General features: G+C 36.2%; 1 protein-coding gene across 1 annotated transcript; it reads right to left on the bottom strand.

The window, feature by feature from the left end:
* Positions 1–32,827: 32,827 nt before the first annotated feature.
* On the bottom strand, positions 32,828–110,601 carry LOC131077805 (uncharacterized). Its single transcript, XM_058015363.2, has 7 exons — positions 110,487–110,601; positions 110,121–110,397; positions 95,301–95,433; positions 34,325–34,449; positions 33,605–33,751; positions 33,114–33,288; positions 32,828–32,988 (listed from the first exon to the last, which is right to left on the bottom strand). Exons 2-6 carry the CDS (start codon positions 110,298–110,300, stop codon positions 33,154–33,156), a joined length of 720 nt encoding a protein of 239 aa, XP_057871346.1. The 5' UTR covers positions 110,301–110,397; positions 110,487–110,601; the 3' UTR covers positions 32,828–32,988; positions 33,114–33,153.
* Between the last annotated feature and the right edge of the window lie 33,578 nt (positions 110,602–144,179).

Genomic DNA, 144,179 nt, shown 5'->3' with positions numbered 1-144,179 from the left:
AGGTCACTGAATTTCTTCCAACCTCTTGTGCCTACAACCTCCAATAGATTGGTTGCGTAATTAGAAAATTTGTCTCATGGGCTCAAAGTTACAATGCCCGCCCCTGTCCTCGCCCCTGCACCTGCAAGATGGATGTCGTGTACAAGCAATAGTGCATCCGATTACAAATTTTCATTTATTTTTTTAACACTTTTGAATTTTAATAGACACTTTTAATGACATGAAAATTAACGACTAGAGAAAATGGAACCTATTCTAAAATGGCACGACTTGATACACAATATCTCTATAAACACTAAATGACTTCATTTGACCTTATATACTATACAAGTTTGTTTCAAATTATCCTAGATTGACTTGACCCCTAAATGGTATGATAAGACGTTTTTATAATGACAATAATAATAATAATAAATGATTAAAAAAAAGTTCTAACTGAAAAATGCAAAAAACTTAAGTTTTAATCTTAACAAACTTAAACATCTACCCAACTATTTTAACTCACTCTTGAATCAAGGATGCTACTGCAATCCCTACTATGGTGGATACACTTTTACAAATTTACACACATATTGACTCTAAACTATGACATATTATTGAAATACTTTAGTGACAATTATTTAACAATAAAATGTACAAGAAGCTTAACTTTTAAGTCAAAATAAAACTATACACTCAAACTACAAATAATACCCACTCTGCCAGACGTCTCTAATGCCAAGTTACATCACTCAAAGAATTGTAAACTTAGTGAGACTTGAACACTCAAATAAATTGCAAACAACGTGCTACCACCTCTATGGTGCTTTCAGCGACATCCTTGATTGAGTAGATCAACTTGAATGTCATCGATAATCTTCAGTGCAAACACCGTGAATGCACTCAAACGTGATTCCTTGAAGGTGGTGTGTGTATGCATCAAATCTTTGCTCACAGAGTTCCAAATTAAAAAATTTCACATCAGTCAAAACAAATAGAAGACTCGGAGACGATTTACCTTTACAATTTGCAAGGCCTGTAATCTCCACCAAGATATAATTAAACCAAAGGTGTTGGGATATGAGTTTCTCAAGAGATTGAACAAAGGTTCTTTTTACAGTGCTTTCCCTCAACCAAGTCAACTGAGTGTGGACTCTCACATGCCAAAGAACACTTCATGACCTGCACGATGGTCTTTGTGCCTTTTTCTTCACACCTATGTTGGCACAGATTCCGTCAGTCTTAAATTATACACATTAAGCAACATATTAAGTCTAAAGAGTGTTAGTCATTTTTGAGTGTTTAACACTTTCAAGCTTAAAAATATATTCTTAATATGACCACATACCTTAAGCAACATATTAAACTTAAAAAATGTCAACCAATTCTAAATGTTTAACACTTATAAACCTAAAAATTAAACTTAATATGTATGATTTAAGCCATTCCCATAAATCCAATTCATCATTTGAGTCTCGCCACAGCAGCTCACGATCTGCAGTATTAGGCATATTCTGCAGCAGTAAGCTCCAACGACATCATCGCCGCCTTTCCTATTGCATAGAATCAACGACGAACTCCACCAAATCTGTCGCTACACTGCACAAGGTCTCCAAGGTCGTGCAACAATTTTATTCATTCATATTGCTGCAGTGTTCATCAATTCAATGAAGGTGACCATTGAAGAGCGAGATCTTCTTCTGTTAGATTAATAACTTCAAAGCTAATTCCAAGAAACAATGCATCAGCAAAGGAAACTCAATTGAGATCTAGGCGACCTGCTTTGATACAATATTGAGAAATATGGACAGTGGTATAGGGAAAAAAATTATACACGATAATATATTTCTTGTCTTTACCTTCGTTCAAAACATATTATAAATATATGGGATTTATATTTCTTACTTTATAAGAAACAATTTTGTAACAATTCAATAAATATTATTATTATAATAATTTACCAAATAAATTATAACAAATCTTGTGACTAATAATAATATTAAGTTGTTTCTCAACAACTTATTTTAATGACAGTTATTCATAACGCAAATTTAAATACTGACATAAACTTTTATTTTAAAAACTTATGTGAACGTTAATTCCTAACATATTTTTGGTAACTATGGTGATTAAAAGGTAAATTTCAACATTCAATTTAGGATTCCCATTTTCAGATTTTTGGGAAGTTTGATGGGAAGAATAAATTTGTCTTTGAAGAAAATTGTAAGTTTGAAGAAAAAGGAGGACGTGTAGCCAATTTTGCAACATGATGCATGAGTTGAAGAAGTGATTTTGGCTTGTAGTTCTTTCTTCCCATGTGCTGATTTATGTTAGTTTTGAATTAAATTTTGGAGTGTTATTTGAAGCTTATAAGACTTTCATAAAATGCAATTTTTGAGTTGTTAAGTTAATTACAAATTTCATGAACATTTGGGTAAGATTAATGAGAAGTGGTTTGCTGATTTTTTGCATTTTGTGTGTGCTTTGGGTCAGGGGAATACCGATATCAGATTTTAAGTCAAATCTTTAGATGATTTGCATGTGTGGTTTGAGAGGGTCATTCAACCCCTCTTCATTAGTGGTATCAAAGAGGGAGTTCTTGACTGTGCAGGTAAAGAGTCTAATGTGAAAGTTTGCACCAAGACCTAAGGGTGGAGAGTGTGAGTTTTCAGAAGTTTCTATTTCGGGGTCCTATTGAGTGGAGTTGACAAACCATCCAAAAGCTCTGAAGGCAATTTCTAAGTTGAAAAAATGTCTTTCCTTTGTTTGGTCGTGAATTTTGGGAAAGTTACTAAATAGGATTTTTTGTAACTATGGTGGTTAAAAGGCAAGTTTCAACTTTCATTTTTACACTAGCCCCCCCTAAATTGTTTTGTGCATATGTCAATCGACTTTGCCCCACTATTCCTTCCTCTCTATTAACAATTTGATTTGTACACTTTGACTTTAGAGGCTTTATTCTCAATCATTCAACCTCATTTTTGCAAGCAATTTTTTTTATTAGGGTCATAATTTCATGAGATTTGCAATGGTGCATACGATTCTTTTTGTATTTGATTTTGTTTATAAATTGCATATTTTCACAAGTGTTGTTGAGTGATTCTCATTTTGGGGACTTCCAAGGTCATATCCAAAATTTTGGTGCAATTTTTTCTTAAAGTGTGTAACTTTTTGTGTATTTTATAGTGATGTGACCATATTGGTGTCATTTTATCAAAAAAATGTGCTTTAATTTTATTGTCAAATTTGATATTTGAATGCATTAAGATTAAGACCACTTTGTTGTTTTTGATAAGTGGCACACATAATCACACTAAATATGAAGTGTCAAGGTCATATATTGTCGGGGGATCCTTGATTGAGTAATTTGGGGGGAGGGGAGCGGGGCGGGGGTGTCGGGTGAGAGGGGAATCTTGTGGTGGTTGATTGCTTTACTTTTGTTGTTGTGTGTTCTTACAATGGGGAAAACTCAAATTGAACTCTTAACTCCATATTATTATGTTTTATAGAGAAAATCATTATGCAATTATCTAATGAGAAAATGTTATCTAGGATATCTATGAGAAACTATTCTTGAACCTACTTATGTTATTGCAAAGTGTAATGTCCCTACTAGTTAGAGATCCTTGTCCTGCAAAACAAATTGTTAGAACACAACAAAAATATATATATAACTAATCTCATTTGCAATTAAAGTTCAATTACTTAATTAACACTAATCTCAATTCTTAAAAAGGATACGAATGCAGCACTAGGACATGTCCTTAGGCAATTGTGAAGCTTGCCTTCTTGGAACCCATCTTGGTTCCAAGCCATCCAGGAAATTGAAGGTTAATTCGATTCCTATCTTGGATGTAATTTCTTACACCCAAGCCATCCAGGAAATCGAAGGTTAATTCGATTCCTATCTTGGATGTAATTTCTTACACCCAAGCCATACCAAGGAAGACCAACATATATGATCAATTCCTTGCCTTGGATGATGCATCTCATCATCCAAGTCTACCAGAGAGGATCGGCCAGATCCGTCTCTTCTTGGATGAACTTTGTCAACCAAGCCATAACATAAATGCATATAGATATTCAGTATATACTGCCTACCAGGGATTATCATAATCCTTGAATTAGGCTACGGGGATTGCCTCCCAATAGCCTCCATCATATAATCATATTATTGCCATTCATTGATATACAACATTTCATAACAATTCATATTATCAATGTCATTATAATTCCTATTATCATTATTACTTAAATTATAATCTTATGACATACAACATTATGCTAAAATTTTGTAACATACAACATTGTAATAATGATGACATAATTTTGTGCATACATTATAATAATTATGTCATAACTATTAAAAACACATTATAATAACTTTGTAACTACACATTTTAATAATAATGATGATATAACTATTAAAAACTACACGTATATTTATATGTGTGCGTGTGGCACACACATCCACACACATATATGTACCTGTGGCGCCTCTGTTGTTTCCTTCCTTTACTCTTTCCTTTGTCTACACAGCAGTAACTCCTGTCTTTTCCTATGTTCTCCTTTAAGGCTACCTTAAATTTGCCACAAATCATACTACAATTTCTGCATAAGTCTATCATAAACTCCTTCACTTATTCCTCTTTATAATCTGTCATTCATAAAGTTCTTTACTAAATCTGTCATCTATCTTCCTATTAATGTTTCCTTGTACATATGTTTATATTCTTGAAACCACGCATCCTCTCCCCTAACTATGATTAATATAATTAAGTGTATTCCTCAATGAATTGAGGTATTTGTACTTAATGTAATGATCGCAAACTATATCAAGTATAGCAATGTAAATACGCACTAAGATATAATGCGATATTGCTTTAGCCATATGGATTGTAGTCTCTACTATGATCTCTTAACCTATGCAATGTTGGCTCTGTATTATGGATCTATAACCTTGCGACACCAATCTGATGTTGTGTCTGATATATCTAATGGTGATATGTTACTGGCCCTGACCCGACAGAGCAGATCTGAATAAATACAAGAACTACTAATGTACCAATCCAATTTTAAACTCGAAGTCCCTTGCTTAGTTTGAGCTATCCCCCCTCGTGATATTTCTAAAGAGATACACACCCTCCATATATACGATGGCAAGGTTGCCTCACTAGAGATACATCTCTTCATTATGATGTTTCTCCTTATGCTTTCACATTCTTCCTTGACCATCGGTTAATTTGATATAGTTGTCTTAACAACTCCTCACTTTCTTAATCAATGGTGTCTAATCATTTGATTAGTATCCTTTCCCATACATCGATAGAAGATCGACTCATGCGATATTTGCTTTCCACGATATGTTGACGTTCTCTTAATCCACAAAACGGTAGCAAGAGACAAAGTCATTTAGACTTTACGGGAATAAGATCCTTCCATAATGCTTATTAATCATATGCTAATTGTTGTGTATGGAACGGTTTCTCATATATGATCGAACCATATTATTATGATTATTAGTTGGATATTAATCCTATTATTAATTGTCCATTCATTGATAGTTTGTGATTACATTGGGGATATAAGTGTCAATCATTACAACTTAATGTTATAATATCAATTAGTTGAAAGAGATGAAAATCAGTAGTTAAAACTTAAAACTATTTAATTTGTATTAGTTTTACATTACTGAATATCACTGTCTATTGTGAGGGAACAATCCCTGACAACAACAGTTTATTTATATTTGATTTAATAATCAACTTTATTTATTGATTAGGATGAGTGCTCTTCTATTGTTTTTTATTGAATAGTTGTTTTTCTGAATTTTATTTATTATTATATTTGTTTTCTAATTCCTTTATTATGTTTTGTCAATAATATAATATTGTAAAATTTATATTATTATTTGATAAATAAGAAATTAATATTAATATTTAAATCATGTTCATAAATAACATTTAATTAATGAATTTTAATAATAATAATTTCTTCATTTAGGGTCTCTCTCTTTCTCTCCGTATATATATAACGATCCAGGAGGGAACATGGCACAAAGGTAATATGGGATATTAGAATGATGCAAAGTACTTAAGGAGTGTTGGAAGAGTTTTGAAAATTACATGGTAAAACTAAGAAGATTAGGGGATATTAGATTCATAATGATTTGGTGAGTCTCAAGATCTTAAATGTTTTACCCATATCCAAAATTACATCTCCAAGATTAAATAACTAAGAACTTAGCTAAAGGATGACATATTAACTATGATTTAGAATTGATTCCAAATGTGTTATCTAAGCTTGTTTCTAATTATTTAGTGTGTGTTTCTAGCTTTCATATCCATTGACTTCCTATGGAAGTAGCATATATTGAGCCTAATTTTGATTCCTTTTTTAATCCTCTAATTCAATAAGAAGCGAAATTGATTCAAATAGATATCACCAAGTCTTTTAAACCACAAGTATTGGTGACTAGTGAGCATAAGGTATAGAGAGGATAAATGAATCTTGAAAAGAAACAAAAGAAGAAAAAGAACAAGTTACTCAAAGATTTTGAATCATCTCCCTCTCAAGAGGAATCATATAAAATGGAGAAGACCAAATATGCATATTGTAATAAACCAAGGGATGATGAACGCCACTTTTATTTAAAACAAATTGACTAGCTGAAACATTTTAAGAGGAATGAAATCATTTTTTTTTTAACAATTTCAAGGGATTCATCTTATTATTATTATTCCATGTCAAAGAAATATAAGGGGCAAGCACTTATAGTTATATAGTCTAAGTTAGAAAGGTGGATACTTGATTATAAAGCTTCTCATCATATGGATTCATCACAAAGTATGTTATATTCATTTGAGTCTTGTTCATCACCACACATTTTAATGGTTAACAACACACATATATGTATGTTTGTCGAAAATGATCTATTAACATGGATGAAGGTTCATCTAATAATGTTCTTTTCTATTCTATCATTATCAACCAATATCCTTTCTATTAGATTAGACATGGTGGAATGGGAAGAATTGTTGAGTTCAACTAGATTTTGTCATCAGTCAAGATGTGCGTAGTAGATATATAGTTGTACTTGAGGATGTAAATCATCTTAGTGTTTTTTCGTCAACTAAAGTTCTAGAGACGTGTTGGCATTTCATCTTCTCCACCTACAGCTTCTAATGAGACTAACATTGTTACACCTATTTGAAAGAAAATTGGGAGATCACAAACCAAAATTTTGAGCCACAAGTATTCTCTATGTGTTGTATTTATTCTCTAGACTCAGTAGTATGAGATGAATTAGATTAAGTTATAATGTAGAATCAGACAAGATATTAGAATGACCCATAAATAGAAGTTAAATATTTTTCCATAACACCATAGATAGCTATTAAGAAATTTTAGTGTATCGATACATCTTATATTACATTTCCATCATTCTATTGGATATCTTTGAACATCATATATCTATTTGCATACAATCTTCTTCTTATATATATTCTATTGTATGTACTACTTACATAAATTCTCTTACTTCTATATGTTCCTTCTCTATTCTTTTATATTCTATTTTACTCTATACTTATATATTCCTAATGGGAGGTGTACCTTACAAAGTGTGTCCCTTCCTAGAGGTGACTCTTAGGTGAGGAGATCCACAACCCTCTTTTGGTGGTTTGTTGTAGGTTTTCTTGATCTATATATGTTCTCTATTGTTTTCCCTACTAACAACACGTATGGCTTCCTATGATTTAGTGCAACAAGACAAACATCATTCAAGTAGTTTATTGCAAATTTTCTTGATTTGTATTTGTGCTCTATTGTTTTCCCTACTAACAACACTATGGCTTCCTATGATTTAGTGCAAGAAGACATACATCATTCAAGATACAACTACATTGCAAGTTTGTTTTATGAGTCTTATCATGTTGTCTAGGAGGAAATTATTCAAGATGGTCATCTCCTCTTTGATGTTAGCTCTTATAGAGTTGCTTCTTTTTCTAAAGATGTTATAAAACAATCTTTAGATCCTATTAACCCTTCTCTACATTGCCATTTTTTATAGTTTAGCATTAGTATGGATACTTTTAAGCAACATTTGGAAGAGGCATCTTTGTCTTTGGATCCTGTTGTATTTTTTATCACTATTGGATTTTAGATTTTTATCTTCATCAATGTGGCCCTAGGCACTTGATTTAATTGGGGAAGTATTTGACATCAAATAGAGACACTTGAGAAGAGTTTCAAGACAACAAATATCTTGATCTTTCTTTTGTCATGTTCCTTTTAGGAATAGAAAGGAAATTTGCATATATTCTTGGTGTTTTTTTTCCTAATGGAGGAATGATAGTTGACAAGATTGGATCATCTTCATCATTCATTTAAGATATCTGTCATCATTGTAGGAGACTCTACTTTGGGGGGTAGGGTGTTGGATGTTCTCTCTTCTTTTCTCTTACGAGGGCATCCATGGTAGCAAAAAAAAATTTGTGGTCTATACCATAGAGAAAGCAAAGTATGCCCAATATGAAACTAGATAGCTCACTTTCTTATATATCCCTTAATGAGACTTGTTAAATATTTTATTCATGGAAATGTGGAACCATAATGGATGGTTCTATTCCTACTACCAATTTTTCCTCCTGACTTGAGACCTATGTTTCATTTCAATGAAGGTGGATTGATTTGGATTGTGATGAACTTTATCAATTGCGTATTCATCAAAATAATTCTCTTTTATGATTCATAAAAAACAAAAATATCTCTTAGGAAAAAGGTGTCTCAACCTTCCAATAATGAAAGGTTATTGGTGCATTCTAAATGTTGGATGGACACTTCTATTTTTTTTCCTGTTGGTGCATTTTGTATGTTGCGAAAGTACATCTAGATTTCTCAATAGCTAATAAAGCCACATTTTATGTATAAATTATCATTGTAAATCTTGAACATTTTTCATTAAGTCGTGTATCTAAGAGTGGATATTTTGTGTGTTATGTTTGCCATAGAAGACAACCCTATTTTATGTGGGCACTATATTACAATTGAGTATTATTTTTTATAGTGAGAGTCTCATAGTCGTTGAATTCCCTCTAGATCTTTGTTGGTGATACTCTGGTGAGAAGCTTCCTCTATAAGTATATTGTAATCTATTGTTGATTTTTGAATAATATAGTGGGTGACTTATTGAGTGAATGGTTTTCCTCCTAAAAAGGTTTTCTCAATGTAGATCATTGTGTTGTGGTATGCACGCTATTTATGCTTATTTATGTTAAGTTTTCGTAAATACTGTAAAGATTTGAAAAGTTTTGTGTAACCCTCTCAAGGTTATTGTAGGAAGTTTTTCCACTACCTTAATTTCTTTTCAAGTGGTATCAAATCCTAATCACCTTTGGTTTTAGTTGTGGGTTGTTGGGTTTTTTGAACTAATTCAAATTTGAGGGGGAGCTAATGCAAAAAATATTGTGTGATCTTGTTGTAGAAATTTTCAGATGACAAATTCATCAGGGAGAATAGAGGTGGAGAAATTTTTGGAAATAATTTTGAGATGGAAGTTGAAGATGATATGTTAATAGATCGAGATATGTGAGAGGCTATCAATAATAATGTTTTTAGACCTATAGATCCTACTACGACTGCTCACTATGATGTTATGGATCGTAAAGCCAAGGATCTAATGAGATTGTGTTTGACACTTTATTTTAATCAATATCCATGACAAGTCCTCTGCAAAGAAGCTATGGAAGAAACTTGGTGAGATGTATCAAGTCAATTTTTTAATAAATAATATTATATTGAGGAAGAAATTGTATTCATTGAGAATGGAAGAGGGTGGATGAACTGTACAGACCATCTAGAAGCATTCAATATGTTGGTGGCTCAGTTGGTTTTTGTTGTTATCAAGATGGATTAGGAGGAGAAATGTCAAATCTTTCTTTGTTATTTACCTAATTCATGGGATTCTCTTGTTATGGCTATCGGTAGTACTTTTGTTGTTTTGAAGACTAAAGATGTGATGGGTTCTCTACTTTATAAAGAGATGAGAAGGAAGGTACCCGTTAGTGCTAAGGAGGCCCTAACTATTCATGGAAGACCTAAGGAAAAAGGCAAGAATGAGAAGCGTGATAAATCCAAGTCAAAGGGGAGATCCAAATCTGCTTGAAGGTCCAAAGTCATTTGTCAAATTTGTGGTAAATCTAGACACTTCTATAAGTATTGCAAAGAAGAAAAGAAGAATAAAAAGAATAAAAAGAGAAAATTTGATTCTAATTCTGAATTCGAGAAGCAAGATGGTGGTGAGTTCATTGTGGCTTTGGCCACGCATGCAGGTAACGGTGCATAGTTAATTGACTTAGGTGTATCTTTTGATATGACTTCTAATCGAGATTGGTTTTCAAAATATAAAAAAATAGATAGAGGTAAGGTGTACTTAGGTGATGATTCTCATTTAGATATTGTTGATCATGGTAAAGTTAGAATCGAGTATCCTGATGGCAAAATAAAAAGGATTTATGGTGTGTTGCATATCCTTGGATTTGTGAGAAAACTAATAGATGCAAGTGTGCAGGTAGTCTTTTCTAATGCATGATGCAAAATGGTGAGAGGTGTTATGGTAATTGTTAGATGTGTCATATTTGGCACATTGTATAAGTTGGATGCATACATTGTTGAGTGTAATACTACTTCTATGAGAATAAAATCTATAGATACTTTGTTGGAAGAGGTGAGGGTTTCACCTTCAATAAATGGTAATGGCTTTTGGGTACCCAAGGGTGCTCTTTCTTTTGAAACAAAGTTACTTGCAGAGAATACTATGTTACGACATCGAATACTTGGCCATATTAGAGAAAAGAGTCTAACGACCTTGAAAAATAATTTAAGCCTTGTTAAAGGTTTAAATGATTGTAATTTTAATTTTGATTTCTATGCGTATGACATTTATGAAAAATAAGACCACGCTTAGTTTTACTTGAGTTCTCATAAATCTTGTGGTGTTTTGGATCTTATTCATTTGGATGTGTTTGGTCGTGTAGATGTTCCTTCCTTTGAAAAACTCACATATTGTGTTTCATTCATTGATGATTATAGTAGAATGACATGGGTATACTTTCTAAAGAGTAAATCTAAAGTTTTCGGTTGATTAAAAGAATTTAAAGCAATGGTTGAGTTGAAGATTGGAAAGAAAGAAAAAATTGACTGATAATGGCAGTGAATTTTTCTCTAATAATTTTGATAGATAATGTAGATTGTGGTATTAATAGACAAAAAACAACTTTGTATTTTCCACAGCAGAATGGAGTTGCAAAAAGAATGTGTTGGACATTGATGGAGAAGGATGGGAGTATTTTAAGTGGTGTTGATTTAGAACAAGTTTTGGGTTGAATTTGTTGCCATTGCTTGCTACCTAATTAACAGGTTTAGTACGTTAATTCTTGTTGATAAAATGCCTAAGGAGGTGTGGTCGGGTCATAAGCCTCCATTAAGACATCTTGGAATTTTTAAATGTGAGGCATGCCCACATGTGCCAAAGAAAAACTAAACAAAGTTGGAAAATAAGGTTGTGAAATGTATCTTCATCGGATACACTTATGGTGTGAAAGGATACATGACCCTATTGCATAGAAGGTAATATATAATAGAAATGTTATGTTTAGATAAACTAAGCCTCCTATTACATTGCAGCCAGAACAAACAAAACAAGAAGATGTGATTTAATTTCCTTCTACGCCTAAAAAATTGAATCGAGACCCCTAAATAGACAAGAAGTTGAGGAGAGTTTTTCTAGCTCTGAATCTTTAGAAGAGGAGGATGAACTTGCAACTTAGCTTGTTTGAAGGTCTACAAGACATAGATAACCACCTGAAAGGTATTTAGTTGATGATTGGAGATGAATTTTTGCTTTGAATACTAATGTGGATGAATCTAAATTTGTAGAAGAGGCATTAGGTATGAAATGATACAAAATCATAAAAAAATGTTGTAGATGAAGAAATGGTAATTTTGGAAAAAGAATGATAAATGGGATCTTGTACTATTGACTAAAGAATAAAAAATTGTTGGTTGCAAATGGGTTTTTAGGAAAAACATTGGTTCAATTTGATGTATTGATAAGTATAAAGCAAGGTTTGTTGCAAAAGGCTGCTCTCAGGTTGAGGATATTGATTATGGTGAGATATTTTCTCCTGTTGCAAAAATGACATCCATTAAATTTTTGCTTTCTATTGTTTCTACTTGTGATTTAGAGGTTGAGAAAATGAACTTGAAAGTTACTCTCCTTCATGGTGATTTTGAGGAGGATATTTATATGACACAACCAAAGCATTACATGGTAAAAGGTTAAAGTAATTTGGTTTATAAATTGAAGAAATTTGTGCATGGCGTCAAGCAAATTCCTAGGATGTAGTACCAAAAATTCGAGTGTTCTAAATTAGATCGTTGTGTTTATTATAAATTTGATGGTGATTATAACCTACACATTGCATTATATGTTGATGATATGTTATTCATTCGTAAAGAGAAATGTGTGATTTCAAAACTAAAGTCTCAGCTTGTTGCTAAATTTGAAATGAAAGATCTTGGTGTAGTTGAACACATTCTTAGGATGGAAATTAGAAAAGATAGAGTGAATAGAAACCTATGGCTAGGCCAAAGTATTTATGGGAATTCAATTTTACAGAGGTTTAACATGTAAGATTGTAGACCATTATGTGTTCCCTTTATCATTGAAATGAAGTTATGTGTTTCAGATTGTCCTACATCCCCATTAGAGATAGAAGATATGAGCAGGGTGTCTTACCAAAGTGTAGTTGGAAGTTTGATGTATGCTATGGTCTGCACTAGACCATGCATTGCTCAAGCAATGCCATCCCTCATGGGAACTCTAAATGGTTGTGTACTACTATATTGGGGTATTTGTGACTAATAAAATTTTCAAGTTGGAAAATTGTTAATAACTATGTTGGTCAATGAGGCATGGGAAAATCTATTATAGTGGTAATAGGCGTAGAAGCTCATTTAACGTCATTTTATCTTTCTTGTTTAACACACTAATAGGACATGCTATATAATTTTGGAACAATATTTGGGTATTAGGGCAAATGCTTTTATATAATTACAAGATATCTATTAGTCCCTTGAGTATAAGAACCTGAATACTAAAGTTATTATATGAATTTGAAACGAAACTACTTTCCAATGGGTTTGTGTGAACAAAGGTAATTTTGTGTTGAGAAATAAGCCTAGCCCCTAATTCAATATGATGAAACCTTGGGAACTTGTGCATAGGTGTCCTTTAAGAGACTTGACGAGGAGAACTACGAGTGACTTTGATCTTGTTTAGAAGTGGGTACATAGGCAATCTTTGGGCAAGGATAATATTAACATTTGCTTTGACACCGATTCATTTGGGTGTGGTTATATCGATCGGTTAACATTTGCCTTGACACCGATTCATTATCGGGTGTGTTTATCGATTTGTTATCATTTAGTAATGGCACCGATTAAGTTATCATAAACACCGAATGAATTAGTAGACAGTCACGACCAAGTGACATCTTGGTCGGACATGTCTAAAAGACATGTCCGATCAAGGTGCCACTTGATCGTGATTGCTTTACTATATATACAGCATTCAAAAGAAAAGGAATGACATTGAAATCGATACATGTTCATCCTTCAAACCTGCAGAAAAGAAAGACGATAATATGATTGTCATAACAATAATACCAAAATCAGAAATACACTATCTAGCATATAACTTGTTTATTAAATTGGAAATTGCAACACTTTTACATGGTATCAAAGCCAAGTTGATCAAACTTGAGGCTATTCAATTTTGTGAAAAATTTAAGAACAAGGTTATATACTACATCACATTTCTCCAATGGCCAGCGCTATTAGATTCGAAGACAGACTCGGAGGTGGCGATGATTTTTCAGCTTGGAAGTTCAGAATCCAGATGATCTTAAGAGAGAACAAAGTAGATTCATTTGTTCAAACTAAAAATGATCAACCTAAAAATGAACCTAACAAAACCGCATGGATTGAAGGAAATGAAAAATCCATCAAAATAATAGTTGATGGGGTGAGAAACAACATAATGCCAATCATAAGAAAACATCAGACGGCCTATAAAATGTTCAAAGCACTTGAAAGCACATTTGAGATATCGAATGCAAGTCGAACTCTGGCATTAAAACGAGAAATAAATCATATCACCATGAATAAGGGAGAGACAATCAACGCCTACTTTATGCGGATATCAACTCTAAGAGATGAACTAGCAACTCTGGATTACGAGATCAAAAGCAAAAAGTTAACACTCATTTCTCTAGATGGGTTGCCTAGTGGATGGAGTACATTCGTCCAAGGCATCAGTGCAAGGTCCAAATATCCTAAGTTTGAAAGATTAAGGGACGATTGTCTCCAAGAAGAATCAAGATTGAACAAGATGGGAGTAAAACAAAAGAACATAGATGAAGACCTTCAAGTCCTAAATACCAACACAAATAAGACAACCAAGAAGAAGCAGTTTAGGAAAAGGAAGAGTCATCAAGGCAAGAACACTCCAAAGAGAGACCTATCACATATTGAATGCTATAGGTGTGATAAGTTCGGGCACTTTGTTGCAAAATGTCCTGAGAGAGCCAAACAAGCCACATTTGCCAGAGCAAGAAAATCTAAAAGAGAAGATAACTCCCAAAACAATGTCCTCTACTTAGCACTTACAAGCCATGCATCAAATAAGTCTAACTCCTGGGTGATCAACAGTGGTTCATCCAGACACATTACAGGGTTTAGAGAAGTGCTAGACTCCATGACAGACGATAATGAAGAGGAAGTAACCATCGGAGATGATTCCTCACATCCAGTTAGAGGAATTGGTTCCTGCACCATCCAACTGAAGACAGGTATATCATTGCAACTCGAAGGAGTACTGTATGTCCTCGGCATCAAGAGAAATCTAGTCTCCATATCAGCCCTAGAAGATAACGGATACAAAGCAACCTTCATGGAGAACAAGGTGTTGGCTTTGCCGAGAAATTCTTCCATCAAGAAAGCTAAAGGCATTGGTCAAAGACGAGGCTATTTGTATGAGTTGTGCACGGAGCCCAACCTAGCCCTGATTCACGAAGCAACAAATGCAAATGAGGTCTGGCATAGAAGACCAGGCCACCTGAATTATAGAGCTTTGTCATCTATGGGAAACCTTGTCACAGATTTACCTAAGTTGCAGCAATATCATTCAGAGGCATGCAAGGGATGTGCCCTAGGTAAAAATATCAAGGGTGCCTTCCATAGTAGTACTAGGAAAACAAGCAAAGTATTGGAGTTAGTTCATTCTGATGTATGTGGACCCATGTCCGCTCCCTCTCTAGGAGGATGTTTGTATTATGTAATTTTTTTTGATGACTACTCTAAGAAAAATTGGATCTACTTTCTGAAGTCTAAAGGATCAGAAGAGATCCTTAGTAGGTTTAAAGAGTTTAAATCACTGACAGAGAACTACACAGGTAACAAAATCAAAACCCTAAGGACTGATAATGGGGGGGAATACACCTCAGAATTATTTAGAGATTTTTGTAAAAACTCAGGGATTAAGAGGGAGTTAACAATACCTTATAATCCTCAACAAAATGGTGTAGTTGGTAGGAAAAATAGGACAATTATAGAAGCTGCCAAAGCCATGATTCTTGATCAGAATCTAAATATAAATCTTTGGGCAGAAGCAACTAACACTGTTGTATATATACAAAACAGATGTCCTCACTCTTATCTTGAAGATAAAACTCCTGAGGAAGTATTTACCAAACTAAAACCAGATATTAGCCACCTTAGGATATTTGGGTGTCTTGTCTATATACATATACCTAAAGAGAAAAGACTAAAACTAGAACCCTCTGGAAAAAGGGGAATACTTGTAGGATATAGTGAAACATCCAAGGCCTATAGAATATATATACATGGTCAGAAAAATATTGAACTTAGTAGGGATGTAATATTCGAAGAAGACTTAGCCTTCAAAAGAGCCCTAAGTACAATAGAGCCTGAAATTTATATCCCCACTCCTAACATAGAAGAAGACCCCACTCCTGAGCTTCAGAGGGAGAATCTTGAGGAAACCATAAGTGAAACTTCAAACCCACCTAAAGAGAACCTCAAGAAAAGACCTCTATGGGCCACCAAGACTGTAGCAGAAGCTCAGAAGTTTGCTGCTCCTTCAGGAACCTTTAGGGAAAGCAAAAGACCTAATAAATTCACTAGCTATGTTGCTCTTATGAATAATCTTTCTAAAACTGAACCAAACAATGTATCAGATGCACTTAAATATCAAGTATGGACGGATGCCTTGTCTAAAGAGTATCAATCCATTATGAAAAATGATGTTTGGGAGATTGTTCCTAGGCCAACCAAGAAATCTGTGGTTTCATCTAAATGGTTATTCAAAATCAAACATGCTACAAACGGCAGTATTCAGAAACACAAGGCCAGATTTGTAGCCAGAGGCTTCTCACAAAGGGAGGGAATAGACTATGAAGAAACCTTTGCACCTGTTGCCAGGTATACATCAGTGAGAGTTGTATTAGCCATTGCAGCAGCAAAAGGATGGAAGGTACACCAAATGGATGTTAAGACAGCATTTCTAAATGGTGAGATCTCAGAAGAAGTCTACCTAGAGCAACCTGAAGGATTTGAAAATTATGATGCAGAGTCTAATGTGTGTAGACTCAAGAAATCTCTCTATGGGCTTAAACAGGCCCCCAAGGCCTGGTATGAAAGAATTGACACCTATCTCTCAGGACTAGGCTTCTATAAAAATGATGCAAATCCTAATCTCTACTACAAAAGAAATAAAGGTGATATGTTAATGTTGATTTTATATGTTGATGACTTATTAATCATAGGAAATGATTATCTTATAGATCAATGCAAGAATGATCTATCCAAAGAATTTGATATGAAGGACTTAGGACTCCTTCATTACTTCCTAGGATTGGAAGTATGGCAGAATTCTAACAATATTATACTAAACCAAGGAAAGTATACCTTGGACATTTCGAAGAGATTCGGAATGCATAACTGCAGACCTATGACATCTCCCATGGAAACAAATTTACATAAACTTAGGGAAGCAACAGTAGAGTCACAATCCACTGATCCTACACTCTACAGACAGATGATTGGGTCCCTGATGTATCTGGTGAATACAAGGCCAGATATCTGTTATGTTGTCAATGCCTTAAGTCAGTTTATGTGTGAGCCTAAGGAAATTCACTTGATTGTAGTGAAACACGTTATGAGATACTTACAAGGTACTCTAAACCTTGGTCTCAAATGTGAGAAAGTCAATCTAGACCTACATGGATTTACAGACTCAGATTGGGCTGGGAGTGTGACTGGCAGGAAAAGCACTTCAGGGTGTTGCTTCAGTTTAGGATCAGCCATGATATCTTGGATCAGCAGAAAACAGTCTTCTGTAGCTCAGAGTTCTACCGAGGCCGAGTACATTGCAACTTCCATGGCTTCTCGAGAAGCAGTATGGCTTAGGAAGTTGCTTGTGGGACTATTTGGTGAACCTATGAAACCCGCTGTCATCCATTGTGACAACCAGAGCTGCATAAAGCTTTCTATAAATCCAATATTTCATGACAGATCCAAGCATATTGAGATTCCATACCATTATGTGCGAGACATGGTAGACAAAAATGTGATCAAATTGGAATATGTTTGCACAGAAGATCAGACTGCAGATATTCTGACCAAACCACTTTCCAGAGTGAAGGTTGATCACTTTAGAAAAGGTTTAGGTATGATAGAAAGGTAATCTGCTTTGTAAATAAGATGTTTAATGTGTAAACTTCTTTTGTCATGTTGGGACATTCTGGGTTTCACCCCCTATGTTCATATCTAAGAGGTGACAATCTCTCAAATTATGAACACTTGTATGTAGACATCATAAGGTGACGATCTTATGATTCTCTAAACCAGTTATCATGATTGGATTTCTGGTATGTCATGGATGTGCCATGATGGTGTTGTGATAAAATATTTGTATAAAATGTTTGTGCACATATCACAACCTGGATAAGATGAGAATCTAACCATCATCATATGTTTATCCTTAGTATTGCATGTTTAGGCAATACTAATATCACGTGTTTAGGTGATATCTTGTCATAATGAAATGATAAATCTTCTATATCACATGATTAGGTGATACTCTATGTCACATGCTTAGAGTGATGTTTTATATTTGTATATTATGTTCTGATGATACTTCATTTCATATGTATAGATGATATATATTCTTAGAGACTGACATTATGGAAAAAGAAATGTGATGCAGGTTACTTTATCTATCTTCCAAAGCTAAGAGGGAGTGTTAATGCATTAGTAGCTTATGCAAGATACGTCTCTCCTAACCTATCAATCTCTCTTGTTCTATTTTGATTATGCTTTCCGAACTGAATATGTTTATCTGATTATAATATTAACATTTGCTTTGACACCGATTCATTCGGGTGTGGTTATATCGATCGGTTAACATTTGCCTTGACACCGATTCATTATTGGGTGTGTTTATCGATCTGTTATCATTTAGTAATGGCACTGATTAAGTTATCATAAACACCAAATGAATTAGTAGACAGTCACAACCAAGTGACATCTTGGTTGGACATGTCTAAAAGACATGTCCGATCAAGGTGCCACTTGATCGTGATTGCTTTACTATATATACAACATTAAAAAGAAAAGGAATGACATTGAAATCAATACATGTTCATCCTTCAGACCTGCAGAAAAGAAAGACGATAATATTATTGTCATAACAATAATACCAAAATCAGAAATACACTATCTAGCATATAACTTGTTTATTAAATTGGAAATTGCAACACTTTTACAAAACAAACTGGATAACTTGTATTTAATACCTAATATTTCTTTTGAATACAAGTTTAATGAAGTTCGATCAACATCATGCTAATTCAAGGTTTGAATAGTGAGTGAAACAGCTTCTTCTGCAACGGCACTCAAAACATCTTTTGTTGCCTCCCGCCAAGGGATTTCAAAACAACTTCTTTTGCATCACTGGTTGGGGTTGCACGATTTGGCTATCTTCCAGTGTCGTTGGGGGATGGTGTTGTGTATTTTGATGTGTTGTTGGGAGCTCCTGCAACTGCGGCCTGCACAATGGCTCTCCCACCTAGTGTTCCAAACGACATTATCGCATGCACTATCCCACTCAATGGTCTAGCCAAGGTTGTTGTGGATGTTGCGGCCCCTCTCCTAGGCCATTTTCTACTATTGATGGGTGGGCCTTGGCTCATGTCGCCAAATCTTCCACTTCTCTTCCTCCCAAGGGTAAATCTCATCCTTTTCCTTGTGCCAAGACCTCCATTGTTGTGATTTGTAGCCAAGATGTGGTAGAAAATGTTGCTTTCTACCAACCTTGTGGGTTGGTGTGCAAATTTGTTGGGTTCTGGCCTTCCCTCCCGGATGTACATAAGTGAGAACTGAGTGATTCTTGGAAGCCTTTGGTTGTTGGTACCATCGATCTTTTCCACTATGTTGAGGGTTTTTTTATTGCTTCCTTTGCTTCTTCTAGAGATTGTGACTTGGTGTTGAGCAAGTTGTGAGCTTGGGGAGTTAACTCTCTCACCGTCAAACAATGGACAACTTCTTTTAACCCTCTAACTGAACTACTCAATGTGTGCTTGGTGTGGGTTTGTCTTCCCAATCTTCCTCTTTATTTTTGTGAGTATTATTGTTATGAGGCTATTGGCAACTCTATCAGCCACTTCTTAAAGATTTGATGATACCACGTCCTTCATGGGTCTTTCTACTTTTTCTCGCATTTTAATCGACATTGGCATCTCTATGCCTCTCTAAGGATGTGGTTCTTATGGTTGGAGATAGGCCATGAAATCAATCATTGGATTATGAGGGCCTCCCCTTTCATTGTCGTAGATGCTTCTCTACTGGTCATTTAGCTACAAATTGTTCTCTCTCACGCCATAAAGGTGTTGCTACTTGGTGGAAGGATGCTAATGGTGATCATTTGACTATTGAGGCTTTCATTTCTGGTGACTCTTTAGAGGTTGATGATGACTCCTAGGATGAGATTGTGCATCTTATTGTTCTTGTGGCCTCCCCCTGGATCCTACTCCCCCTCTTGCTACTAGTGCGGCATCCTCTATCCCTGAGGCTTTTACTCCCGATGTTCCTATTCTACATCAACTTATTGATCAACAGTTTGCTCTAGGTGTTGATAAACCTTGTAAGGGGATTTCCCCCCTTGATCCCACTTCTAATAATGTTTTTAACAGTAGTATTGTCTGGATAGTTGTTTGTCGAAGGTGGAAGGGTAATTCCCCCCCCAAAAAAAAACTCTTCCTCGATTTGTGGGTGAACTTTCTTCCCACTCTTGAGTTGGGTTCCTAGTTGTTCTGCTAGTGTGTTGTTAAAGGTTTGGTTGGCCTTTGTTTTGCTAAAAATGGTCTTGTGACTTATTATTAATGACATGTTCTTTTATAGCTACCTACAGGTGGTTTGTATACAAGGTTATCACCCTTGTTTTGTTGCTTTAGTTATCAAAAACAAGTGGAAAGAAGTGAATGGGTTGTCTACCTTATAATCGGCATATGTGTATTTGTTGATTAGGGGCCATCTTGTGTTGGGTTCAAGTGATTTTTATGTGTTTGTGAAATTTAACCCCAAACCTATAGGAATCTATGTACATAGGCTCTTAAGTCAATTGATTATGATATACTTATCTATGTCCACTTGACCAATATTGTGAATCATGTTATGTATGACCCCCACAAGTGTGAACCACTGGGATATCTAAGCAATGACAAACAATAATTAGACCATGTCAATGATCAATATATGGGCTACTACAACGGATTATCTAGCATTCACCTAGTTCAAAAATGTGAAGTTGTCAAGGGATACCCTAGATATAATATGATAATGTGTGCATGGGTAGTTACCCTGTCGTGCAAGTAACGACAATTGAAGCTAATCTTTGTATTATGTGGGTTAGCATGCAATGACCTATAGTGCAAGGATGATTGATGTCAAGTGCTACCTGAGCTTGTGAAGAAGATAGCTAATAATATCACTAAGATGACCAATTGGTATGTGTCAGAAGCTACTTCTTGGGTGGATAGACTTGTTGCCCATGGCCTATAGGCGATTGAAGTTGGAATCCACTGAACTTGGTTAGTTTACTACTTCAGGAAATATTTGGGATGGAAGACTGACCCATAGATTAGCATGGGATACATTAAATCCTCCTCCTAGTTGATAGATGGTATACTTGATCTTGTTGGGTTGAGGATAGACCCTAGATGTAGTATAGGATACACCAAATCTTCCTCCCAACTACTCAATGGCGTAGAAGACTAGGAAAAATAATGGAACTCATGGTATAGTATCTAAGATGCACAATTAGCATGTTTATGGTATCCATTGTGGATGAGCTAGTCACTATGTATTTATGGTGTATGTTAAAGCTAGTCATTGTGTATATATGATGTATGTTGGAGCTAGTCACTATGTATTTATGAGGTCTACTAGATCTAGTCACTATATATATGAGATGTATGGTAGATCTATTCACTATGCATATGTGATGTATGTTATTAGCTAGTCACTATGTACATGTGATGCATTTTGGAGCTAGTCTTTGTGTATGTGTGATGTATGTTGGAGCTAGTCACTGTGCATATGTGATGTATGTTGGAATTAGTCATATTGTGTATATGTGATGTATATGAGTTAGTCACCATGTATATATGTGATGTGTGCTTGAGTCAACCATTGTGGATATCTGAGAATTGTAGAACAATATGATCCCTATGTATTTGTCTATGTGTGTACACTACTGATTGGTAACATCAGTTATAGAACCAACACTTGATGGCAAATAGTTATCATTATGTCATCGTTTAAAAGTGATATCGAAGATCTCATACAATAAGATAGAATAAACTCTCTCTAGTATTAAAATGTGAACTATGAAGCCTTTGATTTCCCATGAAGGGGACACATAGGTAGGGTCATCAAGAATGAACCCTCAAATTTTAGGTATTGGTCTAGGGATGACCCTAACTGTAGGAACTTACCACTTTTGTGTCTAAGCATATATATGGTGACGTCAAGTTGACACCACCAAGGAAAATAAAGAAGTTATGAAGACAACACTTCTAAGCTATATGGAAATTATTTGGTCAATTGAAATCATTATAAAGTGAAAAAAATTGTAGTAACCAAGTGATAGATTTTAGAGGTTGCAATTTTAGGATTCCCATATTTCCAACTTCATATTACCTATCTATGCATTTCTTAATCTTTTATAGATTTTTTACTGATTATAAACTTGTTAGAGATGATCATTGAGTGATCTTAATATGTCCTAGCTATGCTTTACCAAGTTGCTAGCTATTGGCACTCTGTTATCTCTAAACCCTATATCAACAAACATTAAAGCATCATAACCATATAATGCCATGAATGGAGACATTCTAATGGGCATATGGTGGGTGATATTATAGAAATATTCTCCAAATGTAACTGCTTAATCGAAGCTAATTGTTGATCTGAAACATAGTTCCTCAAGTAGCCTTCAACGCACTTATTCACTAATTTTGTCTATCCATCAATTTGTGGATGATAAAACGTACAAGGAATGAATTTTGTCCCAACAATATGAAATAATTCCTACCAAAAAGAATTATCTACTATCTCTATCACTAACAATGCTTTTAGACAACCTATGCAATCTAAACACCTCTCTAAAAAATAAATGAATCATTTGATGTGATTTGAGTTTTGAAGAATTTAAGATGGGGCAATAGCTAAAGAAAAACTATTGAAAAAACATGTTTTGTTTTATTTTTTTTACAAGTCATGTATTCTTAATGTGTTTGAGGACATCCTTGAAGGCTCTTCCATGAGAACCTTTCTCAATTTGTCTAGAAGTTTTATAGAATCTTGAGTATCCTGCTAGAAATACATCATGAATAGCCCTTAAAATCTTCTTCATTATGTATTCAAGACCTAGAAATAATTATTTATAAAGAAAGAGACCATCTATAGCTATAAATCCATCATTTCTAACATTTCCTCAAAGAGATCAATAACATATGCATTTTGAACATATTCTACCATAATAGAGACCTAATCGATAGAAATAGAAAAAATAGAGTATAGATTAAGTTTCCTAGAAGAGGATCAACAATTACATTATTTTTTCATTTGTTTTTTCCTTACATATATTTTATGACAAAACAATAAGCTTAGAGATTACACATATATGTTGTCTATCATTCAAAGACGCATTGGCCAAGGAAGAACTTCAAACTATTAGATCTATTTGTAATGTCCCTACTTTGAAATAGAATTTAATAATTAATAATAATAATAAAATTAAAATACAAAAGAATAAAATATAAAAATTAAATTAAAATATAAAACAATATAATGAAATTTAATTAAAATTTAATTAAGTTAATGAATGGTCAAACGACATAAAATGAAAATTTGTGACTCTCTCAAACATGAGATAGAAAAGGGAGAGGAGAACCTCATTTGAGGAGGGATAATGTAGGAATCATAAATGTAGATCTGATTTAAATAAGTGCAAATCTGATTGTGAAAGGTTGTGTCCCTTTCAAAAAGAAAAAATAATGAAGACTTGCACTCTTTCAAAGGGTGCTAATGGTGAAAGGGTGTGTCTCTTGCCAAAGGGCATACATGATGAAGAGGTGTGACCTCTTCCTCACATTGAGAGATATAAAGGAAAGAAATCAAAAGCATCCAAGGACAACACCATCAATAAGATCATATCAAAACTATTATTAAGTTACAAGCAATAACATCCTTGTTCTTGGTGGCATGCATTGGAAGGTATTTAATATGTATGCTTTATATATGAAGCCTGATAATGTTCTTATGTAGAATTTAATAGCAATATTTATATAGCTTGCAATATGTATAACAATCATGTACTTAATTTCATATGCATTTGTAGTACATGAAAGACTATTATATTAATAGATTATTCCTTAATCATTTGATATTGCCCTTCATGAGAGGAGGTTGGTTTTGTTAGCAAGAGATGAAGTAATACATCACAAGATACGAAGTCCTAAAACCTTGAGGGAGCCTACTTGTAGACACCATTCCAAGCACTCTATGACAAGTAATTCCCCATCCTTCTTTAGGGTTGATGATTAGGAAAGAAGGATTGGGGCTTAAGTATAGTAACTGTCAATTCTATTATCAATCCTAAGTGTTCCTTAATTTTAAAAATCTAGTTGATCATTGGGAATTGCCAGCTTCCCAATAGGGGACATTACACTATCTTCACCAAAAATATTTCACAAATCAAATACAGTCAAAACTTGGCCAAAGTATGCACAATAACTAGCATCTCTTTGTCATGGATAGAGAATCAATTTTCTAATTCTTTCAATTTATTGCTTTCAAATGTTATGGGACACCCTTCACATACTAAAACAACACAATTCCCTCTCGTAAGGCATCACATTCTATAAAAAAACGGATGTGAGAAAGTCAATATAACAAGGGATGTGAACTTATTACCTCCTTATGTTTATTAGATGCTTCCTTAGTTGTTTACGTTCATGCAAAAACTAATTTCTTTGTCATATCAATCAAGGGTGATGCTAGTTGTGAGAACCCCCTACCAAATCTCATATAATAGCTATAAGGACCAAAGAATCCCCTTCAGTGTGTCAACTTGGTAAGAAAAGGCCAATTCAAGATGACTTGGATCTTTTCATGATCCACCTAAACAATTTGAGCACTAATGACATGGCCCAAGTACAAGATCTCCATCAACCCAAACTTGCATTTTGATTATTTTGCATAGAGAACATGTAGCTCTAATATTCCAAGAAGTCCATCTAAATGCTTCAAACGATCTTCCCTCGTCTTGTGGTAAATCAAAGTGTCACTAAAGAAAACCAAAAGAAATTTTCTTAATTAATTATTGAAAACAATTCATGTATGGTTGGAAAGAAGCTACTGCATTTTAAACCAAAAGTCATGACTAAGAATTCAAGGTGCTCATAGAGACACCTGAGTGTTTTATGCATGTCCTCATCTCTTGCACAATTCTAATGGTGGCATGATCTCAAATAAATCTGAAAAATACGCGTCCATGTAATTTATCAATTAGCTCATCAATTGTAGGAATTAGATACTTGTTTTTTGTGGTCTTCTTGTTAAAATCTTTGTAATATATACACATCAACATTGTGCCATCTTTTTTCTTCATAAGGACCATGGATAAAGCAAAAGGGTTAAAAATTGGACCTAATGTGACTCATCTCCATGAGCTCTTTTATGGATTTTTCTATTTCTTTGTACATTTTTGTGACAATAAGGAGTGGTTATGACAAGTTTAGAGCTTGGTTCCAACTGTATAATATGTTAGAATTCCCTATCAAGTGATAGTATTGTGGTAGGTGATAACCATGGAAACAAATCACTAAATACAATACAATAAGGGGCTTATACACAATATTCTAAATATTGACATACTTAGTGGATTTCTTACCCATGGATAAATTTGTCAACAAAACCAAATTACTTATTGCACAAGCAACTTGTTCATTGTCGAAGGCCCTCTCCACTAAGTGCATATTTCCCCTCATATGTAAACTTAACCTCTCTAAATTGATGGTTTGTGAAAACTCACCATGGGAATGCAACCATTGCACACCCAAAATCGTGCTAATCTTTCCTAAACCCAAAACATAAAAAATCAATCACGTACCTTGTGGTCTATCATGGCTATGTTGAGTTGTCTAATTATTTTGGTGCATGGAATAGTGAATTCATTAGCAACAATAACATTGAATAATTCTAAATCATCAACTTCCAACCCTCTCTTAACCAAGCCTTCATCAATGAAATTGTAGGTTGCCCCACTATACATAAGTAATGTGATTCATGTTGAGATGGCATTCCTTGAATCCTTAAAGGATAAAATCAAGGTTCCGTTGAAAGAGTTGCAAGTGTCCCTCCATTGATGTCTTCATCCTCCATATTTTTAGGATCATGCTTGTCTTTGATTAGTTGTAGCTCAAGTTCTTCATGATATAAATCATCATCAACTATTACCTCAATTTGATGGACTTAGCCTTTGCCAAAGCATCAAAGACCAAACTCCTAGGAAGATATACACCCAAAAAAATAGAGTTCTTAAACATTTGTTTAAAAGAAGCTCATGATCTCTATGAGAAATCTTGTGGTTCCCCTAAATTCTCTCCTCTCCTAATATTCTACATCCATTTATTCTTCTTGGATTAGATCTTGTGCTTGATCAAGGATTTGTGTCAATTTTTATTATTCTCTCCTTTGATATCTAATCTTCATAAATCATTAATTATGTACCCTATAGAATGAAAATAATAAAGCTTTGATGATATTGTAACGATTGGTCGTCTTGGAACTTTGGTTGAACAATACAACTATCACTGCTAGAACTCCCGCCTAGGAAACCAAAAAAAATTGAAATGCCTTCAACACCTCAACAACCCTCGTTTAGTTGTTGTCGCTTCCTACAGGCCTGTGTCTGCTACAGAGTCATCTCTCTCTACCCCTGTCGTGGATGAATCGGCCCCCTCTTCCCCTCCCATGGTGGACACTAGCTTGAGGGGTCTTTCTACTACTGCAAGTGTTGACGTTGGGGTTTTGGTTGCTTCTGGTGTTTTTGGTGCCAGGAATCCCTGTCGTGGGTGATCTTGTTCCTCCCAAACCTCCTTCCTTTACTATTAGGTGAAGCTTTGCTCGTGTGGCCAGATCTACTGCTCATCCTCAAAAAGGCATTTGTCCTCTTCCTTGTGCCAAGACCTCCCATGTTGTGGTCTATGGTCGCTAGGTTGTGGAAAATGTTGATTTCTACCAACGTTGTGCTTTGGTTTGCAGATTTGTTTGGTTTTGGCCTTCTCTTCCAGATATTCATCATTGGGTGAGTGATTCCTGGAAGCCTTTAGTTGCTCATGGCATTGAGCTTTTTCCTTGTGTTAAAGGCTTTTTCATTTCTTCCTTTTCTTCTACTCATGATCGTGATTTGGTTCTAGGTAAGTTGTGGGCTTGGGGAGATCACTCTCTCTCTATTAAGTCATGTACAACGTCCTTCAACCCCCTTACTAAACCTCTCACCGTTCATCTAGTTTGAGTCTTCCTTCCTAATCTTCCCCTCCATTTTTGGGAGCCTTCTTGTTTCGAGGCTATCGATAACTCCATTGGCAACTTCTTGAAGGTTGATGATGCCACAACTTCCATGGGTCGTTCTACCTTTGCCCACCTATTTAATTGAAATTGACATATCTCTACCCCTCCCTAGGGATGTGGTTCTAATGGTTGGGGATAGGCCATGGACTCAATCGTTGGATTATGAAGGCCTCCCCTTTCACTGTTGGAGATGCTTATCAATGGGTCACTTAGCTTCGGGTTGTTCTCTCTCTTGTCACAGAGGTGCTGCTACTTGGTGGAAGGATGCTATTGAAGATCACTTGATAGTCAATTCTTTTGAGTCTGATTATGTTGGCCCCTCATAGGAGGATGATGTCTCCTCCCGAGATGAGGTGTCCCTTACTACTAATGAAGCCTCTGTTGACCCATCTGTTATTGTTGTTGTGGTCTCTTCTGCCCACGAGGCTCCTACATCAGTTGCTCCTGCTCCACAACTCTGCTCTACTCCTGGCAATTATGCTCTTGTTGTTGTTCTGCAACAACATTCTACTATTGTCATGCAACAACAACTTGGCAGTAACTCTGCGAGGTCCTCCCCACATAATTTTTCTTTGAATGTTCCTAATGACAGTGTTGTCTGGACGGTTGTTTTTCACAAGCGAAAGGGGAAGTCTTCCCCCCTTTCCCAAACCCCTCTTTGTCAGGTTTTGGGGGTTTCTCCCCTCTTGAGTTGGGTTTTAGGTTGTTGCAGGTTTGATAGGTTTGTTTGGCCTACCTGACCTTGTTTGTTTGGGGTTTGCACCCTTGCTTAGTTTGTCTCTCTTTTGCCGCCTATGGGTTGTTGTATGCTAATTGACAACCTATTGGCTATGTGAAGGGTCAACGCCCTTGTTAACGCTGCTTTAATAATAAAAAATAATTGATCGCTAACAAATTCATATAAAACACTCAAATCTAAAATATCCACAACATTTGTTAAGTAAAAATGCTTGAATCAAAATTTCCACAACACAATATATTTGCACATGTAATTACTAGTCGAAACTAAATATTTCATTCAAGTACATTTTTGTTGCAAATGATTACAAAGTCTGCTTCTACAACATTTTAAAATACATTACTATTAATACCCAAATGTTGAAATCTTCTTAATTACAAAAATTCTTCAACATGAAGTGCAGATGCAACCTGCATATGAAATTGTCCTTACGAATCTAGCAATATTTTGTTTTCCAAACTATATAAAACCAATAGGGCTTCATCTACTCATCTCTAGAACCTAAGGGTTTTTGTCCTTAGAGCCAATAGTTGAATGCAAATTCTTGAACTAGAGTTGTGGTTTGATAAAAATGCTCAAAGATTATTCAAACTAATGAAGTTGCCCGCATATAAAGGTTAATGGCATAGTGTGGGCCATACATGCTAGAGTCATTTATAAGTCTCCTATCATTTTACATTCAACTTTGGGCCCATTAATGGTGTCCCCATTCAACCATGGTGATCGGTGAAATCCTTTGTTTGAACAGTGGGGATTTAGAAAGAGGCATGTCAAAGGTGGAGGCCCCAATAAATGCATGCCAGAAGGATTCAAAAGTAAGTAGGATTGGGAATCAAGAGCTGGGATTTTCCTCTAAAGCATTTGGTATATCATCAATAAGTTCTTGAAATGTTCGAGGTCAAGAGTACATGTAATGGAATGCAAGGATGTTGATGTACAAGGTTGTGCAAAGGCTCAAGGGTCTAGCTAGGAAAACTAAGAGGATAATGACAATCATGCTTCGAAGATACATGATGTAGAAGGGAGTGAGGATCAAACTTTGGACTGGGCCAATGCTAAAGGGAGTGGGGATAAGGAGTTGGCAATACCCTATGCGAGAAGGAAGCAAGGATCAAAGTTTTGACATATCTTTGACTTACAAGGAACTAAAGGGTGGCATTACAATATGAGAAAGACCCAAATCCTGCTAAAGCAAGAAGGTGACTTAAACACCCTCATACTTAAGGAGTATTTTATCCAAAGGATAAGTAGTCATCCCCTATGGCCCAAAAGAAAAAAAATTCACATATTTTTAAAGAAAACATAAATCATAAAAAGGGATGGGTGATTCAAAACTCAAACACCCTCATTCTTAGGATTAAGGACATTACATCCCAAGGATGGCTAGCCAAATCTACATAATTTGAGATAAGTTCACTATATAATTTTCATTTTCATAATTTATTTTGTAATTTTTTTGGTTTTTGTCAACGTTTTAAACACTTAGGGAAGGTTCTTCATTTGTTTGTGTTTTTTTGTTTACACTTGCAACTATCATTTGAATTTTCAACCAAAAAAATAATGAGTAATAGCAAAAAAAATGAGGGTAGAGAAATTTGAATTCAAGAAAAAGTTGATAGTGGTAGAAGTAATTTGGAGGTTCTTCTACAACTAGAGTGTTGTTGGAACATTTAATTCAAATACCCATCAAACTTTATGCAAAGGGCCACTTAATCCAAAAAAATCCCTACTACTATTTGCAACAATAATACAGAAAAGCAAAGATGACTTATTTGTTCATGCTCTTGATTCTCCATCGGATGACTTCTCTCAAGATGATTTTGTGTCCTTAGCTTCTAGTGCAGCTTTGATGTGCTCACGGGCCATATTGGGGAACTTTTTACTATGAGTTCACAACCCAACTTGCCCTTACCTTCAATTCAACTCCAAACCTCACATGTGGTGGAAAGTCACCTTTCACCTTGTCATTTCTTCCTCACTTTGTGCACTGGCAAGCTCTACATAGACGATTCTCCTCCTACTTCCCCTTGTTATGACAATTCAAAAGATAATGTCTCCTAGACTATTGTAAGAAGGAAGAGAGGCCTTCCTAATTCATTTTCCCAAACTAATGCTTGAGTATTGGGTGAAAGGCCAACTCATTCGAGGCCTAGGATTGTTTAGGTGAAACCCAAGGGTCCCAACTCTCTCCAACATCTATAATCATGTAGCTTTGTTGATGTTGTTTCTCTCTCTTAGTTGTGTTGTTTGTCTATTATGTATGCCTTGTTTGGGCTCATTTCACCTAGCCTTTTGGCAACCTTTATAAAGAAAGGGTCGGAACCCTTATTTGTCACTTAATTTTATCAAAAGCAATAGACAAAGACAAAAAACCAAGGGGACAAGAGTGTGGCTATGACATTTGTTCAACAAGGACTATACGAGTAGCTATACAAGGTTTTATTCTTCATCTTTTGTACATAAGTTGGCAAGGGGTAAAAAGGTGTGAAGAAATAACCCTAGCTAAAAAGGGTAAGGTTGCTAGGTTGCAAATAGATGGAGAAAATGCATCCTCCTTGCTAAAGAGTATTCCAAGGTGAGTATAGTGATGGAGGAGATGAGACAAGTTTGGATAAGGAATGGTTGCTCCATCATCTTGGACGGGTGGACCAATAGTAGAGATCAACCACTTGCTAATGTCATTGTCATATGTTCAACTCACTCTTATTTCCAAAGAGCTATTAATTGTTAAAAAAAAAATGATTCAAACATCCAATTTTAGACTTTGAGAGATGTCATTGTACAAGTAACTAATTTAGGCCATGAATGTAAGTTGGTTTGATAGTAAAGTGCTTTCAAGAACATTTTCTAGAACCCATGTTCATGCATTAAAAGACATTCAGACGATAGATCCAAGGAAGCTTATCATAGAAAAAACTAGTAACATCTAGATAATTATTTGCGATCACACTTCAGTTGTTATATTTAGGACATTTTTAAGTAAGGAATTCATCAAGCCTGTGGATTGTAGATATGCCTGCTACTTTATTTTGTTGGAGAGAATACCTGAGGTGTAGAGGCCTCTACAATTAATCACAGTTAATTCAATATTGGGTAGATGGCCAAAGGCAAGCAAAGTTGAAAGAAAAAGTGTGAACAAAAATCTTCAATGATAAATAGTGGTTTACAATGAGGTTAAAAATTGTTGATTTTATCATGAAATTTCAGACTTTATTGTTTCTAAGTTTATAATTTGTAAATTATTTGCATCCTTCACAGATTTGTTTGCTCATTTATCTCACTCGTAAGGTTTATAAGATATGTCAACTGATACAAACTCTCATAGTCTTGGAGAGATTTTTGTGTCATTTACCAACATACTTAGGGCAAATGAAACAAGCCATTCATAACAAGGAGCCTAATTTGAAATTTTATTTGTGTGAAGCCCATTGTGATTTGGTGGAAAACTACAAGCACCTGCTTCATATAGCAACCTACATTCTAAATCCCAAATCGTATGCAAAAAGGCCTAAGATAGTGCCTCCATTTGATGATTAAGTGATGAAAGATCGGCCCATGAAAGACCTTTCAAAAGATGTGTAATGATAATGAGTGTACTTTACTTAGAACATAGAGGCTAGCCTTTGTTGATCTCCATGGTCCAAAATTCAATACACCAAATGCAAGGAAAAATGGAGCTACATTAATTCAACAAAAATACTAGAGGATGGACATGTCATGGTAAGGATGTACCATAGTTGAAAATGCTTGTCACTCATCTCCTTCACAAGTTGTCAATTCCTCTATTGCAAAAGAATTGGGAGTCAAGAAAAAATTACCTATCAACGATCAAAGAAGTTACTGATCGCGCATAGTGCTTTGTAGCTTCAAGATTGACAAACACTTAAGTATCATCAATCTCCAACCACACCTTGAGATATTGATCTTGACGATGTCACACAAGTTTATGAGGCAAAGAAGGGATGGGTTGGGGTTGAATTGGATGAGGCAGCTCATAGTGTCAATGACTTGAACTCAAACTTCAATTTTGATGTAGTGTTACCAAATGCTAACCAAAGGCAACTGCCTATTTCCTATGTTTTTGTCATTTTGTAATTGATACTTGCAACCTCGGTGCATTTTGTTGTAACCATTACAAAATATATATGCACATTGTTAATGAAAGCAATTAGTTTTCTTAATTTATTTGTCAGCTAAAAATATCTCAATTCAATTTTGATCAAACTATTAGTTCTAGTTAAATTACATCCTACCTCCATAGTTTAAGTGATCAAAGAACATTTATAGGATATATCAAACAATGATCATTTCAATAATCTTAAACAAATATCAACATGAATCTCATAGCTAGCTTCTTCTCAACCTCTAATGTTGAGAGATTGCAACTAAGGGTTTTTGTGCTTATGATTTTTTCCTCACAATAGCTTTTTGCCATTTTATGTTGCAAGACACTCAACCTCATCTTTTTTTGGCCTGCATTTTTCCAAGTTCCATTGGCCATTTCTGGTCATGAGTGAACATTCAACCCTATATTAAATTAAACTAAATTAGACCTCACTCAAATTGATAGATACCATTTTTCATTGCATTAAGGCTCAACCAATGTAGGCTTTCATCAAACAAACATAGTTTGCGTAATGGTAAACTACAACAGATATTTATAAAAGAACTATAATTTCTAGGTCTTTGTTTCAAGTAGAAAGATTTTTTCCCATGTACTGTAGGATTTTATTCATCTTCTTAGTCGATGCATATAGGAAAAACTAAAATTGAGCTCACTTAGAGAGTCAGAACATTCATCAGTTGATAACCCATGGCAAATGCTAAAGAGAACTGAAGAAACAGTTTTGTAAATAGCTTTAACACAGTACCGAATATCTATCAACAATTCACACTAAAGATAATGAAATTAACAAATCATCCTGAAAGAATTTTAGCATGTAATTGATGCGTTGCGGGCAAAATAAGGTCCTAGCAGGAACGTCCAAATTCTGTTACAAATTCAAATCATTAACCATGTATTAGAACTAAGAAATCTTTTCAATTTCTATTAGCTGATCCTCTCAATTGTTAATTTGAAATATCACTCTTAAAGGCACCAGAAAACCTCACCGACCTGATTGCATCATTCAAAGGAAAAACAAAAATGCATGTCACTAGCCCTCTAACATTACTCTGGCAGCATCAATCAATGTTTGCCTAAGTTCATTTGAAGCTCGACCAAGGACTGTATAGCCTTCATTGTCTTCACAATCCACATCTGCACCATGCCTCACTAGAAGCAAAGCGACCTATAAGAATATAAGAAATCAGATAACCATATAAGAAATTTAGATGTCAGTCATCATTTGTATAAATATAGTATTGAAGTTATGACAGTTAACAAGTCACAAATTATATTATCTATGGTCTGAAGCATAAATTGTAAAGTTAAAGAGAAATATGGAAAAATGAAAAAATTCTAATGGATACTAGTACTGCAATAGCCTGCAAGAGCGCCTTAGAAAAAATTAGCGATTCTTTCAATGATGTGGATGCATGCCAAAAGTTCCGCAACACTCCTTCAAAAAGCAAGATCAAAGACTATGAAATATGAATCTCTTGTACCTGCTTGTCATTGCAGACTACTGCATGCATAAGAGGTGTTTGACCAGTTTTGTCAGTGGCATCCACATCTGCACCTTCTTCTATCAGCATTTCACACAGTTGTGGGTGCCCTGCACTTGCTGCCCGATGTAATGGAGTACAACCAAACTGCAGGATAGATATAAGATGTGAATATTTACTTCGTTATTCGAAGGGGAATTGTATGTTAAAAGATGATTAACACTAAATTATTTTCAAAGCTTAAAAGGAAACCATATAGCCGACAAAGAATATGGTATGGTCATTCAAACATATGAAATGGAAATCTTGAGCATCTATTCTCTAGCTGTCTCATTCCATTCTTATAACTTTAAGAATATACCTTTTAACACCTTTCATGTGCTCAACATAATTATATGAGTTAGAATTTCAGAAATCAACATATAATATATGATGTATGTCAAGCAAATGAAAGAAGTTAAAAGGCATATTCTTAAAAGTTAATAATATAAGAATGGAACAGGAAAACTAGCGAACAGATGCTCAAGATTTTCACTTTCATATGTTTGATGCCCATACCATCTTCTTTGTCAGCTTCTCTACAGGTGCCAATAAACCATTTAATAAAGAATGGGGATGAAAACATATTAGAAAACAAATCAGGGTGTACGAATCAACCATGTATCTGTTAGAACAGCCTACATGCCAAAGAAGACTGCTACAGACTATCTATGCACACACCTTATCCTTTTGATTGATTTTGGCCCCATGGACAATCAGAAAATGGGCTATTTCAAGCCGCCCCTTGCTGGCAGCATAATGTAGAGCAGTGCGTCCTCCCTTATTTGCAATAGAAACATCTGCACCTGTGCATACAACATTTGTTGTTGAACATAGATATCAGAACAACAATGTTACCCGTTTGACTCCATTACAGTAATTTTTTAACATTAACATTAGCAGACTAGATTAACACGTGCGGCCAACAAACAACAAATAAACTTCATATCTTTCCTTATATTAAGTAAGTCTGAAAATACATCACAATATGCTGCAATAACAGCAGATACAATGGCTACAAGTTACAACAGCAACAACTACGAACTAAAAATACTATGCTTACACCCACGACAATATGCAAATCGAACAAACTTGGTACAGCGGAGATCTGCCACCATGAGCTATTTCACAACCTCTAGATGTGCAATCCTACAAGGCCAGAGAGGTTTTGTCCTCTAACTCATTAAATCAAAGGGTTTTCATCCTATAATCTCCTACAAATCCAAAGGTTTTTGTGTTGGAAAGTTTGTCATTGATATCAAAAAGATATTCATTATCTTTGAGGAATGAATGAGATTGATAGATAGAAATATAGTCATTGATGTCAAAGGTATAAGACAGATTATTCGTAAGATATTGTTATTGATGTCAAAAGGAAATAAATGTCACAATAAGCCAGATGTTACATAGTAACCATGAACAAAGGAAAGAATGAGAAATGAGAGTTATATTCAGAATGATAAAAGTAATATCAAGATCAAGTGATGGCTGACTATTATCTATTGCAATAAGGACATATAATGTAGGCTGACTCACGTCATGATGGTTGACCACACCATCGAACACAATACATGTTGCAAGCCACATATATTAAGTGCGGCGATTAATAGGTGCTGTAATTAATAACATCAATAACATTATTAAGTGCAGAAATGATATAAAGTATAGGAATGATATCATAAAGAGGAGCATGAGCAAAGATTAGAAGATAAAGAGAAGGCAACGTTTAAGATGATGATGATAGTGATAACCCTAAAAGAACAACAGCAATGATAAGGCAAACAATCAAATATATTCCAGAAATAACAGATGAAAGATATCAAAGCATTTGTCTTTTCTGTACCTATCAGTATTGCAATGCCATTTTTTGTTGGTAGATTGTTTTAAATTTAAAATGCTGTGTTTTAATACCAGTCTAATGCAATCTCAGTAAAACAGAGATATATTTTGCATTTCTAAACAAAGTTTTAAAATTAAAATGTTTTAAAAAGCTGGTGAAAAGAAGAATGAAACCCAGAAATGTTTAGAAGATATTATTAGTATTCAGAAAGCAATTTGATGCAGAAGGTTGCACATGAAAAATTGCCTTCACTTTTCATTGTTTTGTTATGCATTGAAATGTTCCCCACAAATTTTTGCAATCTTCTAAAACAAGATCACCACCCGTTAATAGTAGCAGTAAGAAATATCATGATCAATACAGTTGGCGGTTAAACCAGCCACTTCCACTTTTCAGCGGGTGAAGTAAGAACAGTAGAAAATAACAACTCCTTGGCAGTATGACCAGCCAATTTACAAGCCAAACAAAGCTAGAACAAGACAATCGCTCGATCACTTTTCAGCAGGAGGACTATGCATAAACAAAAACTATCACCCGACCACATATGCAGCGGGAGGACAGAGAACATCAAACAATCACTCGACCACTTATTCAGCAGGAGGATTGGAGTACACGGAAATAGAGAAATAGGCTGCTAAGCCAGACTCTTCCACTTATGCAGTGAGTGATACACGTATATTGCAGAGAGATGGAATGTTCAATACTATTGAATCAGTCTTACAATATTTTATCCTGAAAATACTATTAGTACAATATGATTTCAATCTCTAAATAGAAATGAAAGTACTCCAACTAATTACAATAAGAGAACTCTGGAACATAGGAATGCCCATAACTCTCTCAAAACTCCACCAAACAACTCCAAATCAGTAGCGAAAGAAGGCTAGGGGGAAGGTGATCAAACCCCAACCTAGCAACCGCACCAAACCTCACTGTTGATTCTGCTCGCAGCCCAAGGGCGAGGCTGAAATGGTACGGCCAGCAAGGAAACTCGACCAGCAATGAAAAATTACACACTCCACCTCATAATACGAGCTTCCAGATGAAGAACCGCCCAGCAGAGGGGCTTCCAACGAGCTATTACCTAGAATGAACGGATACACGGACAGAGAGTTATGAATTAAAATAAGCTACAACCACACCCAAAACTAGCAAGCTGGAAACACACCAAAACACTCAAATTACTGAAAAATAGGCTCACAATCCATTCTATCAGCTCACTCTATCTCTCTGGATGAAAGATAGTATCAATAGACCAGCTAGGTGCTATCTCTCAAGCACGAAACTGATGGTTGCTAGAAAGCTCTCAACTTCGAAGCTCAACTGGCACCAGTCCGGCAACACTTCGTTGCAAATAAATTCAGTCTCTAATGAAGGCCAAGGCACATATTTATAACTTCCTCATCAAATCGAACTTCTTTTCCCTCCAATATGGGATTAAACAACAGCATTCCAATTTCCTTAATTTGCATTTCATTTCATTTTTCCCAAAATCGTCCATCACATGGTGGCAAATACACTTTATAAAAAATACATCAATAAAGTGTATTATGGCGTCCAAAGAATAAAGTGAATTATATCATTAAATTGTCTTATTTTCCTCCTAAGGCGTCCATCTTGCCTTAATAATTCACTTATAAAAAGAATTCCTCAACCAAGAATCGCCCACATATAATTAAGGAAATGATTTTAGATATCAATATAACTTAAGCAATCCCCCTTAAATAAATCGTCCAACTTTTGCTTTAAGTTATGATTTAATTTAAAACACCATTTTTCATCAAATACTTAACTTGTCAAAACAATCTCCAAAAATGTTGGAAGACAAACTGACCTACCGGAAATAGCCATCTGAATTGACCAGTTGAACCCATGCTAAAAATAGTACTTACTAAAAATAGCATATTGCTAAAAATAGTAAGTGTTTCCAAAGTGATTTTGAGCAGCCGTCGTGACTTACTAAAAATAGTATGTCCGAAAATCATCTCCGAAGAATTTGCATGTCAAACCACGTTGGAGCTCTCAAAAACCCCAGAAAAACCCTATAAAGCAAACAGTCGTCAACCTGTTGCGATTTACTAAAAATAGTAAAATTAGAAATCTTCTCTGATTGCAATGCATGTTATACCATCCTAAAGCTCGCGAAAAACCAAGAAAGAATCTAGAGAGCAAACAGCTATCGCAATTTACTAAAAATAGTAAATTCAGAAATCTTTTGTGATTGGATTGCATGTTATACCATCCTAAAGCTCATGAAAAACCCAGAAAGAATCTAGAGAGCAAACTGTAGAACTCCTGCAAACACCTCTCTCAAAACCTTTCTGAAGACAGAAACCCTAATTTAGTCTCTAGTTAGCCTACGAGTTTCCAAAATAGGCTAAGACTCCATTCATCAGTCTAGAACTAAGAAGGGGAAATTACAGTCACCCTTTCCAAAATTGCTTGTCCTCAAGCAAAAGCAAGGCTGGATGCTACAAAATCTGCTCATTCTCCCAAGTTGCATCCTCAATTGGCAGATTTTTCCTTTTAATCAAATACTTCTTGAGAGTCCTCCTTCTCAACGAACGTTCCCTGGAATCAATAATGGCCTCTGGAATCAACACCAAATGTCCCTCCTCATCCAGGGGAGGTAGATCTGTTGAAGCTACCACATTATTTCCAAGTGCCTTCTTGAGGCGTGACACATGGAAAACATTGTATCTTTCTATTTTCAGATAACTCCAACTGATAAGCCACTTCTTCAACCTTCCTGGTGACTTTGAATGGTCCATAAAAACGGGGCTTGAGCTTCTCTGCTCCACTCTTCTTGAGAAGAGACTGCCAATAAAGCTGGAGCCTCAAGTAGACCATATCTCCAAACTCAAAAGAGCGCTCTACTTGTTGCCGATCAGCATACATCTTCTGTTAATTTTGTGCATGTTGAAGGTTGTCCTTCAAAGATCTCAGAATGTCTTGACTTTGCTGCAACATATCCCTTGCTTGAGGGGCTCTACTATCTCCAAACATCAAATCAACAAAGTTGGGTGCCTCATATCCATACAGGGTTGTGAAAGAAGACACCCTAATTGACATGTGATAAGAAGAGTTGTAACCAAAATTCCCAGACTTGGACTTGGCAAGGCCGACTCGACTCGTGACTAGGCTATGACTCAGCAACGACTCTGCAATGACTCGGCAAAATAAAAAAGCCCTTGAAATTAAGAGATTTTTAACGATTTAAAACTTGTTTCATGCTCCCATTATTGAATAAAGCCCAATTATAATGTGTGCTAGCTTGTTATGCCATGAAAGGCATGTTGGTAGAGTATCTACTTGTTTGGGGCTTCTATTTAGTATTTTCTTTGGCCAAATTGAAATTCTGGGAGCACCAACATGAGACATCATGAACATCTTCACTTGGAAACTATAAAGAGTGCTTGTGTATGGTAGCATTAAATAGTGTGCTTCTTGAGCTTAGCTTTTATCTTGGGACTATAGTTGACCTTGGTCTTTCTTGGACCTCTTAGTTTTTAGGCTATATATATGTTGGGTGGAAGGAGGAATTGCGAGGCCAGAAGGGTTTGAAAATATGCTCCTCAAAGACATGTCCCTTGCCAAAAATAAGCTTGTGCCCCATGGGGGGATTTTTTGGGATTTAGGGACAGGTAGGAAATGTCTCCAACTCACCCCCTTTTTTCAAAATTTTAAGAAACATCCATGTTGTGAGGTACTCACACATCGCCCCATTGCAAATGAAGACCCCCACTTTTTGTTTTCTAGGGTTAGCTCTTTTAGTTTTGTTGTGATTAGAGGTTATTTAGATCATTCCTAGGGTTTTTGTGTACTATCCGGTCACACTTCAAGTTGCTAAATCAAACCTTGATTGAATGCATAGTGTCCTCCTAGGTCTCGTCCCTTACATCAAGGTCAGAGTGAGCTTGCCTTAAAAGTCTGGAATGTCATCCTGATCCTGAAATGGCCTGAAATTTGACTAAGTCAAGAAATTTGAAGGATCCTCCAAAAACTAGATTTTGCATTATAACTCATTGAGGTCCGAAACCACTCTCAAACATCCTGACAATATATATGGAATATAACTTGAAGTATAAGTCCACTTATACTTAAATGTTATATTCCATATATGAATCCTGAGGGAGAGACTAACTTGTCAAACAACTTCATGTTTTTTTTGTTTTTTGCAAGTCAAAACATTGACCTGTCGTGGCCGAGTCCAGGAGCTCGGACTTGTTGACGTGTTTTTAATGACTACGTCGAACACAGAATAAAGTTGCCTAACGGTCACTTCACTCTCTCTTGATCAAAGTGCGATTGCATGCTAAGATTGCAAGAAGTTCAAACAATCGACTCCAAGGTTCCTTCAATGTATGGACGTGACTCAGTTGGCCAATGTGATTGTTGGTAATCCAAGGGGCCTTGCGTTTGCATCATTCTTTCACTTCTTTGTTGTGGCTGGAACTCCATCATCGGATATGACAATTTTGCGATGTTGCTGCTTCGAACGGACTAAAATGAACTAAAAGAAAAGGGAAAGGATTCAAAAGGATCTAAATCTACTCCTAAGGGCAGTGATAACAATGAATAGTGCTCTGGTGGACAAATTCCAAATAAACCAAGCTCTGCTTTGCCAAGATCAACTACAACTCCGCAAGAACCGGTGCAATCTTCTAGGGATCGTAGAGGATTTTCAAATCGAGAAAGTACATTCGAATACCCAAAAACGGCACAATCCAAACGACTATCCACAATCGACTCAGCACAAATTTACGGGGCTCAAACTAACTTTACACTGCAACTTACAATCAGCAAGATGTAAAAAGTATGAACCATGGAAATTCATCAAACACCATTACATTCTCTATTGATATCAAAGCACTTTACTATTTCTAATCTAAGTGAGGAAGGTGAAACCATGCAAGCTTTGAAAATATTATTTAAGTGGACACCATCAAGGAACAATGTTTCACTGTTATTATCTCAAAACTTATCACAACAATTTCAAACAAAGCTCCCTCCTTGTTACAAATGAGGGGAGTCACCCCTTTATATAGGCCTCAAGCCATGATTACATGCAAACCCTAATCAGGGTTTTCCCTAAAAGATTCTCCACTCAAGATGCAACAGGGTGGGAATCTCCAATTAATAACCCATCATGCCCATATACAATTAATTCAAAAAAACCCAAAATAGCATCCATTGCACATTAAATGCACCACCTCCTTCAAATTCGCCCAACGTGCGTTGAATATTCATCCATGCAAAAATCACCCCATTATGTCATAAATGATCCATCATTTCCACATGCGGCGGCTGCATGCAAATCTGCCATAAATTCAACATGCAATGACCAGGTCGCCATTTGGTCAAATATTCCGGTAATGAATGCGCCACTCTACTGCAACGTGTTCAATAGATCCTCGCCATGCAAGTGGACCCCGCCATCGTATCCGCTCCTGAATATCTGGAATTGTTGGAGAGGGAAAATTTGATTCAGGAAGAATTTTCTTGAAGTCTCTTCAACTTTCCTTGATTAGAGAAGGTTTTTCATCAATTCTACACATTTCCTATTTTTTAGGAAAATTTCCAAATCAGGGTTCCACGGTCCAGGAGAGAGACTACGAATCCACATCCCTGATTCCTTCCTTGCCTTAGAAATTTTATCTTCAATTCATCCTTGGATGTGATTTCTTGTTGTGGAGGAATTCTCCTTTGGAAAGAAATTTGTTCCTTACCCTGAGGAAGGAAATTCTTCATGCCTTAACCAATTTTCATGATTTCGAAGAACTGTCTTGAAGGAAGAAATTTCAAACACTTAGTCAATTTTTCACCTTTCCTGTAATTTCTTCTTCTTATGTGCAATTCTTCCTCGATGAAGGAATTCATCTCTTTGTGCATTGTCCATGAGAAGATCATTTTAGCACACTCCTGGTGTTCCTAGGCGGCATTTTACACTTGGTGGGGAATTCTTTCAATTCCATGGATTCCTTGCATCCCTCTATCTAGCGCTCCTTCTCTCACTTGGGCGCTAAAATGCCTTGGTCAAGGACTCTTGCAATTTGCCTGTTTCTCCATGCACTCTTCATTCTGGCGCCCTCCACAAGGCTGGGTCGGAAATTCCTCCTGAGGAAGGAATTCATTGTTTTGTGAATTGTCCATCTCTTCTTTTCAACATCCCTATTTTTAGGATCCTCCTAAAATTTAGGAGCCAGGTTCATTGGATGGAGAATTCTGCCACGATTCTGAATCTATAACAATTTCCTCATTCCGGCGAGATTCGATGTCTAAAAATAGCACATACAAAAATTTGCCCAAGGGGAATTTTATTTTCTATTCCTCCTTGACCCCTTGGATTCCATGCCTTCGGCAAAATTTCAACTTTTTAGCTTGGGCGTTGAATTCACTGTGCCTTGGAATTTTCACATTTTTACACCTTCCATGGAATGCCCATTTTGGCGCCAAATCACTCCCTTGGGCGGAATTTTCACTAGAGGAAGGATTCATGGAATTGTCCTTCTCTCCATGGGCATGCCACTTTGGCGCCTTCCCTCATGTCTGGGCGCAAATCATACTTGACCAAGGATTTTTTTTATTTGTCCATCCATCCTTGCCTTCTCCATTTTAGCGCCCAAGTCCACATCTGGGCAGATTTTCTCATGGGCCAAGTATTCATGAAATTTGTCCGCTTATCCTTGCCTCCTCCATTTTGGCGCCCAAGTCCACATCTGGGCGGATTTTCTCATGGGCCAAGGATTCATGAAATTTGTCTGCTTATCCTTGCCTCCTTCATTTTGGCGCCCTAGTCCACATCTGGGCGGATTTTCTCATGGGCCAAGGATTCATGAAATTTGTCCGCTTATCCTTACCTCCTTCATTTTGGCGCCCAACTCCACATCGAGGCGGATTTCCTCATGGGCCAAGGATTCATGAAATTTGTCCGCTTATCCTTGCCTTCTCCATTTTGGCGCCCAAGTCCATATCTGGGCGGATTTTCTCATGGGCCAAGGATTCATGAAATTTGTCCGCTTATCCTTGCCTTCTCCATTTTGGTGCCCAAGTCCACATCTGGGCGGATTTTCTCATGGGCCAAGGATTCATGAAATTTGTCCGCTTATCCTTGCCTCCTTCATTTTGGCGCCCAAGTCCACATCTAGGCAGAATTTTCACTCTGGCATGGATTCACGGGATTCATCATTCAATCTTCCAAACTTAGAACATTTGATCTCCTTGTGATTTTGAGGTGTCTTCCTGGACTTGGGTGAAATTTTGAGCTTTCTATTTCAGGCATGGGCTTCCAGCACTTAACCATTTTCTGGCTTTCTCTGTCTGCTTTCTGACTTTCCGGAATTAGAAATATCTGCAAATGTCTGATCTTTGTCGCATTGCCCAAATGATCTTGTCAGCACTGACTTTCCAAAAATAGAAGCCTTCAACGTGTCAGCGTTAGACCCCCAGACAAGGTACATGAATGACCTGCTATAAATAGAAACTTACTAAAAATAGAAATCACTAAAAATAGTAAGTTTGATTTTTGGCAAAATGACGACATTCCGGGACTCAGTAAAATCTCTAAAAAATAGGAACTTTCTAAAAATAGAAAGTTACTCTGTTTTGGCTGAAATTTTACTGGGAGGTTCCTTGAAGGGTCTTGATTCTAGTCGTATGTTCAGTTTTTCCAAAACCCTAACAGAAACCCCTAAAATCAAGGACAAAAGACAGAAACCCTAAAAAAAGACAAAACAAGCCCTAGACTTCACCAAACTCACTCAAACGAAAAGCAGATTTAATCAATATGACCCCCAAACACTTGCAAAGCAGAGAGACTGACGAGACTACTGCGAAAAGACCCCAAAAAACGCAAGCCAAAAGACCAAGAGGGCCTAAAAAGTAGGGGGTCCCCATTTGCAATGGGGCGATGTGTGAAAACGTCACAACAGGACTCGGCGAGTTTTGCCATAACTCGCCTGACTCACGAGTCAGGCGAGCTATGGTCAAAACTCGCCGAGTTTGACTCTCGAGTCAGCAAAACTCGTCAAGCTTGGATCGACTCGCCAACTCAGCGAACTCGCCTGACTAGCGGCGAGTCTGAGAACTCTGGAACTTGTAACAATACTCTCCCAAATGAAGCCATCTCACCCAAGCCATCTACTACCCTAACACATAATTTTTGAGATAACCTTCTAACCACTTATTCACAACCTCAGTTTGTCCATCAATCTGAGGGTGATAACTGGTGCTAGGAGTGAGTATTGTGCCACTCAATCTGAAGATCTCCTGCCAAAAGATGCTTAGGAACTTGATGTCCCTATCACTCACAATGGTTTTTGGCAAACTATGCAATCTAAACACTTCTCTAAAGAAGAGATCAGCCACCTAAGCCGCTGCAAATGAGCTGGTAATGGCAAAGAAGTGTGCAAACTTAGTCCATATGTGCACAACATATATGCAATCTTTCGCATGCACCCTTGGTAGCCAAATGATGAAATCTATTGAAATGCTTTGCCATTTCTAATCAGGAATAGTTAAGGCTTGCAGCAAACCTGCTGCGAAAGTGTGTTCGTTTTTGTTCTGTTGGCAGACCGGACACTCCTTAATATAGCGAAGGACCTCATTCTTGAGTCCCTTCCATGAAAATCTCTCACAAATCTTCCTATATGTCTTAAAATACCCTTGATGACCAGCCAAGGGAAAGTTATGAAATGATTGTAGAACCTTCTTTTTGAATTTAGAATCAGGTACAAGGAAGATTCTACCTTTATAATGTATCAAATCATCAAGTAATTGATACCTTTCATCATGCAAAGTACCCCCAACTAGGCTAATAGAAAACTGATTTTTGGCATACTCTACAATAATTTGTTGTTTCCAATCAGCGCTAATCTCAACCAACAAACTCAAATGCGGCCTTCTTGACAAAGCATCAGCCACAGTGTTGTTCTTCCCCGCTCCTTGCACTCTATCGTAGAAACTGTCTCTGAGATCTAATTTGATGTCCCAAATGCAAGTACAAGCTGAATGTAAGAAATAACAATAATCTGGTGTCCGAATGTTCAACCAAAACCCAAAGTGGTTAAGCCCAAATAGACATCCAATCTATCTGAAGCCCAAAATTAATCCTGACAATGAGCTGATTGGACTGAAATTGTTCAAATTTACACCTGAGAAAATCTGATTTTTCAATATATAACTTTTGCATTGAAGAAACATCGCTGCAATACTGAGTAACTTTGGTCAAAATCAATTTTCTTTTCAAACCATGTGTTAGAAGTGAGTTCCCAAAAATCACCAACTTGGTGGGAAACCAAGTTTTACTCATAATCTCTTTCCATTCCATTTGCAAGAACTCAAATGGACTCATATGTTCATAGAAATATGACGTAACAGCAGCACTAAAATCACCTTTCAAATTCACAACACTCCATGGTATGCTTCTTCCATCATCTTTCATCACCAGCAATCCCTGAAAAGGGTTTGGTGCATAGATACCAACCCAAAGAGTGGCTCCACCATGTTGTTGCTGCACTACTATGATTCCCATTTGGCCCCCATTAAAAATGCATTCAATGATGTTTGTAAATTCATCACCAATGCAATACTCCTCGTCAAATTGTAGACTTCCAATGTACACCCTGTCTTGAGTTAACCCCTCAAGATCCACCATCAAATCATGGCAATCCACACCATCATGGTCCTCTATAGAAGGTAAGTCACCAACGAACTTGAACAACTCAACCTGTTCTGCTTCACAATTACATACCACACCCGAATCCCATATCTCATTCATGTCATCGGGGTTAAGAGCCATCTCATCATCTAACTGGAAGAGTGGATTATCAAAGGTCACATCAACACTCATCACAACAAGAGGGTTATCAATTGAAAAGTATTTCCTTTTTCCAACTTAGACCAACTATCTTGCTGTCCTAAATCTAAAAATTCCAATTTAGGACACTGCTCCAAGTCAAAGACTTCCAGAATTTGGTCAAGCTCATCAATCACTTGTTTTACTTCCTTTGCCATTTCTTTGTTTTCCTGCTCCCTAAGTTGTTCAATGACAAGAAGCTGACCTTTTGCTTCTAGAAGAGCTAGCTTTGTATCCTCCAATGCCTCCTTAGCATCCCTAAGCCCCATAGTGAGCTTATTGACTTTATCTTGTTTTCCTTTCAAGGCATCAACATATACTCCAACAACCCTTAAGATGTTATCTCTATCTGATTGTAAATGCAAATAATCTGATTTTAGTGAAGCCAAATCTTCTTTGACCACCTGCAATTCTGCAAGACAACATTCACCTTCTAGGCCCTTATGTCTTCTATCAAACTGAATCTTCCAATAGAGGTCTTCTATGACCTTGTGAGTGCCATCATAATGTACTAAAGCTACAGCAATCATGTCTTTAGTGACTTCCAACTCATTCTTCAAAGTTCAAACTATGAATCTCAATTCCATCATTCAAAAATGATATTTCTAATTGGTCCTCTAAATCTGCCCTTTGATAGTCATCATCTTGGTATATTTTAGACTCACAAAATAGGACAGCCTCTTGGTCATTAGGAACTTTATCATTCGCTGCAATACTTATAGATTCATAACATGAATCTCCATTCAAAAACCTGTTACCCTTTTCCGTTTCCAAATTTACCATGTAGGCATCCTTTAATGTATCCATTTCACTTTCTCTTTGCAAACTCAGTCTTGTAGCATAATCTCGGATGGTGGTTCATGAAACAATTGAAAGGTAATTCTTCCTTAACAGGTTGAGGAAGTGTATTATATTCCTCAAACATGCTAAGGATTTCTTCCCTCATGTTCTGCTCATATGAACCCATTATTAAATTTTGATTAAGCTTGGCCAGCAATTGTGACATCATGTCTAACATAGTATCAAACTTTCTTTCTGCTCTGGCTTCAGGAGTCTCATTTTGGTCTGCCACTCTTTCTGCCATGGTTTCAACAATCACTTCTTTGTAACTGAGAACTTTTGAAAATGTCTCTTTAACTAGGACCAATGGAATTTAATACTGTTGTCTCTTCTGCTCTCTGTTGTAATATCTGATTTCTCTATAACTCATGGAGAAATTTATCAACAGGATTCACAAGTTGGCAAGAAAACCAGCTCTGATACCACTGAAATGTTCCCCACAAATTTTTTCAATCTTTTAACACAAAATCACCACTCATTAATATTAGCAGTAAGAAATATCATGATCAATATAGTTGGCGGTTAAACCAGCCACTTCCACTTTTCAACGGGTGAAGTAAGAACAATAGAAAATAACAACTCCTTGGCAGTATGACCAGCCAATTTACAAGCCAAACAAAGCTAGAACAAGACAATTACTCGACCACTTTTCAGCAGGAGGACTATACATAAACAAAAACTATCACCCGACCACTTATGCAGCGGGATGACAGAGAACATCAAACAATCACTCGACCACTTATTCAACAAGAGGACTGGAGTACATGAAAATAGAGAAATAGGTTGCTAAGCCAGCCTCTTCCACTTATGCAGTGAGTGATACAAGTATATTGCAGAGAGATGGACTATTCAATACTATTGAATCAATCTTACAATATTTTATCCTGCAAATACTGTTAGTACAATATGATTTCAATCTCTAAATAGAAATGAAAGTACTCCAAGGACTTACAATAAGATAACTCTGGAATAACTAGCCAAATACACACTTAACCAAGTCTAAAATGAATTACCAACAATACCAGAAACGAACCAGCAACACAGGAATGCCCATAACTCTCTCAAAACTCCACCAAACAACTCCAAATCAGTAGCCCAAGGGCGAGGCTGAAATGGTACAGCCAGCAAGGAAACTCGACCAGCAATGAAAAATTACACACTCCACCTCATAATACGAGCTTCCAGATTAAGAACCGCCTAGCAGAGGGGCTTCCAACGAGCTATTACCCAGAATGAATGGATACACGGATAGAGAGTTATGAATTAAAATAAGCTACAACCACACCCAAAACCAGCAAGCTGGAAACACACCAAAACACTCAAATTATTGAAAAATAGGCTCACAATCCATTCTATCACCTCACTCTATCTCTCTGGATGAAAGATAGTCTCAATAGACCAGCTAGGTGCTATCTCTCAAGCACGAAACTGATGGTTGCTAGGAAGCTCTCAACTTTGAAGCTCAACTGGCACTAATCCGGCAACACTTCGTTGCAAATAAACATGAATAGTCTCTAATGAAGGCCAAGGCACATATTTATAACTTCCTCAAATCGAACTTCTTTTCCCTCCAATATGGGATTAAACAACAACATTCCAATTTCCTTAATTTGCATTTCATTTCATTTTTCCCAAAATCGCTCATCACATGGTGGCAAATACACTTTATAAAAATTACATCAATAAAGTGTATTATGGCGTCCAAAGAATAAAGTGAATTATATCATTAAATTGTCTTATTTTCCTCCTAAGGCGTCCATCTTGCCCTAATAATTCACTTATAAAAAAAATTCCTCAACCAAGAATCGCCCACATATAATCAAGGGAATGATTTTAGATATCAATATAACTTAAGCAATCCCCCTTAAATAAATCGTCCAACTTTTGCCTTAAGTTATAATTTAATTTAAAACACCATTTTTCATCAAATACTTAACTTGTCAAAACAAGCTCCAAAAATGTTGGAAGACAAACTGACCTACCGGAAATAGCCATCTGAATTGACCAGCTGAACCCATGCTAAAAATAGTACTAGAAATAGCATATTGCTAAAAATAGTAAGTGTTTCCAAAGTGATTTTTACCACATTTTGAACAGTCGTCGTGACTTACTAAAAATAGTATGTCTGAAAATCATCTTCGAAGAATTTGCATGTCAAACCACGTTGGAGCTCTCAAAAAACCCAGAAAAACCCTATAAAGCAATCAGGCGTCAGCCTGCCGCAATTTACTAAAAATAGTAAATTCAGAAATCTTCTTTGATTGGAATGCATGTTATACCATCCTGAAGCTCATGAAAAACCGAGAAAAAATCTAGAGAGCAAACAGTTGTCGCAATTTACTAAAAATAGTAAATTCAGAAATCTTTTGTGATTGGATTGCATGTTATACCATTCTAAAGCTCATGAAAAACCCAGAAAGAATCCAGAGAGCAAACTGTAGAACTCCTGCAAACACCTCTTCGAAAACCTTCTTGAAGACAGAAACCCTAATTTAGTCTCTGGTTAGCCTACGGGTTTCTAAAATAGGCTAAGACTCCATTCATCAATCTAGAACTGAGAAGGGGACAATACATGCATGATGCAAAGAATTGAAGACACCTTCAAACAAAGGTGTTTAAGATTTTTTTTCCACCAGATTTCATATGCATCAACAGAAGAATGTACACTAGCAATTGAATTTAGTTGACAAAAGGAAACTGAAGGTGATGAGCCTTTTGGCATATGACTGGTATGGTTAATGGTTTCCTCTCATGTTTTTTGGCATGGAGATGTTGCATTGGTAGGATTTATATATGGTAGTGATAAACATAAGATTATGTTATATTTGAAGTACATGAACGTCTAAGTTATTAATGGAGTTTTGAGAGACGCCAATTGATAATTATTTGCAATAATTGAAAATGATATATCACAAGTTTGAAGATTTGTGGGATTTACTTAGTTGGTTTTTGGAACAAACTGTAAAAAGTGTATTTATAGTGTCCCCATTTTGATATAGGATTTAATGATAAAATTAAAATATAAAAGAATAAAATTAAAATAATTAAAATTTAGTTAAGTCTAATGAATGGTCAAAACCTCCATTTCTTGGTGAAAGGACAAAACCCCTCTCACTTTTTAACATACCGATTTGCTTGGAATGCTTATATTTGGTCAAGGAGGGCTAAAATCAGAGTTTTAACGACAGCTACAGTAGGTTATCATTCTGAAATTCAGATCTGAGTAGGAATTTGATCATTTTCAGTGAAATTTGTGCACATTTGGGGCCAGCCGTACTTTCCCAGCTAGATCGTACCATTCTAGCTAGCCTGGGAGATCAAATAAATAAACAGGAGGGTTTTGGAATCAGCTTTTGCTTGGGAATTCATTGTTGGGGTTGGATTAAGGCAGATTAGTGGTTATTTCAAAGAATCCATATCTCATTTGAGCTACATATGCAATTTATTGGGGAAAAGAGGTCAAATTTGGTGACTTCTCCTGGCAAGGTTTTGGAAGTTAGTTTGGGTCTGCATAATTCTTCATCATTTGTTTTTGGTAATTCTTTTAGAGACATAAAACACATTGGTGTTGTTAGTACATCCTGGAAGCACCTGTAGCATCATTTATTGCAATTCAATCTAATAAATAAGCCTTGCCAGGCAAAGCTCGGGACACTTGTGGTTCTTTCAGGGAAATTTTAGCACATTTGGGCTACATCAGCATTTTAGTGGGGAAAAAGGGTCAATTCTGACGGTTTCTCCTGGCAAGAATTTGGAATAAGCGCTTGATCTGCTATTTCTTCCTTAAATTGTTTTTGATAATTATATATAAGGAGAATAAAACACATTGGAACAATTTGCAGCACCTGGAGGCTCCTGTATTGCTTTGTGCACCACCTCCAGCATCAAAAAAAGCTCATCCAGGCAGGGCGTTGGACACCTAGTAGGCCAATTTTGGCTCTAGTTGTCTTAAATAGTCATTCTCTTGAATTTATAATTTGCTGCAATAAAATCTGAGTTCTGAGATTTTATTTCAGTCAATTGTTTCTTTTATGTATTGCATTCTTTTGGCAAATTTTCATTGGCATAAGCAAGCAAAACCCCCAAAACTAAAAAAACATCAAAATTCACCTCAAACCAATAAAACAATTCACTAGTCAAAGATTTGAAAGCAAACAAAAAAACTTCAGATTGGATTAGATTCTCAGTTGGCATCTTTCAAGAATGGAGCATGTGAATCAAGGAAGGATAAGGGGAGAAGAAAGGAATGGGAAGTAAATAGGGAAGTGACTCTTTCAAAAGGGTAGAAATTATGAAGGGTTGTAATCTTTCAAAGGGTGCTAACTTTGAAAGGTTGCGACTCTTGCCAAAAGGCAGACATGATGAATAGGTGTGACCTCTCCCTCACATTGGAAGATATAAAGGGGAAGAAGGAGCAAATGAAATGGGGGAGAATAAAGTGGATATACAGAAGATCTAGAGCAGACTTAGAGCAGAAGTATATAAAGGGATCTGAAATAAGATTTGAGAAGGGAAGAAGAAAATAGGATATACAGATCCAGAAGAAGATATGCAGATCTTAAATGGGATATATGCAGATTTTAAAAACAGTAAAGACAGATTTGAGAAGTGAGAGATAGGTGAAGATTAAATAAGAAGTGAAAGGGCAGCAGTTGTTGCCAAACAGATGCATCTTTTCATAACCAAAGGATGTGACCCTTTTTGTCCATGAAGGGTATAAAGTGAAGGGGACATCATTTGAAGGAGGAGGGAACCAAGAAGAAGATCAATGGATCCATTCAAGAGAGCATCGAACTTCATAACTGATTTCAGAGTAATAAAGAGAGGAAGCCGGCAGACTTGATAATAGTAAGGGCAAGATTTAGGGGAATTCCAATAGGGGACTATTATCAGTTGAACTTTGAAATGAAGATTTTATCATGTCACCTCATGCTTGTACTCTAGGGGCCACATGTGCTATACTTACATAAGTGTGCTATACTTAAATAAGTTTCAAAATCTTTGGAAACTCACATGCTACTTCTATTGGCTAGAGTGAAGAAAATTTAATTGGAGGCTAGAAGCATCGAAGGTTGAATATTTTTTATCATCTCGAGTTAGCTTCTTGCTCAAAGATGATACATTGTATGAGAAGTAACACCAGTGTCATTTTCATTCCCTTAATGGAGAAAGGGGGGCATGGCAATTGTTTATCATTTGTAGATAACCTAGTTTATCTCAATCTACAAACTTGGTGAGTGGTACCTATGAATAATTGCGTTTGTCTCGATCCATAGTTTTGCAGGTTTGTACTCATGGATAATTGAGTAAGTCTCGATCTGCAAATGGAGGAGTGTTAGTGTCGATAATTGAGTTAGTCCCAATTCATAGTTGATTTGTGGTTGTGTTACTATGGATAATTGAGTTAGTCTTGATTCACAATTGGTTAGTGGTTGTGATACTCTAAAAATTGAATGAGTCTCAATTCACAATTAGTTGGTGTTTTTTCTTATGGATAATGGAGTTAACCTCAATTCACAAGAGGAGTATCCCATGTGAGTGAGGAGAACTGGTGGAAATGCTTCATCAAAGTTCCTAGAAGTGTTGTTGTATTCAGTCCCTACAGTGTTTCGTGCTTTGTTTGAATTGATGTAAAAGGGGAGGGGGAATGTTGGAATAATATTACATCAATAGTAAGATTATAGGATAGATAAATAATAAATAGATTAGAATGTTAGTAGATAATAAATTAATAGGTTACTTTATTGTTAGAAAATAAAACATAAGTTATCATGGCTTTTATAAAGCATATTGTATCCAATGTACAAAATCATCCAAAAATCAATATCTTATTTTATGTTTTTGACATTGCTGTGCAGCAATGCTGTGTGATCTGGTTTTGATTTGTGTTTGCTCTACCATTTTTAATAATTCTTCTAGCACATTGTCTTGGCTAATGAGACAAACGTGAATCACGATTCACAAACTTTGGAGGTTCATCCACCATGTATATTAGGAGGTGTTGTAGCCTCCTCCTATGCATGTGCAAACAAGACTTCTTAGCTTAATTATCCTACAAATATCATTAAATCTTGTATCCATCCTTCTACAATGCTGGATGATAAATTGTTAGTTGTTCATCCTTTGTCATAGACTTTGACATAGACTAAAGCCAAATTGGTCCCTAGTGTCCACATTCAACTTCAATCTCCCTCAATTTCCTTTTAATGTTCATTTAAGGATCTTTCTTTCAAATTGTTATTCATACTTGGTGTAATGTCCCCACTTTGAAATATAATTTAATAATAAATAATAATAATAATAAGATTAAAATGCAAAAGAATAAAAAATAAAAATTAAATTAAAATATAAAAGAACACAATTAAAATTTGATTAAGTTAATGAGTGGTCAAAAGGCATGAAATGATATGTTGTGACCCCCCCAAATATGAGGTATAAAAGGAAGAAGAGAACTCATTTGAAGGGGGGGAGAATTTGGAAATCAGAAGTGATCTGATTGTGAAAGGTTGTGTCCCTTTCAAGGGCAGAAATAATGAAGAGTTGCACTATTTCAAAGGGTGCTAATGGTGGAAAGGGTGTGTCACTTGCCAAAGGGCATACATGATGAAGACGTGTGACCTCTCCCTCATATTGAGAGATATAAAGGAAAGGAATCAAAAGCATCCAATGACATCACCATCGATCAGATCAGATCAGAACTGTTATTAAGTTACATGCAGTAACATCCTTGTTCTCGGTAGTATTCATGGGGATGTGCTCAATATATGAAGCCTGATAATGTTCTTATGCAGAATTCAATAGTAATATTAATATAGACTGCAATATGTATGACAGTCATACTTAATTTCATATACATTCATAGTACATGAAAGACTATTATATTAATAGCCCATTCCTTAATCATTCGATACTGCCCCTCATGAGGATAGGTTAGTTTTGTTAGGGAGAGGCAGAGTAATACCTCAAAAGATAGGTAAGCCCAAGATGGGATATGGACAGAGTCCTGAAACCTTGAGGGAGCTTACTTGTAGACTGGTTTCCAAGCGCCCTATGACAAGTAATTCCCCATCCTCTGTTAGGGTTGATGATTAGGAAAGAAGGATTGGGGCTTAAGTATAGTAACTGTCAAATGTATTATGAATCCTAATTGTTCCTTGATTTTAATAATCTGATTTGAGACATAATAATGCATAGTGATGTATGTTAATCATTGGGAATCGGCAGCCTCCCAGTAGGGGGCATTACACTTGGACCATACGGCTTTAAGCTTTTCTAATTTATCAAGCATGTGTTCATTTTGGGTCCACCCTCTCTAGTTACATTACTCATTACCTTTAACTTATTTTGATAAAAAAGTTCAAAATACATTAATGTAAGGGGTGATAAATATATCAAGATGGTACCAGGTTTCTAGATATATACACCATTGCATTGAGGATTATTCCAACAAAACACCCAAAAACCAACAAAACCATAAGATTTAAGAAATCTACTCCTACAAGAACTTGTAAAAATAAATTCTACGCCTATAAATATGTATCGATATGGAGCAATCCTTTCCTTGGATTGAGATCTCTCTCTTCACAATAATGCCCAAACGAAATGGAATCAAAATGTCCAACATTGAACATAACAAGACTAAGGATCCTCTATATAGCGTCCATAAACATTCAACAGACTTCCTTAAGCAACACAAATCTTTCTCAAAACATGATCCAACTCAACTTGCACAATAGAACTTGAATTAATTCAGAATAGGTCAGCTCCCTCATGAAATTTCCTACTTCTCACTAGCATACATGAATGTAAAAAACCCTGTGTGCCAGAGTGGATCCTATTGTAAACAAAGAATCATACAGAATGTAAAAAACGTGGTGTACACAGGCTTGGCATTGATTGTATATTCCAAAAAAAGATCCACTTATTCTAGGGCAAACTTTCCCAACCAATGATGAAAATGGTCTAATGTGTTGGATATCCATTAGGCCATACATACAAGATTTTAATTTACATGCATAATCTTGTACAAAAGTGATCTTTTGTCTGTATTCTTGAGCAATATCATTTGATAAAAGCTTGAGAACCAATTAAAGGTTGGAACCCATGCTGTCCAAATTCTAATCAATAAAAGGCATAAAAGAGGTCCTTGTGACTACATTCAATTCAATAGTCCAAGATCAAAACTCAAAATGGGATTCTTATAGCGCAACCACAATAAATGAAACCCATCGAATGTCTCCAATTTGAATGTGACCCTAAAATCCAACATCTTGTGAAACTTTGATTTCATCTTGTTTGCAAAATGGAGTTTGTTTGTATGGATGATGTTTCATTAGATGGGTACCAATTTGATCCATTGTTTACAAATTCATACTAGCTCAAGGAGTAAGTAGACACACAACCCATTATCTGTAACTATTCTTCTTCATGGCCCTCCTATGTGTTGATATGTGTTGATATGGCTCTTGGTATTCTAGAAACACAACCCTTGAAGGAATAACCTGATGTTCTAGAAGAACACAACTTTTGTTGAGGAATCTTCAGCCAAGTTGTCAAGCTATCTTCCACCTTTCCCAAGTACTGTTTGAAAGTGTCAGAAACCTGGTTCAATTGTTCCTCAATGGTCTTCAATTTGACCATCATTTGAAAAACCTCCTTCAAAACCTATGAACACAAATCATGAAGTTGATCTACCCAAGATTTCAATGCTTGTACCTTTTGAGCAGCTCTCTCAACTCCTTGAATTGATTCTTGTGGACCGGAAGAACTTGAAGGATTGCTCCCTTCACTAGTGGATTTAGAGATCTTTTGAACAACTGCAACAAGTTGCCTATTCTCCTCTTCTAGCTTGTCCTCCTTCGCTAGAAGTTCATCATATCGTTGTACTAGTGAAGCTATGGACTGTTGGGCATCATGCTTGACTGCTTCATGTGTTTGCTTACCCAACTCTAGCCTTGTAACCCTATAATCAGCAGCTTGCATCTCCTCATGTGGCTTGTCTACAAGAGGCTCAACAATTTCAGCCACCTTCATTTTGTTGTTGTCAATTGTCTTGGCTCTTTTAGCTACCTTGGGCCTAGATTGCTTAAGTTGTTGATAATCAAAGACATCGGGAGAAATTTCCTGCTTCTTTCTCTTGGGAGTGAAAGAACTGATCCATGGAGGTAAAGCCATTAGCTCTCCTTCAGTAGCAGCTGAAAGCAAAAGAGAAGCAGTTTCTGTTTGAACAACCGTGGTGACCCTGGGGAAAGTATCTGTCTGGATGGCAACCATGGCTTGCTCGGTAACCAAAGGGCATGAAGATTGTCTCATAAACTCCTCAAAGCCGGAAGTAGAGGTATCAATTTCTGACAAATGAATACATGCAGGAGTATCCTCGAAGATTTCCAGCAAACTCTCTTGTTGATGATCAAGAGGTCGCTCAACTGCTGAAATGGGAATGGCATTCTGAGGGGACTCATCCACTACTATAGGAACATCATGAATAGTGGAAGAAGCATCCACATTTGTGTCAGGAGGAGATAAAGGTAGCTCTATGGGGATTGAGGAAGGGACCTCATGAGGTGACTCCGAAGCTGGTGACTTAAGCATCATCTAACTGTTGTTCTTCCTCTGGATTTTCAGGATCAATCACATGAATATGAACCTGGTATTTCTCCTTCCCAAGAACTACCACTTCCTCAGGAGGAAGTACCATTGCCCGACTCATCCACAACTTAATTCTAGTGCCTGAAAATGATGCACCTTCCTTGTTATCTATTTGAATCTCGGACCTACGACCAAGGGGTCTTGTAGAGTCATCTTCATTACCAATTTTGATCTTGATAAGTTTAACACCATTACCTTTGAGCCAAGTGTTGGTGTTAGCTAGGATAGGCTGAAATCTCTCAAGAATGGAAGTGCATTCTTTGTGTGACCACTCAATTAATGGAAGTGGGGCTTCATCAACTCTTTGTGAAACATACTCTGGATCAAACACATTCCCATCATCAATCATTCCTTGCAGAATGTCCACCAAGTTCAAATCAATAATCTGCTCAAGGGTGAGCCTGTAATAATCCATCTTACGAACCTTCTTTTCGATACGAAGATCCGCCCAAATGTCTTCTATCTAATGCACATGTATAAAAAAAAATTTGATCCTTTCTTTCATGCCTCGATAGTCAAAATTTGCCCTTGACTTGAACCTTTTAAGTTTAATCTCTTGCAACTCGGTCTCCATGGCCTTGGCTTTGGTAGACGTGATGAGGGAATATCGGCCAATCTTCAATGGGTTAGCTGAAGAGATTCCCATTCTAACCTTATGCTTGACCGATTGATATGCATGAACCAACCATAATCTGTCTTGCCAACTCCATAAGAATAATCTTATCGGTTGGGTATCTAGGAAGCATGTATGGTTGCCCACAGTAACATCCAACTCTCATGTATGTGAAAGTTGAGAATTGAAGGAACAAACAGCCATACTCATTCACCTTCTCCCATGCTTCGTTTGACACTTTTTTGTTTCTCAATGTCTTTTCAAACTGACACATGTAATGACCAAAGAAAACATCCTAAACCCTCCTGTAATGTAATTTGTTGTGCCTCAAAGGCAACTGATCATAATATTCCCACACAGGTATATGCGAGCGATCACCCTTGGTAGAAAGACCAAGAAAATGTCTAAGTGATGCTGCTATATACACAAGAATATGAGTTCAAATAGAACTTCATAGTGGTAGGAAAATGTCTAAGTGATGCTGCTATATACACAAGATAATGAGTTCATATAGAACTTCATAGTGGTAGGAACTGCTACAAGTTGTTCACACAAAGCGTCACTGATTACTTCTCCCCAAGAGATGTGATGGGAGTCTGGGACTGCCTTATGAACATGATAAATTGATACATCCAGGGTTCGAAAACATTAGAATGTTCCAAACCCAACATGCTGCTAAGGAGAGTGATGGTGTCTCCGGTTTCCCACTTGAAATCACAACGATGCAATTTGGCCCATCTTGTGAGGGCTACCTGTGGTTCATGAATCCACCTGTTAATGTGGCGCTTGCAATCCTTTTCCCTTTTGGCATAGTAATCAGCTACACTACTTTTGGAAATCTCCATGTATAGGGCAGCAGATGGGATTCTAAAAACTTTCTCAATGGTGTCCGCATCAAGACGGATTACAGCTTCTCCATCATCGTTCTTGATGGTTCGTGTCTCCTTGTCAAAATGGTGAGCACAAGCAAGAACGAACTCGGGTTCTAGGGCAGCCACCAAAAAAGAAGAAGCATGGTGAATGCGGCTGTCCAACAATCGTTGCATATTGCTATCCTTTGGACCCTCCACCCTTCTGATGAAATCTGACATGCCAACATGCCCTATTTCCGTATCCTTGATATGATCCATAGTAGAGGAAACTTGTGAAGGGGAGACCTCATTCTGGCACTTATCAAATTTGTATTTCATCTTTTTTGGAGGGGAAAATGATGGTAAATCTGACATTGAAGAACAACCTGGAATGCTGCGATGAAGACTTAAAAAGTGTCAAAGCAACATCAAGATCAGCTGCAACTATCATCTTTCCTCTTCAAATTGGAAAAATTCTAACTCTTGCACTTCACAACTTTGTGAGAGGAAGATGGGAAATAAATAGGGATGCTTGGAACTTGGTTTTTGACCAATTTTGGATCTTGAGGAATGTTTTACAAGTATACAAGTGAGGAAGAACAAATGTGCAATCGGGCTTTTCAAACCCGAATGCAAGTATACTTGTAAAAAGGAAAATGAGGTAGTGAGTGAAAAATGAGATTTTGACATGTAGGAAATGGTGGGAATGGTATGTACGGATGATGGCAATGAATATGAGTGAAAATGAAAAGATTTTGGGAAGATCATCTTTATAAAAATGGGAAGAACTTTCAACTTGTAATCAAGTTTTAAAAACCCGATTTTGAAAGGATGAGCATTTTTCCAACTTTGAAACTTGGAATTTCAACAAAAGATGATTAAGATTTTTCAACCAAAGGGGTAGATCAACTATTTTCATCTCACTTGCAATCGGGTTTTTAAATCCCGCAAGCAAAGAGGGAAAATGGGGAAAGACAATGCAATTTGCAAATTGCTTTGCAAACTTCGAACAAAGGGGAAAATCTCTCACAAAAACCGATTTTAGGCAAGAGCAAAACAAAACTAACATATATACAACTTGATCAAAGAAACTAAAACAAACTAAAACAAGAGATGAAAGCAAGAACAAGAGAAGAAAACATACCTTGACCAACAAAAATGACCTCCCAAGAACAAGAAGCAATCCTTGAAAGAAGAGAATGAATCTCTTAAATAGACAAAAGAAGAAGATACAAACCCTAGTCACGTTTTTCAAAAATGCCATATGCAGCAAAAACGCCTAACAAATCCATGAAGAATCGGTCAAATGAAGCTTCCAATCTCCACATCTAGGTAAGAGAAGCCAAAACGGCTTAGGAGAAGGAGGATTCATGGCACTTTCATGAGGTAAATCGTGGCATTTGAAGAACACGTATTTTCTGTTTTAACGCCTTTGAACCAGCAAAAACGATTACCATGTGGCACAGAAAGAGTTTCAAAATGCATGAAAATCGCTTAGGATTCAAAACACCTTCCTCCTAAAATCTCTCCACAAAAATCGATTGAATCCTTCAACAAATTCGACTTCAATAGCTGGTCAGGTTCTTGGAGAAGCGCAAGCAGCTTAAAATTTGCAAAGAACATATGAAATCGGGTTTTTAAAACCCATTTGCAAGTTTTAATATGTTCACTTTTCATGCATTAAGACAAAATCGGGTTTGTGAGAGAATACTACAAGTTTAAAATACATGTAATAGGGAAATAAAACTCCCTTTACAAGTTTTAAACAACTCAACAAAAGACTAGTAAAGGGAAAATAAAATTCCTTTAACAAGTCACAAAAATAACTTAACTTAAAAATAAAACTTGTAATAGGGAAATAAAATCCCTACTATAACTTAAAGTGACTTTATAAAACTTGTTAATGGAGGAGAAAACCCCTACCATAAATTAAAATCACTTAAGTGAAACTTTTTAAATAAATTACAAGTTTTATTTTAACTTTATAATTTAAAGTTCACTTGTAACATGTTCAAAAAGTTCCTATAATGACTTAAAAGATAAAAAGGAACAAGGGGGAAAATTAAAAGTAAGTTACAAGTTTAAAAATTACATAAAGTGCACTTGTAATTGTTGTCCTCATTTTTGTTTTCAAAAATGACGGACCATTACATAAAAATTGTCAAAAAATGATAATTTTACTCTATGGCATGCTTCCCGAGGCATAATTTTATTTCACCCTTGGACTGGCTTAATCCTCAATCCATCCTCAAACCACGCTTCAAATTTCATCGCATTTTGGGTTTGTTTGCTATGTCTTTCCTTCAATTTCAGGTTTTTTCTCCCTAACTACAGGTGGGAAATTTTCCTTAAGTTGCAAGTTTTAATGTTTTCCTTTTTTAGTCTTTGTAGGGAAATTTTTAGCTAATTACAAGTACACTTTATTGAAAAAGAACTTGTAACTTACTTTTTATTTCCCCGTTGATGCTTTTTGGCTTTTTAAATTGTAATAGGGTTTTTTTTGATAAGTTACAAGTTAATTTTAAATTGCAAATTTAAAAAGTTACTTGTAATTCTTTTATAAAGTTCCTATTTTAGTGTTTTTACTTGTAATGGGGATTTTATTCCCCTATTACATGTATTAAGTTATTAAAACTTGTTGAGGGGATTTTATTTTCCCCTTACAAGTTATACTCTCCCAAAAACCCAATTTTGCCTGGAATGGAAATAAAGTGACATTTTAAACTTGCATTTGAGTCTCAAAAACCCGATTTGCTCCATAAGAGAAAATAAAGGCATTTTTGAACTTGCAATGTGGTCTCACAAACCCGATTTTGCCTTGTGCAAAATAAAGTGACATTTTTAAACTTGTAAAATGAAAAAAGAAACTCGATTTTCATTCTTACATGCAAAATAAAACTTGTTGCATTCTTCCAAGAACCAGACCAAGTATTTTTCCTCTCCTAAACCGATTTTGCCACAAATTCTTCCCGATTTTTGTGGAGAGATTCATGGATCAAGGAGACGATATGATAGCAACGCGGTTTTTGTGAGTTTGGAAGCACATTGCATTTGATCTGGTAAATGTTTTATACCTCATTTACTGCGTTTTACCACTTCAAAACCGTTTTTCACGTGCTACATTTTGGGGTTTTGGTGCCACGATTTCGCTTCATCTTTGGGCGTTTGGCTTTGGGCTCTCCTACGTGGCATTTGTTAAATTTAGGCGATCAGATTATATGAAAAGAAAATTCACACAAAATACACAATGTATATCCTTGGAAAACCTTCCTCTATGAAGGTGGAAAACCCAGACAAGAAGTTCCTTATTATTTATTGATACATAAAATGTTTATACAATGAATCTGCCTTATTCCTTGATACTTGAATCAATTTACTTCTATATACAATCTGCTAAGAATAAGTTCAGTCTGATACATAAACTATCCACTCGCTGTTTATAATGCCAATGCCATTGTCTGAATATCTGTAGGTAATTGATATATCGCAACACAAGGAGGAACACGATCTGTATACTGATTGTGAGATTCAGACTGCTAGATATCGAAGATTGTTTTCTAAACGTCGAACACGATCTGCAGAATATTGTATTATATATTTCTTCAAATGTAACGTTTCGATGCATATCCCATACATATAACCGATTATGTTTTTCCTCCAACCAACACGACTTCTTAACAAGTCGGTCATGGAATTAACCATCACGTCTCTTCACTTCTCTCAGGGTAGCGGGATATATGAATTAGACTATCTTAACAAGTCATTAAATATAACCGTTTCAATGATTAATAACCGAAAATATATATATAAGTTGAATATGAAATGTGTAAGGCCAAAGGCCCTTCACGCATTTTATAGCGAAGTCGGGGTTTGGGAATCTGACGGACGCTATTCATCAACACTCCCTCTTAGCTAGGGAGGAATCCTTTTAGTCATCTGAGTTACATAGTCATGGCCACTTCTAGAGGGTGAGTGCGCTCAAATGCTCAGTCATGAAATCTCTCACATGACATTTACGTACCTACTAGCAGAGGGCGAATCCACCATACCTACTCGCAGAGGGTGGAACAAGGGCTGGAACCTCAAACTTCTCTTGCAGAGAAGAATGCAACACAAGGGTTGATACCTCAAACTTCTCTCACAGAGAAGAATGCAACACAAGGGTTGATACCTCAAACTTCTCGCACAGAGAAGAATGCTCAACAAGGGTTGTGTTGACGTGTATTTTGTACACCATCATACACAGAATAAAATACCAATAGGCATCTTATCCTCTCTTGAGAAAATAGTCTCTAACTGCTGAAGATTCGCATAAAGGATCAGTTAGGAAGACTCCAAGGTTCTGTTAGTAGGGTCTCTACGTGTGGACAAGCTTCCAGCGGTATGATGTGATTTGCTGTTTCCTTCAAGGGGTCTTACGCATTCCGAAAGTTCAAGATTTGCTAAACTAAGGAAACTTTCAAAAATAACAAAAGAGTAGGGTTTGAAAGAGGTCTAATCTAATCTAACCCTAAGAATGACTTCGTGTAGACAAGACTTGGCAAGATTCAACCAACTTCAATTTTGCCATAAGATAACAACTCAATTGAAATTGATGCGATCTTCTAAGGTAACAAAATGATATTCAATGCATCAAAGATCAAAGACACTACCACGAAGGTACATATCCAAGATACAATAATGATTGAAGGTTAAGGGACTCAAAGTATTCTCCAGTCGACCACGCAAGGCGTTCCTACAATCAGCAAGAAGCTAGTGGTTTGGATTACGAATCCTACCAAAGATCAAATCTCACACAATGTTCTTCAAATTAACACACTACTTTGATTGAGCATGATTCAAGTAAGTTAAACAACCATGAAGATAACCAAGAAAGTTGCAACAAAACACCATAACTTCAATATTTTATTGATTTCCAAGTCATCATGTACAACAATTGCTTGAATTCCTCTCTTCAAAACTCAATCTTGCTACAAAATAAAATTGCTTCTAACTTCTAATCTCTTAGCTATCTCTCTTCTCTATTACATCAACTATTGACTATTAACTATTACCAAATGAAATGAAAAATGAGGGTATAAATAACATCCCCAGTTACAATGAAAGGTCCAGATCGAAAGTAGATCAACGGTCAAGATCATGACACCTAAACCCTAATTAGGGTTTGTTACAAATGGCCTCCTTTTTACTGAACAATATTAAATACATAGCCAAATATTAAATTTGGCACAAAAACCTAGGAGACATAAACCAATGACAAATAAGATGCCATGTCATCTATAACAACCTTTCATCTAGAACCTTATTCCCTTTCCAATGTTCTTTTTTGGCATATGCAATGAATCTTGTCACGATTCCTTCGATTTCTGCAATTGGAATCTCGGGAAGATTCTTCATACTCTCTTCCAAGTGGATGACCTGATCGAATGCATCTAGAAGAGCTGCGTCCCAAGTAGATTCAAGTTCCTTTGTTCTTTCAATCAGGAGCATGGTGGCAAACATTTGATCATATTGCTCATCTGTAACATTTGCGTCCTTGCAAAAGATGACCTTGATTCTATCCTCTAACTCCTGCATATCCACATCTGTCTCGACCTCGATCCTTCTGCCAAGAATGGTACGAAGTACCTCAAATACTCTGTCCTAGATCGGATTGATCACCTCCTCAACTTGGCCACATCTAACACTGATGTCCTCGAAGAAAACACTCTTCATATGGAGTAAGGTTGACCACTGAAACAAACTGTGAGATTCTCCATCCAAGATCTTCTCTTGCGCTAAAACTTTCCTTGATGTGTGTCTAATTACCTTCAAGACAGGAATGATAACATCCTTGGTATGGGCGAATGCAGCTACTATTATCATCAAATTGTGGATTATCTCAAGAACTTGGATAGCCTGATGAATAATCTTCATCATCCTTGTTACAAATTCTATGGCCACTGTATGAGATATATCCATCCAATTACTTGTACGTTGGACCATGTTCCTGAATCTTTCTGCCTCACTGATTGATTGAAGTGGAAGTGCTTGCACTGGTGATCTAGCTGGATCCTGACGTCCCAAAGGTTCATTGATGTGACTGAAATAAGTCCTCCATGCACCGACCTCTCTCTCAAGCTTTCTGTTCTTCTCCATTTCTTCTCTAAGCTTGTCTTTCAATGCCTCAAATGAATCGGTGGCATCATCTAAAGTCTGCTCTGCTGTAGATGGTCCTAGCTCAAATGTCTGTATATCATATTCCTCTGCTAGGATCTCACCTTCATATTTGTCTACTGCCGGTGTAGCTATCTGCAATTTCCTGGATCCAGTCTCATCTCGAATCATCTTGGACATCTTGGTAGCCTTTCTCTTCTCTGTTACTTCGTGAGAATGTCCAACAAGGCTCTCTAAATCAATTGCACTGTCCTCGTCCTCTACTACGATCACCTTGGTTAATCTTTCCTTCAACCAATCTGGGATAATCGATCTTGTCTCTTGAACTTGAATTTCCTTATGTACTATTTCTTCTTGTCTGGGAGGAGATGATATTTCATTGTCTTCTTTGTCTTCATCTAACTCATAGTCTTGGAGAGATCCATCTGGTGACCCTTGTTGTGCTTGTCCTTCCTCCTGCCTATCGTTCTGTACCATCGACTCCATGGATTCTTCCACTTGAATTGTTCTCTTCTCAGGTCTAGAAGAAATACCGAATGATTGATCTCTGTTAGCCTCTTGTTTCTTCTTGGAAGATTCTCTCTTTCCAGGTCTCTCTTTCCTCTTCAAACCTCTTGGATGGAGATTGCCCTCACTGGCACATCGAAGGTTTCCTTCACCTGAATTTCTAGGATTAGGATTGCCTTCACTCACACTAGCTCCACCTTCGGCTGGTTTCTCTTCCAAAGTGAAAGTCATAGCTATGCCTTGTTCTCTCAACTTCTGATGTTGTATGTCAATCCATCTGCGAGTACAAGACAAGACTGGTGCCATCAAAGTAGCTAAATCCACGACCTCGGGCTCATTCCAATCTAACCTTATTGTTTTGCTTTCTCGATCATAGGAAGACTGGATATGTCTGCCACTGTCCTGAGCTTGGTCGGCCACTCTGTAAATCCTGCATTTCCTGATGAAATCCAAAGGCAATCTAGAATGCATTTTCCGTTTCACTTCAAGATCATCTAAGAGATTCATCATAAAATCTTCAATTTGGTACTCATGCCTAAACCTTCTGCCGACTGTCTCCTCTAAATGCCCATGTGGATCAAAGCTTTCTCTCAAAGCAAAAGATGGAAAAGAATACAAGGCTAACTCCTTCTCTGCGTCATCCATGGCTAAAGCATTAGGACATACCTCAACTGAATTACCCAAAATGATAGGTACTGGAACTCCATTCTGATGTCTGTGTCTGAATGCCTTCACATATGCTGCCAACTGTCTTGTTACTTCAAGTAACACAATTCTGTCTGTCGGATATCTCGGCAACATGTATGGAGGTAAAGGACATCCATGCACTCTAATATAAGTGAACTTGGGAAACTGAATGAACCAAGCACCGTACCTCTTTATGAATTCCTGGGCATCCTAAGATAACCTGTTGTGAATTCCACCTTGCAACGTCCTTGTGATGTTCATCGTGAAAGTATCATTAACCAACTTATAGTTGCTCCCTGGCGGATGATGCAAGTAGGCATAGGAATCACAAGCTCTGACCTCTCTGGGTCCTCTTCCAATCACTCCTCTGTGAGGTAGTCCTGCGTACTCAACACTCCTAATCAAGGCATAAATGACATATGAACTCATGTGGAAGGACTTAGTAGCCTTGAGTCTCCTCAACTTTACGTCCAAGCAATGGCTAATCATCCTAGCCCAATGTATCGTACCTTTTCCCTGAACGATCACCTGGATGAAGTAAAACATCCACTTCTCAAAATAGAAGGCATGAGGGGCTCCTGTAACTCGGTTGAGCATGGTAATCAAATCTCTATACTCCTCCTGGAAATCAATCCTGTGCGGTGTGTTCGGGACCTTGCTCAGACGGGGATGGCTCTTAAGTAGCCAGTTCTTATTGATAATGCTTAGACAAGCATCTGGATCATCTTCGTACATTGATCTGGCTCCTTCTATGCTCTTGTATATCATGTCCCTGTGCTCTGGAAGATGGAAAGCTTCACTTATAGCTTCCTCTGAAAGGTACGCCAAAGTGTTTCCCTCTTTGGACACGATCGTTCTGGACTGTGGATCATAATGACGAGCACACTCGATCATCAACTCATGGCACTGAACAGCTGGAGGAAAGCCGGCCGCCTTAATGATGCCACTCTCTATTATTCTCCGGGCGACAGGTGATGGCTTGCCAACGTAAGGGACCTCTCGAAACTTCTTCGTGCTGAAGTTGCCCAAGTTTGTATCTCCAATGTTGCTCCACTTCGACACGATCTTGGTCTCCACTTCTTCGGTCTTCTGATCTTCTTTCATGAGAGCTGAACGACTGGTGGATGCTCCCGCCTTCGGGGTTGCCATACCTACAAAACATTTCATAATGAGAAGCTAGATTTTGCAATGAATAACATAGATTAGAGAGATGAATTTTTTAGGAAACCTCATGATAAGTCTTTAGAGTTATCATTTCCTAAAAAATAACGATTGAGCTAGGAATTCAAAATTCAAAATATGATGATCAACAATTCAAAATTAAAACAATAAAATCAAATCGCCATACCTCAATAGAGAGCTAGCTCTAGAATGCAAATAAAGAAAATTCGCCTAGGCAAAAAGATCGAAAATATATAGTCTTCAACGTGATCTCCTCAATGCCTTTGACAATTCGCTTCAAATGGAAACTTGGATTCGCACCACCTTAGATGATATTAGCGCCACCTTGCTTTGTAAACTCCAAATCGCACCACCTTGAATACAACTCGCACTTTCCTTTGTCTTCCTCAAATCGCATGTGGAAAGGTAAAAATGATAATGTGAAAATAATGGTTTTCACCTCTCCCTTTATAGCGCTCACACCACAATTACCATATAGGCCGACTTGGTGATTAAACAAGGCAATTTAAAAGATTTTTTGAATAAATACAAGAGCCGACCTCCATAAAACACCAAGCGCTATATTTAATTTTTTATTAAAATAATTAATTAATTATTAAATGCCTTTGTTATTATTGAATAAATTCGATTTTTCTTACAAGGCAAAAACAATTAATTAATACCAAACGCAATATTTAAATGCCATTTTTAATTAAATATCAATTTTGCTAGCATTTAAATAAATTCAAAAATGTTTGTTTGAGCGCCAAAATATTTTGAAAATGAAGTATACGTACCTCATCGCCCTGGTCCCTGACTAGGGGACAAGAGCAATCCATCAACTTCATCATGATTCTTGCAATTTCGACGTCCAAAGTCTTCATCTCCATGTTCAAATCGACCATTTTGTCGGGTCCTTCGAGTTTGAGTGTCTTGCTTGTGCGAACAAATGCCTTTATAACCATTATCGCCCTAGTCCCTTGGAGAGGGACAGGAGCGATCTTCATACTTTCACGTTGATCTTGCATCTTCGAACTCCAATTTTCATCATAAGGCAAATAATAACATTGCTTGTTCATTCCATGCTCGTCCCACTTGCTTTTCACAAGGCATTTTGATGTTTAAAGGATCATCGCCCTTGTCCCTTGGAGAGGGACAGGAGCGATCCTTGTCTTTTCTCCATTTTAAGCTCAAACTGGTAATATTTAACGTCTATCTCCCTTTGTATCGCCTTCCAAATGATGTTTAAAACCTTGTGCAACCTTATTTCAACGTGATCTTTAAAGGATATCATGTGTTTTGGCAAATATCGCCCTGGTCCCTTGGAGAGGGACAGGAGCAATCTCCATGTCCTGGCTCAAATTTGTAAACATTTGATCTTCGTTCTTCGTTCATTGCCTTCCAAAGGACGTCCTTTACTTCGCCAATCCTTGCATTGTCTTGATTTTGAAGGAGCATAAGTGTTTTTGTAAAAATCGCCTTGGTCCTTGTCCAAAGGACAGGAGCGATATAAGTCTTTTAGCTCAATTGATAACACTTTGACGTTCAAAACTTTTGCATATCACCTTCAAAAGACGCCTTGAACCTTTTACAACTTTGTGAAGTCTTGACTTAACGTGATTTTTGCATGAATTGTTCAATACATTCAATATCGCTCTGGTCCCTTCCCAAGGGACAGGAGCGAACTTCAATACTTTGAGGTTATGCTTGCGTTCTCCAACTTGTAATTGCTATCATCGTGTAAAACGTAGTCTTTTGATCCTCGTTGATTGCTTGATGCTTGATAAACTTTCAAGATTTATGCCTTTATGCAACTTTCGCTCTGGTCCCTCCCTGAGGGACAGGAGCGAACTGAGATATTTTAGTGCAAATCTTTCAACTTGGCGACCTTTGTAACTTCGTGCTTGATCGAAATGCCTTGAAATGCCCTTGCCACCTTGTTCTTCGTCTTAGAATGTCTTGAATTTTGAAGGGACGACAATATAACCATTCTATCGCCCCGGTCCCTTGGAGAGGGACAGGAGCGATTCTAGCTCTGTAGGCCTCATTTCACTTTATCATCTTCAAAACTTATATTCAACGGATTCGTAATGTACCCTTCCATTCATCTATGCCTTGGGATCCATTCAAATTGGGCAAGAAAGTTATCCACAACAAAAATCGCTCTGGTCCCTTGGAGAGGGACAAGAGCGAACTTAAGCATTTTGGTCCTTTGTTGGCATTTGGTGATCTTCAATTTATCTTCAATGAGTTCATTTCACCTCCTTTCTTGCCTTCAAACATAAACTTGACTTGATCTTTGCCTGAATCTCGCCTTATGAAGAATATCGCTCTGGTCCCTTGGAGAGGGACGGGAGCTACAATGTACTTCGCCCCGGTTCCTTCCTGAGGGACAGGAGCGATTTTGGCATTCTGGACCATTCTCCTTCACGACGGCACTTCAAGTTGTATTCATTTGATAAAACATATCTCCTTGGACATCTTCAAATCGTTAGGTCATTAAAATCCTGCAAGGACAAAGCGATATTCGATTTGTAGCTCCGGTCCTTCACTGAGGGACAGGAGCGATTTTGCTCCTACAGGCCAAAATATCATGATTTTACAAGTTTAATCAATTCCCGAGGCAAAAACAAATCATTCCCAACGCCCGGGATCAAAAATCAAAAAAGTCAAAATTTGGTCAAAATTAGTCAATTGGACAAAAATTCACATTTCACCTTCAACACTTAGACAAATTTAAGCTCTGCACTCAAAATTCCAATTGAAAATAGACCACTTTGGCGAAATCATTGCATTCAAAATTTGCATTCTTACAAAAGAAGCTCAAAAGCTCTCAAAATTGACTGGATTCTGGCCCAAAAAGATGGCAATTAAAACCCTAAGGCTTGACCCTAAATCCAGACAATTGACTGACTAACAAAACCCTAAAAGCGAAGCGAAAAGCGAGCAAAAAAAACGAGCAAAAAGAGGGGGTCCCCATTTGCAATGGGGCGATGTGTGAAATGGTCACAACAGGTTGATACCTCAAAATTCTCTCTCAAAGAAGAATGCTCAACAAGGGTTGATACCTCAAAATTCTCTCTCAGAGAAGAATGCTCAACAAGGGTTGATACCTCAAACTTCTCTCTCAGAGAAGAATGCATGACAAGGGCTTGCACCTCAAACTCCTCTCACAGAGAAGAATGCATTATAATACATATCAAGTAATTACTGATGTTGAGACTCCCTCTCAGCAACAGCTTCATTTTCCACAATTTCAAGCTTGTCTCGAAAATGCACAAATTTCACTTTTGCAAGAGGCTTGGTGAAAATGTCGGTCGTCTACTCCTCAGTACAAATGTATCTCAACTGAACAGCATTCCTTTGTACCATATCTCTTATATAGTGGTACTAAATCTCTACATGCTTCGTTCTATCATGAAATACCGGATTGACTGAAAGCTTTACACAGCTTTGATTATCACAATGTATGATAGTAGGCTCCAGTGATTGACCAAACAATCCTGCAAGGAGCTTACGAAGCCACACTGCTTCACAGGTTGCTACACCTGCTGCTATATATTCTGCCTCTACAATGCTTAGGGCTATTGAAGACTGCTTCCTGCTACACCAGGAAATCATAGCAGATCCCAAACGGAAACAACAACCAGAAGTGCTCTTCCGATCAGTAACACTCCCTGCCCAATCAAAATCAGAATATCCTTCAAGAATCAGGTCCATACTGGAAGAGTATTTCAAGCCATATCCAACTGTGCCACGCAAGTATCTCAAGATATGCTTGACTGCAACTAGATGTATCTGTCTAGGTTCACTCATGAACTGACTAAGTGCACTCACTGCATAACAAATATCTAGTCTAGTGTTAACTAGACACATCAGGGACCCAATCGATTGCCTGTAAATAGTAGGGTCCACAAGATCCGAACTAGCTGTGGCTTCCCTTAATTTCTTCAAGTTAGTTTCCATGGGTGTGGACATGGATTTACAATCTGTCATTCCAAATCTCTTCAAAATGTTGATGGTGTATTTACCTTGACTTAGGATAATCCCATTGGGCCTCTGCCACACCTCCAACCCTAGAAAGAAGTGCATAAGTCCCAAGTCCTTCATCTCAAATTCTGAAGCCAGCTCCTCCTTACATCTAATAATGAGATGATCTTCTCCGATAACAAATAGATCATCAACATAAAGTACCAAGATCAACATATCACCATTGAATACTTTGAAGTAAAGATTTGGATCAACATCATTTTTCGTAGAAACCCAAACCCACTAAGTATCTATCAATTCTTTCATACCAAGCCCGAGGAGCCTGTTTAAGTCCATATAGGGCTTTCTTCAATTTACACACATGAGACTCTTTCCCATGAATCACGAACCCCTCAGGTTGCTCGATGTAGACTTCTTCTTCAATCATGCCATTGAGAAAAGCAGTCTTCACATCCATCTGATGCAACTTCCATCCTTTAGTTGCTGCAATAGCAATGATGGTTCTAATGGAAGTATAGCGAGCAACAGGGGCAAATGTTTCTTCGTAGTCTATTCCTTCTTGTTGGGAAAAACCACGAGCCACAAATCTAGCTTTGTACTTTTCAATGCTGCCATCAGCTGCATGTTTTATTTTGAGCAACCACTTGGAAAATACAACAGACTTCCCTTCTGGTCTAGGCACAATATCCCACACATTGTTCTTGAGAATGGATTGATACCCTTCGTCCATGGCATCTTTCCAAACTTGTTGATTTGAGGCTTCTTCTACACTAGACGGTTCAGATTCAATAAGATTACACATTAATGCAACATAACCAGAGAACCTTTGTGGTCTTTTGCTTTCCCTGAATGTGCCTCTAGGAGCAGCAAATTGTTCTGCTTCCTGCATAGTGTTTCGTGCCCAAAGAGGTCTCTTTCGAGACACAACAATATCCCTAGGCCCATTAGTGGGATCGAAAGGTTCAATTGGATCATTGCATATATCAGGTTCTGTAGACTCCCTCTGAACCTCAGGAGTATGGTCAATATCCATGTCTTGAGGAGTCTCATCATCTATCTCCATGCATGAGTCCTTTGATTTTCTGAATGCAACATCTTCCTCAAATGTGACATCCCTGCTAACCTCTATTTGCTTTTGACCAGGAATGTAAACACGATAGGCTTTGGAGGTTTCACTGTAGCCTACAAATATTCCTCTCTTGCCAGAAGGCTCCAACTTGGTTCTCTTGTCCTTGGGTTTATGAACATACACAGGACAACCAAATATTCTCAGGTGACTGATATCAGGCTTGATACCTGAGAAGGCTTCTTCAGGAGTTATATTTTGTAATATCCGATGAGGACATCTATTTTGAACATACATTGTTGTTCTAAAGGCTTCTGCCCGTACAAAAATTTGAAGGTCTTGATCATGAATCATAGCTTTTGCAACTTCAACTATAGATTTGTTCTTCCTTTCAGCAACCCCATTTTGTTGAGGGTTGTAAGGAACACAGAACTCCCTCTTGATCCCTACCTCAATATAGAAATCACGAAAACACAGAACTCCCTCTTGATCCCTGCCTCGATACAGAAATCACGAAAGCTATCCGAGGTGTATTCACCTCCATTGTCAAACCTTAGAATTTTAAGTTTCTTTCCAGTGATATTTTCTACAAGAGCTCTAAACTCTTTAAACCTACCTAGGACTTCATTAGACTCTTTAGACCTTAAGAAATAAATCCAAGTCTTCCTAGAGTAGTCATCTATAAAAGTTACATAATACAAACATCCACTTAGGGATAGAATTGACATTGGACCACATAAGTCTGAATGTACAAGATCTAGTATTTCTTTAGACCTACTTTCATTGCTATGGAAAGGACTTTTAACATTTTTACCTATAGCACAACCTTTACAAGTACCATCATTTACATGAATGAGTTTAGGAATACCTTTTACCATCTTCTCCAAAGATGGGAGAGCCATGAAGTGAAGATGTCCAAGTCTTTTGTGCCATAGTTCGCTGGAACTTACAGAATCATGAATAAGTGCTTGAACTGGGAGAGTAGAGAGTTTGTATAAACTCTCATGTCGATTTCCGATCACACGAGCAGTCTTGATGTTGGAGTTCTTAGGCCAAGCAAGAACTCTTCCTTCAGAAAATGCAATTTGATATCCCTTATCCTCCAAGGCTGAAATGGATACTAGGTTCCTCTTGATCCCTGGAACGAACAATACATCACTTAGGTGTAGAGAAACTCCTGATTCAAGTTTTAGAGATGTAGCTCCAATTCCTCTTACAACATAGCGTGCATCATCCCCAATGATGACTTGGAGATGTGATCTTTCTCTACTTAATCAGAAAGGTACTCCCGATGACCGGTGATATGTTGAGAGGCTCCACTATCAATTAACCATGTATCACTATTCGTAGGAACATTGCTTGATAATGCTGATATGAAAAGAAAACCATTGGAGTTATCTTCAACCTCCTTCTGAGATGAGACTTCATTGATGTTTGCTCCTTGATGATTCGGTCTTGTTAAACAATCCTATGCAGAGTGACCAAACTTGTCACATCTGAAACACTGGATGCAAGAGAGATATTTCTTCCTCTTCCTGGAATCAGGTGCATAATCTGATTTGAAATTCTATTCTTTTTGAAGTTGCCCTTCTTCCAATACTTTCGCTTCTTGGTAGATTGAGCGGCAAGAACATGTGTATCTTCATTTTGAGAACTTTTGACGATTCCTCTAGCAGTCAATCTTGATTCTTCTTGAATACAATCTGCTCGAAGTCGATCAAACTTAGGTAATTTTGACCTTCCACTTATGCTTTGAATAAATGGCTCCCATGAATGAGGCAGACCATTCAAGGCTAGCATGACAAGGTCTTTATCTATCACTTGATCCCCAATTGTGCATAGTTGATCTCTCAATTCTGAAATTTCATGAAGTAGGTTATGACTGAATCTCCTTTTTCCATCTTCACTTGGTGGAGTTGCTGTCTCAAGGCAAGAGCCCTACTTACGTTGTTAATCTCATATAAACCTTCCAAGGTCTTGAACATATCTCTTGCAGTTGTCATCTTGGAGATGAGAGGTACCAAGTTATCCCTTACGGAGTCGATTAATATCTTCTTTGCTTTGATGGCATTTTTCTTGAATTGTAGTTTCTCTTCATGATCTTCAGGTTCGGATAAATCATTTTCCTCTATGAATTGAAGAAGATCAATCTCTTCAAATGCAATGAGCACTCTAAACTTCCATGAGGTGAAGTTAGATGCACCTTCAAGTCTATCTTCAACTTTAAGACCATTCACCATTTTCAAGACTTAGGGATATTGCACGGTGGGGAGAGAGATGAGAGAATATTTAGAAGTTGTTTAGAATCTGATCACGATCTTCTTTCACCGTGGCTCTGATACCATGTTAAATTTAGGTGATCAGATTATATGAAAAGAAAATTCACACAAAATACATAGTGTATATCCTGGGAAAACCTTCCTCTATGAAGGTGAAAAACCCAGCCAAGAAGTTCCTTATTATTTATTGATACATAAAATGTTTATACAATGAATCTGCCTTATTCCTTGATACTAGAATCAATTTACTTCTATATACAATCTGCTAAGAATAAGTTCAGTCTGATACATAAACTATCCACTTGCTGTTTATAATGCCAATGCCGTGTGTCTAGAATATCTGCAGGTAATTGATATATCGTAACACAAGGAGGAACACGATCCGTATACTGATTGTGAGATTCAGACTGCTGGAGATCGAGGATTGTTTTCTAAACGTCGAACACGATCTGCAGAATATTGTATTATATATTTCTTCAAATGTAACGTTTCGATGTATATCCCATACATATAACCGATTATGTTTTTCCTCCAACCAACACGACTTCTTAACAAGTCGGTCATGGAATTAACCATCACGTCTCTTCAGGGTGGCAGGATAGATGAATTAGACTATCTTAACAAGTCATTAAATATAACCATTTCAATGATTAATAACCGGAAATATATATATAAGTTGAATATGAAATGTGTAAGGCCAAAGGCCCTTCACGCATTTTATAGCGAAGGCGTAAAGGTGGAGTCAAGGTGTTTTGAAGCGTTGGAAGACTACAGGTGTTCAAGAAGTTGCCAAAACCTTCATTTCGCCACACAAAGGAACCACAAGATGACAAAGAAAGCCTTTGCCAGCACTTCAAGGCAAGATATGCTATTGGAGAAGGAAGACTGGACAATAAGGAAGCCTCATCAAGCAATGGAAGTACATCATTCATCACGTCAGAGACAGAGAAGGATCAAGCAAGTCACAAGCATTAGACAAGGTGGCATCCCAGTCATCACTCCTCCGGTCGGATTGGTTCACCTCAGCATGACCAGATTCAATGTACCTGACTCCTCGGAGACCACACAAACTTCGGTGTACCTACCCCCGCTTCCTATTGGTCCTCACTCCTGGAATGTAATTTTTTCATTGGCTAAGAAAGTTTGTTGTAACAAACCCTAATTAGGGTTTCTATCTTATAATCCTAGCCATTGATTCTTAGACTTCAGTCAATCAGAGTCCTCTGTTTGTAAAGGGCTCCCTATATAAAGCCTTGGCTCCTCATTTGTAAAGGTTGATAGAGAATAGCTAGTAGTCAAAGAATAGGAAATAGTTAGAGTAGAGTAGAAAGAGAAGGCAAAGATTGTTGCAAAAGACTTGTAAATTTCATTGAAGAAATGATGAATTTTATGTGTCGACTCAAACAATTTGCATGGTCTCTATACTTCTCAAATTTGATTTCATGTTATTAGATGAATGGAAGAAATTTGTATGATCAACGATGAAATTTGTATATCCATACTACTAGTAGTTTGTTGATTGCAGACTTGCCTTGCGTAGTCAACTGGAATCATTTAGCCTAAACTTAACTTCAATTATCGTTTCTTCATTGATATGCATCAACCTAACCGTGTCCATGTTTGTGGCGGTGATTTGCACATCATAAAGCTTTCCTTAGAAGATCGCACTAACCTTGTGGAGATGATCCTAGCATGTCAAAGCAAGACTTAGTTAGAGTTTCATCAAAGGTCATCAATTGCTCCTACATTCTTAGTGTTAGAATTAGATCCTTCTCCAACCCTTATCCTTTTCCCTTTTTAAAAAATCAAGGATCAGTAAAGACCCACGTTCCAGTGATATCCAAAGCAAATCAGACGCTCAGGTCATTGAATGTAAGTCCCCTTGTGATTCCAGCAAAATCACATCATATCGCAAGAGCTTATCCACACGTAGAGAACCTACAATCAGAACCTTGGAGCTACTCCGATTGATCCTTCTGCGAGATCTTCAGCATTCGGGCAAGCTTTATTCAAGAGAGGATAAGGTACCTTTAGGTATTTTATTTTGTGTTTGGTCGTGTACAAAAGACACATCAACACTACAGCAGTTCGTGATATACCTACAACAGGTTGATATACATCTATAGCAGTTGTATGTTCACAGCAGTTGGATCATAGACAACGAGTGGACTACACTTCTAATACACAGCAGATTGTATACATTCCTCTCACTTTGTGAATGCTGAATAGAAGTGTTCAATATTGTAAAGACATATTGTAAATTGATAAAATACAATAAGAAATATCATTGCTGGGTTTTTCACCTTCAAGAGGAAGGTTTTCCCAAGATAAACTTTGTGTAGTTGTATTTGAATTATCTCTATATAATCTGATCATTAAAATTTAACATGGTATCAGAGCCAGGTCCAGACTAGAAGCCCCAAGCACACGAGAAGTGTGGCTTAAGGGGGGGTGTTGGTGTTGGAAATAAGCCACACCCGGACCGACGATGGATTGGTCCAAGAGGGTCCAGTAGCTCAGTGGTAGAGCACTTCAGTAGCGTATGAAAGGTCCTAGGTTCAAGTCCTAGCTGGTCCATGTCTCAACATTTATTTCTTCAAATGTAACGTCTCGATGCATATGCCATACACATAACCGATTACGTTTTTCCTCCAACCAACACGACTTCTTAACAAGTCGGTCATGGAATTAACCATCACGTCTCTTCAGGGTGGCGGGATATATGAATTAGACTATCTTAACAAGTCATTAAATATAACTGTTTCAATGATTAATAACCAGAAATATATATATAAGTTGAATATGAAATGTGTAAGGCCAAAGGCCCTTCACGCATTTTATAGCGAAGTCGGGTTTTGGGAATCCAACCAAGGCTATTCATCAACAGTATTTCCTTAGCGATTTGACTCATTTTTCTAGCATTTTGAAACACGTTTTTGCTATAATTTCTCCAAATCCGAGTTTGGAAAAACGTGGCTAGGATTTTCAAGTTCGATTTGTTGCTTATTTAAGGGATTGTCTTCTTCATTCAAAGATTGTTTCAACTTTTGAAGAGGCATTTCATATTGAAGCAAGGTATGTCTTCTTTTCTTCTTGTTTCATTTTCTTGTTTTCTTGTCTTTCCATTCTAGTTGTAAATTTGTATATATGTTGGTTTTGCCCTAAAATTGGTTTTGTGAGAGAGATTTTCCCGTTTGCAAAGCAATTTGTGGATTGCATTGTTCTTCCCCATTTGCCCTCTTTAATTGTATTCAGGATTTTAAATCCCGATTACAAGTTGGATGAAAATAATTAATCTTCCCTTATGATTATAAGACTTCAACCATCTTTTGGTAAAATTCCAAGTTGCAAAGATGAAAAACACCCATTCTTCCAAAATCAAGTTTTTAGAACTGGATTGCATGTTGAAAGTTCTTCCCATTTTCTTAAAAATGACATTCCCAAAATCTTCCCATTTTTATCCATACTCATTGCCTATATCCGCACGTTCCGTTCACGTCACTTCCCACAAGTCCAAATCTCATTTTTCACTCTTTTCTCCATTTTCCGTTTTACAAGTATACTTGCATTCGGGTTTTAAAAATTTGTCTGCATGTTCGTTCTTCCCCACTTGTATACTTGTAAAACTTTCCCCAAGACCCAAAATTGGTCAAAGTCAAATTTCCAGTATTCCCATTTATTTCCCATCTTTCTCTCACAAAGTTGTGAAGTGCAAGGGCTGGAATTCTTCCCATTCGAAGAAGGAAAAATGTTAGTTGCAGCTGATTATGATGTTGCCTTAACACTTTTTAAGTCTTCATCGCAATACACCAGGTTGTCCTTCAATGTCAGATTTACCATCGTCTCCCATTCCGAAGAAGATGATGTATAAATATGACAAGTACCAAAATGAAGTTTCTATTACGAAGTAATTGGTAAATATTTGCTTAATATTAACAGAGATCAATAGATCTTTATATACAAGAAGAAAGACGATGTTTCCTTAGGAAACGATCGTGAAGAATAGAAACATTCTATTCTAGCTAATAGCTAACTAAGTATTTACAGAATATTACAGTAGATAACCATTAACAATAAATAGAAACTACCTATTATCGTAATACCCTCCCTTAATGGTTAATCTATCCACTACACCAAGCTGTCCTCTGAATTTGACAAACTTATCTGGACCAAGTGGCTTGGTGAGAATGTCTGTAGTTTGATCCGCTATAGAAACATACTGCAAGTCTATGATCTTGTCTTCAACCAGCTGCCGTATGTAATGACAATGAACATCTGCATGCTTGGTTCGTTCATGGAAGACTAGATTCCGGGCTAACTTGATAACGCCATCGTTATCAACAAACAAAGTGGTCGGTCCTGCTGGTGACATCTGCATATCCCCAAGCATCCGAGGAAGCCGGATAGCTTCACAACCTGCCTTAACTACCCCTTTGTATTCAGCCTCTATAGAGAAGAGAGAAACAGCCTGCTGCTTCTTATTGGTCCATGTGACAGCACCAGATCCCAAACTAAACGCATATCCAGAAGTTGACTTTTTATCGTCACTGTTCTATTGGGGTGTGTGGGGTGTGGTTAACTAGCGCTTAATGCCATGAATATCACAGAAGCTAAAGAATTCATTAGAACAAAATTCCCCCCCATTATCTGATCTAAGAGCAATGATAGATTTCCCATACTCTTTTTCAACTAGAGGTTTAAACTTCTGAAATATAATAAACGCTTATGATTTCTTTGCAAGAAAATAGACCCACATTTTTCTACTGAAATCATCAACAAACAACAGAAAATACCTGGACCCAAGAACAAAAGGAGTAGTCATAGGGCCGCAGATATCAACATGAACAAGCTGAAGTACCTGACAAGCTCGCCATGAATCGCCACTTTTGAAGGGTGTGCGATGTTGCTTCCTAGCCTGGCATGCATCACAAGCTCCAAGTTGTTGAGTCTGAATCTCTGGCAACCCGAGGACAAGCACGTCCCGAGCAAGCTGAGCAAGATAGCGCACATTTAAGTGCCCATATCACTGATACCAAAGTGTACTGAGAGAAGACTGTCGAGCAGCCATAGCGAGGTCTTGAGAAACACTAGAATCTGCAAGTCTGAAAAGACCATGATCCTCAAGACCAACTGCAACAACTGACTGAGTCTCCCGATCAGTGATGGTGCACTGATGTGAACTGAAGGTGACATCCAACCGTGGAGAGTGTTGCAGCATCTGACTGACTGAGAGTAGATTGAGTTCCATCCCTGGAATGTGGAAGACATCGAGGAAAATGAGATTCCTCCCAGCAGACTGAATCTGAATGTTGCCTTTGCGACAACTGTGTATTCTTCCCCGCCACCAAATACAACAGAATCTGAATAAGGTTGGTAGTCAGTGAACCAGTCTCGACGATGGGTGAAATGACGAGAGGCACTTGAATCAATATACCAGGCAGACAATCTGACATGATCTGCGGGTCTTTTAGCCATAAAGGCGTAAAAGGCAGATTTTGTCTGCTAAGTGTGCTGTGCACTGTTCGCTTTGGGCTGCGAACTAGATTGCTTAGCTTGGGCAGCTAAGCGCTTCCGACATTCAACCTTCATGTGACCATACTTGTGGCAGTAGTTGCATTGAATGTTCTTTTTCTTGGAGCCTTATGATGCAGGAGAAGAGGGTTTTTGCTGAGAAGACTGCTGAGAATGAGACTTGCCCTTATCCTTGTGAAAAGAATTAGCAGCAAAGGCTTGTTCTGTGGAGGTGGCGCTGGAACTGCTAACGAACTACTGTGTCCACCGATCTTGTTGAAGCAGAAGTGTGCAGAGATCTGTGAACTTCAGATCAACACTAATAGAAGTGATGTTGAGAGTTTTGATAAAATGCACATAGGACTTGGGTAAACTTTTAAGGGTGATTACCACAATGTCCTCTTCCTCCATCTTGCGTCCAATGGCAAGCAACTGATCACGGATTTCCTGAATCCTATTCAGGTGATCCTGGAGCGATTTCCGCTAATCCATGACAATAGAAAACAAAGAGTTCTTGAGAAAGAAGGCCCTACTTTTATCAGAAGTCTCATGTAGGGTTTTATGATGCGCCCATATCTCGACAGCTGTTTTGCCAGATGGAATCTGAGGGAGTTGATCATCAACTACAAATAATTTGAGAAGCATCACTGCCTCCCGATTATGCTGGTCATATGAAACCTGATCAGGACCAGCTGTAGTCGGACGTTGAGTAGTACCCAGAACCACCTGATCGCTGTCGCGATATTCGAAGATGGTTAGCATCCGCTGCTCCACGTGCTACAGTTCCGACCATTGAACTTTTGATTTCCCTCGAGCAGAATATTCGTCAGAGATGCCATGGCACGAATTTTTGTGAAAAACGTGAAAAATTGAGAAGGTACGTACTTTGAGGCAAAATGTCAGAGGACCCAGAAAAAATGAAGAGGCACCCAAAAGAGAGCTTGAAAAAACCCAAAAAGAATATGCTGTCGGAATATGGATCCGCTGGCTCAAAGATTGAGGCACAAAAATCAAGGCACCCAAAAAAAACGGATGATAGCACAGTTGAGCTCTTGAAAAACCCACCACGAATTTGTACTCAGAAAAAAAATTCGACTGAATCTGGAGGGTCAAAACCCTAGCCGAAAGCCGGAAAACGCGGGTTTGACCAAGTTGCAGGTTGCAGAAAAAATGGCGGGTCTGTATTGCACCGAAAAATGCCAAAAACCCTCGCCAAACACACACAAACAAGAAGAATTCCATTACACGAGATGAACACAATCCTTAACAACCTCGAAAAAAAGAAGATTTCAAAAAAAAAGGGAAAAAATTCTTCACAATTTTTTGTTTGAAAAATTTTTGAAAACAACAAATTTCCGAAAAATCTGCAGCAAAACCAAGAGGCCCGAAAAATCTCAGAAAAGAATTCACAAATTCTTTATTCAGGCTCTGATACCATATTACGAAGTAATTGGTAAATACTTGCTTAATATTAACAGAGATCAATAGATCTTTATATACAAGAAGAAAGACAATGTTTCCTTAGGTCATAAAGAATAGAAACATTCTATTCTAGCTAACAGCTAACTAAGTATTTACAGAATATTACAATAGATAACTAGTAACAATAAATAGAAACTATCTATTATCGTAATAGTTTCACCTTCACAAGTTTCCTCTCCTTTGGATCACATCAAGGATACGGAGATAGGGCATGCGGACATGTCAAAATTAATTAAGAGGGTGGAGGATCTGCAGGACAGTAATATGCAGCGATTGTTGGACAGCCACATTCATCATGCATCTTCTTTTCCAGTGGCTGCCCTAGAACCTGAATTTGTTCTCGCTTGCGCCCGTCACTTTGACAAGGAGACGAGAACCATTAGAAATGATGATGGTGAGGCAATAATCCGCCTTGATGCGAATACTATTGAGAAAGTCTTCAGAATACCACCAGCACCTGTTTATATAGAAATTTCAAAGGATAGTGCAGTTGAGTACTATGTCAAGAGGGAAAATGACTGCAAACGCCACATTAACAGGTGGATTTATGAGCCACGAACCGCCTTCACAAGGTGGGCTAAGTTGTACCGTTGTGACTTTAAGTGGGAAATTGGAGACATCATTACTCTCCTCAGCAAGATGATGGGTCTTCAACACTCTAATGTTTTTGAGCCCTGGATATATCAGTTTACCATGTTCATAAGGCAGTCCCATCATATATGGGGAGAGATTATCAGTGATGCTTTGTGCGAACAACTTGCAGCAGTCCCTACTACCATGACTTTCTACATGAATTCATACTTAGTGTATCTGGCAGCATCACTCAGACATTTCCCTGGTCTTTCTACCAAGGGTGATCGCTCGCTTATACCTGTGTGGGAATATTATGATCAGCTACCTTTGAGACCCAACAAATTACATTTCAAAACGGTTCAAGATGCATTCTTTGGTTACTTCATGTGCCAGTTTGACAAGACTCTAAAGAACAGAAGGGTGTCAGATGAAGCATGGGAAAGAGTGAATGAGTATGGGTGCTTGTTTCTTCAATTCCTGACTTTCACTTATGTAAGAGTCGGATGCTACAGTGGGCAGCCATACATGCTTCCTAGATACCCAACCGATAAGATCATTCTTATGGAGTTGGGAAAACAGATCATGGCTATGCACGCTCATTAATCTGTCAAACATAAGGTTGGAATGGGGATTTCTACAGCAAACCCATTGAAGATTGGTCGGTATTCTCTTCTCACATCCGTCAAAGTCAAAGCTATGGAGACTGAGATGCAGGAGATTAAACTCAAAAGGTTTAAATCAAGGGTAGATTTTGACTACAGGGGTATGAAGGAAAAGATCAAAAAGTCTTTCATACATGTGCATCGTATTGAGGATATTTGGGTAGATCTCCGTACAGAAATGGAGGTTCTCAAGATGGGCTACTGCAGGCTTACTGTTGAGCAGGTTATTAATCTGAACCTAGTGGACATTCCGCAAGAAATGATTGATGATGCGATGGAATGTGCTCGATCCAGAGTTTGTCTCACGAAGGGTTGAGGAAGCTCCACTTCCTTTAATCAAATGGTCACATAAAGAATGCACTTCCATTCTTGAAAGATTTCAACCTATCTTAGCTAAGACCAACACTTGGCTCAAAGGTAATGGTTATAGACTCATCAAGATCAAGGGTGGAAAAGAAGATGACTCTACGGGGCCTCTTGGACGTAAGTCTGAGATTCAGATTGACAACAAGGAAGGTGCATCATCTTCAGGCACTAGGATCAAATTGCGGGTTAGTCGGGCAATAGTGCCTCCTCCTGAGGAGGCGACAGTTCATGGGAAAGAAAAGTCCCGAATTCACATTCATGTGATTGATCCTGATGATCCAGAGAAAGGACAACAATCAAAGGATGCTCCTAAGTCACTGGCTTCCAAGTCACCTCATGAGATTCCCTCCTCAGTTTCCATGGAGTTGCCTCTATCTCCTCCTGACATAATAGTGGAGTCTCCTCAGAATGTCGTTCCTGTTTCAGCAGTTGAGCCACCTCTTGATCATCAACAAGAGAGTTTGCTGGAAATCCCCGAGGATACTCCTGCATGTATCCATTTGTCAGAGATTGATACCTCTACTTCTGGCTTTGAAGAATTTATGAGGCAATCTTCATGCCCTTTGGTTACCGAGCAAACCATGGTCGCCATCCAAACAAATACTCCTCCCAGGGTGACCACGGTTGTTCAAACAAAAACTGCTTCTCCTTCGTCCTCTGTAGCTACTAGAGGAGAACTAGTCATTTTACCTCCGTGGCTTAGTTCTTCTACCCCAAAGAGGAAGAAGCAAGAAATCTCTCCTGATGTCTTTGATTATCAACAACTCAAGCAGTCTTGGCCCAAGGTTGCTAAAAAAGCCAAGACAATCTCAAGAGTAACTATTGACAGCAACAAAATGAAAGTGGCAGAAATTGTTGAACCCCTTGCGGATAAGCCACGTGAGGAAATGCAAGCTACTGATTACAAAGTTACAAAAATAGAATTGGGTAAACAAACACATGAAGTGGTCAAGCATGATGCCCAGCAATCCGTGGCTTCACTAGTACAGTGGTATGATGAACTTCTAGCAAAGAAAGACAAGCTAGAAGAGGAGAATAGGCAACTTATTACAGTTGTTCATAAAATTACAAAACCTACTGGTGAAGGGAGTAATCCTACAAATTCTTCCGGTTCACAAGAATCAATTCAGGGAGTTGAAAGAGCTGCTCAAAAAGTACAAGCGTTGGATTCTTGGGTGGATCAACTTCATGATCTGTGTGCACGAGTGCTGAAAGACATTTTCCAAATGATGTCTAAGTTGGAGACCATTGAAGAAAAAGTGAATCATACCTCCGAGACTTTCAAACAGAATTTGGAAAGAGGGTTGAAGGTAGCTTGACAATTTGTAACACAATGCCCCGACAGTAGTTGAGTGTTCTTCAGGAGCATGCCATTATTCTTTCCAGGGTCATGTACTTGGAATTTGGAGAACTTCTGGAGAATAAAGCCCTTGTTCTCAAATCCCTCATTGAGGAGACTGATGATACAATGAGATTGCGAGTTGAAGTATTCCAAGGTGTTGTTTCTCATTGTGAGAAGGCTTCTTGCAATATAATGAGTCGGAATGGAGAGTTGATACAAGAAAGAGAAGTGCTCGCAGGTCTACAGATGAGGATTCATAATGAGTGGAGGAGCGAACAATTTTCAGCTGCCTCAATTCAGGTTTTGATGAAACATCAAATCGTTTTGCACGAAATCCAATCCACTTTGGAAAAGAACGACTCTATGCTTTTTCGATGCCATGACACCATCATGTGTTAATGCATAATAGCTTCGGTAAGATAAATGATTGAATGAGAGATAAATGAAGTCTCTCATTCAATCATTTATCATATCGATACCTATGATAAAACCATCAAGCAATTGAATCATCCTTGATAGTCATCATATATTTGTATATGATCAAACTATTGATTAAACCATACTTTGCATCTTCCTCATATTCATCTATTTAATGAATGTTATCTAGATGAATATCGATCTAATATAATGATGACTCAGATTAATATATTATTATCGGATTGCATTAGACCGGGTTGCATATTATATCGGGGTGCATATAGTATATGTATCGAATGCATAGTTATCGGTTAGTATTATGTTAGTCACCGATAGTTATCGGTGTGTTAGTCTACACCAATAGTTATCGGTTGTCAAGGCTAACACACCGATAACTATCGGTTGTTAGCATTGACAGCCACCGATATACTATCGGGTGGCAGCGCTTGGTAAATACCGATAATCATCGGTTATACTCCACACCGATTAACATCTACGTAACATTCAGTTTATTAGTATTAACAATAAGACACGATCAAGTAATGTCTTGATCGGTCATAGTCTACACCGATAGTTATCGGTTGTCAAGGCTAACACACCGATAACTATCGGTTGTTAGCATTGACAGCCACCGATATACTATCGGGTGGCAGCGCTTGGTAAATACCGATAATCATCGGTTATACTCCACACCGATTAACATCTACGTAACATGCAGTTTATTAGTATTAACAATAAGACACGATCAAGTAATGTCTTGATCGGTCATGACCGATCAAGGCATTGCTTGACCGTGCCTTGTTTGTCATATACTTATAGCAAGTGGCATTCGTGAGATAGGACATAGAAAATATAAAATGCTCCTCTCACCTACCACAAATAAGAAGATATTCAAATATATACATTAAGGTAATCATAGAATTAGATAATAGAATATAACTTGCATATTGAGTGCAAATTGGACATCTTTTACATGGTATCAGAGCCACGTCCAGGCTAGGAGCCCCAAGCACACGAGAGGTGTGGCTTAAGGGGGGGTGTTGGTGTTGGAAATAAGCCACACCCGGACCGACAATGGACTGGTCGAAGAGGGCCAGTAGCTCAGTGGTAGAGCACTCCAGTAGCTTATGGAAGGTCCTAGGTTCGAGTCCTAGCTGGTCCATGTCTCAACATGGTATCAGAGCCAGGTTAAATCGAACCTAAGGCTATTCAATTTTATGGAAAATTCAATCAAGCATATATTCAACATCAAAATTCTTCTAATGAGTAGCGCCATCAGATTTGAAAATCCTATCAGATTTGTTGAAGCAATCAAACAACTCCTCATCTAGGTCGGAACTTCTTTGAGCGTGGTGATTTGGATATCTCAATTGCCTATTCTAATGCAATTTGGATATTAAAGGAGATCGACTCTACTCTCAAGAAATCAACTACACTTTGCACATTAAGAGCCAAGTTCTTTATGGAATCACGAGGGAGCGATTCTATGTGAATTGAACAAGGCAATAAGGAAGGTTGCAAGTCAAAGTTTGATGGCAGATATGTGTCTCTAAGTGTCCATAAGATCACAGGAGTAACCAGTGCACTCTGGATGAACACTTGTTCGCAGTGCCTTGTTATTATCAGACAACAACGACTGTGTGATCAATTGTCGGGCATTTCTACCATGAGACAAGATTATCTTGTCAAGTGCCTTTCTGTACAAGGATGGGTTTGAACATGTTGCATGAAGAGGTCTATCACATTCATAGAGTAATGAAACATAAGTTGATGGATATTATCGCAGGCTGGTTTTTGCAGAGGCGATGACATAGTACACACACCCCATGGACACAGTTACGGATACAGTTGTGCTACAAAGATGATAGAGTATGTAGCGTCAAAATGCGGGAGAGATAATCTTCCATGTTCCAAGCAGACACTACAAAGCAAAGCAATGAGGAAGAGCAACAACCAGATCAGAAATTATGATATTCTAAACAAGCTTCTAATCGTTGTAGCCGGTGGCCATGCTCCTAGTCGGTTGAAAAAAAAAAGGCAGGACATGTTATATTGACAGTAATGAGTTTATTAGATTGCGAAGCTCGGGTTGGATCAGTCTAATTAATAGATAATGCATTGACATAAAGTTCAAGGGAGGCGGCAAGATCTCAATCGGACATAAATCTAATGGATTGTCTGTGTATCAAATCACTTAGCAAGTTTTTGTGATTAGTAGTTCCATCTATTGAATTGGGCATTAAGGTTTATCTTTAATGTTGTTTGGCACTAGCGCCACAACATTGGAAACAATGCTCATATATTTGCCAGTCAGAGAGCGACATAAGAAGCAACGTTCTTACTATAGACAAAACCAATTCGATGCTCTCTTATAGCATGAACAGATTTGCAGAGAAGGGTCTTCATTTGAATGTATGGTTGGGAAGATTATTGAGGAAGATCAATGCCACATTGATACTTCTGAGTATCTTGTGCGTGGCATATGGGCTCAACATCTCACAAGATCCTGGTTATGTCAGATGAACACAACAACTAAATGTATGTGTATCAAAGAGCAACCATCAAATGAGATCTAAATCTTCAAGTGCAAAGAATTAGGAATGAACAATTGTTGGATTGCGAGGAAGACTAATAAACAAAGAGATAAGTAATCCATGTTTGATTAATGATCATGAATTTTATATGTAGTTATTAATTCATGCAATTACATTATCCGTGTTATTTGTGAATCAACATTATCAGTAGGTGTCCGCACAGGACAAGCTACATTTGAATATCTTGTTTCAATTTCTTCAACGTACTATGAGAAACTTACCCCTTACATTCAGGACTTCTTTGGAATCACAACAAAAGCAGTTAAAAGAGATGAAGAGCTTGTTGCTCTTTAAGCTATAGAGTTTTGATGTACTATTTGTGATGAAGAATTCAGGAAGAATATGGAGGGGACTTTAGTGGAGATTCTGAGATTTCTCATTTCCATCTATAAACAAGTATTTGCCTGTAGAAGTGCAACAGTCCATGAGGAAGCAATGTTGACCATAGGGGCTCTTGTTTATGCTACTAGTGGTGAATTTACTAAGTACATACCAGAGTTCTATAAGTCATGTTTTGCAGGTGATCTTTTGAGATAAAGAAAGGACAAACCAAGAAGCATAAGAGATTTCATTCAAGGGAGAAAGAACTCGATGCTTGCAGTCATAGGACTGAGTTGATGGCGGTAAGTATTCATCGAAGAAGAAGAACCCATACAGTTTGTCCTTGCGATCTGGTTCTTCAAAGAGGAGGTCAGATGGTTGATATCAGATTCAGAGGGAGTCTTAACATTTCATCAAAAGCAACATTAGACAAAGAGGTCAGAAGGTTGATATCAGGCTCAGAGGGAGCCACACCATCATGAAGATATGCTTAATTCATCCTTCTCTGTGAGAGAGAAGTTTGAGGAGCAAGTACTTGCTTAATGCATTCTTCTCTGTGAGAGAGAAGTTTGAGGAGCAAGCCCTTGTTAATACACTCTTCTCTGTGAGGGAGAAGTTTGAGGAGCAAGCCCTTGTTAATACACTCTTCTTTGTGAGGGAGAAGTTTGAGGAGAAGGAGCATGTTCCACCCTCTCGGAATAGCCATGATGAATGTCAGCATGTTGGGTACCATGATGAATCGTGTTCCACCCTCTAGGAGTAGCCATGGTGGATGTCATTTCATAACTATATTATTAACAAGGATTCTTCCCTAGTTAAGAGGGAGTGTTGATGTTGTAGTGGCCACCCTTGTAAAGAGACAGATGGTGTCATTGAGGACCGACCCCTTGTGAAAGGGTGCCTCCCTCATATATATAGAAGATGCAAACTCATTCTCTGATCCATTCAATTTATGTGAAGAGCAGTTTATATATTAGTTAGAGCAGATCGATCCTGTGAAAAAGGCCAATCAGATTTGTTCTTGTGAAATTTGCTTCAAGGAGTGAAGCAACATATATTGGGCCCATATCTTGCATTATTGCTAGACATATTTGATATATAAAGAAGAAATTTTTATGCTGGGTGTTTCTCCCTCGAGTAGGAGGGTTTTCCCTTGGAGATCAAACTGCAGATATTCTAGCCAAACCTCTTTCAGAGTGAAGGTTGATCACTTCAAAAAAGGTTTAGGTATGATATAAAGGTAATTTGCTTTGTAATCCATATTTGCATGTTTAATGTGTAAACTTCTTTGTCATGACAGGACATTTTTGGATTTTATCCCCTAGGTTCATATCTAAGAGGTGACGATCTCTCAAGATAGTGAACACTTGTATGGGGACATTATAAGGTGACGATCTTATAATGTCCAAACCAGTTATCATGTTGGATCTCTGGTATGTCATGGATGTGCCATGATTGTGTTGTGATATTACATTTGAAATAGAATGCTAGTGCACTTATCACAACTTGGATATGTTGAAAATTTAATTATTTTCATATGATTATCCTTAAGTATTGCGTGTGTAGGCAATACTGATATCATGTGCTTAGGTGATATCATGTCATTACAATATGACTAACCCCTTGTATCACGTGTTTAGGTGATACTTCATATTTGAATGGTATAATCCTATGTAGAGTAAGATTATGAAACCTCACAAGGAATCCTGACTATCATAAGAAACGAGATGATAGATATGGTAACTTTATCTTCCCTAGCTAAGAAGGAGTGTTGATAATATATATAGTGTCGATAGTAATCCTACAAGCCAACTAACTAAAACCAAATATGTAAATAGCCTATCGGTCTTACATATTTGGTAAACTGATTATTTACTATCACCATGCTTTATACATTATTCGTTCAATCCTTATATGCATGATTAATAAGCAAAGTAATATTATTTAAATCGGTATGGGTATAACCGATTGGGCCTTGATTAAATATCTTTGTTGGCATTGTCCAAACGATCTTATAATGCCCAAACCAGTTATCATGGTGGATCTCTGGTGGATCATGAATGAAGCCATGATTGTGTTGTGGTAAAACATTCATATGAAGTGTTAATGCACATACCACAACTTGGATAAGATGAGAATTTAAATCTTTCTCATATGATTATCCTTAAGTATTGCATGTTTAGGCAATACTGACATCACATGCTTGGGTGATAGCCTGTCAAATGCAAGATTGACATAATGAACTCTAGTATCACGTGTATAGGTGATACATCATACCAAATGTTTAAGTGGTGTGATTCCCATGAATGACTAAAAGAATAACTATCAATTAGATTATGATGCTTGAATATATTGTCTACATTCATCTTACCTAACTAAGAGGGAGTGTTAATGCATAATAGCTTCGGTAAGATAAATGATTGAATGAGAGATAAATGAAGTCTCTCATTCAATCATTTATCATATCGATAACTATGATAAAACGATCAAGCAATTGAATCATCCTTGATAGTCATTATATATTTGTATATGATCAAACTATTGATTAAACCATACTTTGCATCTTCCTCATATTTATCTATTTAATAAATCTTATATCTAGATGAATATCGATCTAATATAATGATGACTCCGATTAATATATTATTATCGGATTGCATTAGACCGGGTTGCATATTATATCGGGGTGCATATAGTATATGTATCGAATGCATAGTTATCGGTTAGTATTATGTTAGTCACCGATAGTTATCGGTGTGTTAGTCTACACCGATAGTTATCGGTTGTCAAGGCTAACACACCGATAACTATCGGCTGTTAGCATTGACAGCCACCGATATACTATCGAGTGGCAGCGCTTGGTAAATACTGATAATCATCGGTTATACTCCACACCGATTAACATCTACGTAACATGCAGTTTATTAGTATTAACAATAAGACACGATCAAGTAATGTCTTGATCGGTCATGACCGATCAAGGCATTGCTTGATCATGCCTTGTTTGTCGTATACTTATAGCAAGTGGCATTCCTGAGATAGGACATAGAAAATATAAAATGCTCCTCTCACCTGCCACAAATAAGAAGATATTCAGATATATACATTAAGGTAATCATAGAATTAGATAATAGAATATAACTTGCATATTGAATGTAAATTGGACATCTTTTACATCATGAAGACCATGGTTGTTGCCAAGAACACCCACGAACCGAATGTTGCTGAGCTACGAATGATCATACAGAAGTTCAAAGGATTCATGTCTTCACATGTTGCAGCTTAAGTGTTTTTCAACACTTAGTTGCGTTTTTTCAAGAATTGTAATCTCTTAGTTGTAGTTTTCCTTTTGACAAGTTACATGTAAAAACTTTTTGTAAATTGCAAGTCAAGTCTTTACTTGCACTTTTGTAATTACATGTAAAGCAACTACAAGTTGTGTTCAGTTAGGACTGTAGTTGGAATAAGTCATAGTTAGTTATTGAATAAGTCTTGGTGGTTGAGAAAATCTGTCAAGTTGGTTAGGATCCTCCCACCTTTTTCTAAAGACTCCTCTTCTATAAATACTTGAGGGGTCTATTGTAAGCTTTATCTTTTAGAAAAGCAAACAAAAACTCTGCCAAATTTACAGCAAAGAAGTCTTTGAGCTTTCATGTGTAAATCCAAGAATTGAAAGAAATAGAAGAAAATTGCTCATGTGTTACATTCTTGAGTTTGTGCTGCAAGTATTGGAGGTTAATATAAATTAGAGTAAATATCATTTTGAGAAGAGCTGTAAGACTTTGTGCTTGCACTTGTTCTTAAGAGAGTTTAGAAGCAGATTTTGTAAGAAATAGTTGTGAGTCTTTGAGCTTGTACTACTTCTTACTGTTTTACATAAAAGAGAATAAGGTATTTCAGTCTTTGTGCTGATATAATTTGTTCTAAATATCATTAATATAGAAAAAAGGGTAGATAGGACTTCACATAATCAAGACTTTGAACTTGATATTGCTGTCTCGTCCCGAAGGAAGTGACGGAAGTCTTTGAACTTTTAGGAAACTTCATTCCCTTTCCCTCATTTCATTTCACGAGTAGTTGTTGTTTTATGTTAAATTGCTATCACTTTTCTGTGAAGAGAAAATGATGTTGCTTTTCTTGAAAGAAGAAGAAAGACTGTTGTCCCATCCTATTTTAATTTTAAGTTGTAGATAGATAGGGGAGCCTTCCCTTAATTAGGAGAGTTTTACTCACACATTGTGGTTGAAACCACAATTTTGTATATTTCCCCAAGTGTACAAAATTTTCAACCAACAGTAATTGACTTAAAATTTCCTTACAACACTAAAACAAGAGAAAATTAAAACCTGCAACTTAAGGAAAATTTCCCACTTGCAGTCAGAGAGAAAAAACACGAAATTAAAGGAAAAACAAAGCAAACGAACTCGAAACGCGATGAAATTCGAAACGTGATTTGAGGATGGACTAAGGATTAGTCTAGTCTAGTGGTAGAGCAAAATTCTACCTCAAGAAGCATGCCATAGAGTAAAATTTTTAATTTTTTGACAAACATTTCTATGTAATAGTCCATATTTTTTAAAACAAAAATTTGGACAACACAAGTATTGGTTATTTGTTACTGGGCACATTGCATGGGAAACTTGCATAATAACTATAAAGTATAACATTGTGATCTTGCAGGTGTGACCACTTGTTGATTGAAAATTTTGTACACTCGTGAAAGCAAACAAAATTGTGGCTTCAACCACAGTGTGTGAGTATGAAACTCACCTAATTAAGGTAGGGCTCCCCCTATCTATCTAAAACTGAAATAAAAACAAGATGGGACAACAGTCTTCCTTCTTTCTTCAAGGAAGCCTATATCCTTTTCTCTCCTTAGAAAAGTGATCGCAAGAAAATGTATAATAATGGTAACAACTTCAAATGAAAACAAGAGAAAGGAAATGAAGTTTCCTGAAAGCTCAAAGACTCCCGTCACTTCCTTCGGGACGAGACAACAATATCAAGCTCAAAGACTTGACTATTGGAAGTCCTGCTCTACCCTTTGCAATACTAAATTTTACAACGAATAAAAGACAACAGCTCAAAGACTGGAATAATCTATTCTTTCAACACAAAGACAAAAACTAATGCAAGCTCAAAGACTTGCTGCTATTTCTTATCAAACAATAATTTTTCCTCAAGAATAGACGCAAGCTCAATGACTTGTTGAATCTTCTAGAGATTTTCCTATTTTAATTAATCTTCTCTACTTGCAGCTCAAAGACTTCAAATCAGATTAGACTAAGCTCCTTTAGAAACACTTCGCATGGAAGAAATAAAAAGATTCAAACTCAAACATGTAGCTCAAAGACTCAAAATTTGAGTAATCCTTCTTTATTATTCTTTAAAACTTTCAATTCACATACATAAGCTCAAAGACTTCTTGCTGTAAATTTGGCAGAGTTTTTGCTTGCTTTTCAAAAAGATAAATATTACAATAGACCCCTCCAGTATTTATAGAAAAGGAGCCTTGAAAAAAAGGTGGGAGGATCCTAACTAACTTGAGAGATTCTCTCAACCACCAAGACTTATTCAATAACTAATTGAGACTTATTCCAAGTACAGTCCTAATTGGACACAACTTGTAGTTGCCTTACATGTAATTACAAAAGTGCAAGTAATGTGTAACTTGCATTTTACAAAAAATACTTTTACATGTAACTTGTCAAAACAAAATTACAAATGCATAACTAAAACTATTTCATGTGTCTAAAGAAACGACTCTAACTGCATCATCCTTTGTCTATGATGATCTTCATGTCACTTCAGAATGCTAGAGATTGAAGTATTCTGGATTGGTAAAGAAATCTTGAACCGGAAAGGGAACTTGCATCCTTGTCTTCTTGCTTGTGGGAGTACTATATTTTCAGGAGGGAAAGGGTTGCCTTCCTCTTTTCATGTCATGACCATCTTTGTCTTGAAAGCATTCTATGCTTGCAACCATGAATTGTTGTTGTATCTCTTTTTTGTATCGTCCTCCATTTCTTGAAATTTGCTTGCAAAATAAGGCCCATGTCTTAATCCATTGATTTGGTAGATCGTGTGTGCAAACCGGACTGACAAGGGAAGAGAGAAATTGATGCAAAAATGGGCTCACAAGTGAATTTCGGGTTTTGGAAGTTGCATTACATGTGTGGGGAAAACAAGAGCATTAACTTGCAATTGCAGGGAACAAACACGCAACTTCATATGTGTAATGGGTAACTACAAGTTTGCACTTGTATTTGGACCTTTAGAACTCATTTTCAAGTGTTTTTTGAGTGCATTTTGGACCAATTTCGGGTTCTGGATGGCTGACTACAGGTAGACTTTAAATGGGGAAAATGAATGAAGGTGTGAAATGAGTGGATGAAATGGTATGTACGGATGATGGAAATGAATATGAAAAGATTTTGGGAAGATAGTCTTCAAGAAAATGGGAAGAACTTTCAACATGTAATCCGATTGTAAAAACCCGAATTTGAAAAAATGGGTATTTCTCATCTTTGCAACTTGGAATTTCAACAAAAGATGGTTAAATCTTTTATCCGTAAGGGAAGAACAATTATTTTCATCCAACTTGTAATCGGGATTTAAATTCCCGAATACAAGTAAAGAGGAAAAAGGAGAAGAACAATGCAATTCTAAAATTGCTTTACAAAGGGGAAAATCTCTCTCACAAAATCTGATTTTTGGGAAAGAACCAACCATTTACAACTAGAAAGGAAAAACAAGAAAACAAGAAAATGAAACAAAGAAAGAAAAGAAATCAAACCTTGCTTCAAACTGAAAATGCCTCCTCAACAAGATGATTAATCTTTGAAATAAAGAAGAATATCTCTTAAAAAGAAATTAACCGTATTCCAAAACCATAGCCACGTTTTTGAAAAAAAAGCCCAAAACTAAAAAACGTGGCAGCAAATGCATGGAAAATGGCATGGAAAGTGGCCAAGACTCTTTCTAACCTCAACACCTTAGCATACCAAGCCAAAACGATTCATAACATTGCTGATTCGTGGCATTTCAAATGGCAAAAAAAGTGGTTTTTGGTAAAAACGTGGTTGTTGTTATAAAGCAAAAAACCAGCAATCTTAACCTCCATGTGGCATGAAAGGTGTTTGAAAATGCATGGAAATAGGAAGGAATCCTAAACGCCTTCCTCCTCCAACAAATTCTCCACAAAATTTTGCTAAAAATCCTCAAAAACGTTTTTCCTTGCGATTCGGGTTTTCTGGAACAAATAGCAAGTTTTAATTTGCATGAACCAATGAAAATCGGGATTTTTAGAAGATATAACAAGTTTAAATTTCACTTTTTCAACATGTTGGGCAAAATCGGGATTTTTTGGCCAAATCGCAAGTTTAAAATGTCAAAAATGCACTTTATAAGCAAAATCAAGTTTTTAAGACCAAAGTGCAAGTTTTAAATTGTCACTTTTTCACTTACAAGGCAAAATCGGGTTTTTTAGACCAAAGTACAAGTTTTAAATTGTCACTTTTTCACTTACAAGGCAAAATCGGGATTTTTAAAAATGCAATTACAAGTTTAAAATCCTCAAAAATGCACTTTATGAGCAAAATCGGGTTTTTTGGAGAGCTATGCAAGTTTAAAATCACTTGTAAAGGGGAAATAAAATCCCTACAACAAATTAGAATTGCTTGCACACATGTAATGGGGGTTTAAAATCCCTATTACATGTAAAAACCATTAAAGTAGGGGTTTTTGAGAGAACTACAAATTTACTTGTAACTTAACCAAAAAATCCCTATTTTAACTAAAAAAGACCAAAAAACAATAAAAATAATACAAACAATAAAAGGGAAATTTAAAACAAATTACAAGTTTTCATTTTTTTTAAAAGTGCACATGTAATAAGCTAAAAATTTCCCTACAAAGACCAAAACAATGGAAATCATTAAACTTGTAGTTCAAGAAAAATTCTCCACCTGCAGTCGGGATTTTAAAACCCGATTGAAGGAAAGACATAGCAAACGAACCCAGAATTCAACGAAATTCAAAACGTAGTTCGAGGATGGACTGAGGATTAAGCCAGTCCAAGGATTAGTCGAAATTTTGCCTCGGGAAGCGTGCCATAAAGTAAAACTTTTTATTTTTTCACAAAAATTTCATGTAATGGTCCTTCATTTATTTAAAACAAAAAAGAGGACAACACCACTGAAATAGGTCTAAAATGTTGCATGTGTTAGGTCTCTGATATTCATCTAGGCTCTTAGGCTCTTAAACCGAACTAAATCATGTTGCAGGGTAACATAATGGGGCTGATGACCTAAAGATAATTTCATAAATCACATTGGATAATTAACCTTGGGCATTATCAAACCTTGCATTAGCCCTCTTGTGGTGGCTGATGATTATCTCATTGGTTTTTCTAACTCAAGTTATGTTACAGACATGTAAAAGCACTAGTTTCCAATGTTGGCCTCCAACTTTAGACTTCATCAACTTATTCTGGTCTTCCATTGACATGTTTATTTGTACTTCCACTTGGATGACGAGATTAGAGGATTAACTTCTTTTGGTTTACCCTTTGTAGTTATATTTATGTTCATGTTTTCTGTAAAAATAATTCTCTGAATCTAGAGATCTTTTTACCATGATACTTTTCTATTGTAACTGATTTTACTTTTCCACCTGTAGACATTTATATAATTGTACCTTTGCAACTGCTTGCTAGATTATTTGTAAGATATGGTAAGGTTCAAGACATGACACCAACTCCTCCATAACATTGAAAGAGTATAATTTGGCCAAAAAACTTCATTAAGAATCTTCTAAAACAATCCCAAATTGCACTTGTCACCAAATTTTTAACCACTTTGCAGACATTAGGTGAACCACTGTCAAAAATCCTACCTGCTTGCAATAATGCTTCAACAATATCATCTCTACCACTGCTCACAGCAGAATGAAGTGGAGCCCATCCTTCCTCATCACCATCATTTATACCACTTACAGATGGGTCAATTCCTGCTAATATGCGAACAATCTGTCAAGACAACCCAAGAAGATTAAAAATGGTTAGACTCTACATAAATGGTTTCTGATCTCTTATCAATGGGTGAAAATACAAGTTGTTTTTGTAGCTAAGACATTAGTCTAAAGGATAGGACAATGAAAAATGAAAAGACTAACCGAGAGAGATCAATTTCCTAGTCATATGATCAACTAAATTTATCTTGCAATTAACTATGCACCAAGATAAAGCAGCACATTCTACTGCATATAAGTGCACGGAAAGCTATATTCGTGATTTACAAAAAAAACACACATGAAATATAAACAATAAGAAAGACCTAAGAATGGACATTTATTTCAACAATAGACATCTTTCAAACAATGTATACAAGTACAAGACAAGTAACACCCAGCAACAACAGATAATTCAGGATATAAATAGAGTGCATAAATGCTAATTCGGGATATAGAATAGAGTGCATAATATCAGAAGCCCTAGACGAAAGAGGACATAGTTGATAAGAAAAATAGCCTATTGTCTGACAGACAAAACGCAGAATCACTTTAGTCTAATAGACAACTAGAAAAATTGCCTATGGTCAGATAGATTGACATGGTCTAAAAGATAGTAAAGAAAAGAAAAAAACCTTATAAATGTCTAACAATGAGGGGCTGAGAATTTCAAACTGCTCTATTAAGAATGCGAGGACTCCTTGCCATCCAATAAGGAGTTATAAAATTCAAAAGGCAAGGGCACTATAGTATTACACTTAATAAGTTGTTAATATTTCACAGGCCACAAGATATAGGAAAAGGCCACTAAAGTGATTCTCAATAAATGAACCCTATACAACAATGTTTACATTCTTGGCACTGGCATGTATTCATCACTCTATGGCTCATTATATGTAGCAGCCTTAAGGTCTCTATGCTACTAAATCCCCATTGCCACAATAAGACTTCATGTTCACGTAAAATTTTCACATGGAACAATGTATCTCAAAAATTTCCCACAACATTCACCATACATGATGGCATGGAATTGATTAACAGTACTGCACAGACATTAGTCAGGCTTAGGTTCAGAAACTTCACACCATTGCAACAGGTAGATCATAAATCCAGAGTAACATTGTGAAATTTCCAGAACAGCCTCTTTCTTTGCCTGGCATGAACAAGATTTCTTAATATGCTGTGGAAAAGCATATTTTTTGGCTTATGAAGTGAATGGAAGTTTGTAAACATATTTCTCAAGAATTGTCTATAAGCCTATCTGAAAACTTCTTAAACTAAACATGTAAACTATCGCATCAAATATTATCCCTGCGTGGTTTTTGTCAGTTTGAATGGTTATCAGGATCATTACCAAGATGCAATAGAATTATACAACTGTCTGAAGTGACGATGCATTATGTTTGCACCCATGCTTGATGTGCATTCATTTTCCATACTTTTGACTTTTGAGTAATTGTTGACGTGCAAACTGAAACTTAGATATATATCACAACTAAGATTAATGAAATAAAATAAGTTTTCAATTCCTAGTGGCTAGCTAAAAGACATACAAAATAACTGCATAGCACTGTACTTAAAGAGAGGCAACATGGTGTTGTCAAGCAATCAGTTTAAGAAACTTATTTCCATGTTCAATTACCAAAGTTGAGAATGCAATTGTATTCTCTAAGCAATTGATTTGACAAATGTCTTCTCAAAAAATGTTCCGAGTCTTTTCACTTTGATCCATCGATAGTTCCATATCAATTTGGTATTAATGCCGGTGATCAGGCCTCTGGCAAGCCTCCTGCACTTTCAAAGTCAGATACCCTCCTGTATTGACAAGCTAGTTTCAGCTTAAGGAGGAAAAGGCCAGTTCAATCAACCTTCCATTTATCCTTGAGCACTATAGCTTTCTGTAGCATCCAAACATCATTTCAGTTCCACTGGAATTCCATTGCTATGCTCAATTTGTTTACTTAGGGTAATGAACTTATCATGATATTATGTTCAGCCAACCAATAAAAGTCCTATGTGTGGTGTGAAATGGTCCTGCTGCCAATTCCATCATTTTCTGAAATTACAAACTCAGACGTCTCCAATAACGTGTATATACGGCATCCAACGTTTCAAACTATAGCATGTGTCTTTGCTTTTAAGGACCATTGTACCACACTACCAAGGTTATATTAGCAGAATATTTCTTTACATCTCTGAGCAGTTTCCTCACTATAAGTCTTCTGCAGCATTTACAGGCTCTGCATTACAAATCCTCCATGGCATCTACACACTGTTGCAAGTTGAAAATTGGATTAAGTTAACAAGCATTTAACCATAATAAAACTTCGAAAAAGAAAATGTTCTCTCCTTTTAAATGCTGTTCTTTTCTATAAAGGTTGCCAGCTATAAAATATTAATGGTTTCTTCTTCTTCCTTTTTGTGTGTGTTTTGTAAATGAGGGTATCAAAAGCTTCCTATGGGATTTGCTTCTAAGGTCCAAGGCTTTTTATTGAAAGTAATTTATTACAAAGTACCACATGGATCAATTGAGTTAATCGGAGCTTTTCATTGTCCTTTCTCATGGTTTATATACTTCTGTAAAGGGAATATACTGCTTAAGTCCCTTAAGGCGTGATATTATATTTTAGAGTCTTATCATTTATTTGAGTCTAGCAAATCTATAATTCTTTCTTTACTCGCTTAAGTGAGTATCTAGGACATTTGTGTATGATTGAATGTATGTGTCTATCCACATACATAACATACAAATATACAAAGGGAGCGAGAGACTGCATACTTAATCAAATGACCCAAAAGAAAATATAATGTTCCAATATCTACATAAAAGCCACAAGTCAGCTTGAGGAACTAATGTGGTTAAAAACACTGTAATAATACAATGATCAAGTCTATGCATCTTGTGCAGTAACAAAATGCTCCCACAAAGCAGGATTTACTTGGATGGCACTGTAAGTGCTAATAGATTAGATGAATAGATCAGAACCATAGAGGCAAACTTCTAAACTCATACCTCCTTTAGCAAAATATTTTTCAATGAATCTTGAAGCATGTAAGAAGACAAAATGTTATCATGGCTGCAAATTTTCTTCTACAACTCTTCACAAATAATTAAGAACCTCCTATCCAACAAAAGATTTTCTACTTTAAAGTGCTGTCAGAAGATACCAAAAAGTTGGTTCACCATACCAAAGAGAAGATGAGAATGTCCAAAAATACAGTGAGCTAGTCCATTACCCATTGAAGTGTCAGAAATTGGACACACGTGCAATTTCACACCACATGATGTTCTCCCCTTTAGCTCATGATATAAAAATATTTTAATGTGAAGTGTTTATATCAGAATGTCTCCTATCTAGTATTTTTCAAATGATTCTATCTTTGTGAGTCCATTTTTCCCAGATAAGAGCACTATGCATGAACATCTAAGCGACGTGCGAGCATCCTACGAAGATTTATGATTCAAGTGGCCGTTGGAGCATTACTTTCCCGGGAAATAATCTCTATGTAACAACTCTGTGCAGCAATCACATTGAACAAAAAAGTTGTGACTTGCTATTTTGAAAAAAAGGAAGCTTTCATTCTCTCACATTGGCTCGCATTCACACATATGCTTTCACATTTAGCACTCTGAAGTTTTCTTGAAGAAGTTTTCAGGATTTGAAGCAACATTAGTCTTTTGCCCCATTGCATGTTACATTTTTGTGGTGAAATTGGGTAAGACAACATTGTTGTAGCTTTGGAATCCCCTTTGGAGGTCTCTTGCAGCTTCTAAGTGATCACAATCTATTTTGTTGTTTCCTTCCCATTGTATAAAGCTTTCCTATGCTAGCAGTTAGATGTATTTGGTGTTAGCATAGTTTAATCTTTTTTTCATATATTTGGCATTGTATCTTGTTTTTAATCAATCAATGTCAATATCTTTTTCAATATTATCAAAATAGTGGCTGTCCGTGGATCCTGTTTTTGGTGTGTGTAGATCAATATTATCAAAATAGTGAGCATGTGATATCTGTTTGGTGTGCGTAGATCTTGTTTTTGGAACATTTTGGACTTTCGCTTTTCAATCGGCATCGAACAACAATGCATCATGAGGACGTCCATGCTACACACTCGTGTCTATGGCCGAGGCTCTTAAAAAGTTACAAAAGCATCTTCAAGACTTGTACTTTCTATTTCTATTAATATTAATCTGTAATTTTTGTTATGGAAAAAGATATATTAACCAATTCCTTATAAATAGATATTTATTGCCTTGTAATTGAATATTGTGCTAATTTTCAGTTGTAACCATTAAAAAGGATAGATCAGATGACAGCAAAACATCTTATTCATCCTATTGCTAGAGTGGAACTTGGTGTTCAAGGAAATCTCATTCCCTTGTTAGAATCAATTTTCCTACTTCTTGTGACGTATTCACACATCGCCCCATTGCAAATGGGGACCCCTACTTTTTTGCTTTCTGGGGTTTGTTTCTAGGTCTTTTAGGGTTTTGTCTATTAGCCTTTGCATGTTGAGTGTTGCCAGAGGGATCACTAAGATAGCAGGCTCTGCTTTAGCTAGAGGTGAGTCAGTGGATGCTTCGGGTTAGGGTCATCTTTGAAAGTCTTCCTTAGGACAAATTTTTGCTCTTGTTGCTAATCGTGTCTTGTTTGAGTTTGAGGTGGTCAATGAAGCTTGGTGAGTGAATATCATCTTTGAAGATCTGAGTTAGGTCAAATTGGTGAGTGATGAAGTCTAGAATGACATCCTGATCTTCAAATGTCCTGAAATTTATGTCATCCTGATCCTGAAATTTGACTAAGTCTGGAAAATTGAAGAATCCTCCAAAAACTAGATTTTGCATTATAACTCCTGGAGGTCTGAAACCACTCTCAAGCATCTTGACAGTATATATGGAATATAACTTAAAGTATAAGAACTTATACTTAAATGTTATATTCCATATATGAATCCTGACGGAGAGGCTAAAATGTCAAATTTCGCTCCCAACCCTTCCAAAGGGTCCAGAGCGAAATTTCACAAAGGACCTAAAATCTTCACCTAAATCATTGAATGGTTGAGCAAATTTGCAAGGATATGGAAGGAAATGAATCTAGGATCAAGTCTAAGACAAAGTCAAGTCAATTTGAAGGTGAATTGAGCCTAGAATAGGAATTTCGCTCCTGACCCTTCCAAAGGGTCCAGAGCGAATTCCTCTGTAGGACACTCTACATTGCCCAAAGTCATGAACTAGCTCATTCCCAGGCATTTGTGAGGACAAAACACTTATTTGGAATGAAGAAATGTGAAAGATGAAGTCAAGATTATAACCTAAGGTGAATTTCGCTCCTGACCCTTCCAAAGGGTCCAGAGCGAAATTCATGTAAAATCCTAGTTTTCACAAAACCTTGAGCTATATGTCAACTTGAAGAGCAAATTTGCATGATCATGATGGAAGGAAGCCTAACAAAGTGTGTCCAAGGCATGAAAAGAAGAAAGGAAGTAAGAAATTAGCTCAAAATGAGAATTTCGCTCTTGACCCTTCCAAAGGGTCCAGAGCGAAATCCTCATCTGACCCTCAATTTTGGCCTAAGGCATTGAAAATGAAGATTTTTGAGCCAAGTGGATGGCAAGTGGACTTGAATATGGTGAGAGGAGGGTGAGTTTGATCAATTTTGAAGATGGATTGGATGAAAGAGATGAGAAATCAATCAAGAATGTGAATTTCGCTCCTGACCCTTCCAAAGGGTCCAGAGCGAAATTCTTAGAAGACACCTTTTTCTTCCTTGTTTGCACTGAAAGTCTTGTTCTTTGGGCATGGTGGGGGTAGGTTGATATGTTCTTGCCTTAGGAAGTGATTGAAAGTGTTGAAAAGTGAGGATCTTGTCCAAGATTGTGAATTTCGCTCATGACCCTTCCAAAGGGTCTAGAGCGAAATTTTTCATAAGCCTCATTTGCTTCCTTGTTTAGACTACCAACCTTGTTCCTTAGGTGTATTTGGATGGGAAATGACATGTCTTTGCCTTTTGAAGTGATAGAATGTGAAGAAGTGAAGGATTTTGGCCTAAAACTAGAATTTCGCTCCTGACCCTTCCAGAGCGAAATTCCTAAAATCTATCTTTTCCTCTCAATTTTGTGTCAAGCCAAGTGTGGATCAAGATTGAAGATGTCCTTAGGCATGGCTTTGAGTTGCTTATGATCACCAAATGTGAACGAATTGAGCTAAAACTAGAATTTTGCTCCCGACCCTTCCAAAGGGTCCAGAGCGAAATTCTTAACACCTATTTCCCCTTCAAAACAGGTCAAATCCTTGGTTTTTATGGCATAGATAGGTGTGGAGTGACGTGTCCTTGCCTTTTGAGGTGGTTTGGAGTTGAAAGAATGAAGAAATGTGCTCAAAACTAGAATTTTGCTCCTGACCCTTCCGAAGGGTTCAGAGCGAAATTCCCAAAATCCCTCTTTCTTCCATTTTTTTGTGTCAAAGACAAGCCTTGATCAAGGTGAAATGAGCTTGAAAGGACCCCTAGGCGTGCCTTTGAGTGGATTGTGGCCACCAATGATCAAGATTTTGAGCTAGAACAAGGATTTCGCTCAGGACCCTTCCAAAGGGTCTAGGGCGAAATCCTAAATAGGTCCTATCCTTGGCCATGGTTTTGAGCGAAATTCTCCTTTCAAGTCATTTTGAGGTCAAGCAGGTGTTGTCTTCATGAGAAGGGGATCCAAAGGTGAGAGTCAAGGTAGAACAAAGTGAGAAGAATGGAGCTAAGTAAGAGAAAACAAGCAAAGAATGTGTTGTCTTCATGAGAAGGGGATCCAAAGGTGAGAGTCAAGGTAGAACAAAGTGAGAAGAATGGAGCTAAGTAAGAGAAAACAAGCAAAGAATGAATTTCGCTCCTGACCCTTCCAAAGGGTCCAGAGTGAAATTCCTCAAACCACCTATTTTCTCCTTGTGTGAAGCAAAAACATTGATTCCTATGGCGTGGTTGAAGGTGGAGTGATGTATTTTTGCCTTGTAAGATGAATTGAAGTGAAGGAAATGAAGGATCAAGTCTAAAACTTGAATTTCGCTCCTGACCCTTCCAAAGGGTCCAGAGCAAAATTCTCAAAATATCCTTTTTCTTCCAAATTTGTGTTAAGACAAGCGTTGATGAAGGTGAATTGGACTTAAAGATGGCCATAGGCATGTATTTGAATAGGTTATGAGTCCAAAAAATAAGGATTTTGAGCTAAAGAATGAATTTCACTATTGACCCTTCCAAAGGGTCCAGAGCGAAATTCTCAAAATCACCTAGTTTGCCCATGATGAAGGTCAAGGTATGAATTCCTAAGCTTTGGTGGAGAGAAGGCTAGCATGTGCTTGTCTTGGGAGGCATTTTGGAGTGGAGAAATGATGGAATTTGAGCTTAGTCTAGAATTTCGCTCCTGACCCTTCCAAAGGGTCCAGAGCGAAATCCTTAAAAACTATATTTTGTTCCAATTTTGCATCAAACCTAGTGTTGATTGAGATCAAAAACATCTCTAGGCATGCATTTGAACAAGTTGTGGTCACAAAATGTGAAGATTTTTGTCCTAGAATGTAAATTTCGCTCCTGACCCTTCCAAAGGGTCCAGAGCGAAATTCCCTATAGGTCATGTCCTTGGCCTAGGTCCAGAGCGAAATCCTTTTTTTGGTCTTTTTGGGGGTCAAATCAATGATATCTTCAGGAGAAAGCGATTCAAAGGTCAAGAGAAGTTCAAGGCAAAGAGATGATGAAATTTGAGCTAAATTGCAAATTTCGCTCTTCACCCTTCCAAAGGGTCCAGACCGAAATTCTAATAGGGCATGTCCCTGGAGAGGATCTTGAGCAAACTTCACTCTAATGCCTTCTTGTTGATGATTTAAGATAGAGAATGCTATGTTGAATGAATTTATTATGTGTCCTTAATCACCTTTTGGTTTGTTTTGCAGATGGAAGAAGATCAGGACAAGGACACCCTATTCCAGTCCATCATCATCAAGGACATTCCAAAGGCATAAAGGTGGACTCAAGGTGTTTTGAAGCCTTGGAAAACTACATGTGTTCAAGGAGTTGCCAGCTATCTCTGAAACCTTCACTTCGCCACACAAAGGAACCACATGATGACAGAGAAGAATGACACTTCAAGGCGAGGTATGCTACCGAAGAAAGAAAACTTGACAGTAAGGGAGCCTCATCAAGCACATAGAAGATCAAGGAGTGCATCTTTCTTCGCATCAAAGACAGAGGAGGATCAACCAAGATACAAACATCAGACAAGGTGGCATCCCAATCATTTTTCCTCCAGTCGGATTGGTCCACCTCAGCATGTCCAGATTCAATGTACCTGACTCATCGGGGATGGCACAAACTTTGGTGTACCTACCCCTGCTTCCTATTGGCCCTCACTCCTAGAATGTAATTTTCTCATTGCCTAAAGAAGTTTGTTATAACAAACCCTAATTAGGGTTTCTATCCTTTAATCCTAGCCATTGATTCTAAGTCAATCAAAGCCGTCAATTTGTAAAGGGCTCTCTATATAAAGCCCTGGCTCTTCATTTGTAAAGGTTAATAGTCAGAGAATAGTTAATAGTTAGGAGTTAGTAGCTAGAATAGTGAATAGAATAGCAATAGAGTAGATTAGGAGGAGAAGGCAAGAAATTGTTGCCTAAATTGTAAATGAACTCCATTTTCATTGAAGATATGGTGAAATATGTCATTTCTATGCAATATGCATGGTCTCTTGTTGAATCTTCATTTTAGATGGTAAATAATTAGATTGAATGAAGGAAGTTATTGAATGCACTCGTGTGGAATCCGCCTAGTCCAAACCACTAGCCTCTTGCTGACTGTAAGTGCGCCTTGCATGGTCAACTGGCATAGAATGAACTTAATTTCAAGTCATTACACGTCTATTAATCATGCATTATCTTGAATGGTGATCGGTGTTTGATGGTGTATGATTTGAATCTATTTGAAGTATCCCTTAGAAGATCGCACTGAGTTGGTGTCGGATTGTTCAATCTGATGGTGAGACCCAGCCCAGTAGGACTCCACCTAGTCATTCATCCATCCTCTTACATTCTAGATTAGACTTTCTAAGCCTTTCATCTTTTGATATTTCTTTATCTCCCAGTTAGTAGATAGGACTTGTGATTCCAGCAAATCAAACGCTCGGGTCATCAACGTAAGTCCCCTTGTGATTCCAGCAAATCACATCATACCGCAAGAGCTTATCCACAAGTAGAGAACCTACATACAAGAACCTTGGAGTTGCCTTGATTGATCCTTTGGCGAAATCTTCAGCATTCGAGGAAACTTTGTTCAAGAGAGGATAAGATACCTTGGTATTTTATTCTGTGTTTGCATGTGCATGACAAACACATCAACACTACTCCACCTATCCATCAAAGGGGGATCAATCAATTGACCAAAGCAACTCCAATCCTTCACTAAATACTTTTCCACTGAAGTATCTACTGTTGCGAATTCAGCATTTGAAAAGGCTAAAAATCAATGGAAAAGGTCCTCAAAAGTCGAAACTATTGTAATTTTTGTAAAACATATGGTCAATCAAATGAGAAGTGTTTCAAGAAAGAAGAGATAAAGTTAAAACATCTGTCACAGAACTGCATGCACTTGAGAATAATCTACTATCCCAAAATATAGTTCATGTTCTCTCAATCCTCAACTAGTCATAATAATTACTAAACACCTCATCAATGGACAGGGAGTCCATATTCCTGAAAAATTGCAAGTTAAGGATCTGGATCCAATTTTTAACATACAATATAAGCCCAAAGAATCTAGTTTTTCATTCCATCAATCTGCCTATACACCATATGCTCAGCCACAGAGACTAATTTGATTCAATGCTAATTTGCTAAGTTGCCAATTCTAGTACGAGAATGGGTACAGCAGAAAAATTCTTAGGTAAATATGTTTGGGTATGGTTCTATAATATATATATATATATATATGTATGTGTATGTATGTCTGTATATATATATATATATGTTTGTATGTATGACTGTATATATATGTATGTATGTATATCTGTATGTATATCTGTATGTATATATATATATATGTATGTATATGTATATATATGTATGTATGTATGTATAATATGTATATATATATATATACATATATATATGTTGTGTGTGTGTGTGTGTGTGTATGCAAAAATATTATAAAAATATACAAAATTGTAAATACATTTGATGGTATTATACTTCATCATTGATCAATAGTAGTGATAAAGATAAATGCCACTTGATACTTCAAAATTTCAATACTATGCCATATATCATATATGTCTAGGACAATTCAAATGAAAATCATTACAATTACAAATTTTGAAATTTTAAATTTTAAATAAATACAATTAAAAATTTGTATAATTTGAAATTTGAAATAAATACAATTAAAAATTTGTATAATTGTCTTCAATCTTCATCAATCATCAAAAGGATCTAGATCAAGGTGATCATTTGGTTCAACATCATTTGAACTACAAGTAAATGCAATGCTACTCCAAGAAGGTGCATCATGAGGAAGAGTCTCATCATCATCATCTATAGTGACTCTAGCAAGCTCTTCAATAGATGCATCCAAGTTGGTACACTTAGGGGCTATGTCCCAATGCTTTGTTGCCCCTTCCTTGTAGTGATATTGTTTATGTGATAGAAGACGCAAATTGGAAGGGACATAAAATAAGTCTTCTACTTTTTTTGTAGCCAACTAGTTATGCTTCACTAAGTGGATAAAGGAGTATGTACTCCAATTCCATTCGGCCAAAGAACTTGAAACTTGTTGAAATTGTAGAGAAAACCAACACAACTTAAAAATAAAAATGCAAGACAAATTAAAGAATGGTAAGTACTAAAGTCTACAATACAAATGTTAAAAAATAAACAATAAAAAAATGCTTACTTGTGATAGAATCTTGATTGCAAGTGGTTGGAGGAACAAATAATCTTGCCCGTTGAGTGTGAGCATCTTCTTTATATTGGTAGAGCACAAATACAATGATCTCATCCTAAGATGAACTTGCCAAACTCTTTCCTAACAGTATCCACCAATTCTAGATCTAAGAAGAGTATTTGAAATGCCAACTTCTACCCATTAGCAACTTTAGTATCTCTATATGGTGCAATTCTCCTTGGCAAAGCAAGTATGTGGGCGTTCTAGTATTTGGCAGATAAAGCATGTGAAAGGAGATGCAATGGTGTGTTCATCTTGTTCCAGCGATGATGAATAATTTTTTCCACATTTCGAAAATTTGTTTCTTCAAGGTCATTCTATTTTTGTGCTATCATGACCTTTATTTTTTCTATCAAGAAGTCAATGCCATCATAGATTTCCCCCAAACATGGCCAATCTATAGCAGCAAACTTGATCATACTCATGCTAGGCTCGATGAAACTCAAGACATAGTCCACACGAGCCCACCAATCATCATCTAGGATCAATGACTTAACTTTTTGGGCCCTCTCTGAATTTGATTGCTTCCAAATACTCCATTGGTTGCTAATAACCATGGCACCCAATGCCTCTCACACATTCGCAAGTCATCTCAAAATGATCGTGTGTGATGCAAATCAGGTCTTAGCAACCAGGATCATGTAAAAAAAAAAAGTTAATAACACACTAAAATATAAGTAAACATGACATAAATAAAATTAACAAATAAATTAAATCTACCTTCAACAATTCCAAATCCAAGAAAGTCCTGAAAATGCATTGTGAATATGGTGGTTTGTTACAAACATTTGGATCTCCTCACCCTCATGATATATAGCTTTCACCCACTCTATTTGAGTGCCAATTGCTTGCATCACCAAGTTATGGGAGTGCATGGTGCATGGTGTCCAAAAAATGTGTTCATAACTTTCCTCAACCAAAGCACTTGCAGCCCTACAATTTTTCACATTGTCCGTAATGACTTGAACAACATTTTCATGACCCACCATCTATATGGGCTCAATGAGGATTTTAGAAATTTATTCTAAATTTGTCCCTCACAATCAATTGCCTTCAAAAACATTGCCCCTTTGGGGGACACTGCAATAATATATATTAAAGGTCGGTTTTTGCAATCTTTCCATTTATCAAAAACAATAGATGCTCCTATTTCAATCCAAGAATCCCTAATTGGTTTTAGTCATGTCTCTACAAAAAAAAAAAATCTCATAAATAATGTATTGCGCACTTTTCATACTTGGGACCTATGAAACCAAAAGATGCACTATTGATTGCCGCCACCATTTCCCACCAATATGAAGATCTCCTTTGTGCAAGTTATCTTCAACCCTTCGGCACTTTGTGATCAATCTCTTTCAAAAAAACAGTTATCTTTCAAAATGTAAAAGTGAAGAAGAATGGCTGAGCAAGGCATATTAGGAGAGAAATGAAGTTTCAAAGGGGCGAAATTTAGGTATAGTGGGCATTTTAGGGTTTTTTTCATGTTTTTTTTTATTTTTATGTGCTTGTGACACATTGGCACCTACAGGAGCATTTGGGAGTGCCCAGAGTGCGCCCCAGGTTCCCTGTGGGTACAAGTTCCAATGTCTTCAAGGTACAAAAAGAACTTCATTCAATCTTAACCATAAACACTTTTTTGATATGATACGCAGTTTATAACTTCCAAATCAAATAAAAAGTTCACAAATTCTGAAACCAGCTTATTTATCAAACATATATAATATTATATATATGATGCACAGCATGAAGAGCAAATTTCACAACTTATAAATTAAGGCAAGATTCAACCTAGCACTTCTCCTTAGGGCTCACTAGCACTCCTAGTTCCAGAAAGCAACATTGAATGGAAGTAAATAGACCATCAAGATCTTAACAAGATTACCATTAGAAACAAGTGCCTTAAATAAATTTTCAGGCAGCTCCTTATTTTAAGGAATAAAACATCGCTTTGGAAAATTAAGATGTACAAGGATTATCCAGAAGAGCTTTGGCAAATTAGACTTGAAAACCTCATCAGATATATCATATTCCACCTAATACTGAGAAGACTCATTAGAAAGAAAACTTGGACTCCATTGGCAGTATGTTATGCCTTTTAGATTGACCAATGCTCCAGCAACTTTCATGAGAATTGTTGACACTTGACAGTACTATCCAATTGCATATATCAGAGCAGGTTTCTCATTTGTATCTGCATGATTATCAATAATACAGCAATATTTGAAATGATCATCTTCAACATGTGCAGCTAGTGTTCCACAGAAAAGCGTTTCCCCCTCCCCAGGCCCAAGCCCCCCGTCTCCGAAACCCGTCCCCGCAACTTTTTCCCTTTGTCCCCGCGTCCCTGAAGCCCATCCCCGCGTCCCCCATCTCCCCGTCCCCAACGGCCGTGGAACACTGTGTGCAGCCCATCGTTGACCTCTTCAAATGGCACAAGCTAACAACTAAAATCAAAAACAATCCTTTAACCGGAACTTTATTTCTTTATTGGGATTTTTCATTGATTATCAAGATCTTCATATTGTTCATGATAAGTTCAAGTACTAAAATAATGCTCATACCTACCAATCTAACATAACAAGTGTTCTTTGCTTTTTGGAAGTCTTGACATCATGAACTTCTATCATAAGGTCATCACATTTAACTGAGGAACAGAGCATGCTAAAGCATTGTAGGCACTAGAAGATGCATTAGGTACAGCACATGTATTGGCCTTGCTAGAAATATAAGAAGTTTTTGATGTTGAAGCCAATACATTACGAGAAGCCCTCAATCTGTGAGGACATCCTATAGACGAGTATTCAGAACAATAGTATATAAGCCAAAGAACATGTATGCTTTAGTACAAGCTCTTAAATACTAGTCACTTTTTCTTCCCAGTGAACCAAAAAAAAACAGTACCTGCAAATTTAAATTTTGAGATTTTCAGTCCAAAATACAAGAGCATCACCACATGAAACTGGCATCTTACTCGGAACATTACCGTCTTGTGATCACTACAGAGAAGTGGCAGATTTCCATAATTATTCCTTTGTGCGATTGATTACTAATTATTATTTTTTATGTATTGAAGGTTTTTGTATAATTATTTTTTGTGATTATTAAAAACTCTTATGAGTTTTACTGCTGAAAGCACTTTTCAACTTTCCAATTCAAAGGCACTACATACCTTAAAAGAGTATTGCGTTTTTACAAACTCTTACAAGATTTTCCTCCTGAAAACAATGTTTCCAATCCCAGACTCTGTACCATTAAAACGACCATCAAGTTCTAAAAAAAAGTTACAGGTTTTCCTACGAACACTAATGTTTCCAAACCAAAGAGTCTGCACCCTTAAAAAGAACATCGAATCATTAAAAACTTACAAACTCTCCTACTGAAAACAATATTTCCAGTCTAAGACTTTACACCCATAAAAAATCAATCAAATTCTTAAAAACTCTTACATTCCTACCAAAAACAATACTTCCAATCCAAAGTCTCTGCACCCTTGAAAAGACCGTCAAATTCTTATATAGTCATAATGATTTTCCCACCGAAAACAATATCTCCAAACCAAAGAATCTACGCCCTTACAAACAGCATCGAAAACCCGAACAGGCAATCGACTTGAATACAAGTTTCGAAATGGTCTGCATGTGACACAACTGCAAACAAAGTACAAATAACATACAACAAACTGAAATTTTTCCAGTGACTGAATTGAGGAGGGTTTGAAGCAACACATAATAGGACTTACCTGAAGACTGCCCGCGGCTGCCGCCACATGGAGGAGGGAACGAGCGTCTTCATTCCTGATACATACAATTCTCTTGAGTTGCTCCGCTGACAATTCATGGAAAGCCTCTACATTTCCAGCCCCTGCAGCGTTGAAGAGATCATCATCTTTTATTGCATCCATTTCCATTGCTTCCGCCATTCCTTCCTATTATAACTACCCTCCCTCACTAACACAGATGACAGATGCCCTGTGAAAACACTGATGTTTCAATTCAAAGAGACCGTGTGACAGCTTTCTGTAAATTTGAAAACACCGAATCAGACAATAAATTTTTTTTGTCAGAAAAATAGATCAAATGGATATCCAAACATTATTTCCACATACGACAATTTTTGATCGCCACGTTCTATTTCTCTGGCAAATCTTCATTTGTTTGGGTGTCGAAGGCTGGCTTTCGCAGGTATTACTTCCTCTATTTAATTTAATTTTTAATTAGTTTAGACAATTAAGGGATAGAATTAAAAATTTGAACAATAATTTTATAATCTGTAATTAAATTTTTTATTAATAATTTTAAAAATATTAAATTTTTTTAATTAAATTTTTGTTTTTTAATATCTTATATTTCAATTCATAACATCTAATGTCAAATCAATTCTTGAATGACATCAACATTAACAATTACATGTTTTCAATCTTTTGATCATTTGTTCGAGTTTACTAATGTTTTCCATGTGTTTGAATATTTGAAATTAAATACTACTCTCTCATCTCCTCGCCACATATTCACCTTTAATTCCTTTATTACCCATTCATAGCTTATCCACTTAGGTACTTAATATTTCCTCAATTCAAATATTTTTGCCATAAATTTCTAGTATTATATTATTTTTGGGTGGGTAATATAACCCAAAGGGTAATTTTCTTAGTGGTTAGAGTTTATTTTGATTATTTGTTTTTAGTGATGGTTTAGTGTAATAGACATTAGATTTCCACAGTCTATGTTTCTATGATTTGAGATCTAGTATTATATTATTTTTGGGTGGGTAATATAACCCAAAGGGTAATTTTCTTAGTGGTTAGGGTTTATTTTGATTATTTGTTTTTAGTGATGTTTTAGTGTAATAGACATTAGATTTCCACAGTCTATGTTTCTATGATTTGAGATTTTGATTTTGACTGTGTGTTCTTTTTTTCTCATCAATTTTTCAAATCATACTCTATGATTCATCATCAAAATGGGGAGCTAGAGAAGAAAATATGATAAATTGTAGACCAAAGACCCTATAAAAGGACTAAAAACAAACAAAAGAACAAGGTAAGAAAGAAAGCAATGTTGCAAATATGCCTTTTAGTTTGTCATTGATGTTAATTCTCTAGTTCAGAAGTAGTTTGATTGTATATAGTATGATCAGGTTGTGCACAGATTGTGTATATATGTCATAGATGTCATCCAGATGATCAATTAGTGTTTTAGATAGCAAATAATGTTTGTATGGTGAATTTTTGGAGTTCATGTGAATTATGTATTTGATTAGCGTTAGAAGATGTATACAAATGGAATTCATACAACTCAGGTTTATGTGGAGGAATGAGTTGCACTCCTTGTCTTGCCAATGAGTAAAGAATGTTTTGGATCATTAGATCATGTTCCTAGATTATCTTAATTTCTATTTCGATGGTCCACTCATATTATTTTTGATCCAGAATAAGAATTTGTGTAAGACATATTGGTTTGTACCATTTTGGTTATGTGCAGTTGTGTATGGTGTGTACATAATTCTTTTTGAAAGGTGAGCCAGCATAGTGTAGGTCCTTACCCGATTTTGTGTGTTTCACATTTGTTGAATCGACCTCGATTATTTTGGGTCGATGGTAATATACACATTACATCTACTTGTGGCCAACCTTATGAAGAATATTATTGATTCGGATGGTATGTAATGAGCAGTTAGTTGGGTTATGGATGTAATATGGTGTGTGAAATACTAGATGCGACAAACGGTTGATTTGTGTTGATGGTTTGTGCGAAACAGAGGTTCAAAAGTGTTAGTGTGACAAATGAGCTTTAATTTGTGAATTGTTATCAACATATTGATAAATGCCAATTTTCTATACAGATCAATATTCTACTTCTATTGTATATGGACAGTTGTTGTGTATGTTGCCCTGAAGAAGTGATCTTCAGTGCAAATCCTTCATTTGTATCTTGCTTTGAGGCAGTGCGCCTTGGTTTGCAAATCTGAAGCAATGAGCTCCCTCGCATGTGGCCTAAAATGATATATATAGCGAGTTAGAATCTCACCGTGGTTTTTCCTAGTTTGGGTTTTCCACGTAAAAATCTAGTGTTCTTGTGTGGATATTCTTGATGCTTTGGTTATTTACTTTCATGCTCATGTGAGTAGATGAATGTTAAGAGTTTTATATGTTCAAGTTTTAGTATACGATGATTCACCCCCCCCCCCCCACCAATCATCTGGTAGTGTTCAACAAGCAAAACTATTAAAAAGAAGTATATAAAAATGTTAAAATATAACATGAAATAAAATGATTAAATTTAATATAATTTTGTCTCTATAATTTTAGGATTTTTGTTTTTTGTTTTTTGTTTTAGACTAAAATCTTAAATTTGGTTTGCAACGGTATTTATAGATTTTATTTTTAAAATTTAAAAATAAAAAATAATCTTATATTAAATCTAATTTAATTCTAATTAGATGTTACATTATGATTTAAGTGTAAAATATTTTTTTTTTTTTTTTAATTCTTTTCTATTTTATTGGCATAGATGTCTTAAATATATTCATGTAAAAGGTATCTAAACAATGTATATTAAATTTGATACTTTTTTTTTTCTTTTTTTTGATAAAAGTGGATGGAACCACTAAAATTATATTAAATCTTTAGTTTTTTACAGGTGTCTGGTTCAAAGAGCACTAAAGGGAAAGAACCAGTAAGAAAACCCTTCAGTATTGCTCAAGAGAACATAAGCCTATCTACCCAATACAAAAGCCCATAGGCATCCCAAATAAACCCCCCAGATACATAGCCAACCGCATTAGATATAAAGGAAGCTGTGAAAATAGCCAACCGCATTAGATATAAAGGAAGCTGTGAAAACCAATCTAGAAGAGAACATCTCAAAATGGAGCCAATGATGTCCAGCCATAACCAGTTGCATCACCCCAAAACCAACTTGTCTACACACCACATGAGTCCAAGGCTCAGAAGAGAACAAAAATCAAAGCCAGAAGAGAACTAAGAATAAGTGATCCTACCATCACAAACATCGTGAGCAAACATATGCCAATCCACCCCCCCCCCGGTTCTCTCTACTTCTCTAACTACTGGCAAGAACTTGATGCATTGTGTCTCTTTTTTTAGTTAGAATCTTCTACTTTTTTAAGAATTTAATATTTTTGTCTCAAATGAGAGATTTTAATGATATTAATAAAGATAACATTGTTTATGGGATTTAAGAATTGAACAATTTAGCAAAAAATAAAAGTTTCATATTTCTAATTGTTCATTTCTTTGTTGATCATGAAATTTCTATTATAAATTTTGATCAAGTAATACTTTGTTTTTACTATCTACTCTTCTTAAAACAAAGTTGTTAAAATTTAAAAATAGCTCTTACTTATTTGTTAAAGATTCTACTTTTATAGCATTAGCGTAATTGATTTGTATGCATATTCTATGCATTCCATGATGTGATCCCATTCCATTTCCACTAGTATTGACATGCAAAGATGATAAAGCCTATTAGTCCACTTTTCCTTAGATTTTTTCCACTTCCTTTTTTCGCTTTTAAGATTGTATGAGCTAGTTCTTCGCTAGGCTATTAGCATTTTAGTTTTCCCTTTTATGTTTACTCCTATTTAGTGTTTTTGCTCATGTTCACGTGCATCATCTTTAACTTTTTCTCTCGCATACCTTTTGATTTCCATATTTGCATTTAGGGAGTCTTGCCAATTAATTCCCTATTTATTTATCTACTTGGTATTTGCCTTCATCCATGTGTTCTTTCTTGTATTTAATGTTTCATCCGCTAATATTTTAAGACAATAATATCCTTCCATATTCTCTATTATTGTCCATTATTGTAATAGTCAAATCATTGTCACCATTTCAAGTAGAAAGGCTCTAGCCTCAATTAAGACAATCCCATATGGGACCATAGCTTTCATTTTGAAATCACTTGTAATTAATTGTCTTTTATAACTTTCTATTTGTCTCCATTTTGATGTTGACTTTTTGTTGCTCTAAGCTTTGCAACTTAACGAGTAGCCCAAACAATGTCTTATTTGTTTTACAATCCCATAGCTTAGTTGATCTAAATCTATTTTTGAAGCATGTATAGAGATTTACATCCCCCTTGTATCATTTTTGTCCTACAAGTCTCCCAATTAAGTTGTCATGAAAATCAGGGCCCAAATATTTGTATTTGTTTACCACCTACAACTTGTATTCCCTTCAAAATCAAAATTTCTTTGTTTTTTTTTTCTTCTTGAGTTAAATACCATGACACTAGTTTTGCCAATGTTCATTTTAATTCCCACCTCTTGGCAAAATAGTTATAGATCTCTAAGATTTTCTTGTAAACATTGCATTATTTTTGTCATTAAGATGAGATCATCTATATAGAGCATTAACTTTGCCTCAAGTGTGGCTAGGTGAGCACCCCTACCACCTAACTTGTATATTTCTAAACCCAAACAAATGGGGGGCAACAAGCATCCTTATTTGACTCTGATGGCATTCCTAAAACATCCTAATAAGCTATCCTTTATTCAAATTTTGGCTTGAACCTAATCATAAAGCACATGGACTGCTACCCTATATCTTTTGGTATTCCCAACTCTTCCATTCTATCCGAAATTTTGCTTCTAAACGCCATGCCAAAACCCTTTTTGGAAATCAACAAAACAATAAAAACTCTCTGCCTTATGTTTTCCAAACCAAATTTCAATCGAATGTCTAAGAGTGATATAATGATCGATATTAGAATCCATTGGCTTGAAACTAGATTGTCCTTTCACCCTCTTAACCTTGTCTTTTCTCAAAGCCTAATATTACCTCCACCACATTTCTAAATAATCTTCTAAAAATATGATTAATCATTATAGTACAATAGTTTATTGGGTTGTTGACATCTTTCCTTTTTAAAAGAGGAGTGATGACATTAGTTATCCAATTTATCTAGAAACCATCTAAATGAACTTGTTAATTATTTATTTTATTGTATGATACAAGAGCTTTCGAACCCCGTGATAAAAATTCAACTTGTATCTCAACATTTTCTCTAGCCTACTATAATTCCTTCCAAAAACATCTAAGATTATTCTTCCCTAGAGAAATTACCTCTATCCTCCTTTCATGTATTCTTCTCTTTTCAAATCTCACTACTTTTTCATACACATATTTATTTGCTTTTCCCCTCCTAAGATTTTAAACTACTAGCTGACAAACTAAACCAATTCAATATTGGCTATTGATTCTAAGGTATTAACCAAGAGGTCAATTTAATCAAAAATAGTATGAAGGCTCAAGCTATACAATGGTTTGATGGAAATATATTTTCCTAAGCGCTAGAAGTAGCTTATGACATTAAGTGGAGACATCACGGTTGTCACGTTATATTTATTATTAAAATATTGATTCGAAAAGATTGAAGTTGCGACTGAGTATTAGATAGAACTAGAGAACTTTAATGGATCACTATATTGATACGGAGAATTAAAAAAAGTTGAAGTACCTCTTACAAAAATAAATTGACAAAATGATAGGGGAATGAGAAGGATGAAATATAGTCAAATTCAAAGAAGCCTTAGATAACTTCCTCCTCAATGAAACATATATCTTAAGAGGAAAATAAATTATGTTGCCACCTATTTGGTGGTTTTCTTTCAGGACAAACCCTTGCTTTGGTATTTATACCTTCAAAGCAATCTATTTTTGAAATGTTGAGAATACAATATGTTGTAAATGAGACAATAGAGTTATTTCCATTGATTCCTTTACATTCTTAGGTCATTCATTCTATTACCAACCTCAAGTGCCTCGCTACATTAGCCCTAAGATATTCATATTCATTCACTTGTTTGTTGCACATTAGACTTTTGACTTGATCTACCAATGAAGCCCTTTCTATATCTATGTGGTATACCTACTGCAAAGCCTCATAAGGCATCCAATTCAAGCAAATAGAAACATTATTAAGCTTAGGAGTGGCCCTAAATATATTTTTTATTGAAGAAAGAAAACAAAAATTAAAATATACAACTCGAACATCTAAAAACAATAAATAAAAAGAACAAGAAGTTCTTCAAGATAGATGAAACAACTAGCTATCCACACCAAGGATTCAACAATAGGGGTAATACATACATTAGAAGTTGGAGCAACAACACAAACAATATATTCTCACATGAACTTTACATGAAAAAGCTAGATGGTAAGAGCTTAATATCAATAGACAAAGCTTCATAGTTTACACATGTAAACTTGGAGTCCTAGAAGAGTGATCAAATAAAATGTCCCAAAATTGATAGACTGAGTAAAAATATGGTCCAAATTGGTTCAAATAGGATAACAAAGAGTTGACAACCATTAAAAATATCTTCCAAGATCGTTACATACCAACATAAAAGGTGGCAAAGTTAAGAAATATTTGGAAATGGTCATGAAACCATGAATTATTGAGGGATGCTAGAGCATTTCATGGATGAGCACATGAAATGCTAGTTTTTGAACAATTCAAGCTAAACAAAGGTCAAAATCACTAGGAATAACACAAGGAAAAAGATTTGATGCGACGATGGTTGCTACCGCCGCTAGGGTTGGTGTTGGTGTGACGGGGCTTGCTATTGTCGACTTCAGTGGATTGAATAAGGATTCGAAGGTGCAATTTCCGCAAGGTTTGAAGAGATTAAATGTTGATAGAGGTTGTATACCCGTTTCTAATGCCATCTCCATTCAGCTGAAAGCAGAGATGGAAGAGGAAATAGATTACAATGTCTCTGTTTTTTTCCACTCAAGGAGTTATCTGTCGGTTTAGTGGTTTTTGGCCTAGTCTACCTCAACTGCATTCCTGAATTTCGGAACAGTGGGAGCCACTCATTACTGGTAAAGTTCATATTTATCCCATGGCTAAAGGTTTTTTCATAGCAAAGTTTGGCAATGTTCAGGACAGAAACATAATATTATGTGATCATTTTTTTAGTTGGGAGGACAAATTTATATTGATGATTAAACCTTGGCACTCGGATTTCAATCCCTCTTCTGAAACGTTTTACAAGATTACGATTTGGGTTAGGTTACCTAATCTTCCACTTCATCTATGGGTTGATCCTCTTTTGGAAGAAGTGGGCGAAGCCCTTGGTAATTTTTTGATGGTGGATGATGAATCTTCTAATATTCTTCACTCCACCTTTGCCCGTATTTTTGTTGAAATGGATGTTTCAAAAGGGTTGCCTACTAAAGTAGTTCTCAAATCTTCTAAGGGTTGTTGGGTACAATCTCTGGATTATGAAGGGATTCCTTTTCAGTGCAGAAGATGCTTTAAAATAGGTCATGTAGCTGCACAATGTGGACTAGAGAAAAAGACTATGTCGACTTCATGGTGGAAAGGGGCTTCTGAACAACACTATACGGTAGAGAAAAAATCTGAGCAACCTACTAGGAGTTTTTCTCGGGTGGTTGTGTTGGATTCACAGGGTGTTGCAGCTTCCCCTCTGGATATGAACGTTGATTTGACATCCTCTCTAGATGTCTCAAGGGGAGGGAATGTTGATGCTAAGCAAGTGGTACAAGGCGATTCCCCTAATGTAAGAGGGATTGGGTCTATGGCTGCTATGTCTTGTGATAGTGCTTTGACTATCACTCACAGTGGCTCTTTTGATTTTGGGAGGATTGCTAATGATCTCTCTGCTATAGTCTCTCATTCCCAGAATGATGGTGGAATCTCGATGGCTTGGCAAACCAAGGCAACATAGGTGGAGGAGGGTTGGATTACTGTTAAAAGTAAGAAAGCTAATTTTTCTAAACCACCTTTTGATACGACTCTTTGATCCCACAAGAGTAGTGCTAAGTGTAAATCTTGATGGTTATAGGTTGGGGGAGTTTTGGCTAGAATTTTTTTGGTCTCTTTGGTCTTGTTTCAGGTTGTGGGAGCCCACTATTAAAACCCATGTGTTATGTTGTGGGTTAGTTTTGTCTTTTTCCCACTGCTGTAATTTTGTTTATGTTTTCTATGGGGTTGTTTTGTTGTTAGTGGTTTGTTTTGGCTTTTGTTGTCTTTTTGGCTGCTGTTTGTAATGTTTTATTCTTCGCAAACTATCTTGTTTTGGATACTTTTTAATTCTTTGATTCTAAATCTTTTAGAATCCTTTTTGTAAAGGGTTTTGAGGCCCCTTCAAAACCTGTTTTTGCATTAATCCAAAACACAAGGAAAAATAAATACCAAAAAAAAGATGTTAATTTTTTGTCATTGGGATGGAGAATGCTAGAACGCCAAAGTGGATGTGGAATACAACATGAAATTGGGAGGGTATGCAATTTTTGATGTTACAAGATACACATTATTATTTTAGTTAAAATCCAAGAATCATAAGAGGCCATGAATATCTTATCTAATTGTTGGAGAAAGGAAATCTTCCATTACCAAGAAAAGAGAGAGAAGTTCAATGTCTTAAAGGTTGTTTGGAGGAGTTCTCTAGAGAGCTACTCTTGGAGGTCTAGAAATTCTTGTTAAATGATATTCTCCTTAACATGCACACTTCTTGTGGAGAAGGATATTACACTAGCAGGTGGATGGGGTTCTAAAATAGGATAGTATTCAACCAAATTTAAATGTTTGGCTACCTTAAATAGTGTTGTCAATATAATCTCACCAATTAATTGTTGGAATAAGGTGTGTTTATCAAAGTATGAGCCTTTTCTTCAAAAATAACATGCATGCTAAAAAATTTCCATTTGATATAATTTGTAAATTGTATTTCTTAGTCCTTCATGATCCATCCTTTATCTCCAAGATGAAACTATAAATTAATTTCTAATCCATCAATAATTTTTAACTAAACATTCACCATGGGTTTGCACTAGATTTAATTGGTTAGGAGTTTTGCTTGGTACCTTATTGAAATTATTTTCGAGTTGGCTAGTGCAATCTGGTACCCAAAAGCAACATTATTCAACATTGGGATTATCAATCCCTTTATTTTAACTTGACACATTTGGAAGGAAAGAAATAACCACATTTTCAAGGATCGTGTTGTACACTAAAATGATTTATTGAAAAAAGTGCAGATGGCTATTATAGTGGCTATCATGACCTAGGCTAAGTTGGTAGTTACTTAAGGTAGGCCAAGTATAAAGTGATGGTCAAATCATGAGGGCTTGGAACCTTTTGGAATTTGCTTCCATTAACAGGAAGAGGAGGGTAAACTCCTTTAAGAATGCTAGGGAAAACTCCTCTTAAGTGTAATGCCCATATCTACACATAGGAAAAACATGTACAAAGTAACATATATTTTTTGTAGATAGTTCAATAACACCATTAACATGGCACATCATGCACCTCATCACTTATACCAAAGCACATGTCAGATCTACGTGATGGTAAAGTGTGATGTTGTAGGAAAATAATAAGTAAAGAACAATGCAATTGGTGTAATGTCCCATACCACACAACTTATGCAATGGATTCTACCTAATGTTGGGTTGGCATCATCTCATGCAATTGCTAAAGGGAATGGTCTTCAATAGATACCAGACCACAGGATTTCTATTTTATGCATAATGAACACGTATCCAAGTCATGGTCTAATTAAACTTACATATTTGTTATTTAATGAAAATGATAGAAAAAATGAATCAAATGATATCAATCAAATTAACTGGTTTAGAAATATTAATAAACATAATTTTATTAATTAATTAAATGAGTTATTGACCAATAAATTAAGTGTTGTTACTAGGACAGAAGGAACAATATAATTTATGAGCCAATTTTAATTTATATTATTAATCACCCAATTCACATTCAACTATTCATGAATTATTTATCCAATTTAAATTTGTTCTAGATTAATATATCAAATTGAAGAGACAAACTTATTTCTAAAAAATTAAAGTGAAAAAATTAATAATTTATTATCTCTAATTTACATTGTAAATAGTTAAAATTAATTACAATAATATTGATAAATATTGTGGGGATGACCCCACAACACAACACCTAGCTGCGAGCCTCCAACATGGGAGGTCTTGGATTCGATATTGCTCAAGTTCAATGTGTCCCACACATAGGCGATGGAGAGATAAGGTGACGCTTGGGCGTGGAAGGCAAGACGACATCAAGTCAAAAGTGATTCGGCTTCGGCCCATTACCAAACAAAAAATACATATTGATAAATATTGCAAATATTTATTTATTTTTATTATAAATAAAAATATTTCTCAAATATCATCATTTAGTAGATTGCTTGATTAATAATATTATTATTTCAAATTCAAAATCTCATATACTAAACTTATAATGAAATAATTTAATGTATTTTCTAATTAATATGACCATTCTATCATTTAATATTTAAATTTCAGAAGATAATATATAATTAAATATATTCTTATTTAACAAAAAATCCTTGTGTTAAATCTAAATATATCTTATTATTTCCCAAATAGATCAATTTTAAAATTATTTAGTTAATCAATAAAAAATCATTTTAAAATATATTCCTAACAAATAAAAATGATAAATATAAATATATATATAAAACAAATTATGTATCATTAGTTCCTTCTCTTTCAAAAAATCTTCTTGAGGCATATCATACACCAAACCTTTTGGTTTAATAATTTCAACTCTTATTTAACCAAATATTTCTTATTAAAATATTTTTGAATATTGATTTGTTTCATTCTTTTAGACAATTTTTTATGTGAATAAATTTATTTTCCACAATGAACATTCTAGAGCCTTTTTTTAATATCTGCGCTAGACCACTAGGATTTTATTAACTCAAATATATTTTCCTCATGAAACTACATCCTTACAAATTTGTAAGGATGAGGTAGGGCTTAGCCTTTTAAGGTGAGGAGAGAAATTGGAAAGTAATAAAATCCAAAGGATGGAATTGACATAGACAATTTTTGATGTGAATAATTTTTTTTTTCCACAATGAACCTTCTAGAGCCTTTTTTTAATATTTGTGCCAGGCCACTAGGATTATATTAAGTCAAATAAATTTTCCTCATGAAACTAAATCCTTACAAATTTGTAAGGATGGGGTCGGGCTTAGTCTTTTAAGACGAGGAGAGAAATTGGAAAGTGGTAAAATCCAAAGTATGGAACGGACATCAATCCAAAATAAAAGTGAAATTCAACCAAAAAGAATTATGGATAAATCCATCCAACACCTTGATGTTGGTGAATCCAACTCTTTTATTATTTTGGGTGAAATCTCCATTCTTGGGAACAATTACTATAAAAAATTTCCTCATGAAACTACATCCTTACAAAGGATGGGGTAGGGCTTAGTCTTTTAAGATGAGGAGAGAAATTAGAAAGTGGTAAAATCCAAAAGATGGAACGAACATCAATCCAAAATAAAAGTAAAATTCAACCAAAAAGAATTATAGATAAATCCATCCAACACCTTGATGTTGGTGAATCCAACTCTTTTGTTAATTTGGGTGAAATCTTCATTCTTGGGAACAATTATTGTAAAAATAAAGCACATAAAAATAGGCAATATATAGAGAAATTAGAAAGTGGTAAAATCCAAAGGATGGAACGAACATCAATCCAAAATAAAAGTAAAATTCAACCAAAAAGAATTATAGATAAATCCATCCAACGCCTTGTTGTTGTTGAATCCAACTCGTTTATTATTTTGGGTGAAATCTTCATTCTTGAGAACAATTATTGTAAAATTAAAGCACATAAAAATATCATATGTGTGTGTGTCTTATTATTTAAGTTTATAATGAAGGACAATAAACCACTTTATGAACGTGGGATAAAAAAGAACATACTAAAAGGAAATAAAGCATTAAGTAAATTCTAAAGTTGGAATGAATTTATTAAATTCTATGAGTAATAACTAATTGACCATTTACTAAATAATGATTATTTTAACGAAAAAATTACTAAAATCTTTTTTTTAATGAAAAATTGAAAATCTAGTTGAGATTGGATCATTTGTGCTGAACTAACTTTATAACAAGAGCATGAGAGAATAGCATTAAAATCACCTCTAATTATTACAAGTCCAAGGATTATAGTGCGGACAAAAAAGTGAAATTGGTTCCAAACAAGAAATGTATCTCTTGTCTTCATCAATCCTTACAAATTTATTAGAGTAGAAACTAAATTAGTGTGTAAACTTCATGTTTTGGTTGCCTAATAGTTTTGAGCACAATAGATCTCTTCACCTTTTACAATGGGCTACAAACAATTTAACCTCTTCTTGACTAAGCTTTGATTCTTGCATCATAACAATATTAACTTAAAAAATATCAATTTGACACTTAATCAAACATCACTTGTTAGGAGCATTTAAGCTTCTAGTGTTCCAAGAGGTGATCTTCATTACTCACTAAGTGAGTGTTTACTTCATTAGACCTTAGTAAGTATGATTAACAGATAGTTGATCTCCACATATGACATTTTCTTCCTTTTTTGCTTTTTTTCACCCTTTCTTACCCAAAGCAATGTTGGCCTTAAAATATTCAACACAGTTTGACTTGACAATTTTTCGTCAATAATGTCTAACAAATCTTTGTCTTGATTTTCAAAATCAAACCACAAATCATCATCTTTGAATTCTTTAAGATCTTCAAACTCAACGTTCTTTTCTTATGTAGCACAATTTCGTACAAATATATGTTTCCTGATCTTCCATTGAAACACTACGCATGAACAATATATTTGCATCCAACTGATCTCTATCATTTCTTAATTATCAAGAAATGTAAATTAGATCTTGTCACTCAAAAATCAAATCTAAAAAAAAAGTGCTCTTGGGCATAAGCTTGCTCTTAGAAAGAGAAGCATTTTTTCTTTCTTGGTATCCTTCTCTTCTTAAAATTGCATTCCAAAACATCATGCAATTAGCTTTTACACTGCAAATGGTATTTTCTTTTTTGGGAATTAGGCAATCATTTCTTAAGCAATTTGGGCATAAATTCTTGAATCTCCATTAATGGAACTAATCTATTATCAATGTGTGCTAATCACTCATTCCAACAATATTCTTCCAAAAAACATTACATAAACGAATCAAAACTTGGCACCATTTTTAATAAAGAGACCTTCATTGTCCATTATCTAAAGGCTACGTTGATTGAAGGATATATTCTCTCTTGCTTTCCTGGTTTAAACCAGCAATAAAGAGCCGTTTTAAAAAGAGTTTTAGGAATATGCCATCTTTAACCCATTTTTTTACTTTTGCATGAGTATACCAGCTGTATTTCTACGTTCTACTGTTCCTTTGCTTTGAATAAAATATCTTTACGGTCTCCATTTCCTTCTTTGCATGAGGGTTTGTCCTCTTAGATTCTGCCATTGATTATTCTGGTAAAAAGCTCCATAATGTCAAATATATATATATATATATATATTTTGCATATTTATAAATATATAAATATGAAATCAAGTAATTTTCACACTGCATAATATTAGATTTGTTAAACTTTAAGATTTGTGCAATATTTTTCATTATCAATATTTTGTATCTAGTTATTTCATCTTGGAAATGGACTATGAAGTATGATCCAAAATATTGATGATGAAAAATGTTGCACATTTAACAATAATTATGATTAAATCTGATTTATTTTTCCGATACATATATCATCTCATATGTGTATTTTTTCTTTGCAACTCTAATAGAAGTAACAAGTCTTAACATGTAAAGAAAAGAGAGAATAACTCGAGTCATTTGCATGCACAATGAATGTTTATGCATTTATAAAGTTTACACATCTTCAAAAATATATCACCTAATTTTATTTCACTAGAAATAGTAAAATCAACAATTTATTGTCTAAGAAAAATAAATTAATTCAACATATTTAGTTTTTTTAAAAGAGAGACCTAACTCTACTCTATTATTACTTTAAAAAAATCTCAATTTCTTACACTTTTGGTGTTCTATATGCACCAAACACAAGATAGACACAAGCAATACACATTCAAAGAGAAAATAGACAATCGTTCATTATTCATATTCCAAAAACAAAGAGATCTATGCTTGGAAAAGAAATGATGCAAAAACTACCTCTAAGGTGGCATTCAAGGAGAAGATGAATCCCTCTCTTGTTGAATCCTCTCTAAGAATTTTTATTTCCTTCTCAAACCTCCTCCAAAGCAAGAGTCTTCAACACTTTAAGATTATTCCTTTCAAAATACAAAATGAGTAAAAAATCCATTTCCAAAGACCATGAAGGTGATTATATATGAGCATGTCATGTCACATAGTCTCATCCTATAAGATGTGGCACATGGCCTCTACCTAACACTATCTTCCCTCCATTACAATCTTATTAGATCACATGTTTTTTTTATGTGCTCACACATATGTGAGACCTGGGGAAGAGGAGTGTGGTTGTACACTCTTTCTCATGCATGCTCCTAGAAAGTGTGGTAACATGTGTGGGGCATTGGAATGAGGAGTGTACTACACACCACCTCATGTAGGTGGTTCGCTAAGGGGCCTATTTTCACATAAAAATAAAGAAAAGTGATTTTATTTTTAATTTTAAATCCACTAGAAGTGAAAATTCAAGTTTGCACTCCAAAGGGACCTCTATAGACATATTAACATTAATAGTCACTTAGTTACATTGTTTAAAATAATTAAAAATAAACAACATACTAAAGTTACAAGGTTTGCAACAATTAGAAGGTCTTGGATCATGGACTAAGGCCAAGGAGTATTAAGGAAAGGTATGTTCAAGCTTTAGTGAATCTTCCATTTTTAGTTGGTAACCTATAAATTACCTGCACACTTGATTCATGTGCATTAAATCTCATCATGAAATATATAAGCATGTATAGCCAAAGCATTTGTTATAATAATATTGTTCATTTATACTATAAAATCTATCAACTAGGAAAATGGAATAAAACAAACATGTTATCATAGACCAACAAAGCTATCAAAATGAAGTGCATAATGAAATAAACAAAACCAATTTCATAGCACTCCTTTGTTGACGCTTCATGTTTCTTCTTTCTCCTCTGATTTATGTGGCTCTCAAATAGACGAGTGCACAAATGTGATAAAGCAAAGCCAAATTGACAACATGATCTCAAGGATAATCAAAAGACCATGGTTATGAGAATGAGAAATGTGACCTCAATATATAGATCTCGAAGGTCGATTGAATGGATAGGATTGATTGGCAATCAATGGACATGATTGAATGTGAGGGCCAATTAAGTGGAGCCAAATGAGCAAGTGTTATTTGGAAGTGAAGAGGGAAATGAAATGTTATTAGAGTTAATTGGGGCGAAATGAGGAAGGTGGAAGAGTGAGGTCAAGCTAAAAGTGGAGTGGAATTAGCATGAAAATTAGATAAGTAGAGAGAATTAATAATTATAATTTATTGATTCCTCCACATGTCAATAATTAGACAATTAAATAAAATGAATTCATTTAATTGTGACCAAAGGTGGAAAAGAATGAATAAATAAATGATCTTTATTTATCCTAGAGGAAACATTAGGATAGGGGACCCAAACAATTAAATAATTGTTTAACCCTAGAAATAGATTAGGACAAATAAATGCCAAAGAGATGGAGATTCAATAATTGACATCATTTAATTAATGGAAGAATGACACAATATTGACGAATGATAAAAACCAAATGTGCGATATAGAAGACATGTTAAAAAGCATAGTTGTAGGTGTTGACCATTTTTAAGTGTCTACAAAATTAAATCTCAAACAATCTTTCATAACTTAATCAAGTATAATAATAAAAGGACAACTCCTCATGGCCATACCATCTCAGTACACTTATTTAATCTACAATATTCACACAATTTAAATTTTCATAAAATTTAATATCTGCGAGAATGCAAGATATTAACCATTAAGAAGATTTATGACAAATTATAGATAAGTATTTAAATCATCAACTCATATATCATTCGTCATCTTGTTTGATCACATTTAAATTACAATTCAATGTAATATCTCCTTTAAGAAATTAATTTTAAAATAAAGGTTAGTAATAAAGAACAATCACAATTTTAAAACAACCATAGAAAGCATTCTCACCTATTTAAATGTTATGGATCTTAAATATATCAAATCGACATCTCTCATAGCATATATATGCCGACAACGAACAAGAACCTATATACATCTGTAGCGTCCTAAAATTGCGACACTTGCAATTTCGACTGCATTTGGGTCTTCACGACGGCGCCGCAACGTTGAACCTGAATGGAGACCTCGAAACCTTCTTGTGACATCAAAAACTGCATATTTCTGCACCTTGGCCTGATGCTTCCTTGCACCCTGCTGTCCCGGGAGGTGGGACCATGGCGCCCAGCGGCCTGGTCCCTGGCCCTATTTTGGGCCCGGTCTCTTGTTGGGCATCGGGTCTTTAAGTTTTCAATTCGGAAAATGATGCTTCTAGGTCGGCCTAAGGTCGGAAAAATCAGTCTCTCAACCCTAATTGACAAGTATATAAACTATTTTTCCTCTCCTAGAAAGGGAGGAAGAAAATAAGTAAGAGCAAGATGCGGAAGCGATATTCAAACATTCAAACATTCAAGCATTCAAGCATTCCTTCAAGCAATTGAGCATTCTAAGTATCCATTCAAGGCTAGGTGTTGCATTCAAGACAAGGATTCAACCATTGAAGAGGAGATCACCTGCAACATATAACATACAACATTCGTTACACCTTCACATGTAAGAATACAAACATTCTTACAACAAGGTATCAGTACTTGTTTACATTACAAACATTTACATTTACAGCATTCTCATTTCTTGGTTAATTCCAAAACTGGGGTTTGACCTAAAGGCAAACCCCTAATCCCTAACCCCCCAATCGTCCTCTCTTTTCTGTGTGTAGGTTGTAGGTACGCAGCTGTAATTGAAGATCTGGAATCCTTGTGCAGAGACGAACAGATCCCCCTTCGTTTCGCGGATTTTTCGGAGGACCGTGTGCACTCCGAGCGCCATCGTCCCGTCAACTTTCGCTCAAATTTGCAGAACAGCATCGTCTCGACATTTTACTGCTAATTTCAGCTCCATAGCTTCATCCTATGTCCCTATCTCCGTCTACAAGCGAATCTTTCTTACTTTACATGCATTCTTAGTCCAATCATTCTATCTACATTCTTTACAAAAGAGGGTATCCTTGATGTCTGAACCCTTGAAGCTCATTTAGAATCCAGTCTTGCGTTGTGTGGGATTAGATCTTGTGGGTTTCAACCCCTCTTTTGAATGTAAAGTCTCTCCTAAGTGAAAACCGTCAACCCTAGTGACCTCCTTTCTCTCTCCTTGGAGTGGGGGAACACGTAGGGTTCGATTTTTTGCTTCACAACATCTAATATAGTATGAACATATGAACCCATAAAGTAACCAAGTATCAAACATACAATATAGTGCAGTAAATATAGTTATGATTGCAAAAATAGATGGTGAGAACATTTTGTCTTGGACCCTTTTGGAAATTCCTCCTATTAAGGGGAAGAAGAGGGTTAAAAACTCTTAAGGGTTCTAGGGCCTTGGCAAAGTGGACTCTTCTCCTTGTTAGGGTATTCAAATTAAAATTTGTTGGTACATCCAAATGTAATTTGTGTTTTGAGAAAAGGGTGTGTAATATGATATTGTCCTAGTTCATTGATAAGTGTAATTTGGAATAAGTTAGTGGTAGGCACAAATAATGAGGCTAAAGCCCAAGCATCCGTCTTGGATTTTCAAGCTTTCACCCTTTGTGAAACAAAATTTGCATATTAATGATATTAAAAGGAGGTCTCCTAATTATAAACTTTAAAAGGTTTTATGTCAATTTTAGACTTTTTTGGATTCTCTTGAGTATTTTTTATTCTCTCATCATTTCAAATAAGTAAATCAAGTTGTTGATTTCTTAGAAAAAAATATGATTCAAACTAAGGATGTAATTATAATTGAAATTGTATATGAAATAATTTAAAGGAATTGAGACTAATTTTAAGATCTTGATACTGAAACATTTGGACAAATGGTCTAGACTCAAACCATTTCTAATTGTTGAAAATTTTCTCTTACGTGGCATGCTTTTCTCAAATACATATTTGGGAGGGTAGACTATTCATTAAGATTTAAATAAATAGCATAAATTATGGGTATTGTTATATGCTAAATTATTTTGCAAAGAATTTTATAGTTTCTTATCTTCAATAATGGAAATTTATTCTATATGTAGCCCTTGTGTTATCCTTGTGTAGAGAAGTTAGGGATGACTTTTATATTTCGACACACAAGATTTTGTGAAGATATATGTTATCCAAGATAAAAAAATAAATCATTTTATCAAGGATGTTTTGGGAGTAGATCTAGAGACAGACATATGGATTCAAGTTAATTCTAATGTGCCTTCCATGTTTCTCTTAATTATTTTTGTGTCGAATGGTAATAAAGAAGTGACACTATAAATGATAATATTTTGTATGGGTTGAATTTAGTAGTTGTATACAAGTGGTGTTGAAGTTTGTAAATGGCTTTCCTAACCCTTCTCTATGAATTGCTAGAATGAAATTAGAGTCATAGTGTCCATGGCTTTATTCAAGGAGATGGAAAGGTATTTTTTTGCATTAGTACAACATGTGGAGAAGCTTTCAACACTAGTAGTAGAAGATGAAGTTGATGGATATTTGAAAGCTTTTGATTTCTCTGCTCTTTTAAAGAAATTATCACCATTTCTCCATAATAAGACTAAAAGTCATTTCATACAACTTGAGTTGGCCTAGTGGTAGAGAACTTGTACTCTTGAAAGAGAGGTCACAAGTTAAAATCCCACAAGGGGGTAGAGTATGTACACCTTATCGGCTTCGGCCCATTACCAATCAAAAATAAAAAAGACTAAAAGTCATTTCAAGGGTTAGAAGGGTAATGAAGACTTTGATGAGGATAGTTTGTCTCGAGGAACAAGGTTCTATTAGATATGTGTTTGCTACTAACTATCTAGGTGCACTAATTTTGAGGTTAATCATATGCGTGTCTACGTTCTAGCTAATTGGTTAAATATCATTTTTCCTCTTTTTTCTAATCGTGTGGATTTCTAGAGTTTTTATTTTTTATTATTGGTGGGAATTTTACCTTCAATTTGTTATGTAGATGTTTTTGTATAATCACAAAACAATATTTTTTTTTTCAGTTGATATAAGGGTGAGGAATCCAACTCTCTTGTTTACTCATTGATATATATGTATGTGTGTTTAATGCTAAATTTTAAAAATACAAAAACCCTAAGATCAAAATAGACCTCACTATTGTCTCCAAACATACAAAAACCCTAAGATCACTTGTCGAAACAAAACAAATCAAGTACAGAAAATTTGTGTTTTTTGGAAAGCTAAAAAAAATTCAAGAAAAAATCCATACAATTGTATAGAGCCTAAAGCTTGTACATTGTTGTACCCTCTATTACAAACCTTGTGCAAATTTTTGGACTATTAAATGAAGTTTTGGTGTTATTCTATGTAAATTTGTATTTTTTGTAGTAATGGCCTTATTTCTTTTTTGGTGACTAATTTTCTACTAGTAGTGATTTTTTTCATGTGTCAGTTTTATTTCACAAATTGCTAGCATTATGGTTTCAAAAAACCCCACTTGATGAGGATCACCTACCAATGACTTGTAACTACCAACATAACATTCTAGCCATTTTTAAAGCAAAATCCTTCCCACTACCATTGGTGGTATAATCTATTGGTCATAGTTGAGACACCACCAATATCATTGATGTCATGACCTAGAGACACTTCACCAATATCAACCACACACCATCAACATATCATCAAACCCCACTTCATTACCCATCCACCAAGTCAACACTTAAGCATCACACAGTCACCACTAGATTGTCACCCAAGATCACCCCTATGAATGGTGTTTCCATGTTGTAGACCATTCACTACTTAGTCACTACCCTCTAGCCACCAACCCTATCTTTTATATCATAAAGGAGCTAATTTATTCTTTTGAGCATTACTTGAGCATTTAAGATATTGTTAAAATTTTGGTTATCAAAACTTTCCAATGGTGGTATTTTATCCCCAAAAAATTGTTGGTGAATTTTATTGCATGTTAAAGTTAAATCTACGTTTTTTATACTTCTAGGCCCATAAATTTTGGCTTAGATCTCCGTTTATATGATTTTTGCAACCTTTGAAAGCTAATTCAGTGCTCTACATAGAACTTAGACTTGATTTTTTAGAATTTTTACCAAGTATATAAAGCTCTAATTCGAAGTAATTTTTATTGCTTGCTTAAATCAATTATCAAAATTACAAAAAGGTTTCATTTTCTTATTGTGGGAGGAGTAGCTTATGAAGGAAGCTAATGCACAAAAACATCTTCCTACTCTATTAATCTTGATAGGAGGGTTATGTAAAACTTTTCTAATATTTACAATAGTTACATAAACTAAACAAAAATAATTATAAATTTATAAATATCACTCATACCACGAAAAAGTGTTTTACATTTGGAAAAACCTTTCTAAAGAAAAACCCCCCACTTTAAAATCTTGCCAATATATTACTCTAAAAAAGTTAAAAAAGATATACTAACAAAACAATATTTCTCAGTGGTATAACCAACTATATATTTGGAGGAAACTCAACATCTATTAGATTCATACACAATGCATTCTAGTATAATTCACAACTATAATATAATACTCTCATAAAATAGGGTTTCCTTTGAGGGCAATAAAATCTAAAATAACCTCTAGCATCAAATCTATGACCTAATGATGATTGAATGAAGGATTGTGTTATGTGTTGGGTGCTTGGTCTGCCCGCGCTAAGGTTGAACAACCTTAGTAGGGTTTCTTTGTTCTTCTCTCGAGGTGGGTGAGGTGTAGGGGCATTGGTGCTATGCTTGGGGGGTGTCACTTGTTAGGAGGTGCTTGCAGATTTTTGTGGGATCTTGAGGGAGGGTTTAGTTGTGTTCCATGGTACAAAGGTTATATGGTAGAGGTTTTCTTAAACATTTAATTCTTCTATCAACTTCATTCTTAGCTCTAGCTTTGAATATCTTAAACTTCTCCAATGCTTTTGATTTTTCTCTTAGGAATGCAACCCAAGTCATTCTAGAAATATCATCAATTAAGAGCATGAAATACCTTTCGCCTCATAAACTCCTTTTTTTGGTTGGACCGCAAAGAGTTGTGTGTACCAAATCCAATATCTAGTAGAAAATTGTTTCTTTCCTCTGAATGTTCCTTTTGTCTGCTTTCCCACTTGACATTCTTTGCAAATATGGTTATCTGGTTTATTTTTTGTAAATCTCTCACAACTCTTCTGATGCTAATCTTCACCAAATTATCAAAGTTGATGTGACACATCCTTCGGTGCCATATCCAACTTTCATTAATCTAAGATAATAGGCAATGTCCAATAGCAGCTTCCAACTGATACATGTTTCCACTTGTCTTCTTCCCTGCAACATTAGGAGTTCCGGATCTCACAACCACCATCCTGAAAAACAACATTGTAACCATTTTTGCACATCTACCCAAAACTCAAGAGATTGTGATGCAATCCTTTTAAATAGTAAACATTGTCAATGTCATGTTTTCCATCAAAAGCAATAGAACCAATTCCAACAATCTGTGCAGTCTAATCATCTCCAAATCTAACTGAAACACCACATACCTTTTAAGCTTTACAAATTTACTTTTGTCATCGGTCATATGATTTGAACATCCACTATCAAACAAGCATTCATTTATATCTCTTCTAACATGCAATGCTGAAGCAACGGTCTCAACAACCTTAGAATTATTATTAGATTTAGGTCCATCCTTTTCTACCAAGAATAAGGAACCATCATCCTCAAAATATGACTCATCATCTAAAATACCAACATCATCTCTAACATAGTAGGCTTTCTTATTGAACTTTCCTTTGTTTTCCTTAATTTTTGTTTTGATCCTCTTTCCAGACATCTAGATGCATAATGACCAATCTTTTCACACTTAAAACATTTAAGGGGTAACATACCTTTATACTTGTCGATTTTTCTCTTCAGCTTTCTCACAAAGTTCGCTTCCATTTCATCCAAACTCTCATCATATGAATCTTCATCTGTAGCTTTTGATGCTTTAAATGTTGTCTTTGTTTTTACTTTGTCTTTAGCAAACTTCCTCATCTCAAATGTTGTTAAGGTGTCATACAACTGTTCTCTGGTAAACTTTACAGATCATAGGCAATAGCTAAAATATTATCACTGTAACATTTCGATAATGTCCTCATGATCTTCTCTATCACATCTTTATCATCCAATGTACCACCAAGATCTCTGATCTCATTCACTGCACTGTCAACCTTTTGAATATTTGTTATATCTTCACCTTCTTCCATTCTCAAGTTCTCATATCTACCTTTAGCAGTCTGCATCTTAGCTAGCTTAACTATACCATTTCCTTCATAGATATTTTTCAATGTTTACCAGACTTCATAAGAAGTATCTAATGCAACTACCTTTGCTAATTTAGGTTTAGAAAAGGCACTAAAGATAGCATACCTTGCTCGCTCATTCTCTTCATAGGCTTCAATCACATCCAATATAGTAGGTTCATTCATTGGTTGCACGTACTTGGTCTCCACAGCTTTTCAAGTCTTATAACTCAAACAAATTAAATATCCTTGCATCTTCACTCTCCAGAAACTATAGTCAGATCCTTCAAAAGTAGAAATGATAAATTTACGTGTCATTGGATCTCCTCGAGTGGTTAGTCTCACTCTCTAGTAACCAAAGCTCTAATACCAATTGATGAATATCCAAGACAACTGAGGGGAGGGGGGTCAATTAGTTGTACATTAAAATATTTTAGTTTACCCACAAAAAGAGATTCGGTAAACTAATCTCATATTACTTAACCATAAGCAAATATAAACATGAAAGATCATACACATGGAGCACCAGATATGACGTGGAAAATCCAAGAAGGGAAAAATCACGAAGAATGTTAGTTCTCGATATGATAACACATGTTAGGTTGACACCAGTTAAGGTGATTTTTACAAGATGGCTTGGTACCAAAAATTCTCACTGTAGATAGGCTCACTGTCCAGCTAAAATCGGCAGAAAAAGAAAGAGGACTCACTGCCTAGAAGAACAAGAAAGAAAGAAAGAAAGAAAGAATCCACCATTGAAACACATAGTTGACTTGTCAGAAGAAACCTTAGGCTCACTACCATCGGTACTAAACAACATCAACACGCAACCATACCTATAATATGCAACCAATCATAAATTCTCACAAACCAACAAGATATAGATCTTCTTTTCAATTTAATTCCTCTATCTCTTATTGTCATGTCCCTCATTACAATCATTCTTCATTTATACTGATCTTTGAAATAGAATTTTCAAGTCGGTCAAGGAGATAAAGAAACACAATTAAAAATAGGTCATAATTAAGCATTCTTGTGATGGAAAGGAATGAGAAGTGGACCACACCATGATGCAACAACACATTATCCAAATGCCGCAATCACTAGAGAAAAATAAAGAACATCTAGGGTTAATCGAACTCGAACTGATCATATCCAAAATCACAATTCTTGAGCACACCAACATGTGTTGAATCAAAATAATGAGGATAGACATATGAATAACATAAACCTGAAATGTCATCAGCATAATTAAAAATGTAGAGAAACGTGAAGCACTGGAATATCTACCAGAAAACATCATCACTGCATAGACTTCTGGAGCACAACTTTTGGACCTCCAAAACATGAGAGAAACATCTTAAGGAATTATACAACAATATATCAACACATCATGAACACATCTGTAACATATCAACAATGCGAAGCAAAACCAAACACAAAAACATAGAATTGGTACATTGGTATCAATGAGAACCATAATGGCACAACAAACATCTTCACATTTGCAACAGGTTATGATGGCTGCTAATGGTTATTTTCTTGTAGTATTCTCTTCCATTTCCTATAGAACCAAGGCCTTTGAAGAGGGCTCATATTTTTATAACCAAGTTGGGCTTTTATTTAAGCCATGGCATGTTGGTTTCAATGTTGTGAAAGAGATTCCTTCTAGATTTCTAGTCTAGGTACAACTTTTGTGGTTTCCACTAGAGTTCTGGAGGCATGATATTTTTCATTCGGTCACGATGTTGCTTGGCAAACTAGTGGGTTTGTCTCAATAAATTATGGATAAAAAGGTAATCATGTATGTCTGAGTTTTTATTGAAGTTGATTTAAGTAAACCATTACTATATTCTATGGGAATTCATTTGGGATCCTCATCTTGGATCCAACAGATTGATTATGAGACCCTTCCTTTTCATTGTCAAGTTTGGCGTGAATATGGCAATTTATAGAGGATGTGTCCCAAATCTAATCTTGCAAGACCTTCTCATGATGCTCTCTCTTGACAACTACCCAAGAAGGACAAAGGGAAAGCTCCTATGGTGGAATACAAGGAGATTTTTATCCTAGTCAAGGCCAAAAATAATAGAAGGGGGTAGAAGAGGACTCTAGAGGATAGACAAAATTATGAGACATTTAAAAAAAATTATGTTCTACAAGAATTAGATCGATTCAATGATGCCCTGGTCATGATGCCTATGGGACAAGAATCATTGAGCTTAGAACATTTAGACAGTGCGAAGGGAGATATCCCTCTTAATGCTCCTCGGGATGGGAGATTGGATGTTTAGATGGATATAGATACTCCCTTGGTGATCTTTGAAGAGGTGGAGGCAGGTGAATGTAGGGAGGTGAAGGATACTCTGGGAGTAGCCAACTCAAGAACTAATCTTATGAATGATTCTCATAATTTTGGTGAAGGGAAGGGAACCTCAGATGCATTGCGATTGTAATAAAAAAATATTAAAAATGGGGTGGTTGAGAAGAACCATAAGGTAGGGAGGAAGAAGGATCAGAAAAAGTGAAATTAATTGGTGAGACATTGGCTGAGTCTGGTTATATTAAAACCATTCATTCCCATTTCTCCCCATCTCAAAAATGATTGTTATTTTGTGGAATGTTAGAGGTATGAATAGAATCCCTAGACAAAAGCTTATTCAAGACTTGATTCAACTTCATTATCCATACATTGTTTTCATTTATGAAACTAAGATGTCAGTGGGGGGTATATTAAGCCTAGTTGCTAATATTTGGGCTAGATTCTAGTGCCAGTGCATTGGAGTTCATGGAAACTTAGGTGGTGTGGCTTGCCTCTACAATCCAAGAAAGGTTGTTTCATTATTGTGCATTTCTAGTAGATCATCATTGTCTATGGTTGCTTCAAGTTTAGAATCTAGTGAAGTCGATCTTATCACCAATGTGTATGCTCTGGTGGACATCTCAAAAAGGTATCTGCTTTGGTCACATATCAAAATGGTAAGGTTCCTTGCTCCATCTCTCCCTTGGAGCCTTGCGGGAGATTTTAATGCTATGTTAAGTATGGATGAAAAGAGGGGTGGTGGTGTAAGGCTTAAGTAGTCTTCTAGGCACTTGAGAGATAATATTGATCATTTGAATCTAATGGATATAAAACCATCTAATGACATGTTGACTTGAAATAATAGGAGATGGGGTAATGGTTCTATCTTTGTGAGGCTTTTATAGATTCCTAGTATCTAGTTATTAGATTGGTGGTAGTTGGACTACTAGAGATTCTTGATTGGAAGGGTTCACACCATTAGCCGATCAAACTCTTAGCTATTTTCTTTAAAACTTCTAAAAATCCTTCTTTCAAATTTCAACTAATGTGGTTGTGTGACTCTTCTTTGCATGAGTTGATAATAGGACGGTGGTCCAAGGGGAGGCCATCTTTTGGGATAGCTATGTTTTATTTTTCCAAACAACTTCAATTTGTTAAATATATGTTGAAAAGATGGAATAGGAAATTCTTTGGCAATGTTTTCTTGGCTAAAGTTGAAGCTCAGTCTCACCTAGATGAGATCACTTGTCATATTCATGATCATGGCCTTACAAAATACTATTTCCATCGTGAAGGTGATGCTTTGAAGGATTTGGAGGAGTGGGAGTTAAGGGAGGAGATATTCTATAAGCAAAAGTCTTGCATTGACCGGTTATAGGAATAAGATAAAAAAAAATTGGTTTTTTTCCACAACTCTACTAAGGCTAGGAAACAAGGGAACCTTATTACCTCTCTTAGGTATTCTAAAGGGAATCAAATCTCCTCTTATAGGATGATTACGATAAATATCACTCTTTACTACTCTTCCTTATTCACTTGAGACACCCCTTTAGCAAGGGAGGAGGAGGCCTCCATTTTGGCTTGCATTCCTTCATTGGCCTTTAATGAGATGAATGAGCCATGAACCAAGTCTATCACCTTGATTGAATTAGAGGGAATCATGTTCTGAATGAAGAAAAGGGAAATCCTTTGGTCCTAATGGCTCTTCAATTGAGTTCTATCGTGGATTCTGGGATATAGTTAAGATGGATCTTTTGGAGGTGGTTTTGGTATCTCAAAGAAGTAAACAGTGCTTGAAGGCCATGAAAGCTACCTTCCTTTCTCTTGTCCCAAAAAGAGAAGGATCATATTATTTGGATCTCTTTAAGCCTATAGACCTATGCAATGTGGTGTACAATATAGCCACTAATTTGATTGCTAAGAGACTAAAATCATGACTTAGCCTCCTTATTTCATAGGAACAGGGGGGTTTTTGTTGCGGGTAAAAAAATTCTATATGGTGTTGTTATTTCTATTGAGGCTATTCATTCTATGGCAATGTCCAAAGAGAAATCTATGTTTATCAAGCTTGACATCACTAAAGCTTATGATAGGGTCAATTTGACCTTTTTGGCAAAGGTTTTGGAAACCTTTGGGTTTGGCAACAAATGAATCAAATAGGTTATGAGTTGTGTCACCTCCTCATATTTCATTGTTCTCATCAATATGGCTCATCTAAACTTTTTGGAGCTTCTTGAGCTCTTCATCAAGGTGATCCTCTTTCCCAATATCTCTTCATTTTGATGGTTAAAGGATTGGGGATATTTATAAGGTCTCGTGTGAGGCTTAGTTTGATTTAGGAATGGAATTGGGGTGATAGAATGCCTCTCCATTATCAATTGCAATTTGTCGATGACACTATCTTGATGGGTTTGGCTAGAGTTAATGAGGCAGTTAACTTTAGAGGAACTTTGGGTATTTATCTAGCAGTCTCTAGACAAAAGATTTATTAATACAAGTTAGCTATCTTTTTTTTAAACACCCCTAAGCTTATTCAGATTAGGATTACAAGATTATTTGATTTCAGATTGGTACTCTTCCTTTTGTGTATCTTGGCATCCCCATTGTTTTAGGCTCTTTGTCGAAGAGATTGGGTATGATATTTTGGATAAGCTATATAGGAGAATTACTCATTGGAATAAGAGGTGGCTTTCTTTTGTTGGGAGGGTAACTCTTATTTAGTCTATGATTTAAGATCTTCCATTGTATAGGTGTTTTCTGCAAGTGACCCCATCTAGCTTCATTCATGAATTTGATACTCTCTGTCATCAATTTTTATGGGTAGGCAAGTTCCTTCTAAAGAAAAGGAGTTTGGTTAAGTGGGACTTGGTTTGTAGACCAAAGCAAGAAGGGGGTTTGGGTCTTTCAAAGACAAGTCTTAATGGACAGGATTTGGATATTAAACTTTATTGGAGATGGTGATGTCACCAGAATCAAGATTGGGCAATGATACTTACTCAGAAGTATTTGAATGGAGTTGAGAGAAATGATGTCCCTCTATGCAACCTTAAGGGAAAATGATTTATGGTTTGGAAAACTCTTAAAAGAGGAGCTAAATAAATTAAACAGGGGATACTTTAGATATGTAATAGAGGCTCATAAGTTCTATTCTTGTTTGATTCTTGAGATGGATTACATCGTATCATATACTTGTATCCATATTTGTGTAATTTATACAACATATTTCTAGAGGCAGGATGGAGTAAGGTAAAAGATTATAAAACTTCCCAACTACGTGGTCAAGTTGAAGTGTTTAGATGAAAAGAACCTCGAGAGTGGTTTCTGGGGGGATTTGATGAGGATAGGAAAGAGATTGAAAAAAAATTGTTAGGTAGAGCTTATAGCTCCTTGGAGGAGAATGATACTCTTGCTTAGGGCTCTAATCTAAAAGGTAAATTTATTGTTGCCTTGGGCTATCAAGAACTGGATCACCAAAGACATGGGACAGTTAAGGTATCTTGGTGGAAAAAGGCGTGGAGTAAGTTTTCTTGGCCCAAATGCAATGTTTTCATGCGATTAGTTGTTTAGAATAAATATCTTACTTGGGATAACTTGAAAAGGAGAGGTTTTCGGTGCCCCTCAACTGCTTTTTGTGAAATCATTGTGAGGAAATTTCCTCTCATATATTTTTCTCTTGCCCCTTCTCTACAGAAATTTGGCACTTTTGCTAGGGAGTTTGGAATAAGGCTTGTATCCAAGCCTCATCTTTTGCTATGTTTGGGGTCTAGTGGGAAAATCCCTTGCTAGGACTTTATTTCCTACATATTGCATGGAACATAGGTCTTTCATTTATCCTTTGGCGGATTTGGTTGGAAAGGAATAAAATAATTTTTCAGGACAAAAGGATGTTTAGTCACTAGGTGTGGATGCACATAGTTAGAGGGCTACAGGAAACCTAATTAGAAAAATGAGATTTGATAGTCAATGTGGATCCAGTTGATTTGGTTGTCATGTAGAGGTTGGTTCTAGAGGAATGTAGAGGGAAGTCCCTCTCTATTGAGGATGGCTATCAGCTCAGGAGAAAGGTTTGTGGGGATGGTCTTTGCCTCCCCCCTAATGATATTTTGAAGGTAAACACTAATGGATCGTCCAAAGGAAATCCTAGACATGCTAGGATTGGAGGAGTTGGTAGACATAGTTCTAGAGTGGTTTAGTTCATCTTCTTTGTATGTAATGGTTATCATACTAATAAATTAATGGAATTTATTGCAATTTTGTATGCTTTGGGAAGATGTTGTGCTCTTGGGTGGAGAAAAATCATATGTGAATTTAAATCACAAATTGTTGTTGATATTCTCAATAGATGACACTTGGGAGGAGTGAACTGAAAATTGGTCTTGGTGGTCAATCAAATTATGAGGCTTTGCAAATCCTTGGACTTTGTTACCATTGACATTTTTGTGTCAACTTTAGCCATGCAAATAACCAATCCGAGAAATCATCAATGGCTAATCCCTGCATATTTCCCTAAGGCCTAAACCCTAAACCCTTAAGGCTTCTTGCCTTAGCCTTTTTTTGACCTTGTTCTTTTCCTTCATTGACTGGCTTGGGTGGTCATGTCATCTAGATCACCGGCTAGAGTATCCTTTATTCATCTTGGAATCAGCCCTATCTTACCCACTACCAGCAAATGGAAAGATTGCACATTCACAGTCGTCAAGGTTAACCACCAATCAACCTTGTGATGTTGTGATGAACCATTGTGGGTTACCATCAACTGTTGGTCACAGGGTTCACAACGGTCAAGAACAAATGCTTTTTTTGGGTTGTGATGTTGCGATGGGGTTAGTGGTGGTTGCTAGATGTTAGATCGTGGGTTTGTGGTGGTTAAGGTTAATTGTCAGCTAGCCTTGCATTGTTGTGATGTATCCCTAAGGGTTACCGTGGATGCTAGGCCACATCATCATGGTGATTAGGAACAAGTGTTATTTTTACCAGCGATGTTGCGATTGGTCATTGACAATTAGGTGGATGTCAACTCACATCTTTGTGGCTTCTATGTAGCCATGTTGGCCTAGGTTGCAATCCTACGATTGAGGGGCTCGATCAAATGGTGCGGTTGACAGAATTTTCACATGCAGATGATGGCCATTTGATTTCACTAATGGGGAAATCAACGGTGGTGTTTTGACTTGCCATTGAGGATTTTTATGGGGAATTTCTTGGCGCATCCCAACCGTTCATCCATGTCCGAAGGGAAGATCCAGCAGCTAAGATTCAAACTTGGAGTGATCCTTGGAATTCAAACAAGTGTTGTGGTGGTTGCTGACTTGATGGTAATAAAATCAGTTTCTGACCTAGTTGATGACCCAAATCGGATTCGATCTTACTCCAACCACTTCCAAATGTCATGAGGAGATCTCCATTACTCTTGTTGGATTTTGCAGACATTTCCTAGGGCCACCCATGCATATTTATGGCATGCAAAAGACTTTTGGTCTGTCATAGGACATCGGACATCATCCAAATGCAGGGGCCTTTCTAATTTTTCGAGGATTGTTGTTCTTTCCTAGTTCTGCAGGATACTTTCAAACACACAACAAGCTGATTTATTTTCTCTGTAACCTAATTCTAGTCGGTTAGGGTTTTTGAATTCAATGTTCTATCACAGTTATGTGTGACCTATAAAGGTAATTTTATAACATATTTTTTGGGTCCTCTCCTTGTTTCTCTTATGGAAATTTATACTTTTTGTAACTATAAGCTTTGCCTTGACTTTACATCAATAAAATTGTTTGTTTTGCCTCTTTCTAGTTCAAACATTCTATGTAAGGTATCTTACCTCTATGTCTGAATGCATGAATTATGTTCTTAGATTATGTGATCAACACCCCATAGATGTTTGTGAATTGCCTTCATTCATTTCTTCATCTTACAACATTCTAACCTTTGCATGTTCTTTGGGAGTTGATTAGAATATAAAATTGTCCATATCTTTGGGTAGTTTCTATTGGTGCCTTGCGTAGTTATGGGCAGGGAGGATCAACCTTCAATCTTGGTGTATCGCCTATTTTCCCTTTTAGCATTCCTTCTCCCTTTTCCTTCTAGATCATTAGAATAGGCTTTACAAGTGTTGGGTTGGTCTAACATTGCACCTTGATTAGAAAGGTAGTCAGCCTTCTCCAGAGATTCAACCTCACATGCACTTGGAGGTTGTTTCCATGTTTCACAAGGTTGTTGAACATTAGTGTTCAACAAGGGTGCAAAATTTTGTGACAACAGTTACATTTTGCCACATTCATTGGGAGCGGAATAAAGTTGCAGATTGTTTGGAAAAATAGGCTTTTGAGATGATGAGAATGTGGAATGTTGGGGAGTGGTAAAAATTGTCCCCGGATTATTCATGAATTCTCGAGGACCTAGTTATGGATGACATGAGAACTTATTTAGAGAGTTTGGAGGAGCTAAGTTTGATTGGGCCTTTGTTGGTTGGATTGTTGCCTTGCCTATTGACTTTGTTTTCTCTATAATGTTTTTTGTTGATTAATAACTGTCTACCCCTTGCATCCTCTCCCCACACTCAAATATAAACTTATAAATATTTATTTTTTATAATTGCAAGGTTGAGACACCATTTTCTTAACACCATTTTTTATAATTGCAAACACATTTAAAGCATAAAGAAAACACAAAACATGTGTGAATTGAAAACACACAAGGCATGAAGCATACACACAAGACACACAAGACATAAAGCATTCACACAAAACATACAAGACATGGAGAAAACATGCAAAGAACACAAGAAATGAAGAAAACATGTCAAACATGAAGTAAACACATAAGTCACGAAGAAAATGCATACGACATGCAAGATAATTTAAATATTTAAATTCTTCTTGTGTGCATATTTAAATAATTTTAATTAATTCCACCTCTTAACTATTTGACTTTGAGTTCTGCAAATCAATCAATCCACTTCACTAATCCATAAATTATCTTAACAAATTCATAAATTCACTTAACAAGCCATTTGAACCACTTAATTGATCAATCTATCTCCATCACACAATTAATTAACTCTGAATCAATTTCTCTCAAATAATCTCAACCATTAATCATGGAACCTTCTCCTCATGTCACCATTGTTGATTGATATCCAATATATATATAAAAGTAACCTTGATCATCTATCATTGCTAACCATAGTCTTTGAGCTTTCTTGTGCCACACTTTTCAAACAGTGCTAAGAAGGTGATAAGAGTAATGGAGGCCAAAAGGAATGATTTTCATAAGGTATCATTTGCATTATGATTTAGTTTTCTCTCATTTCAATTCTCTATTGTTGTGATTTGGAATTCATTATGTTCCTTGGGCTTTCTGTAATTTGTTTATTATTGAATCATAGTGTTTAATTTCCTAGTAATACATTAAGGAATATGAGAGAGAAGAGAAGGGGATCCTTAGGAAGGATACACACCTCCAAAAAAATTCTATTATTTCCCCCCAATGTGTAGGTGACGATAATCATACTAAAGACTACCATGTTTCTACCATAGAGAATGAATAGTTGCACTTCGGATTATACCACCATGAATGATAATGAATTCCCATATAAGGATATGAATGTGACATGGTGACGAACAACATTAGAATTTTTTTATTATCAATTATACGGTACAATACAAAGGAGAAACTCAATGTCATTTATCATGTGAAGAACAAACTAGTGTATCAAACAATGGTAGGGTGAAATCAACAATATCAAGAATTTGGTATACTTTATCCTTCAAGGCCCAACATTCACTACTGGAATGGCCAAGCACTCAATGATATGCATTGAAAGAATGATTTATTTTATTATAGTTTTAAAATTCCTTAATTATTTGGAGGAGGAAGAGTAATCAAATGAGCTTTGAGGAACCTCAATAAGATTTGCCTTTCTCTATGACAAGAATATCTAGAGATATTATACAATAGAGGAGGGGATGTAGACAAAGGAGAAGGTTGAAAAAATAAACCTCTTTCGTAGAGATATGTTTTATATTTCATAAGAGCCTTCTCGTTCCATACACCCTAAACCATTTCTATTGTATCAAAGTTTAGAAAGAATTTTGAACCCAGATCCATAATGTCTCTCTAACTCACATGAAGGACATACGACATTCCTAAATTTGTCCACATGAGGTGTATTATCACATTTTGAAGAAGAAGTGGTAGCAAAATTGTCATGAAAAGAGGGATCAACCATTTTGCAAGAATACAAATCCTTATTGAGTGTTGAGATGTCAGGATGAGGAGGATAAATCTTATAGTTAACTAGTACATGAGGGGTGAAATCTAAATATCTCCAATCATCATTAAGACATTTGTTGGAAGGACAAGGCACATCCTTGGTATATTTGCTTTGTTTAAAGGAAATAGAAGCCACCATTGGGGTCTTTGGTTTTTCTTGAGAGACTTTATATTCTCCAATAAAGGAAAGTGTAAAGTCTAATGAGTTGCAATCATTTCCAAAGAGAACACTTATAGGTGATTTATAATGTTTATTCACTATATAGTTACAAATAGTAGGTGGTGGATCCACTTTTTTTAAAGATGGGATCAAAGTGCTAAGAGATGTGGTTATAAGAGGTTTAAATTTGACCTTTCCTTGTAATAAACTTCTCAAATTATTATCAAGCTCAATTGTATGAATATATATATATATATATATATATATATATATATATATATATATATATATATATATATATATATTCTATGAAGAGTAGATAGGACTATTCCCATGATATGAAGCCACAACCTAGTCAAAAGAATATTGTATGAAAGAACACCATGCATAACATGGATTAGTGTAGTTGAAGTCAGGGGTCCTACTTTAACTAATAGGGTGATTGTATCTAACAACTATCTACCTACATTATCAAATATATAAACAATAGTAGATTCAAGTGTAATAAGAGACCTATCTATATAAATCTTATGTAATAGGTCTATGTTACAAACATTAAGGTGTGATCCATTATCAATTAAAGTATATTTTATTCCATTTAAATTAATGACAACCATAATCATAAGATTATCATTTTGTTGTTGAAATGTTGAGGAAGGTAACTCACATTGTAAGAAGATAATGTTCGATATCATTG

The sequence above is a fragment of the Cryptomeria japonica genome, chromosome 10 (genome assembly GCF_030272615.1).
Source record: "Cryptomeria japonica chromosome 10, Sugi_1.0, whole genome shotgun sequence".
In the NCBI taxonomy this organism is placed as follows: Eukaryota; Viridiplantae; Streptophyta; class Pinopsida; order Cupressales; family Cupressaceae; genus Cryptomeria; species Cryptomeria japonica.
The sequence above is the reverse complement of the archived record's forward strand: the minus strand, read 5'-3'. Positions and strand labels throughout refer to the sequence as shown.

Excerpts from the sequence above, each read along its gene's own strand:
- LOC131077805 (XM_058015363.2), bottom strand. The coding sequence starts at position 110,300 with ATGGCGGAAGCAATGGAAATGGATGCAATAAAAGATGATGATCTCTTC. Across the intron at positions 95,434-110,120 it reads CAGCCGCGGGCAGTCTTCAG|ATTGTTCGCATATTAGCAGG; the intron begins GTAAGTCCTATT and ends TTGTCTTGACAG. Across the intron at positions 34,450-95,300 it reads TGAAGCATTATTGCAAGCAG|GTGCAGATGTTTCTATTGCA; the intron begins GTAGGATTTTTG and ends TTGTATGCACAG.